At 42.1% G+C, this 120,546-nt stretch overlaps 9 protein-coding genes across 27 annotated transcripts in view; 5 read left to right on the top strand and 4 right to left on the bottom strand.

The window, feature by feature from the left end:
* msi2b (musashi RNA-binding protein 2b) overlaps window positions 1-3,423 on the bottom strand; it is a 178,844-nt gene extending 175,421 nt beyond the window's left edge. For all 12 annotated transcript variants that reach the window (XM_084673919.1, XM_084673921.1, XM_084673922.1 and 9 more), the window contains exons 1-4: window positions 3,226-3,423; window positions 2,856-2,896; window positions 2,498-2,579; window positions 2,005-2,089 (exon numbers count right to left, since the gene is read on the bottom strand). In XM_084673919.1, coding sequence (XP_084530045.1) covers window positions 2,005-2,089; window positions 2,498-2,579; window positions 2,856-2,896; window positions 3,226-3,287 — 270 coding nt within the window. In that variant the 5' untranslated portion in view covers window positions 3,288-3,423. The remainder of the gene's footprint in view (window positions 1-2,004; window positions 2,090-2,497; window positions 2,580-2,855; window positions 2,897-3,225) is intronic.
* A 6,056-nt stretch (window positions 3,424-9,479) lies between these two features.
* Window positions 9,480-23,398, bottom strand: akap1b (A kinase (PRKA) anchor protein 1b). The gene is made up of 12 exons (XM_084674912.1): window positions 23,249-23,398; window positions 16,922-18,663; window positions 16,700-16,738; window positions 15,948-16,078; window positions 15,268-15,394; window positions 14,905-15,032; window positions 14,428-14,605; window positions 14,121-14,271; window positions 13,143-13,210; window positions 12,888-12,961; window positions 12,425-12,490; window positions 9,480-12,219 (listed from the first exon to the last, which is right to left on the bottom strand). Exons 2-12 carry the CDS (start codon window positions 18,636-18,638, stop codon window positions 12,157-12,159), a joined length of 2,742 nt encoding a protein of 913 aa, XP_084531038.1. The 5' UTR covers window positions 18,639-18,663; window positions 23,249-23,398; the 3' UTR covers window positions 9,480-12,156.
* Window positions 23,399-25,170: 1,772 nt separating this feature from the next.
* nf1a (neurofibromin 1a) lies at window positions 25,171-75,193 on the bottom strand. Of its 4 annotated transcripts, XM_084674007.1 has the most exons (58): window positions 74,966-75,193; window positions 72,398-72,544; window positions 72,000-72,083; window positions 70,817-71,007; window positions 70,294-70,400; window positions 69,931-69,998; window positions 69,442-69,517; window positions 69,117-69,274; window positions 68,698-68,871; window positions 68,171-68,299; window positions 67,969-68,043; window positions 67,659-67,775; window positions 67,435-67,572; window positions 66,826-66,939; window positions 66,501-66,580; window positions 66,129-66,252; window positions 65,671-65,917; window positions 65,256-65,329; window positions 65,038-65,121; window positions 64,445-64,819; window positions 64,031-64,170; window positions 63,798-63,920; window positions 63,051-63,134; window positions 62,712-62,828; window positions 61,668-61,849; window positions 61,294-61,505; window positions 61,023-61,184; window positions 60,554-60,651; window positions 60,301-60,436; window positions 58,657-58,719; window positions 56,191-56,349; window positions 56,003-56,100; window positions 55,569-55,715; window positions 54,828-54,974; window positions 54,604-54,714; window positions 42,515-42,947; window positions 41,861-42,201; window positions 41,460-41,662; window positions 39,618-39,811; window positions 38,798-38,938; window positions 37,129-37,408; window positions 36,482-36,696; window positions 36,309-36,370; window positions 36,028-36,169; window positions 35,674-35,775; window positions 35,256-35,396; window positions 34,756-34,882; window positions 33,098-33,229; window positions 32,664-32,799; window positions 32,346-32,503; window positions 32,130-32,252; window positions 31,770-31,888; window positions 31,392-31,492; window positions 30,939-31,081; window positions 30,513-30,559; window positions 29,482-29,698; window positions 28,217-28,272; window positions 25,171-27,487 (listed from the first exon to the last, which is right to left on the bottom strand). In XM_084674007.1, exons 1-58 carry the CDS (start codon window positions 75,023-75,025, stop codon window positions 27,332-27,334), a joined length of 8,370 nt encoding a protein of 2,789 aa, XP_084530133.1. In that variant the 5' UTR covers window positions 75,026-75,193; the 3' UTR covers window positions 25,171-27,331. The 4 variants fall into 4 exon arrangements, with proteins under 4 accessions (XP_084530133.1, XP_084530134.1, XP_084530135.1 ...); XM_084674008.1 differs by lacking the exon at window positions 58,657-58,719; XM_084674009.1 differs by lacking the exon at window positions 28,217-28,272.
* On the top strand, window positions 37,993-45,276 carry LOC146257460 (uncharacterized). 2 transcript variants are annotated; one of them, XM_084674011.1, is made up of 3 exons: window positions 37,993-38,100; window positions 43,053-43,284; window positions 43,858-45,276. In XM_084674011.1, exon 3 carries the CDS (start codon window positions 43,863-43,865, stop codon window positions 44,499-44,501), a length of 639 nt encoding a protein of 212 aa, XP_084530137.1. In that variant the 5' UTR covers window positions 37,993-38,100; window positions 43,053-43,284; window positions 43,858-43,862; the 3' UTR covers window positions 44,502-45,276. The 2 variants fall into 2 exon arrangements, with proteins under 2 accessions (XP_084530137.1, XP_084530138.1); XM_084674012.1 differs by lacking the exon at window positions 37,993-38,100 and having other exon boundaries at window positions 42,949-43,284.
* Window positions 45,501-47,929, top strand: evi2b (ecotropic viral integration site 2B). The gene is made up of 2 exons (XM_084674648.1): window positions 45,501-45,616; window positions 46,085-47,929. The coding sequence occupies exon 2, from the start codon at window positions 46,112-46,114 to the stop codon at window positions 47,489-47,491; it is 1,380 nt and encodes a 459-aa protein (XP_084530774.1). The 5' UTR covers window positions 45,501-45,616; window positions 46,085-46,111; the 3' UTR covers window positions 47,492-47,929.
* LOC146257462 (oligodendrocyte-myelin glycoprotein-like) lies at window positions 52,005-53,764 on the top strand. Its single transcript, XM_084674767.1, has 2 exons — window positions 52,005-52,216; window positions 52,374-53,764. The coding sequence occupies exons 1-2, from the start codon at window positions 52,011-52,013 to the stop codon at window positions 53,356-53,358; spliced, it is 1,191 nt and encodes a 396-aa protein (XP_084530893.1). The 5' UTR covers window positions 52,005-52,010; the 3' UTR covers window positions 53,359-53,764.
* A 2,920-nt stretch (window positions 75,194-78,113) lies between the features above and the next one.
* Window positions 78,114-80,187, top strand: lyrm9 (LYR motif containing 9). Of its 4 annotated transcripts, none has more exons than XR_014730011.1 (5): window positions 78,114-78,186; window positions 79,003-79,161; window positions 79,238-79,379; window positions 79,632-79,682; window positions 79,810-80,187. XR_014730011.1 is itself a non-coding variant. In XM_084675208.1 (5 exons), the coding sequence occupies exons 2-4, from the start codon at window positions 79,036-79,038 to the stop codon at window positions 79,647-79,649; spliced, it is 237 nt and encodes a 78-aa protein (XP_084531334.1). In that variant the 5' UTR covers window positions 78,114-78,186; window positions 79,003-79,035; the 3' UTR covers window positions 79,650-79,682; window positions 79,810-80,187. The 4 variants fall into 4 exon arrangements, 3 of the variants coding, with proteins under 3 accessions (XP_084531334.1, XP_084531335.1, XP_084531333.1); XM_084675208.1 differs by having other exon boundaries at window positions 79,238-79,330; XM_084675209.1 differs by having other exon boundaries at window positions 79,632-80,187.
* Window positions 80,188-81,019: 832 nt separating this feature from the next.
* On the top strand, window positions 81,020-90,668 carry nos2b (nitric oxide synthase 2b, inducible). The gene is made up of 25 exons (XM_084675205.1): window positions 81,020-81,626; window positions 81,865-81,960; window positions 82,355-82,503; window positions 82,657-82,819; window positions 82,916-83,007; window positions 83,399-83,540; window positions 83,634-83,773; window positions 84,466-84,640; window positions 84,756-84,857; window positions 85,012-85,206; window positions 85,379-85,461; window positions 85,689-85,833; window positions 86,012-86,116; window positions 86,230-86,279; window positions 86,387-86,561; window positions 86,868-87,000; window positions 87,252-87,330; window positions 87,535-87,725; window positions 87,916-88,085; window positions 88,218-88,428; window positions 88,545-88,632; window positions 88,906-89,027; window positions 89,249-89,397; window positions 89,622-89,816; window positions 90,069-90,668. The coding sequence occupies exons 1-25, from the start codon at window positions 81,576-81,578 to the stop codon at window positions 90,111-90,113; spliced, it is 3,246 nt and encodes a 1,081-aa protein (XP_084531331.1). The 5' UTR covers window positions 81,020-81,575; the 3' UTR covers window positions 90,114-90,668.
* Window positions 90,669-90,861: 193 nt separating this feature from the next.
* On the bottom strand, window positions 90,862-114,909 carry nlk2 (nemo-like kinase, type 2). The gene is made up of 11 exons (XM_084675206.1): window positions 113,241-114,909; window positions 103,725-103,854; window positions 102,552-102,607; window positions 99,264-99,370; window positions 98,969-99,054; window positions 98,244-98,453; window positions 97,486-97,587; window positions 95,595-95,681; window positions 95,108-95,306; window positions 94,216-94,309; window positions 90,862-93,447 (listed from the first exon to the last, which is right to left on the bottom strand). Exons 1-11 carry the CDS (start codon window positions 113,702-113,704, stop codon window positions 93,393-93,395), a joined length of 1,590 nt encoding a protein of 529 aa, XP_084531332.1. The 5' UTR covers window positions 113,705-114,909; the 3' UTR covers window positions 90,862-93,392.
* Between the last annotated feature and the right edge of the window lie 5,637 nt (window positions 114,910-120,546).

A 120,546-nucleotide genomic window follows, 5' to 3' on the forward strand; every position in this document is an offset into this window, starting at 1 on the left:
GATTCTCCATCTCCATTTCACACTCCTGTCTTGTGGGCACTTGTGCACAGCCAAATCGACCTCCAACATTTAAAACACAGAGGTACATTTTGCTTCCAAAAAGTTCTGTATGCTGGGCCATCATTTAGTCTTGGTGTTAGTAGACACCACTGTCTTTTATATGGTTCTTCAATATCATGAGATTATTATTCTTCCTATGAGACCAGTGAAAATCTTAATGTAAAGGATCCAGCATAACTTTTCTTTTGGCCTATTAACTGACTATTTGGCTAGTGTTGTCAGTACTGACCCTGTTGGGGTTTAAAATAGATTCCCTAACTCCGAGAGACAAAACCAGCCTCATTACAAACATGCAATTCGTCAAAAAATAGTTTTGAATAATTTTGTTTAACGACAATGGAACAGTTAAAAACCTTGAGGACAGCATAAGTGCCCACTTGTCTCCTTCATGCTAGTCCCAAAGAAGGAAGTCTTAAAGCAGCCTCTCAGGTAAGTAAGCATGCTGGCAGTCACAGCCACTGGCTGCACTGGGCACAAATATGGTATGATTATAATTTACCAAGTACTGGGAACTTAAGTCAAAAAGAAATATCAACAGGGATCCACCATTAACGCCCTAAGCAATTCCAATTAAATAAACATTGGTTTGTGTTTGTGGATGAAGGTCAGGAGCTGATTGTGTAAGCTCTGAAAATGTCAGATTCAGGTCAAAATTAAGCTTTTTGTCTTTTACTTGACTGATTTAACTGACCTCAGAACTCAAACTTGAACAATAAACTGGAAAGTTATTTACAAATGTGCCATTACCTTTGGAAATATTTTAACAAGCTACCAGATATTAAAACTAAAAAAAATATATATATATATATACAATATATTACATAAATACATTTGATGCCTGTAATAGCCATGTTTAATAAATGCCTGCATTATCTAGTCCTTTGTCGAGAGAACTTAAGTCTTGTTAATCACAAAATCTATTTAGAAATCCCATTTAAGACCTCTCAGAGCAAGAGCAGGAAATCATGCCATCAAAAATGATTGTGCTTGGAGAGATGGAAGGCAATTACAAACTGAGCTGTGTCAACCACCACCAACCCTCACCCCCCCCCCCTCCCACCCCCCCACTCTCTCCCTCACACAAACACACGTTTCAAGTAGCCCAGTCCTCAAAACAAAGCATTCTTTAGCAGGGAAACGACAATAAAATACCTAGAGCCAAAAGGCATTTTCCAAAAAGTGAGTCATACAAAAGAAATTCTAACCAAGTTCAATTTAGCATCATTTTAACAGATTACAGTTATGCACTACATATTTTTCTGCCCTCATCTTTATCTGGGGTCTGTGGTTAGAAGGAAGTGGAGATAGGCAGCCTAGGGCACATTTAAGAGAAAGAGAGGTACGGATTTTCGGACCACTGAGGATGACAGGAGCCAACAGGTAAGTATCTCGTAGAGTAAATTACACAGGCAAGACTCAGGTGGGTGTAAATGAAAGCTTAACTCAAGATGAAGTGCACATAAAAGTACATTTATTTATAGATAAGCCTGCAACACAATCTTTCAATTTTATTTTGAGTAAATGTCAAAAACAACAAAACACAGCACAATTATTTAGGTATATGTATAGCGTATTTTCTGTAGAAAAATATATCGTTTTATTTCTAGTTAAACAACAAAAGCGCTACACAACACTGGTCTGCTCAAAGCAATCAGATGTTCTTGGCGGGCCGTTTCACAGTTGGTTAAAGTGCAACAATTACTTATTGTATTTAAGCCCTCTATGGTAAAGAAAGGGTTACAGGCCTTGCTTTTTGAAAGGACACAAGAGGCTCAGAATGCATAATTGCCTAGCCACTTGTTAGCGTCATGTGTATGCGGCTGTGAGTGACTGATTCAAATAACATGGTTCAGAAGTCTGAAACAGATACAATGGAACAGGGGATCAAGGACATGCATGCAAGGTGCAAAATCGGAGAAGTAACAAAAGAAATATCAAACATACCGTTTTCGAGTCTAATTCGTGATGTGGCTGAGCTAAGACTTTATCTACACTGGCAGCATCCGCAAATGTAACGAATCCGAATCCCCTGTGGCAAAGGAAACAACACAGAAAGCAAAAACATTTGCGGTGTGTACAACAAACCCATACACTACAATGTATACGAATTTCGCATATATTTTCACTTTGCATACTAGTTCATTCAGTTTTGACCTTCAATGTACTTTTCCTTGTGGAATAAAGTGAACTGTTATTGACATATTTCCCAAACAAATGAAGGGCACAGATGTACGCATCGAAATATATTAGTATTATGAGCTCTGGTCAATGTCAAATCATTGTAGAGCGCTGATTCAAGCGCTTGTAAAAGCGCAACGCGGGACAAAAATAAATTGCTTGGCTACTTGATATTGAGATAACAGTATGAGGACACGGAGAATACGTCCAATGTCAAAGTATATTGAAGGCAAGCATGGGAGAACAATATCGTATTTACCTGGAGCGCTTTGTCGTTGGATCCCTCATCACCATACATTCTCTGATTTCCCCGAATTTACTAAAATAGTCTCTAAGGCTGTCTGCAAAACAAGAAAGAGAGATATATTGTGTCGATTATTTAATTGACACACATACTAATGTTTAAGAAATATGCGCAGTGAATGTTCCCTGTGAACATAGGGGTCGAATAGAGGACTTCAAATGATTGGAAATCAAAATAACCTTGCGTGCAAAGGTACACACTCTACATATCCCACACAGCACGGGCACACATTGCAAGCAGCACGAGCAGCCTCAGCCTGCCACAGAATACAACCCGACAATGCCCCACTGTAATCCGCTTATGATTTTCTTACCTGGTGAAGTTTGCCAGCTGAGGCCACCGATAAACATTTTACTGTAAGAAGAAAATATAGCAGAAGTGAGTCCAGATGTCAGATCGGCCATTTTGACGTGTAGCTAACTACTTGGCTAGCTGTAGCTAACTACTTAGCTAGCGACAAAAAGCGAGGAAAACGAAGGTAGAGCAGTAGCAGGAGAGATCCACATAGCAAGCTCAGCGAGCCAGCAATATTGAAAAAGGGGGCAGGCCCGTTACAATCAAATAAAGGTGTAGTTGACTGCACCCGGAAGGCAATATAAATGTCAGTAATGTGATAAAGCAACATTTACAAATACAACTAGTGAAATCATAAATAAACGAATCATTAACGTTCGTAGTCTTACCCCGGGTCGTGTTGCGAATCATTAGGGCTCCCAGATGTGGCTTGGCTCCCGTCTCCCTCCATATCTAACCTAGCTATTTGCAGTACCTAACACACACACAGACACAGCAAACGAAGCCCGCTACGAGAATATTACTGAGCCGGGAATGCAACCGTCACACGTGGGATCAGCTCAGCCTGTGGCTCCCTCCCCCTCCCTTGACCCACTTGGGGCGGGGTAGGGGCTCGTCACCTAACCAATTCCATTGACGTCATTTGCCATTCCCCGCCCACATACAGATGTAACCACTTTGCAGATTTCTTTCTATGTATGTGACACGTATTATATTATCGATACAAATGTAAAGTTAACCACAATAGACATGCATGCTTACATGCATGCTTACTGTGAAAATAAATTTCATGTAACTAGTTCTGATTGATACAGAAACAGAATCAGTTATTTATTAATCTATTATGGAAGTTTTTTTTTAATCATTTATTAACTGACATGGAACCATTATGCCTACGTTTTAATATGATTTGTGTCTAGTTAAAATTGTTTCAGTCTATTCACTGGCTAGATCTGGTTTGCTACAGTAGTTAACTGGCGTGATATATTCCGTGTGTGCACTGTGTTCTATGACGTTTTCTTTGCTCTAAATCTCTGAATCCGGATCTACAGTTGAGTACATCTCAACAATGAGAGTCTCTGTGAAATGAGCTTTCAAAGTTGCGTGTAACAGAGAACACTTGTTTTAACTGTACCCTCACCTAAATCTGAACCTACCAACATTTTGGTTGTGTAGCTGTTGCAATTCTGAAGAGATTCTGAAGTTACATGTTGAAGTTCAAGTCCATTGATTTAGTGGAGCAAAAGCAAGAGTGGCTCTAGACCAATTTTATGTTGCTGGTGTTGACAATGCCAGCATGCACCATATCAGCACATATCATGTTAAATATTAAAGTTAATCAACATTCAATTATTATATTTACCATATTAATTTAATAATTCCACAAACGCCATGCCACAAAAAAGTGAACGTCCATCTGCACATACTAAGATGGTCTGCCAGCTCTGTCTATACCCATTGAACTGAGGAAGTTCAGTAATCTGAAAATGAGCTAGATGCTACTCTCTGGATTCAGAAATCATGCTACAATGACTGTTGTTTATTTCCTCAAAGTATCTTTGGGGAAAGGCATAGGCTGGAGGCAACCCTTGGCCCATAGACAGCACATCACTTTCTTTTTACCCGTCCTTTTTCCTTGGGTAGAGCTTTCAAACTGCAGTTTAGCAACACAAAGTAAAGGTGACACACATCAAGCCAAAGGCTAGGCAAAGCTGAACTAAATCTGACTGATTGATTGGCATGTGGAGACTGCATTTGCACCTTACTTGCTAGAATCTAGGAGCTGTCTGGCTGTTGGTTAACTGCACACAGAGCCATGCTATTATCAGAGGCATATTTAGTTTGCATAACAGAACTTTAAATGAATACGTTTAGTTTGGGGCTTAAATTACTTTCACAAACTATCATAGCAAGGATTTGAAACAGTATACATGCATTTTATAAAAATGTAATTGATTTTAACATTTTATAGTAGATGACATCCATTTTTAAGTGGCATTGATTTACAAATGAATCTCATATAAATTGAATACAATGGAAATGCACTAGTATTAATTTAGCCCTTTGTACTTACATGCTCTGGAGACCGTTGTCTCAGCATTAGAGTAGAGTGAATGCTAACTCGATAAATGCATAGTGGTGCAATGGCCTGTTGAACTAATCTTCAAATGAACAAATACACAAGTGTAATAACTACTGTTCGCCTGTTTGACTTTCATGAAGTTTAGAGTTGTATGGAAATGAGGCTTGGCTCAACACTCAACTACTGTAGCATTTTCATTCAACACAGTTGAACAGTCATAATACTTATTGAGTACAGTACTTGTGTATTGCATGTTTTGTTGAGAGGTGCAAAAGTATCATATATTGCACACTATTATTTTGTTTTCTTTTGCAACCACTTAATTAAAAAAAAACACTTTCTTTCAAATTAGAGGGAAAGGCTGTTGTTTGTTAGGGCCAGAGGTTGATCAAAAGGGGACGAGGTCTGGTTAGTGGTTTTTATGATTCTAAGGGGTTTGATGAAAATGTGAGAACTATAGATGGATTGAAAATGGATACTGTATCACTAACCTATACAGTCTATGTGAGCTTGATGTGTCTTCTGTTTGTAGAAAACAAGTCCCACATAGCATCCACTGGATATCATGCAGTTAAATAAATTGTTTTTTCATCGCAGTCACACAGGCTGTAAAAATAGACTATTATTTTACTTCAAATGAGACATCTGCAAGAGTCCCAACTCTGGAATATGCTTCTGTAATCTTACTTTCAATTTAGAAGCCTTATCATGTACTGTGCTAAAACATCTCTCATCAGTGAATCACCAGGAAATGAGTACACACAAATACGGTCATATGAAATATAAACACTGGCTCAGATGTAGAAGACAGTCTGATGGTGGGCATAATTAAGCAATCTTTACAGTGAAAGTATTATATAATCCTCAAAAACAATGCCATTAATTACTTTACATGTTTTAGTATATCATATTTCAACCACAACTAATGAATGAGGTAGAAATATGCAAGCAGGACTGGGTGGGATGGGGTGCCAGGGGCCCTGGGGACCGTTAACAAATTGTAACAGCCATTAGAAGGAATCGTAAGAGGACATTCTCTCAGATCAAACAGTGACAGAGATAAGAGAATCCCCCAAGTAGCCCCCCACACCCACCCTCATCGGATGAGTGGAGTAAACTGGACTGTTATCAAACCAAAAGATAATAGGAAATGACAAACTGTGACTTAATTAACCAAGGGGGGTCTTGGTGCAGTCATTTCATCTCCACACACATGATAAATCTCTTTCTCTGAGTCTTAACGGATATGACTGAACAGTTCATTAAGCTACTATCATTGAAGTTAGTCCAAACTGAACACTGTACCCAATTCTAACGATGGGGTCTTCCCCTGAACAATACAACTTGAAATTGTCTTTGAAAACAGTGCCAAGAACTTTATTTCTAACATCAAATGTTTCCGGATATAAAAATAGTACTCAATCATATACTAGTTTGATGAAAAACAATTCATGGAGATGTAATGATCCAAACATTTGTGCCGGTTCAGTGGCGTATCAGGTTCTATTGCATAATATAGCCTAGATATCAAGACTAGCTGGCATGTTAATGTTTAACACCTTATCAGAACTTGCTTTGTAATGGTGAAATGATGTAACACTAAACACCAAAACAAATAAGTGTTAGTGTCTTGAATGGTGTCAAGTAAAAATATATTGTCTATTCGGAGTAATTTCAGTTCTTCTGTTGGTTTGGTGTTAATAGCAGTTTGTTAGATCATGTTTGTGATGCTGTTCTGAAATTCAGTTCAAAGGAAAATTTAGTGACTGTAAAGCCTGCCTTGCCACAGTAATGATGAATGCTAGAGATCACAAAACAATTGCTTTACAACTGTGGTGATGATGATGAAAAGAAAAGTTTAGTTGAACAAAGGTGATTTATTCATCATCTGATGAGAACAGAAAATGTTTGTTGGTTCGCAGTCAAGGCCTACTGTACAGTAGGTTTAAGATTAGGGTCAGAAAGTAATGTGCTAGTGTTACTAGATCTGTGTTGAAATCCCATTGTTCACAGTTTTAGTCACAGTTTAACGTTTAGGCCTATTTTACAACATAGAATGTGTGAGGGCTGTTCAAGGATTATGCCACGCTGTGCCTCAAGGGCAGGGCCGGCCCAAGCCTGTACGTGGCCTTAAGGAGAATTGATTTGGGGGGCCCTTGGCGTTGTTAATATATATATATTTTTTTTTTTAAACACGTTAAACTGTAATTGCATGTGCTCTTGGGGGCCCTGTGTTGGCCACGGGGGCCCTGAAGCAGCCGCTTAGTTCGCTTATGCCTTGGGCCGGCCCTGCTCAAGGCTATAACAATCTAATGATAATAAAAAACTAAAATTGTTAGATCACTATCCGGTGTGCGTGAGCAAAACTAACATGACAGACTCATGTGCAACAGCTTTTTGTGTTGTGTGCTCAATGCTGTTGAGAAAAAATTATCTTAGAGCTGTACTCATGTGTCTATCCCTGGTGTTTTCTCCATCCTGTTAAAATCCAAGATCGTGATTTCATGAGGACAGCTTAGCAAACATCCTGTTGTTTCCTGCACTGTTAGATCAAGTAAGATCAGCTTTTAAAAGGACAAACCCCCTTATCTCTTTCAGATACTGCTAATTAAAACACATTTCATTTGTTAATGAAAAAAGACTCAGTGCACAGAGGCCGTATCCCATTACGCGCCTTTGTCGGTTAGCCGTCTGATGTTTTGTTTTGGCTGCAGTGTGATGTGTCAGCGTCGTGGGATGCCTGTTGCTACCGCTTCAGTGTGATGACAGGCACACACTGGCACATTCAGTTAAATACAAATGTATCCAGTTTTTTCCCGTATAACTGGGCACATCAAGGAGTCCAAAAAACAAAAGCTGTTAGCTTTCATTCTAATGAACTTCCATCAAAGCACCGTGGGCCTGTGCATCAAAGCACAGCTTCATTCACCAGCTGGTGGAGGAGAGCCTCGTGTAGCTATCCATACTGCTTTGTAGATCTAAGACAGGTGCAATGTAGGCTACCCTCTCATTCTAAAACGAAAACGGATTTAGACTTACTTGTTCATATTATGCCATTATTCCTCGAGATCCTGGACATTCTATTTCCAGATGTTCATTCAGTTAATTGTGTTTTTAATTTGATGTTTGTAATTAACTTCTTTTTTTTTAAATCTATATTGAAGTCACCACCCTGTTGATGTAGCCTATATCATTGGCATTCTGGTGGCATATTTTTTGTTTGTAGCTTTCCAACTACGTTCTTATGCTGCCCTTCACCTGTCATCCAAAAGTTAATCTGCGGGAACAGAATTCACCAACAAAGCATCTTCAAAATATATTGTCACCTTTAACGTTGCACAAACACAATTGTTTCATGCTCAAGGTGACAGAATCAGCGATAAATTGGAATCTACATTTAAGGGACATTATTAAGCCTATATAATAACGTATACAATAGCCTATAGGATACAGATTTGTGAATTAAAAGAGAGAATCAGAATTTGTCCTATAAGCAAGACTGGCGTCGTTGTCAATACCTTAACTTGTTGCGCCCTCTTGTGGTCTTAATCCCTTGTCTGAATTCTTTCTCTGATACCTTACTGATCTCCCAATGTGGGCCAACGTAAAGCACGTCCTAAACACTCATGTCCTGTTGATGAAGACTGGATTGTAAAGTCACTTCAAGATATTGATCTTACCACCTGAGGTAAAAGACGAAAACCATTCCGCCTGTTAACAACGACAGATGAATCGTTTTGAACGTAACAATTTTCTCAAATTCTGCACCATTCTTCCGGTCTGAACAATATATGATATATTAGTATTATATAATATATTCAACCGGATTGAAATACTTTTCCTAACCAAACGGGCATGCTTTACCTTACTGGCCGTATAGAAAAAAGGTTCACATGCAGACAGTCAGGAGAAACACCCATTGTAAATCATTCATGTTTAACGAGAGGCCTTTGCTTTCACTTTTCCATCTTACAGATTCAGAAAATACATTGTTTAGACTTGGCTACTGTCTACTGGCCCCTGGCACAATGATAAATCCATTTCCTGGACTGCTCTGTGCTACTTAGGCTTTGTGGGGCATACAGTGTGTTGATATACTAGTGTCATTTAGTCGATGCAAGTGTAAAAACGTTGCTGACCACTATGTAAAAGGTGAGATTACCTACCAAAAACTCTCAACAACCGCAAAAAAATACTAAATAACACCTACACAAAAAAATCAGATGACAGATCTATTCGTAAGATTCACAAAAATGTTTTATTCAGAGCTTTGTTTATTTATATTGCAAAATGCTGTTATAATCTCATGGAAATGTGACTAAAAAGTAATTTTATAGTAAAGGTTAGTATATGAATATATCTAGATAGATATGTTTACAGAAGTAGTGAAACTACATAAACAGGATAACTGACAATGTTCACACTTAAAATAGGTCAATCAATATCCACTGTCAATCTCCTCATATAAAGCTCCACCCCCACCTAGGAGATAAGTGTAACACAAATAGGCCTTTGTTTGTGAAAGGAATGATCAAAGTTGGATAAAAACAATACCAGAAACATTTTTAATAATTTTATTTTTTCCAATAGATCTGTACAACCAATAATGAAATCTTTAATGAGCCTGGCAAAAACTGACCTGTACATATTAAATGATCTGGGCCGGATTGCTTAACACTCATTTAAATAATCAAATGATTAATGATCTAGCTAAGCAAACACTTCAAACCAGTCTTACCCACAGAGAACATAAAACAACTTTGGAAGGGGAGCAGAGTTGAACACCCCCCCCCTGAAAAAAAGAAAATATGTTCCCTTTTGCTTTATGTCTCTCCAGTGTAATACAAAAGTACAGTGAAATATCTTATATACACAGGCCTGCACAAGTCAAAACTTATTGGATCAAGCATTTCTGATAATGGGAAGAGGACAGGTGAAGTGGAAAGGGGGATATATTCTGGATGAGGCATTGATGGGTTGAACCGAGCACACATGTTGAAATGATGTAAAGGTCTCACGAGGATGAAGAATATGGCTACTGCTCCAACACTGGTCAGCTTTTGTACTTTTGTACAAAAACATCTGTTGAAGCAAACACAGAGCTATTCAAGACGTTCACCCTCTTCCTAAGACAATCCAGTCTCATCCTCAATAAACCAACATTTTTAACTTTGTCATCCTCACAACAACACAAAGCATTTAGGGATAAAGTTAATGCAATTTACTTTCTGCTGCTGTCAGTTTTCCTACTGGCCTTCTGTAGTGCTTCGGTCCAATGCTGAAACACTTCTTTAAACCTTACTTGGACACAGTCTATATGAAGCAGTGGGAAAGATATGGCCTTATTGTCAGAATAGCATTGGTACAGTACTTTGTAGTGTGGCAGGATCAACAGTATCTAGTCCCCTTTCAAATACAATAACTCGATTCATTTAGAATAGTAGCAGTAAGCAGCTAGTCAAGTCAAAAGAAAGACTCTACATTTAGAATTCATAACATTTCTGAAACTTAAGTTAAACTTCACCTTCACTTGCTTTAGTGATGTCGACAGCAAGCCCTATGGGATGTTCAATGATGTACAGTAGTTATTTATCTCAATTTCTTGTTAAAAGTGGCAAAAAAGTCTATGAAACCCAAAACAACGAAAAGATTTACAAGCAATGCATTAACAGCATTACACAGTATGTATAGTGTGATTGATGCTATATGCTAACCTTTCCTCCCTACTACCTTGTCTGGTTTGCATTGTGGAAACACAATTCACACACAAATCAAGACCTGACACGTTGATTCCTGTACCCATGTACCAAGTCTAGTATAAATATTTAACATGTAGGAGTCAATACAGTGAACATACAGGCGCAGCTGGGCAGATACCAGGTATATTATCATGCATACAGATGATAGACAAACTGGATTTGAATATCATGTACTAGTTCCCTTTTAAAAGCCTGTAGGATTGGGCAGACTCTAAAAGCAGTTATTTGAGTGTACCAGGTTAGGTGGCGAGGCCTTTCTGGGAGTGTGTATTTTTTGTCAAGTGTTACCACAAACACGGCCACAAATTTCAAATGCCGACTCCCTCATGAAATCCTCAGAAAGCTGCAACGCAAAATTGGTGGGGCTAGGAAGAGTGAATAGGGAACCCTTCCTCTACATGTTCCCAAGTACCCCCCCATGCACACACTGCTGACGTCCAGCACCTGTACTGTATGAAAATGAAGTGGCCAGAGGGACGGTACAGAAGGTACAGGATCTGTGAAGCCAAACTTAGGGAAAACCCACCATTGGCTCACCCACCCCCTCACCCATGTCCACAGACAAGTGTGCTGGATGAGGAACGAGGGCAGGCCTGCTGCAAATTGGACACGGTGCAGAGAAGGAAGCCCGTTCTCCGTAAGGCCACAGTGCTGTCAGGAGGAGGCAGCAAGGTCAGGTGAGCAGGCCGTGGCTCCTAGGACATTTGTTCTGCACCCTCCCAATGCGTCCATATTGACGAGGGGCTGGAGATAGTTTTCCCGTTCTTAGGATTGTGGTTATAATAAAATCCAAGGCATGGATCAAGAGTTTTTTTGTCTTCACGGACACAACTCAAGAAACCAAAACAGAACTGAGAGCACCTTCTATACCATTGTCCACCGACTAATCCACAGTTGTTGAAACAAATCCAGACAGAACATGACAGTGAGATGTGAGAACGCTGAGTCGTCTCAGGTAGTCTCACTTGACCCTACCAGAACAACCCCCCCCTCCCCAACAGTTTCATTGAAAAACGTTTATTATGTTTACTATACTGTGCCAGTGTATAGGTCGTTAGATTTAATGAAGGTGAAGTTAGTTCCCCATTCATTGAAGGTTTTCTTTTTCCTATGGAGTCAATGGATACATCCACAGCATGATAATCCAGTCAAAGTTGTGCAGAGGCCTGGAGAGAAGTGTCACGGCAGGACGGAAAACTTGGATCAACCTTTATTCAGTTACAATATATAATTATTTTCTTAAAATGTACAAGTACTTTCTTTTTTGTCTTCAAGTTGAAACCAAAACTAAGAAACCAAAAACGGTGAAAAGAAAAAAGAAAATCCCCAATCCAGTGGTTGAGAGTTCTCCTATTGAAATGTGTATGGGGGTGTTTCTGCGGGCAAGGAAGGATGGGAAACTCCAGGTATCAGAGTAGACAGGATCCAGAGGGGACGTAAGGAAAGTGGGAGGGTGGTGGAGCCGGGGACAGCCATGTTCAAAAGCTGTCCACCCAGGTGCCCAGTCCTCTCTCCGCCAGCGTGCGATTCACTGATACCAGCTGGAGGGGTACAGGAAAGGACAATCAATTCATAAAATGGTGATTTGGTAGCAGTTTGCATTTTCCAATATGTGGTGTGTTTACACTTGTTAGGAAGTTCTACCTTCCTTTTTACTTTAATAAGCATTAGGAAATAATGTCAGCAAATAATGTCAGCATTCAAATATTTATAGATTCTGTCTCCACTCCTTGATGGCAAACGTACCTCATCTCCAACCATGTTCCACATTTGCACCAACGGGACACCAGTGTTGTTGTCATAGTTCGTAACCTAGAGGAGAACATAGACTGCTTTGTAACTCCTAACCCACAGAAATATCTGTCCAGTGGATAGGCTTCATCGTTCACCTTTTCAGAATGAATATGAGACTTGGGCATATACATAATTGAGCTAGACAAATCCAACATTACTGCCAATGAAGTAGAGACTTTTGCAAGCAAGTTAAAACGACTTGGATATGGGTCAGCATCATTTTATTTCAAGTCTTAAAAGGGGGATTCCTGAAGACACCACCAGGGGAAAGAATCACTATTGTACCACAAACTGGTGTGAAACTGAATTCTTAAGTTAATGTATTAAAAGGATGTGGCAAACTGGCAATATACATATACCCTCCCAGCTTTGCCCCAAAGCCCCCTGCAATTGTATCATTGTTTCTATGCATTACCTGTGCAAGCAGGGCAACTCCTCTGGTCATCTCCTCAAGTGCAGTGCTGGCCTCGGTAGAAAACCTATCCTCTCCTGCAGGGTGTAATGTTATTGCCGTGTTAAGAGCATTGATGACAGTTTTATGTTCCATCATTCACAGGAATTTACATTGAGATGTACCATCATTACTAGTGTATTGACCACCATTACTAGTGTATTGACAAGTGGTTAGAAAATTGTAAAAGTAAAGTATTAGTATGGGTGTGAATTGCACCTGGCAGAGGAACGATGTTATCCAGTAACACCTCAGCACCTTGAAACGGTAATGTTACAAAGTCCGACCTGAGGAAAATTATATTCAACATTTTATTGATTGACTTGTCCCTTTACCATGGACAGAGCTATAAAATCCACATTATACGTATACAAGAAATTGCTAAACAAATGATGGAAAATTGACTTCACAATGATAGTTTCACTTTCCAACAGGGAGATACTTCTATTTTGGGGGGGATTCATGTAATTTCACAAATAGTTGACAGATTACAGCGCAGCACACACCACAGTACTGTTTACCAGATCTAGCAAACATGTCTGAGTCAACAACTCGTAAGCTCCCAGTAGTACAGAACAGAGCCTGCAGATTGTTGTTGAAATGCTCACTAGATGCGCCTGTTGAACAAATGCACCTAGATCTGGGTTGGCTCTTGGTAAGAGATAGATTCGCCATCAGCACGTTGAACATGTTCTTTAGAATAGTTGTCAGTCATGAGCCCCAAAACAGTTATCGTTCCCATCAATTCAACCCACACATATTCAACTATATTATCCAATTCCTACAGTTTCAAACTACTTAAGCCAAAAACAAACTCCAAAAAGAGAACCTTTCTCTACCGTGCCGTCAATCTTTGGAACACCCTACCACCACACATCAGATCCCTGTCCAGTCTCGCTAACTTCAAAAAGGAAATTCACCATTTGTTTACAAGCTAGATTAATAGTTACGAGAATTTTGTAACTGTATTTTATGTGATGATTATGTATGACTATGTTTATACATATATGTCTGTATGTGTGTATTTGTTCATTGTTCGAACCCTGGAAGATTAGCCCTTATAGGGCTAAAGGGTATCGCAATAAACCAATGCAACCATGTAATTATTAACAACTGACCCCAAAGGCCGAACTCATTTGGCCCGTCAATCACCTACACATTCTTGAGCTACATTTAAAAATGTAAAAAGGCACCTACCTTATTTGCCGCAGGGTGTCGATCTTCACTCTGTCGTATCCGCCGTAGTCTACGTATCGGATCTCCACCTCGCTGGTGTCTTTGAAGAAGGAGATGACCTGGGCTCTCCACCAGGCTCCTTCTACTGCAGGCGCTGCACAGATCAGTCCCACTGAAGTGCATAGAGAGAGGGAGACAGATCTGAGTGTGCCATACCCACAAATACACACAGCGCCCTCTTCACTCACACGCCTCAAAAAACAAAAAAGAACCCAGGGATAAAAGGAAAAAGACCCTGTAACACACATCCATCCATCCATGGTCGTACCCTCTGCTGGCGAGGGCAGGGCAGGGGTGCCCGGCTGCGAGTAGCAGAGGAACATCTGCTCATCCAGGCTGCGCAGGACGTGGAAGGTGGGGTGCGTATGCTGCTGCACAAACATGTGGCCTGCGGAGACGATGTTCACCACGATCACCTCCACCGTCACCCCGGAGGGCAGCAGGAGCTGGGGACAGGACCAGACCACCCCCCAGTCAGCGGGGTTTGGATTTTGAAAGATGCACACATACATTAAAACCCTGCATGTGGTACCGGTATATTCATTTGACATTAAGACTGCAAATGACGGACCGCTTCCTTAACAAGGGAATCTTGCAGGGTGTCTATAACCATGTTCAGGTGACAATTTGGGATAGGAATAGGGCAAGACAAAGACTTCAAGGACAGGAGAGGCAATTGTTCAGTAGCACTCCTAATCTTTTTTTGTCACCGGTGGTTTGGGTTGGGAAGGTTCTCTGGCCTTACCCAGGAAGTCATGGGGAGCGAGGGGAGGGTGAGCGGCAGAGATGGGGGTGCATACAGGTTGGTCAGGTCCAAGTCCTTGAACTTCTTCCCAATTAAGGACAGCGCTTTGTCTACCTGCTGCTGGGTGCCTGGAAGGATGAACAGTTAAGAGAAAGAGAACATTTTAGGAACTTGGCATCGTTTAGCCAGCAACAATATTTTGTTAGAGTAATATCAGAAGATAAATGATAAATAAACATAAATGGAAATTTTGCAAACAACCCCCCCCTCCTCCTCCTTTGAGGGTTTTGATTGAACCTTCAGGGTCCTTCAGGGTGAGCAGCTAATAACAGACATGTTGTGATGGAGTGTGGCCTTACTTACCCTCTATGTGGCAGATCTGAAACTCCTGTGTGTATGGCAGGGTGGAGATGTAAATCTTTGCACCTGAGCTTTGCTTCAGGAAGCTCACGTATCGTCCCTGTTTCCCGATTAACCGTCCGACCAGATGCTGAGAAGGAGAAGACAACAAAAGGTGCCACGTTTCAGCGTGGATTCATAAGAAAGAGAAGCCTGTCATGGAGACCCACTTAATAAGAAATAAAAAGTGATATTTGTTTGTTTAACACTTTCATCCAAAGCGATGTATTAATAGTGCATATAGTAAGTGCATAGTAAAAAAAATCAAGGCCTAACGGTACTATAGCAGTTAGTGTTAAGGAACGTTGGTATTTTAATGGACAGTGCAACAGTAACGTCATTTCAATTACAGTATTGCATAACATCTGATACTAGAATACACTAGACAGGAGACGACGCTCCATCAATCTAATAAGCTCACGTTGAGGTCTTCATAATCTTTGCTCTTGTATGAACTGGCGTGGGGTTGATAATGAATCAGCTGAGTGTTCACAGGTCAGAGACTCAGTGGTCTGGTTCCCCCAAGTCTACTACTTTGAGTGAATCTTGATGATGTCTGAACGTAACTTTTGACAAGTGTGACTGAAGATGTATGGCAGAAGCCACCAAGTGCCCCTGATGGAGCCAGGGTGTTCCAGACCCACCTTTGGCACCTCAATCTCCCACACGATGAGCTCAGAGTTGGCTGCGGGGGTCAGGCTGCTGTTGTTCTGGCTGTCCCCAGCCCCCATGGTGCAGCCACTGTCCACAGAGTCCATGCTGTTCACATCAGAACCTAGACACATGCCCACAGAAAGGTCATTGGTGGAACTGGTATTACTGGTTCTTAAATACAAATGTTAATCTATGTGCATTTTTTATATATTTATATAGTACTACCCACTCAAAGATACACAACACATGTACTGTAGTAACAAAACAAACGGGCTATTATTAACCTTTAAGTGGAAGCTCTACGCCTTGTTTTCAGTGAAAACATCGCTCGGGTAACTCATCTTTGCACATCAAGTTGTCAGGTGAAAGTTACATTTAAGTTGTCACTTAAACCAGCGAAGATGGGGAGAAGATATAGAGATGTGGTGGCTGGGAGATTCAGTTTAGGGTTGAAAAGTCAACTGAAACGAACTTGGGTGAGGTCCTGGTATTGGACTAGGCCGACAAATGATTCTAGGAACAACAAGGAGGAAAATACACCCAGAACACTAATAGAAAAGCGTTCATCACCAGTATGAAAATGGAGGTGTAAACAAGTGTGTGAGTTTGTAGCTGAGGGTGAGGGACCACGTGAGGTGCTGTACACTACTGTGAATACCGCCTTTCCCACAACTATGCATTTCTGTGAGTACACATTAAATAGGAAAAGCGCTTGAAAAACTAGAAATGAATCCAAATTCACCTGAGGTATTGTAGGATGTACGACCATCTTTACATAAAACTGACGGGAGAGGAGGGAGACGGCTACGGATCAGTTTTGGGAAGCGTCCCCATATCCACCAGACTTCACATGAAATCTGACCCAAACCCTCAAGAGATGACAACGGAAAACCTCTGAAAAAGGGGTCTGGATTCTAAAAGGCTGTCCTCTCGGCTATGAGGCATGAGTGGGATGTGAGCTTACCTCCGGACTGGTCTGTCTCAGCCTCGCTCGCCCCGTGAGCACCGTTCCTGAGGCCCACACAGTTGAGCCTCTTCATCTGACACATGGCTCCCAGCGAGTGCTCCCCCGCCAGCGACGTCACCATTACCACCGCTGACTCCACCACCCCCCCTGAGACCCTTGGCCCCAAACATTCCCCCTCCTCTTCCAGTTTGTCCAGGCTGGCCAGGGCGGGATCCTGAGTCTCTAGCGAAGTGCTTGGACAGTGGCTATTCTGCGTGTTCTCTGTTGCTCTGTCTCGCTGGCCGCTTATAGGCTCCCACACCGGCGCAGACAGGCACCCATTGGGCACAGCTTCCTCTTCCTGGTTTGCTGACTCCTCCACCGTTGACTCAATGCCTATGGGAGAGGGCCAACTATCCCTTCTTATTGGCTCTTGCTCAGAGCATGGCTTCCCATTTGCCAGAGGCGTGCTGCTACTGCCAGGCTTGGCAATCTCAGAGTCTGATTTGTCGGTGTCTTGGCAGCAGGTGACGCTGAGAACCTGGGCGGTGGCTGCAGTGATGACATCAGTGATCAGGCCTGCCGCCATGAGCTCGAGCTCCGCTCCGCCGGTTCCGTTCTCCTGGGCCGGGCCTTGGGCGAGCAGGGAGTCTACAGGTGCTGGAGGTGATGGAGGGACTTGTATACTTGTCATGACAGTGTTCTGGATACCTTGTGACGATGTGTTTGTCTCCAGGGTGTGGGGCTCCTGTGGGGCTGTTCTCCGGTCCTGGGCTGGCAAGCATGCCAGTGTATCTTTGGTGGAAAAGGTTGTGGATGAGGAGGAACAAGACAATGAGGGGGCATCTTTCCCTGAGACCTCCCCCTCTGGCTCTGGTCTCTCTGCATTGGCCAGTTCTGCTGCCAGTGGTGTAGCTGAGACCATGGCATATAGTACCTGGGAAACCACCACCTCTGCTTCTGCTGTGGGATGACTGGGTACTTCCAGCTCTGGCTGTTCAGGCTCTGTTACCAAAGCAACAGCAGAGGGTGGGCTCTGCCCAGCGCTCTCCTGCTCCCTCTCAAGTGTGCTGGTGGCAGAGCTTTCTTCCTGACTCTGTGGAGGTGATGATGGCGTCTGTGTCACGCTGGTACTGGCCGAGCCTAGGCAGCTCACAGTGGCAGGGTCTGTCTTCACTCTGTCGTGGAGAGGGTCGGAGGGCGGGTGGGGGTCGGAGGGCGGGTGGGGGTCGGAGGGCGGGTGGGGGTCGGAGGGCGGGTGGGGGTCGGAGGGCGGGTGGGGGTCGGAGGGGATGTGGGGGTCGGAAGGGATGTGGGGGTCAGAGCGGATGTGGGGGTCAGAGGGCGGGTGGGGGTCGGGAGGGGTGTGGGGTCTGTCTACGGTTGCTGATGCTGCGGGTGTGAGGGTACGGTGGACTTCTACTGGCGCCGCTCTGATGGTGGGGACCTTCACTTCTACTTTCTGCTCGGTTGACTTTTTTCCTTTAACAATGGGGGGGGGGTCTCTTCCGGTGATTTGGTGAGTGGAGGCGGTTGGGGACACGGATGCCTTCTCCAATAGGCCATTGCTGCCCTCGGTGGGCGATGTAAGCAGGCCCATGGCCACCGCCCCCTCCTCCTCACTGTCGTGGCTGCTGATCTGCTCTTTCTTGCGTGAGATGTACCACCACCAGCCTATCAGCGCCAGCACTCCGGGCAGCGTGTACGGGACAACAGACCGGAACCTCAGCGGCATCTCCTCAGGACCCTAGCAGCTACACCTGGAGGAAACACAGACACAAGGGTGTAGAGGTTAGGTAAGCCTTGGACTAGAAAAAGTATTGGGCCTGACAGCAAAGCTTTTGTTTGAATGCAGTGTGATATGGAAAACCCACAACCCCTGATTGCAAGAGTCCAAAACATGATCAAATAAACCAATACAGAAGAGGCAAAGTCTTTTAAGTAATTGTATACAAGCTATCATCAGAGCTGTGGTCTAACGGGAGGCCCAATGTTTCTGAAGCTGTCTGCAGGAGAGCATCTAAGGACACCAGTCCTCTAGAGTCCTCTAGTGTTCACAGGCGGGTCCTGGTCTTAAACATAGGATGAGAAGGGTGTGTCACTTTCGACAAGGTTCTGAGTTCATTCTGCTTGTTCACACATATCTGACAATCAATGGCATATAGACACAAGTGTGGTTGCATTGTCAAGTTTAATGAATTGTAATTATTGCCATTTTAGGATCTGTGGTTCATAAGTTTAAATATGATTTACAAATACAGCAACCTTTGATTTCATTGTAGCATTATCAGTAACAGTTGACAAAACACAAAATGTGTGTATATTAAATAATCAAATAATTATTATTATATAACTTCAAAGATACAGGCTTTATCGACTTTCCCAAACTAACAACCAAGCACATGACAAGGCCAAACTATCAGTAGCACCCAGTGGCATACAGTTACCCTTAAAACACTCATCAGCGTCCTGGGCATGCCCAGTTACTCTCACAATGATTGGCTGCGGCAGACAGCCATTCCATATTTAAAAAAGTCCAAGCATGCCTTTCCTTAACAGAACGGTAGAGGCCTTCCCTCCAGAAGGAAGGACTGTATCACAGGGGTGACTCTGTTGCTCCCAGGACAACCCCATTTCCCACCCTCTAATGTCAGCTGGTATAGCAGGGCTTCCAATGGCACTTAATCTCACGCACGCACGCCTCTGAAGCCAGGACAGTGTACACCTGAACCTGGACTTTGACCTCTAAAAGTGACAAACATGCAGTTCAGTTAAGCAAGCAGGGAGGCCATGGAATAGCTCTATGAAAACTCTTAACTAAGCATTAATGAGACAGCTCCTTTCAATACAATGGCATACACACTTCATCACATCAGAAAGGGAACTTTAGGGGCTCAATATTCCTGTTCAATGTTCCTGGCTAACTTCTCTTCGTGAGAGACAGAAATGCACCAGAGGGCACATTACTTATTTCTTGTAACTTCCACAATTCGGGTCAGGAAGGTGTGAAAACTTCAATGAAGCAGTTATGGAACCAAGCGTACATGCTTAAGAGGCTCAAGTTATGACTAGAGTAAAGCAGGATTAGAATAGGGCGATGGATAGTAGGCTGTGCTAATGCTAGTCTCAGGTAGGAAGGTGATGGGAAGAGACATGAACGTGTTAAGAGTTCAGAGAGGGAGACATAAGCCCGCTATCATTGTTGGGCCCCATTTTATACCCTTATCATAGTTAAAACATGGATGAGTGAGACTGTCAAATAAAAGAAAGGCTGGTCTGGGATACATCTGTCTAAGACACTAACCAAGTTCAGAACAGGAGAAGACACACAGTAGCAAAACAGCTACAAAATAACATGGACACTTTTCTAACGTGATCCTCATTTCACAATAACTGTGTGCCAAATGTTGACAACATCAAGACATGTCAAATATATAAGCATATCCATATATATCAAGCATCCAAAAGAGTTTGCAGTGACAACCCAAGTAATTTAAGTTGAACTTAGTCAATGGACCCCTTCATCCAAAAACTTAATGACAAAAGGTTTCAGTAGTTATAAAGTCAAGAATGTTGTGGAATAGTGTGATCATGTCCGAGTCTGACCAGCTTTTCAGACAACAGCTAGCCCATATGACATCAAAATATAGCAACCGTCACGTTATTTAAATTCTCCAAAATCCCATTAGATTTTTGAAGGTTCCCTGCAAATCAAGTAGTGCAATTTTATATAGTTTTATTTTATATAACATATAGTGACACCAAAGAGAAGGTTATTGTATCAAAGATCAAAACAAGCCTCAAGATAAAGCTGCAAAAATCAATTTTTCCTGTATGTTATGGAGACAGGGGCCTCCTGGAATTCCAACGTTAGGATTCCTGCAGCGAGTTGGTGGTGTTGTGGGAGCAGGAATTGCTGGGATAGACTTGAAGGTTAGGGATTAGGGATGGGTCAATCAGATGGAATTAGTCTCTGACTGCCAGGACAACCCCCCCCCCCAACCCCCTGTGGCTTCTTACTAGAGTCATGCTTTACAGCATCAGCAACCAGTGTATACACACACGGCTAGTTGAGATGGTGTGCGATTCCAGTTTGTCAACAGAGAGACTACATTGCAGGGTAGCATTTCTACTAAGAAGAAAACAAATCCTGATTTCACAGACATTTCATGTCTAAAAGGTAATGGCACAACAAGGAAAACAAGGGTTTCAGATGTTTATCCTGTTTACACTGATAAACTAAATGATGGAGTGCTGAAGCAGATTAATTTATTTTTATTTCATGCATCTCCATAGGGAAGAAGGTAGACTGGAGTAAAAATGAACACATGATACATATGATCATTTTCCAATACTGTTCAATTTCATCTCATAAATAGAAGGTATATGCAGAAGACAACATTTGGGACACCTTTATTAGTCAATAAAGATCTAACCAACATCATTTTGAGCGATTTGTCAAAAGGCCAAATAAGGACATATTGCTTCCTTGGCAGAGGAGAACACACCACATGGTTGTGCCAGACCTAATATAACAGGTTGTACAGAGGGGGGTAAGCTGCATGTACTACTTCACATTGATGGCTGCGAGGCAGTTCCACAGATTCAGGTAGACGATTTAGTTCCAAGGTGCAACGGTTGAGGGCATAGCGGTTATTAAAACAAAGTCTGGTTGTTATTTCAACGTTCACCTTCGACAAGGTTAGACAAAACGCACACAATCGTTTGGACTTCAGTATACCAAAAGTGTTCAGTTAGTCTATGCACACATCAGACCGCGTGTGGGACACTCCACGGCCTTTGCGAGTTAGATAGGCTGCACACTCGAAAGTCAAGAATCAAGCTGCGCTGCTATACGACCTTGGGGGCAGATAACGTAAGGGTCACAGTATAAATTGCATGTAACAAACCGTCCAATACGCAAAGCAAAGGGGGTTACCAAAGCAGCTTATTATATAGCTTCGCTGCATTTGGAACACAGGACAACATTAAACGCATACGACAGGCTCAAAAAGATAACTATCCACCCATGCATGGGTTAAGTTATGTTGCATTCTAGCTAGATCTTACGAGTGGTAGGCTATCCTTCAATTCCAGTGCCGGAATCTGACACCCTACTCTGCAATTCGATTATCTAAAATTGACACTGTTTCCATATGTTCTCCTTTGACAGATCTGAGAACCATAAATACAAGTTTCATCCAACAATGTAGACCAGGATACAGCCTCGATGCTGTGATGAGCTACGTGCATGTGCGTCCCTACACGATAAAGCTAGCTATTCACATATTAAATAAACAGCAAAGGTATCATGTGTCACTAACCAAATAGCAAGGTCTGGTGACAATTTATCTCGGAACATTCGGCGGTCAACAAAAACTGTGCTACAAAATATATGTCAGAATGAGCTAATAGACAACTTGCTAGCTATGACCTACACTATCCGTAATAAAAGCATGGTAGGCCGCGGCGCATGATGAATTGCAATGCATTAAGTTAGCCGGCTGTGTAGACAAACGTTAGGCTAAAAGATGCGCAGAAATATGCAAAACATCCATGCGAGTCCTGTTTAAATGGCAAGATGGAACGACTGAATTGACAAGACGCAGACTGAATAGAAGCTTGGTTAAACTTGTCCATTGTCGTGGCTAAATCATTTAAGCCTCTTCGTTAAGGTTAGCCATCTTCGTTGAGTTGGAATTCAGTGACTGACACTACATTTACAACGCTGCGACAGTCACGCAACAAACTGTCTAGCTGCACAAGGTGTAGCCTACCTACATATAGGCTAATAGAGCATTACAATGATTTTAGCCTATATTGGGTAGCTCGTGACCAAATGTCGCATCTAGGACGTTATGGTCGTGATATATGCTTCTCTGCAACTTGGGCCTCGAAACCTTCACGTTAGCTTGTTAGCTGAACCTGACGAAAGGAGAGCTAGCTTGTGGCTAATCATGTACATTCGCCTTTCACATCTTTCGGGCGAATTCAGGAACAATGATGAATGACCAGCCCAAAAACAGTTACGTTATTGTGTGATTCATTTGTGAATCTGACATGCTAGCTGATAACTGCTGGTTTGCCTCTGCACGAAATCAAGCTAGGCTGCTCAATGACATGGAAATGATGTATACTAGAGCTGTGTAGTTACGTAGACTTGACACCGTGTGTCCAACGGGCTACAATTTCGTTCAATGGGTGACATAACCTTATAGTGCAACATTGTATCTTTAGAAGGAAATATCTTGCGCTGTCTTGTTACAAATGATGCAGGCTACATAACCAGTTGCCGTGGTCTCAGCTGCCTATGCTATACACAGCTAACTTGCAGAGTTCACTTACAGTATGTACGCGTCCTCCACGCCGCCACGATTAATTGAATTATTGAAATATAATGTTAAGTATTTCAGACTGGACTCTATCCCAACGTGTCCCTGTCTGGTCTCTCTTTCTGTCTTCTCCACGTGTTGACCGACCAAGCACCAGACTCTAAAAACAGACCCAACAGCTGTTAAAACCTCGCGATAACGGCACAGACGCGAGTAGAGATTGTAGTCTCGCGAAGTCACACTTAAACGCAGTCAACTTTTACATGCAAGGCAACTACCTAGAATGTAGTGATAAAATTGTTTTGGAAAGATGTGTATTAGCGCATCGAAAGTTATCAATTGCAATTGCATGTTGAATGTCCATTGCAATTAAGCAATTCATACGGTAATCCATATCAGGAAGACTTTTCAAAGGTTAGTATGAAAGTGAAGGCTATCCCTGCTGCACCAAACGTCATCCAACCAATCGTTTCGAAACGCTTAATTTCCAATTGTCCGAATGCATGCATTGGTTTAACCCAGACAACCCCTTTTAATTGGCTAAGATATACTTTAATTATGGGGTCCCATCTCCCACATTTAAAAAATAAAACTCTTTGGTTTGATCATTTGGACTTTCCTTATCAGATTCTCAATAGACGAGACAAATGATGATGCAGCACAGCACTATTCAACTGGATTAACTAAGCAGATCAATCATGGACAAATAATTAAAAGGAATCATTTAAAAATGTGAAATGACATTCACTGAACTCACCAATAATGTGAGGCCTATTATGGTAAAACTGTTTAACAGACGTTAATGCACACCTATTACTCAACCAATTGTAACCGTTGTACAGATATGCTTTTGTGTGAACAATATAATTTTACACAAGAATGGGGATAACACTTTTATTATTAACACTGGAATCATTGAATTTGTTCGTCATACATTATACAGCAACGTACTGCTTTACAAAAAAGCGAAATATTACGATATCACATGTATGTACAGTTGAGTAAATATGGGCTACTTTTTTTCAAAATCGTACACAAAATATTTACAGTAACACATTTAAAAAACAAACAAAAAATCCTGACCAACACTGCACATTAGATTTTGCATAACATTAAATCAAACATGCAATGTTGCAGGTTATTTGTTCTTCACAAAACCCTTGACCGTGATTCAAAATAGTGCAAGTCAATCACTCGTGAAAGAAGTTATGGGCACTCAACATGCATCCAACTCGTAGGGCAAAAGAGAATATGTTCTTGTTGCAAGGTGTACATTTCTCAAGTACGTATACCAATAAGATATTTAATTTATTTTTCAGATGATGAATGGCCAACAAGTATAGCAGTGTGGAAGTGTGATTTGGCAAAACACGTTCACTGTGGATGCCACAATACTAACATGTGTACACATAGGATTTATTACCATATAATAATAGAGAATTTTTGGACCTGAATAAAATACTGAGAGAAATGCATGAGTAGTGACAAACAATCAGACATACCTCAACACAATCAAAATAGCAGGATGACTGTGAAAAACTGAGGCTAAATCTATGCTTTACTATTCAAGTACTGTTTTTTTCCGTTATATTTAAGTTTTTGTGTAAATGATGGATTTAGCCCCAGGCTTTTAGCTCTCGAGACAGTGGTTGGTGAATACTGTAAACATTGTTTAGTCAGCACTTCTTTTCTTGGTGACCTATACTTGTATTATGCTCTCTCCTCTGATTCTGTAGATAATAGATTAGTTTTCCCTTAACATTAAGTGGGACTAAGTTGCACTAAACATGTTAAAACAACAAGAGGTTTTCATTATTCAAAGCAATAAACTGTTAGATCCACGTCCTTTCACAAAGCCTTCCCTTTGTATCCCTTGGTTACTCAGACAAAACTTAATTTAAACATGCAAATTTAAGATGATTGACCAAATACAAGTTTCCATTTGTAAAACGGGTTGTCCCATGTAAAGTTTACCAATATTTTTATTTTGAGATGAATTCAATGTCCAAGCTGATGATTAAACCAACATTGTCCAAGCGTTGCCTAAACCATCAATACGGCGTCGTGTGAGTGTTACACTTCTGAAGTAAAGATCCTATTTGTTTTATAATTAAATGTTTGCATACTGCAAAACAGATGGTGCTCTGTGGAGAAATCCAATAGGTCACAATGAAATTCATACCAGCATGGACAAAGCAGAACGAAATACAAAGGAAGGATGATTCATACACACACAATTTACATCAACAAAAGAGCATATACCATTGCATCATCGCCAATATAACATGTTCTGAAAATGTCTTTCCATTCACATAGTGCAAGCTAGTCTTTGGTGAAGTGTCCCTTTATTTGCTGCAAGGGCATCAGGGATTGATACCTTGTATTGATGACATGGGAATATATACTAAATATGGTGTATGTAAGTCATTGTGTCTTCAACACTGAAACTGCCTCATTCCACATTTAGCTTGGTCATAACAAAAAAATGACACCAGACCATGAAACACCTGTGTGAGAAAAGGTAATCATAAACAAAGAATGGCATTTTATCCACCAGGTCAACATCATCTGGTTTTCTCTATTAAATGAAATAAGACTTGTGCACTGCAATCAAGAATCACAAAGTATAATTACAGTGAATATTTAATCCTCATGTAGACTTTTATATGGGCTGGATTAGATTTAGTTTGGTGGCCAAACTGTAAACAAATCAAACATACAAAGGTCCACACAGGAAACATGATTCATAACAATAAAATAAAGGCCATATACTATTTACAAGTCTGCCTCATCCCTCTAGTGTTTCTCAGATTATATTTGTATATGTCAAGTGTTAAAAAGAATAACTTTATAATTCATAAGGCCTATCTAGCTCTGGATAAGAGTGTCTGCTAAATGACTAAATGTAGCTCTACAGGTTAAATACTAATAGGCAACAGGGTATTGATGATTGTATATTTGACGATAATTAGATACCGTTTAAAATGCAGCTCTTTTCCACATGTATGCTTAGTGTGAACATGTCTCCATAATTAGTACCTGTTCAGTTTCCCCAGAATACATTTTTTTTCTTTATTTTACAAATTATACACATTGGAAAACCCTAATGAAGGCACACCATGGATAAAACGTCAACGCGTGAGACACAACATTGCCATATGGAATAGTGTGTGTATATATGTATATATATATATATATCACTTTTTCTATATAATATATATACATATTTTATGTACATATCTGGGAAGAATACAATTGGCAAATTCATACAAATACACATACCAAGATGGTGAGTTAAACAATACTCCATGACTTGTGGTCATGTGACTGGTGGCTCCACTGCATCTTCTTGGGTGGGAAAGGTAACATAGGGTGGGGTTCAGAGGAGCTCAGACTGTGGGCTTACTGTGGTCTGTACCTTGGCCTTCCTGTCACTGAGACTGCCTCAGCAGTACACATTCAGCCACACATCTCCCAACCACCGAGTGTAGTGTCCTTCAGGGTCTGGGTATTGTAGTTCTACGTGGCGCTCGGAGTACTAACAAAGATAAAAGGTCTCTGTTGCCCATATGTGCAAAAAATGAGGATCAACACATCCCAAACCTTTGTCATGCATTGCAGCTATTCCCTACAAAATGTAATGTCATGTTCATAAACTGTGTATGTGTACATAGATCGTTATTTTTAAAATCTATTTACACACAGTGTGTATATGTAGATAAAAATTGTTAAATTAAAGAATGGCTTATTAATCATCCTCTGCCACACCTTGATGATTTTCAGTACTCTTTGCAGTTAAAAATATCACATAAAAAAACAAAACAACCGGTTTCTACACAAACATGTAGAAATGTGTTCCCCTGACTTCTTTCCCTCTGTCTACACTCTTGCAGAGTTTCTGATAAAAATAATTGGATCGATTAACACAAAATGTAGCCAGTTCAATCAATTAAACAATCGTCAGGCAGTCTTGACCATCCAAAAAGAGACATGTGGGGCGGGAAAGAGGAAAGAGAAAGAGAACATTGAAAAAGTGCAGCATAATGTCTGGCACAGTCGGCCAGGGACCTTTGGAGGGCAATGTTCTATCCATCTTTCAGTATTCTGGCTCATACTCTTTTCTTAATGCTGGGTCGCTTGAAGCTTCCAGCGCTGCGCTGTTTCTGCACCTGGCTGGCCGAACCGTGGCGTGTCCGTCCACTGGTGGACAAGGCAGAGCCGGGGGAGAGTTGGACATTCTCCTTGTCCACACCTAGAGGAGATGAGGAAGGGAAAGAGAGAGAGAACAAAGAATCAGACGTCATGCTGACAAAGAACATCAATGAATCAATGAATCATTAACAGTCTATATCATATTTATCATACAATAAAGACTAATGTTAACGGCACACTTCCCGTTCCAAATCGAACAGCAGAGTTCACAACAGAGTCTACTAGTGTGATTTCCTTTTATAATCTAGTCGCTGATCTGACCCCTACAAACTATGAACAAAGTTCTTAGATTCAATTCAAAAGGTTATCAACTAGATAAGGTGCCATTCCACGGTTGACCATGTCAGTGACATTTTAACTTCCTCCTTACTATAAAAGTTGGCAAGCATTAAGTTGGCAAGCATTGGGGACTCAGAGACATAATAGACACTAATTGTTTTAGCTGAGAGGTGGATCATTGAGGTGTCACCCTTAATCAATGTTAGTGCAGCCTGTAGGTGGCGCCAAGCACAAACTTGGGTCTCCCTGACAGATCCTTGGTACACTGGGAGACAAAACATCCTTAACATCCTGTCTTCTCTGAACAATATTTTATTTGTTGATTGACTGCTACTAATGCAACTAATGCTACTGACTACTTCAAGGGTCGTTTTCACTGTTTATGGCTGTTCACTTCTCCCTTTTCTGGTAGGATATTTTCTTAATGAGGCAAGTGAAGGAGCGCACTTGACCTTTGTTGACCACTAGGGGAGAAAGGGTAGGGGTGTACCTGGGAGGACGAGGAGGTGTGGCGAAAAACAGCAGACTTAGAGAAAGGTAGAGAGGCTTCGCACAGTGAGAGAGAGAAAGCAAGAAATGTAGATTGAGAGAAAGAGGAGAGAATGGTAACATGAGTAATGAGAAACAAAAGGAAAATCTGAAAACTGCATTAAAACCAATAAATCACAACAAGGTGAATATTTGGCATGGGTAGAATGGAAAGATTTTGGCATTACAAGATGTGCAGAAATCATAGCATAAATAATAACATGCTTATTTGCCCTTTGCTAAGACCAGGACATTGTATATTTATGATCGATATACTGTTTTAATGTTGTTATTAACAGCTAAGGAAATGTAGTGCTTGTGACTAAGCTATTGTAAAACAGGAAAAACCTTAGTAGACAAGATGGAATACACAATGACAACAGCACACACAGAAAAATGGATATGTAAGTTACCACAACTTGCAATATATAGGCCACAGGGGGGGTCATTAGCTTCCCAGGGACGCTCTAAAGTTGGGGTTTGTACCCGATGTTTTCTCTGGCGTCTCGTCGGGGGGCTTGGGATGGGACAGTGTTGGGGAGCGTCTATAAACTACACAAGCCCCATTTGGATACGCATGGAAATGTTAGCAGACAAAGCAAGAGAAGAGAGTGACTGGGTTAAAGTTAAAATTTGAGAGAAGCAAGATAGACATGCACACACACACACACACACACACACACACACACACACACCGTGTTTGATGGCACGCCCTGCATTCCCACCTGTCTCATTGCATTGTTCAGTGTTGATGTCACATTCATTTTCAGTAAATGAATAGTACTTTCTTCAATTAAAGAACTGCTTTTGAATGGCATATCTGTCAAATTCCTGCCTGAGTTGAACTGAATTTTAAATTAGGAGGACTTGGGAAATTATTTTCAGGTTACATAATGACTTTTATTGGTATTTGCCATCAGCTCCAATTGCAGTTGCCTGACAATACTCTTAGGACCCCGGAGCACAGACACATGTTTAGGTGGTAAGAGTTGTTAGACTAGAAAACAATTTTAGTTGCAGAGTACAGGAGCAAGTTGAGGGAACATTTAAAATAGACATTACAAACCACGACATAGCTTCTAAGCACAAACAGTAAAAATACCAAAATGTGTGCAATTTGGAGACGCACGTTAGAAGTTAGCCACATCAGTGCAGTGTAACGCACGTGGTCATATATTCTGAATTTATACCAATGCGGATACTGTGTGTGTGTGTGCGTGCGCTGACCTGGCGAGTGCTGGGAGGTAGCCAGTGAGGTCATGGAGTTGGAGAGGTTGAGGTTGGCGGTGATGCTGAGCTGGCTCTGGGTGACAGGTGGGTAGGGGGAGGTGGGGGTGCGGAGCTGCTCCTCCACCCTCTCGTCCTCCGTGCCCGGCAGATAGCTCTCAATCAGGGCCTCCAGGAACTTCACTATCAGCTCGGCGTAATCCGGGATCTGGGTTTGCTAATGTGTGGACAGGAAATGAATGGAGATTAAAAGGGAGATAAAGTTAAAAAGGAAGGAAGAGAGAGAGAGATTGATGGAGAGAGAGAGACAGACAGTAAGAGGTAGAAAAAGAGCAATAGAAAGGCAGAAAGCGAGAGGCAGAAAACGAGTGAGAGATTTAAACACAGAATGCCAATCCAGTTCAGCACCCTGACCTACATCACAGGTGACAGTGAATGACAGCTTTTGGCTCGTCCTGAATAGGCTTCCTAAGTATCAACCAAAGAAGACTGATGTGTTTCCTTACCTTTAAGACAATAGGGTGTCAGCACTATACAGAATGACAACCTAGAAGAAGTACAGGACTCCTAAGTACCCAATTAGAGCTCACTTTGACTACCATGAGGGCCACAAAATGCAGTCAAGTAACCAAGCCATGAGTACTGACACTTAGTCAGTACTGTGATGGTTCACTGGGTTAACAGTTAACAGGAAGGATTATAACAGATCCAGGCTAGGCCCAGACTTAGGTAAAAGTAGAACTATCCTAGATTGTCCATTTCCTACCTCACGCAACGCTTTTCTCCCTACTGCTCAAGGCGCAACACAACAGTCATAAAGACAAACTGAGCTGGCCAGAGGGAGGTTAGGAAGAAGGGAGAGAGGCGAGGACGGTGAAAAGGCTCAATAAATCTCCAGGCAATCGGCAGGCCTCCTGGTGCCGGAGGGGGCTGTAATTGCTTAGCGGGCAGAATTTCTCTACGGGCTGCTGTCGGTTCCTGGCTACCTTGGGAAAATGAAAGGGACATATGAGGGGAGCTATGAATCATACCTTTGAGAAGGGCCCGGCAAACCTCCAAAGTCCGTTGAAGCCAAAGCCTGTAGATGGAGAGGGGGGGGGGCAGAGGTACAAAGGAAATAGGGAGGGAGAAAGAGAGGTACAGAGAGGAAAGGAGAGGAAGAGTTATAATTATTTGTGAATGATTTCACACACATCTAACTAGGTAGAACTGTTAAGGAAATTTAACATATTAAAACAATGTTAAACTAAAAAGGTTAACGGAAATATTTAGGTTCAATATGAACATAAATCTCCGATAGAGAGAGAGAGAGAGAGAGAGAGAGGGAGAGAGAGAGGGAGAAAGAAAAGAAGGGGGGTGAGGGGGGTTGAGGAAAAGACTAAATAGCGCAAGAGACAGACTGTGACAGAAAGCAAAATAATGTAAGATAGAGGAAAAGAAAGAAAAAGAGATTGTACTTTGTAAGTAGGAGGGCTGGTACTGTGGGGGTGACTCTTCATGGTAGACAACGCTCTGGATGATGCCATGGATGGGGTTCAGCAGGTTGGCATCCTGGCACATTGACAGGAGTGTATTGATCTTGGAGTCCAGCAGATTGTGGCTGGAGAAAGAGGGCATTCATTCTGAATTCATAACTGGCAAGTAAAGCACAGGCAAATATGTATGCGTTCACATTCTTGCACAAATACACAGGCATGCATACATTTATAGCGCGCATATATATATTTTTTTTTTATTTTTATTTTTTATCTGTTGTAAAACAGCCACTGCACACATCTTCAATCTCTCAAATACTGCCAACATTAGCCCACAAAGTCATTAAATCCCCATGCATATGAAAGAAAAATAATGTAGAAAGCAAGGTGAAGTTCAGTCTTGCCTTAGGAAAGTTACTTGCATGGTTTACTTACACAACAGGAAAGACTTTAGGGAAGACAACACTTGCTTCAGCCAAATACTCATACAAGATTCTCTGGTCAAAGTCATCCGTTGAATATTTGACCTGGGTGGCCTAAGATAAACAACAAAATAAATGGTTCAAGTAAAACAGCGTTATCTGATTTAACATTCATTAGAAAATCTAACTACAGCACGGCGGTGAAATAGTCTAGCCTGAAGACTAGGGTTTGGGGCAAATATCAACAGAAATGGTACGTGTTCGTGCAAGCTCTTAAGCTCTGACGTTGCATGTGTCCAATTGTATACATACAGTATGGCAGTATATGCGTGCTTGTGTACATACACCTAATGTGTGTAGCTGTGTGTGTCATTAGAGGAGGTCCACTCACCAGCACAGTAAGCAGGAGAGCCTGTACTTTAGGATCAGTCAGCACCTCCTCGTCCAGGAGAACGTTGGACTCTGATACGGACACCACACGGACATGGGAGTTGCCTATTCTTTGGCTCTCTGAATGGGACAGTAGAATGACAAAGCAGGGATATTCAACTGTCAATTTACTCATGAATATAAAATGTAACTGCATAGGTACTGCCTCCCAAGTTCCTACACTAAAAGCAACATCCGCTTCCTTTCATACTTCAATTTCCTAATTTAATCCAGTCGAAGTTAACCTAACCAAAATCTATATCATCAGAGCTCTATAAATCGCTTAACCACTAACACGAGGCTCAAGCCTGGAAGAACACACCGATCTCATAATTGTTCTCTCCAACACGCCTGATCTTGAGAGGGGTGGTCATGCCGGACTCTGTCTCTTGTCTCTTTGGTGCTTTGGAGTCCGAGATGAGGTGGTCGAAGCTGTTCCTGGTGCCTAAGAACACACGGAACAACATACAGCTCAGAAAAAAAAAAAGAAAAACTTCAGTGAATTCTGAGGACACAGTGTCCAGTTAAGGGGCCATACCCAGCAGTTTCTTGGTGTTGGCGTGGGAGGGCTGACCCATGTCTAGGCTCATGGACTTGCGGGTGCGGGGGCTGACCTGGCCCACCGTGGGGTAGTGGTGCGGGGTTAGGTAGCGCTCAGACACTTTGGGTGACCACGGCTGGTTCTCTCGTAGCGTCCTGCAGTGTGGTGGTTGGACAAAACCTTTTATCAAATCATACAAGTTCACTTTCCCCTGACCAGGGAAAGATTATGATAAACGTGCTCCAACTCAAGATGACATTCATGAATACAAAAAATATATATATATATCATCTGAATTTATCTTTTTCATTTTACCTGCAGCTCGGGTCACTGTGGTAGAGAGAATAGGTATCCATGGTCACATTTTCAATGGCAATGTCAGACAGCAGGAAGGACTTCCTGTGTTTCAGGTTGCAGCGACTGCGAACTTCCTCTGACACGGTAAGCAAGGCTAAAGACCAGGAGTGAAAATTGTTGTCAGAGCACATTGCTGACTAAGACAAAGGGAGATTGCTATGTTATAACCCATAACACTGGCGCCCAGATGACCCTCGTGCAGTCTTTTAGGCAGGAGTGCAGTCGGTTCAAAGATATAGCAAACATCTTAATGACATAGCAACGATCACATAAACTAATCCTAAGTGACAAAATGCCAAAAAGCACTCATTGACACATTCACAGCTTTTGATAGGCACAACATGGAAGTGTTGACACAACCAAGAAGAGGCACTGGCATCTCTGTGGCTCACCTGCCAGGTAGGCCACACTCTGGGTGTTGACCTCAAACTTGTCACAGTTGAGGTGCTTCCCCACCAGAGCCAACAATGTGTGAAGGATACGCACGGTTCGTGCCACTGTGGTGGGGGATGGGTGCCTGTAACCTGTGGGAGAACACCCCCACACACACACAATCATGTTAAGCTGACATCATATATAGTAATTTTCTAACTATAAGGCTCACCGTTATGTAAGCCGCAGCAGCTACACTGAATGATGTGTACATATATAAGCCGCACTGGACTATAAGCCGCAGGTGTTTTAATGTTTAATTACCATATGTAAGGGTTTGTGCACAGAGGGGATTGTCGGGAAAGAGATGGCTGCTTGAGGAAGCTCCCATTTATTAACCATTAGCTGTAAAAATCCATAAATTAGCTGCAGCGTTAAGCCGCAGGGTCGAAAAATGGGACAAAAGGCGCGGCTTATAGTCCGAAATTTACGGTAATGCCAACATTTGTATTATGTTCTAAATCAATGCAAAAAATACTTTTGGACCCTACTGCGCAAATATATATACCACTCAAGACTACAAAGAGAGACAACACAGCCCTGTAATTATTATATTACAGTGTTTCCCACACATACACTATTTTGTGGCGGTGCGCCACAGAATCAACACCGGCCTCCACATATATATATATATATTTAATGCTATTTAAAACACGCAGCACATTTGTTCAGCTAAAATGAATAAATAAATGTGCTACGCTACGACAGGCAACCATGCAAGCTGTCCGAAATTATAATAAACATTTTAATTTGTCCCCCCCAACGTTGACTCTATGGCTACGGGCTTGACACACACAGTAACAACGTCAGCACACGTTAGCAACGATGTAGAGTTCTTGTAAGACAGACAGCGACAACAGCGACCCCCACAGATTGCTTTCTAATCTTTGGGAAACACTGTATTAGCAGCTATATTTCAGAGTCTGTAGCATGCCAATTCCACTGCTTGGATGTCTGGATGGATATCTACTGGGGCCACCCATTCTAAAATCCCATTCGGATGCACTCATTTGCCATTGATTGGATGACAGTATGTAAACCTACAGTTAGGCTATTTCAATGTGTTATCCGTGGATCTTTAACTATGGACTATATCTTTAACCAAGTCCCCCTTGTTAAGTGAGCTTGTGGCAGAGTAAAGTGATAGAGACACAAGTCTTGAATAGCAGAAATATCCAACAAGAACAGAACCGAGCTGCCAAGATCGGTGTAACTGGCGCACAAGGACACATTGTCAATAGACCCTGTTTGGGGCCGTGACTGATTTGAGACACAGAAAAGGCAGCCTTTCTCGACTGTACAAGTCTGGCAGACCATTTATTTTCTAATAAGACATTGCTTACAATAGGTAAGATCCATGTAAGATTGTGAGGGGAGAAATCTTGGTAGGCACCAGGTTTTCAATGCTTTTTTAAACCTCTGATATCATTACATTTGATAAATAACTGGATTTAGCACCCTTAAAATACACATTCCTTAATGAATTACTTATATTGACATATTATTCACTGACACATCCTCATGAATGGATAAAGCATGGATAATCAGTTACAAAAAGGCCCTATGCCAGTCCTTCATGTACAGCTTCTGTGGAAAATTGAGTGTGCTGCCAACATACCCTTAAGAAGGTGCCCCACCAGGGCAAAATTGAAGTTGGAGCTGAAGTTGAGACCCACAAAGTGGTCCATCTGCTTGCAGTGCCATTCCAAGGGGCGCCTGATCTCCATGAACACCTCTTCAGGACTCTGACCAGACAGAGGAAGGGATGGACAGGCCAATGGAAAGCAGTCAAGGGGGTTGAGGCAGAACAAAAGAGGGACAGGAAACAGGAAAATGTGAGCAAGCAGGTTCTTCCAACACTGTGCGTAAAATAAAGTCTGGTAACCTGTTGTTACATCCCCTAAATCATGTCTGTATTGTGTTGAAATTGTCCGACTGAACAGAAAGGGCGAACCAATAGGGCGAGTTTCATTCACGTATTACATCATCCTACCCACAGGCTACATGTGTGTTTTAGTGTGTTATTAAGTATAGAGGATAGACAAAATCCTCAAGTGGCCTAGTTAGTGCGTGTAAACACCAGATTCTCTCTCTAAATTGAGTGTGTGTCTGTTTTACCTTATCATTGAAGGCACGCGAGCTGTCCAGTGTGTGGAGGTTTTGCTCTAGCAGGGCCGTCCCAGCTGAGTACAGGTTGACCTCATCTAGCTGGAGCACGGCAACTGCTACCCAGAACAGAGCCTTGTGCATGGGAGACTCCTGGAAGGACATGATCAAGTCACCACCTCTGCACCAATACACACAAGCGCGTGCACACACAAACCAACATCCAGGTAATCCCAAACACACACACACACACAGCTTATTCAGGGACAGAGGTCCAGATTGGTGGGACTCGACCACATCCAAGCATGGTGTTATGACTTTAATATTTGACTTCAGAAAAGAGCAATACAGTTTTGTTCACTGTTGTGTGAACTGTAATCATATCCAGTAAGGAACCTGCATAGAACCGTTTGCCATTAGAGTACTGTACCTTGCTCAGAAGAGGCTGCAGCTTAGTCAGAGAGATGACAGTAGCTTCGATTAAAACCTGGCTGTTGTAATTATCAGGTCCCTTTAAGCAGCTCTCTAGACCCTGTAAAGGATGACAGGAGACAGAGGAATTTGCGGTGCATGAAGAAAAGGAAGGACAACTCCAATAATACAATGATAACTGCAGAAACAGAAGCGCACTCATGAGGGTGTCAGATTATTCTCTGCTGAACGGGACCATCAGATACACACCTAGCAAAACACATGGTGTATCAGATTAGGTACGTTTTAAGCCAGGATGATTAAGTGCTAGTGTGTGCATGCTGCCATCCATCAGTGGACTTCAGAAACATACCCGGTCTATGCTGAGGAGGGGACTGGCCTTGCTGAGGATACGGATGATCTGTTTGATCTGACTGTGGGTCACCCTCTTACTGATGCAGCCAAACACAACTAGCGCCCGGGGCTGCAGAGAGGGGTTGTACTGGAATGCAAACCTGGTGTGGGAGGCAAGCACGCAAACAAAAGGTGACACGCACACACGGCGACAAAGACACACAGCATGAATTTTAGTGGTACATTGCATTTGGATAGGGCATCATCAGCTTGAGCGGGTAAGGTTCCAAGTGCACATACCTCTGAGCCAGCTCAGTCCACTGGTCCAGCCACTTGCAACCTGGAATGTCCCTCATGCACGCCTAGACAAGAAAACATAGAGTTAGACTTTGAGTTAGACTGATCAAGCATAGCGTGTGTTCTGTGTATGTCTCAGTCTGTGTCGATGCATCTGTCTGTTGGACTGTTTCCACCTCCATGATCTCCAGAAGGGCCTCGGTGACCGTCTCCAACGAGGACAGGACAAAGGTCTCTCTCTCGTAGGAGCCCGGGGAGAAGGAGCGGTCGCGGTAGCTGGAACGGAAGGCGATGACGGCGGCGGACTTGACCTTGCTGATGCCAAACAGCAGGTAGAACTTGGGCAAGGAGAACTCTGTCAGGCTCAGCCGGAGCACCTGTTTGGTTTCCTCTGGAAAGGACAGATGGAAAAAGCCTCCGTCAGACAACGGAACGCTGCACAAAGAAGAATGAATGACGCTTAAACGAAATCATAAAGCCCCCTCGTAAAACCATTTCTTAGTTTACTGCTGGAACAACCTTCCCAAATTGTGTTGAATTTTATTATACATTTTCTATTCAATAAAGCATGGGTGCAGCACCAGGAGACATTGCTCTGGAAAATGCTATTTGCCCATACATATATCCTCAAATAACTAGGATTAACATTTTTACCATCGAACAAAAAAAATTATTTGATAGCTAGCCAAGATGGTAAACTTTAAAGCTAGAAAAGAAGCAATACAAATGTTCGTATTAAAGCTCCCTTGATGTGATGTGCATAGCCTAAAGCTAATGCTATCCCAGGTGGGGGTAGTTTGTTAGCCAAGCAATGGGGCCTCACCGCTGAAGTTAAGCTGGGAGCAGGTGCAAAGTGAGTGAATGATGTTGATGACCAGGCCATGCGTGGAAGCTCGGAGGGACAGGGGGCCCGTGGCCACCAGCAGCGTCACCACGTGAAAGAGATAGGGCAAGTGCGCCGCTACGTCCAGGGAGTTGTTGAAGGACAGCATCAGCATGTAGCGTGCCAAGATAGCGATGTCATCCCACATAAGGTGCTGCTCCAGGGTTGGGGTGGGTGACAGGCACGTCTTGTCAATGATCTTGCACATTCGACCAATCACCTAGCCCAAGAGCACAGACAAGACCAATGAAAATCTGCAGTTTAAAACCCCTCACATCACACCATGTCTCGTATTTAAGACCAGTTTGGATAAATATAAGTCTAGAATACTGCTTTTCGTGTACAGTAAGGATGTATGTTGACCTAATAGCAGGCTAAGAAGGGAAACTGATTATCTTAAGTCAAAAGGAGGCCATTGGCTCAAACCTTGGGTGACAGAGGCCAACATGAAAATACAATTCCTACATTGTTCTCAAAAGGCTGGCCTGTCATGACATCAGTAGTGGCTGGCTCATGCCATCCACACAATGCCCACCCTATTGATTGAAGTGTACACCATCAACAAGGAATAAGATTAGGGTAAATGCTCACAACAATGAGTCTAATCTGAAATGGGACTATTGGCCCTTAAAAAAAGATTTGCAGTTGGGATGCTTGCCGATTTTGTTCCTTGCTCATCAGCAAAACATCTTCACAATGACTACCATTCACTGCCATGCCTTACAGTGTATCCCTTAATAGGAGCAAGGGCCTGGCTTACTATTGTGTGTCTGGTCTCTGTGTGCTGTGTTTGTTTATTTCAGTAGGAGGGCGAATTGGAGAGTGCACACCCGGACAGATGACGGGCATTGAGTGGATGACTTTCAGTTGGGATACTATAAGGAAAGAGACAGGATTCTGAAGCTGAAATTGGTAAGAAAAGTTACATTCAATTTGATATGAATATTTGTGTTAGTGTTTCAATCAGCTCAGGGGTTGTTAGAAACTAATTGGACTGATCACTCACTTTCTGTCATTTAAACACCAGGATTTTACGAAACTTAAATCTAAGAGACTGATGTGTTTGACATGTTAACGGCAATGTTCTCTGTATAAGAGGAGTACTGAGTTTTTGGAGAGAAAGGCAGTGACGATCCAGAGTTCATTGAGAACAAGGACTGACGGGGGAGTCAGGTGGCTGAGCTGTTAGGGAATCGGGCTAGTAATCAGAAGGTTGCTGGTTTCATTCCTGGCCGTGCCCAAAGACATTGTGTCCTTGGGCAAGGCACTTCACCCTACTTGCCCCAGGGGGAATGTCCCTGTACTCACTGTAAGTCGCTCTGGATAAGAGCCTCTGCTAAATGTAAATGATATGTCAGTCATAGGTTGAACACAAAGCAATAATAGCAGCACAGACTGACAGGGACAGTAGGTGAATTAGCGCGAGACACTGACCTATAAAAGATAATCTGTGTTTCACGAAAAGACAGGTATGGGAAACGAATAAATAACACCTGTAGTAAGTATCATGTTGCCTTACTCTGCATCAATCTATACAAAACATGTGTGAGTGGCCTTCAGAAGCTGACAAAGTCCTAGGATGTCCTGACTGAGATGATAGAGATCTCACCTTGCTGGATACCAGCTTGACATTCCCAGAGGCTAGAGCTACAGCTGTGTCCGCCATGACCTCAGCTTTGATGGAGCCCAGGCCGCCCGTAGCACTGGTCTTGATGAAGCTGTCCAACACCACATCCAACAGGTCTGTAATCTGAGGGCACAGTGGCTAGAAGTCAACATCTCACACCCACTTGATTCTACAAAGTTGTTCAAGTGAGTAGTCTGCTTAGGTAAATATTCAAGCATTCAACCTTCCTTCTGCCAAAAACGTAATTGTGCTTTATTCAGCTGAGTCAATAATGTGGAATTATTCTCCATTGGGTTATTACCTGGATATCTTGCACTGTAGTCATCAACAACACAACACATTAATTTAGGGGAAAACTGTCAAGAGAACATCCCATTTTTACAATACCTTAACTAAAACCTTAATGGAGGCTGGTGAATACCAGCAAATGAATGCTCCAACTGGTAAAGAACCCACTTTGTGCCTTTCAATCCATTCGTTTTCTTTTCCATACTGTGCCAACACAATGACCATATCTAACCGTTCACAGTATCTTGCTTCACCATGATTGCCTTTCTTTTCACTGGGCTCCAAAGCTTCTATAGTGCATTGAGTAAATTCTGTTAGCCGAAAGATATACAACTTGGGGATGCGAAACAAAGTTTCCGGATGAGGACATCGATGGAACTCTCATATCCAGGGTTATTAACTTTCCTAAACTAATAGTAGAGCATGGCCAACAGGCAGGGAATTTAGCTGCTCTTAAATATGTGCCTTAGGACAACTTCCCTCTATGATGTGTGCGAGGTAGAGGAAGCCTGACCTGGCCTAGGCTCCCCCAGATCTTAGCCTGGATAGAAGGGTACATCTGCTTCTCATTGATGGTCATGGTGATCAGCTTGTCCAAGATGGCGGTGACGCGCTGGCGCTTGGCGTCATCATTGTGCTTGCAGAAGCGCACCAGGTTGAGCAGCCAGGGAGTCATGTACTCCAGACACAGGTGTTTCAATTCGATACCTGCGCACAAACACAAGCTCAATTTACTGAACAGGGTCAGAAGGTGGAAAGTTAATAGGATTCCTTTGATGTGGCATATCACGTTTACGCCAAATGACGGAATACAACAGATACAAATGCAATGTATTGAGTCCTTATTTCATTAACTGAAATTAATGAAATGTAATTGAATTTATTTCATTAACTGTCTACCTAGCCTTATGACTGAGACATAGCTCCTTACACACTGATGGACAAGACAATCAAACAGTGGCCTAAGATTCTCCAAAATGGGAGATGTGTGTGTGAGTCAATGTGAGTGTTGACATTTATGGCTATGTAATGCAAAGGCTACAAAACACAGGAAGTGTGTCAGTGTTTCCCACACATAGACTAATTTGTGGCTGTGCATCACATATTGCGTTTCGTTATTATTTTTAACATTTTGTTTCCGCTACTTAAAACACACAGGTTATCCTTTCAGCTGCATTTAATTTCCCTGCTCTCCCCCAGTCTCTCGGTCACTCACGAGTCTCACATACACAGTCACAAAGTCAGCACACGTTAGCAACGACAGTCAGCGATATCAACAAGCTCTCAGCATTATTATAGCATTATGATAGTCAGGTGGCTGAGCGGTTAGGGAATCGGGCCAGTAATCTAAAGGTCGCCGGTTCAATTCCCGACCGCATCAAATGACGTTGTGTCCTTGGGCAACGCACTTCACCCTACTTGCTTCGGGGGAATGTCCATGTACTTACTGTAAGTCACTCTGGATAAGAGCGTCTGCTAAATTACTAAATGTAAATGTAATTATTAGTACCATAGCTAAAAGTCGAGGAACGTTGAGGTTACTTTTTGCTAGGTAGCTCTACCTATGAACATGTCTTAATTTGCTAGACAAGTGGCTTCCTCTTCGGTTTTTTTGGTGAGCAATCTCACGTGCCCTACTTACCGGCGTCATGGAGCCGACCAGCTAAATAATGATTTAGCACTAGCGTTGCTACCTGCATATACCTACAGCTGGCACCTCCGTTTTTCTACTAGATTCAGACCTAGCCCAGGTAAATTGTAGAGCTAGCTAACTACTACACTTCTGTAGTAGTGCAGTAACTACTACACCCCACAATTTCTCTAGAGATATTTTCAGGCTTCAACCAGACAGGGTCAGGTAGAGAGAAAGAGACAGATTTGTTAGGCATTGAAGAAAGAGTAGGAGAGGAGGACAGCATCCAACATGCTGCTATGAGAGAGCCAGCTGAAGCAACAGGTGAGGTGGACAAACAGAGGTAGAAACAGGAAGGTAAGAAAGCAGGTCTCAGGATAAGCGAACTAATTTCTATTCTTCCGTTTCAGGCAGATAAGACTTGAATGGGGTGTACATTTTGTATTGGGTATTAAATGTGTGTATTTTGGGTTGGGCATGGGATTCATTTTTGATTAATATTATTTAATATAATAAAGTTCGGTGTAACTTATTATTAACAAAGGAATTATTTTGAACCACCCCTCCCCCCCCCCCCGGGGCAGACACGGGGTGACCCCCCCCCACCACAAATGTATTTCTAATCTGTGGGAAACACTGTGTCTGGTGTGTTTGAGTGGGAGATGAAAAGAGCAAGTTAGTGAGCAATTGAACACATGACAATTTCACAGGGCGTGTACACACTGGATTTGCTGAAACCAGAGATGCACTCTTCCAGGAACTCAAGAGTGAGATGTGGCTCGTTGGCAGCTAGAGTCTTGCTGATAGAGACTATGAACAGTGTGTTGTTGGCTGGGATACACAGGCCTGAAGTCTCCAGCAGTTGGCCCTCAATCTTCAGGTTGAAGGTGCAGGTTAAGGCACAGAGGAGGTTGTACGCAGCAGACCTACATGGATCATCCAGTTCAAACAAAACCATATTAGCCTGACACAGAGGGGAGAGTTAGATTAAGAGTGTATTTTACAGTGTAGCGCTCTAGAAAATGGAACTTTGGGAGACTAATGGAAATGGTCACAATTAATCTTTTGCCAGTCTGAGGCCCAGCCTCCCCTTCCCCCAGACTAATACCATGTGGCTGACTGACCTGAGACTGGGGTCGGAACTACCCAGGTTGAGCAGGGCAATGTTGAGCAGTGTGCCCGGCACATCTTTGGGCCTTATTTTGGTGTGCTGAGGAATGGAGTCAGGCTGGGAGAGCTCCCAGCGGGTTCGGATGTGGATGATGGACTGAACGATGGCGTCACACTCCTGGTGCATGAAGGTGAGTGGCGTGCCCTGATTGGCCATGGTGAGGGTGAACTGGCTCTCATCCACCAGGCAGATCTCCTCAATCTCAGAGGCGTAGTAGACGTCGTTGAGGAAGACAGGTTGGCCGAGGACACGTGTCCGCTCAGCCGAGGTCACCTGGACAGCAGTGGATCCCACCTGAGAAGGGTGAAATAAGGAGGAAGTTGACTTTCTTTTGGTTGACTGAACGACAAGGCCATAAGAAAAGTCTGGCCAATAATCCCACAAAGTTGCCTGGTAATGAACTCCATATCTTTGGTTATAATACATTTATCCTCATTTTATTCAGTTAAATCTAATCCAGGCCTTAATAGGTGCAATGACATTGACTCCACCCCTGAGACTGAATTAGTCTCTCGGTTAGGTAGGAGAAAGTGATTAAGGACATGTGTCTGGCTCCCATTTTCTTGCCTCCCACCCCCTACCCCAGAGCCCACACGAACACACTGACCTTTATGGAGACCTTGGTGTCCTTGTGGGCCAACTTGAGAGCATTGTGGAAGACTTTTAGGTCTTCTTCCAAGGCTAGAGTAGCTGCGGGCAGTTTCTGCTGATCGGACTCTACGTGTTCTGCCAGCCTCGCCGGTGAGTCGACGAACTGCAGCCGCTTGCTGCCCTTCACGTTGGTCAGCAGCCTCTCGTGATACTTGGTGTACTCCCGCACCCAGGTGTTGCAGTTATAGACGTAGACAGCTGCCACATTCTCATAGGCGAAGCCGGGGAAGACCACAAACCAATTGGAGAGGAAGTCCGTCTTAAAGCGGTTGCTGGGACCTACGTGCGTGAGATCCACCACAATTTCATAGGGCTTGGCATAGTAGGGCTTGAGGGTCAGGAGGACATGATAGATCAGCAGGTCACCATTGATTTGTCCGGTCTTGAACCTAAGGGAGGTCAGGGGTAGGCGGACATTAGATAGGACTTAAACCAAGATTAAATTACTATAACAATTCAAACTCACACTTCTTTCTTTTCTTTCTTTCTTTTAGTATTTGACAAACACCTGTGCTACAAATAAGCAAATAAGGTTCAAGTAGCCCCCAAAATAACCTGACTCAAGAGACCAGGAGGACAGCACAGGAAGTGTGTGTCTGCCAAGCAGATCAAGAGTGACTTCAGTCAGAAGTGTCACTCACTGATCCTCGAATTAAACAGGTTCGATTAAGACTTCAAACTTCTATCCTTCACTCACACCCAGCAATCCACCACTTCATATAAAAGGTAAGTAATGCTCAATTAAACCCACAACGACATAGATGTAATCAATTTTAAAATGCAATGTCTCCTTTTACTGGATGTGGACGACACATCTAGTTAGATTCGATTCACGACTCAAGAACTAACAATTTGAGATAGTGTAAATTGGGCTGCGCCACCTTACTACTTTAGACATTCATAATGAACGTGTTTGTCCTTGATGTACACAACATTCTTTACATATACCACTTGGATTGGATTGGCAAAAAGGTTGTAGGTAAAGTACCCTCGGATATGGGCTAGGTACAAAAAAATTAGATCAAGTTTGAGGAGAGGGAATTTAAATTTTACAACCAACCTTTTGAAACTTGCTAATTAGATGTAATTTCAATTTACCTTAGAAGATGTATCTGGGCTAATTAACATGTAAATTTGAAAAGCACACAGTTTCAATTCAACTCCCCTTTGAGACAAAGAGAGATGAACAGACTTAAGATCATCCACAGACGTATATAAGCATTTGATCATTGACATTCCTCACAATTGAACAAAATCTAACTTTTATTTGTGTGCTTATATTCTTTCCTGATCCTTCAGGTACCATGGAAGGTTCCAAATTAGCTCTCTACGTCTTCCTTTTGGTACTAGGCTTCCGCAGAGCCCACTTGTCAGCCACGCCAACAGTTACCACACCAATGAACAAAACGGAAGTACCAGAAAGTTTTACTTCTACATCAGCCCAGTACGAAACCCTGCCATCAACTGACACCCCCACTGATGTCACCGGCCCAGGCTGCTTGATCGAACCCCATATTGCTGTGATTGCTGTGGCCTCCAATGGAGGTCTGATCCTCTGCTTGCTGGTCTCTACTCTGGTGCTAGCCTGCCAAGTGTGCCGTCTGCAGAGACGAGTGCAAGCTCCGCGGCCGTCAAGCAGCAATGCTGAACTGGTGAGCGGTGAGGGCTACTGGGGAAGGGATTTCGAAGAGGAGGGGGGGGTAGTGGGGCCCTGCGACACCAGCGTCATGTTGCAGGAGGTGAAAGAAGACAGAAAGACAATGGAGGAAGAAAACAACGAGAGAAAAAATAAAGAGGATGAGGAAGAGGCAAGCCCAGCCACTAAGATAAAAAATGTGGATTCTGGACATGGGGAAACGGCTATGCAGATGCAGAGCTCCAGCTCTAGGGATTCTTGTTTGGAGGTCCCTGAAAACCTGGAGGACATGCCCCTAGTGGTGTGAGAGGGCATCAGTACTCCTTTAGCTGAGATGAAGACCTGTAAAAATTGTGTAATCTGCAGCAAACAGATTAGCCCAGCTTGCTACATGGCAAAGTGTCCAGTATCCAGTATTTTTTGCATGATATGATACTTTCAAGGGTCTTTCATCCTAGTATGAGCTTCTTCTGTTTTTCTTCTTCCAATGTAATTAACATGTAACCTGCTTTGAAACCATTTAGTAGTTGGATTGTCTCTTTTTAAATCATAAGTCAGTAGAAAGGGCGATAGACTGGACAGGGTGGTGGGGAACTAGATTTGAATCAAGTGAATGGAGCATCTCTGCCAACTGCACAAGTTAATTACCCTTGCTGCAAAGGTTCAGGATTTTAAAAGGAGGTGAGTGACTTGTCGTATGGGTACGCCCAGGCAATTTAAACATCATAGCTTTAAATACTATGGATATTTGATTAACAAAGATTAAATTAAGGACTTGGCCAGGTGGGGGGAGTTTGTTCATGACGCTAGGCATTTGTATATGCATTTTTAAGCATGCTAAAATGGATGTATTTAAAACAAATGTGAAGGACCATGCCAAAATTATTATAACTTAGAGTCAAGATGAATAAAATCCCCCAGAATTTTCCCAAAGTTTTTGAATTTCTATTGACATATATGGCTGGGCAAAGCGATGGCATTCAGCCTCCTTGTTGCATCAATTAGTCTCTGTTTCACGTTACACAAGCTGTTTAAGAACTCTTAACTCTCTTAACTCAGATTTTGTATTCTCTCTGCATAAAAGCTGTTATTTTTAACACACAATTCCAAATAAATTGCTGTTTTGTGTAGTATGAATGTTTTTCTTATTTTAAATTGATGTGTATGTATACGTATAATAACATTTGTGTAGGACATTACCAGAAGACTGCAAAGATCAAACCAAAAACGAATAACCAAGTCTGAAGTTCAGGGTTTCTTTTTTCCGGTTTCATGACGTTTCATGAAGTTTCACAACTGTTACTTCCTTCAAGTGGAGCAACAGTGGGTTCCTTATTCTGACAGACTCGGGGCTCTATGCCTAATTTAACTTCTGCTTTCAGAACAGTGAGCACAACTATGACGGTGGTAAAACCAGTTTAGGTAAGTTCAATTTCTAACGTTTGCAAGTATGTGGTTACGGTAACCTTTCTTTTGAATGGTGGCCATGATATATTGAGCTATACATGTTGATGACCCTTAGTCCATCTAACGGTGGACTCAGTGGTAATGATAATTGTAAGACAATGTGTGTATGAACAATGTAAAGCTCTTTAAAAGTGAGGAAAGTATTATTTTAAATTGTGAGCAATTTTATTGAATTTAAAATGCACCCAAAATGGCATAACTGACTTGTAAAGTAGACCAGCTTGAAATTAAAACATGTTGGTATGGGCACAAATGATGTAGAGGAACAAAAAGGAAATCAAGCCTTTGTATTTCACAGCAATGCCATTTTGCTCAAACTTCCTTGAGCTTAAACATTTCTAAATCAACTAACATGCTGAAACAGACATCATGCACAAATGCCAAAATTTCACCAAACATTTCTTGTCTTTATCAATCACCCAGACGCATCATAATTCCGAGAAGACAACAATGGAAGGATTGCACTTTGCCTTTGTTCTGGTTCTGTGGATGCTGCCCCTGGGATTGAATGGCACTGTGACACCTGAACAGCTCACCCACTCCACCAGTTCAAGGAATGATGAAGTCATTTTAACTGAACATACCAAATCCTTTACACTGGCCCAACAAAACCACACCCTGAAATCCAGCCAAAACCCTGAAGCTACAATAGAACTGTCGACTCAAACTTGGATCTCTGACAACCGTTCAAGGCCACTCATTCAAATCAGACCAGATACAACCATTCCAGGGATGGAACCATACTTCAACATCTCCACAAAGACAATGCAACCCAACACAACCAAAGACCAATCAGGAGTGACATCAGTTGTGGTTGTGCGAGGAGAAGACTTGAAGAGAGATTCAAGTACAACAGCCACTGAAGATCCTTTCTCATACACCACATCACAAGTTTCAATCCGGGAAATGACGACCACCTCGACAAAATCCATTGATGAACAACCAACAGACCAGCCTGCTGCTACAACCTCAGACTCCACTGACCCTGGTTCAACAGTCATGTCTGAAACAAACCCTACAACACCAACCACAGTGAGTAAGGCTGTTGACATGACTACCAGCACCAAGGGCCTCATCACTCAAGTGGTCAACACTGAGATGACAGTAATTGTTTCCACTACCACTGCAGTCACAACAAAAAGAGAACCAATTGATCGACCAACAAAGGCAACAAATCAGAAAAAACCCAAAGAGACGGGTAAGCACGGCACAGTGGTGGCGGTACTGATCGGTGGATCAATAATAATTATGATGCTCGGTTTTGTCGTCATCTTCATGAAGAAACGAAGGCAACAGAGAAAACAGATGATGAACACAGAATGGGCTGGCCCCTCCCCCTTTCTGGACGGTGTACTTGATGACGACGCCAACGGACAAGTCCACTTAAGAGGATCACAGCATATTTCTTTAGCGGGATTCCTGCCTCAGAGGTTGTCCACGAGTATGTCTTTGCTTCAGGACACAAATACAGACTACAACATGGAGGATATTCCACAAAGTACATTTGGAAGGGAGTTAAGTGCGGGAGAGGTGGAACCAAGCAATGAGACCAAATTGGGAGCAAAAGAAATCGAGGATCAGGAATCTCCAAGTTCAATCTCTCCAACGATCCCATCAACCGACCATGATAGTGATCCCAAGACACCTGCTACAACTGAAGACACAGCCTCAAATTTAGACCACTTAGATGTTCACCCTCTTTCACCACCAAAAGACTCTCTACCTTTGATGGACGTTGACCTGAGTCCCCATCCTGATGCCATCCCCAGTGTACCTAACACGGCTGGTGCCATTATTCCCCCTGCTCCCCCTTTACTCATGTCCACGTAAGAACTATCATGACAAAATGATTGTGTTGTCTCCGTGGTGTCTATGCTTTTCCCTGTAGCCACAGTCCTGCACCTGAATCAGCATTTGTTTGCTTTGTGTAAAGGTGAGACTTATTTTCAAGTAGTAGATAAGAATTTTGCATTTATTGAGAACAATAAAATGTCTACTGAGATAGGGCTGTCAATTGTTTTAGCAACAAGACCAAATTTGAATTCACTGCATACAGGCCTTGGTGTTGGGCCTTTAAATATATTTCAACTTTCTGAGAACTGAAAACAGGAAGGCAACACACAGCAGATGGAAATGACAAACATCAACCCTTTCTCATCTGCCAAGAAACCACAATATATGACCCGAAGAACTGAAACCAAATACCATTTTCTCCAACAAAATATATATATTTACATATTTATACAAAATAAATGTACTGAAATACCAGGTGGGGTTTATGTGTTACACTGCTTTAAGCTAAGCCTGGAACATTCTGTAAAAAACCTCTGTTGCACAGGTTCAGACCACAATTTATCCCTGGTGGATGGTGATTGTCAAACGCCATTGCCTCCCTCCCTCCTCCAGCCCTGCAGACCAGATACCAAACCACAGCACCTGCTTTATCCTGCTCTATAAAGTCTGTCACCCGGAAGATATAGCAGCAATCAATTCAGAGCTCTCTCACTCTCTTCCCCTCTTCACACTAGGAGAAAAATGAACAGACAAGAAAATCAGGGGAAAAAAAGTAAAATGACTTGAGACCTGGTGTTGTTTCTTGTTTTTGTGAGTGTATGTGCTTGTATCTAAGTAAATGAGTGAATGAGAAAGGGCCGACGATAGCTGCTAAATATAAAACCACACAAGTATTTTCAGTTTAGACAACGTCTGTCACATCTGATTTTTTAAATCTAAACAATGCATTGACTGAACTCCATTCTATTCATTCAAACAAAGATGATCTAGTTAATGAGCTAGAGCATAGTGGTATGACTAACCCAACATTTAACTTTGTTCCGATGTAGGGGTTAGTCACTTTAAGAAAAAGGTGTGAATGACTATTTCCTGACAGCAAACGAACAGTTTATGAAAACAACATTTAAATTTCAAACAACTGTGCCAGGGGATTACTCATCTATTCATATCTGCATCTCAATCGGAAGAAGAACGCTGATATTGGTTTGGCAACAGTAAGTATTCAAGCACCAGTAACTCTTCTAGCCCTGTCCTCTACTAGCAAAGCTGCCTGGTGTTTCCATGCAGCTGCACACTTTTGATTGGTGTTGCTTCCTCCTTTATGAGTTCCCTTTCTGAACAGATGTTTGTGAATGGACCACCAAGGTCTACTGTGTAATCTAGTCTGGCCATAACTGAACAATTTAGCCTCCTGCAGTAGCAGCAAAACCAGCAGACTGACTCCCTCACATGCAATGCATGGCCTTAGGTAACAAAATGATGACTCGTCTCACTGCAAGCTAGTCGGTGGTCCAACACAACTATCCTGTGTGTATGTGTGTGATTCCATGAGGGAAACAAGAACACCCACACAAAGATACATGTATGAGAGACAGGACTGTAAGGTTGGGTGGACTGTACCCTCTGGTCTGGGTGAAGTGAAACACAAAGCATTGCAGAGCAGATGGAGCAAAGTAGACATTTGAGTCACAAGACATTCACCATTAGCGTAGTCTTAGATATCTGGCACTGTGTCAAAGAGTGGCATAAGCCCTGACAGTAAACCTATTCCTCTAAATCAGGGGTCCCCAAACTTTTTCTGCGAGGGCCAGATCATTTTTCTTTTCTTTAATGTGGGGCAGGGTCGGTCTGTAACAGAAAATTACATGGGCTGGAGCAAGGCCATAGCCATGGAGTCAACATTGGGGGGAAGAAATCTGATGGGGAGTCTGAGGGTCCCGCCCTGAGAATTTTTTTTATTATTATATTTGGTTGCCTGTTGTAGTGGAGCACATTCATATTTCATATCAATATATTGAGGGGGGGGATTTTGACCATATTTGAATATTGGGGGTGATTATGATTACAGCCTGGAATGACTACCAGTATTATTGTGGAGCTTTTAGTATGATTTTAAATGCATTCATTATGCTAGAGTAGTTTATTATTTTGTTATGCACCGTACATCTGTACATATCAAGGGATATATAGCCTATTAAAAGAGCATTATCACTATCGCACTATCGTAATGAACAGTGTATTTTGATGTACAGCATCAAGAATCATATAGCATATAACATCTGAACAAATGTGGCTGTGTTAACTTGCATATTGACTATGAGCGTAGTCTGCAGTTGCAGGTGTCGGATGTAAGACAGCTCCCCTGTTAAAAGGGGTGGGGGCAGTGTTTGCCTGTGTGTGCGCATGTGACAGAGGGGAGAGACTGCTCGTGCCTACTGATTCAGAACAATGTCACCCAGCTGCGTAGTATCAGCTGCAGCTGCCTATACCTAAACGCTTTTGTACTGGGTACAAGGGTGTGTGTGTGTGTCTTTGTTCGTAGAGGTTTAAAAGAATGTTAAAATGGTCCCCATGTGAATCTCCACTGAACTATGAGGACAGAGTGTGTAAGAGTGAAAGCCTGGATAGGTAGAGACTTCCTTTTGTAGAGTGCACGGATCCTGATGTTAAAAAGATTGGAGTCAGCAGCAGCTCTCCTCCTCCTCCCTCCCCTCGCCCCCCTCACCCCCCCTCCCCCCACCCCCATCAGCAGCAGAGTGGGCCGGCTCTGTGCTGCATTTATCCCTCCACTCCTCCCTCCCTCTTCAGCTCCCAGACGTTCCTTCCCCCCCATGCAGTGCGCGTCAGGAGCCTGCAGAGGAGCGTTGTGGAGGAGGCTGGCGCTATTGAGGGCACCTCGCTCTGCCATGCCAGGACGAAGCCGGCAGGACGGCTGAGAGAGAGAGAGGCTGGCTGCACACCCCAGCACCAACACAGAACTAGCCCCGAGCGAGGTGAAAAAGGGGGGGAACAAGGGGGAAGGACAGAGAAACACCTTTGACAGAAGAGGAGAAGACGACTGAAAACAAACTGAGAGGACAGGATCCAGAGTGACAGATATTGAGCCAGCCTACAAAACAAAAAGGAAAAAAAAAAAAAAGAGAAAAGGAATTCTAGTAAGAGTAAGTAATGAGTACAGATAAAAACCTGACATTTAACTATCCAATCATTTTCTCTGCTACGCAGCTTGAGAGAACAGCCAGAAAGGAAAACAAAGGTGAATAGAGAGAGAGAGAAAGGACAGGAGCATAGAGATGACTTTCTGAAGACATGGAAAGGATCAGGTGAGTGATATACAGTTCGGCATTGAAAGAGAAACAGCGAGGAAGGCACTCTTGTGCCAACACATGCGCACATGCATACACAAATTTACAGAGCTGTGATTAGTATTACCACTTAAGTCCAGTAGACTGCAGTAGGATACGTGCCTACGCCAGGCTATGCCTGTTAATTACTCATCTCCAGAACCAGACACCAGAATGAGCAGCCATTACCATGTTCAATTTGACACGTCATATGTACCCCATATACAAATCAAATGTATTTTTTTATGTTTTGTACATTTCATACCTTGTGCATTTTGGAAAAGTATGTGATCCTAGTGAGATTAAATGACAGTGTGATATGACCTGAAGAGGTTTCTAGAAAACTATGAATGTAAATTGCGACGGAGGTATCTGGGAGCACAACAAACTATCTTGTGCTCCCCCTCGCATGCTATATCCAGCATTACAAAACAGTCATTTGACTATGTGTTTGTGTGTGTACCACCCTAAATATATTCAGCCGGCGCCCACTGCAGTATTTCCGAGCTCTCCAACTCTCTGGCAGGAGCTCACAGTCTGACTAGGACCCTTGTCAACTGCATCAGAGCCATTAAAACAGATGGTCCTAACCTAAAGCACTTAGCATTTAGTATAGTACAAATTGTTCAATTGTCAACAGTAGCTGCAAATGATGTGGGAGGAAAGAAGAGGATGGAAGAATAGAGGAGATGTTCATGTACCAGGGTTGATATATATATATATATATATATATATATATATATATATATTTCTTGAAGATTGATGGACTGATCCTAGCTCTTCCTGGATTTGAAGGGGTGACGCACACGCAGTACTAAAATACCATATCAGTCTTGATTAACCAAGTGTTTTCCTGCTGTGCCTAGGTGCTCAAACAAACATTATTTTCACAAGAATGAGAAAATGTTTAAATCAGCCTAAATATTAGTTTGAATCAAAGAGATTTTACTCTGTTTTTACCACAAGCAATGTCCTTATATCATTGGTCTAGTCCCATGTGTGCATTATTTTTTTTTAAAGCTATGCAATGCTATTATGTCATTAATCCTTACGTTTATAGTGCCCAAAGTTAACCTCAGCCAGGTAATGGCTTCTTCTACCCAAATTTTTTTTCTGGAACAACTACCAACATGATCTGTATGTGTACACCCCCAAAGCTTCCAACAAGCTCCAGAATCTTTCACTTTCTTTATCATTGCAGAGCCCTCGCCATGCCCCCCCTCAACTGTGCCCCACTGGCTGGCCTGCTCCTGCTGATTCTTTCTGGGTTCCTGGGGGGCTGGGTCCTGTCCATCTGCCCCTCTGTTTGCTCCTGCAGCCGGGGACACCGTGTGGTGGACTGCTCCTTCCGGGGTCTGACCCAGCTTCCTCCCGGTCTGCAGCACAACATCCGCTTCCTCAACCTCTCTCACAACAGGTACAATTCCATCAGCATGGACCTGCAGATATGCTAACCTTGAGATGGAGAGTCCCTGTGGGCTAGCTACCCATTCTTGGGTAGCTGATAAAATTGACTACTTATTGTGTAAATGACATCCAATTAATAAAAAAAATGAATTCTTCTTTCCAAACAGCCTACTCGGTCTTGGGGACCAATTAAGCCACTATGCCCACCTTCGTACCCTGGATGTGTCCTACAATCGAATGGGCCGCCTGCCCTCCTCCCTGCCTCGGGCCCTTTGGGACATCCGCGCAGCAGGGAACCAGCTCCGATCCCTTGACAAGAACGACACCGCCTACCACTGGAACCTGAGGGTTCTGGATCTGTCTGCCAACGAGTTGGAGAGGGTGGTCTTCATCAACAACACCCTGCCAAGTCTTCACGCGCTCAACTTGAGTCACAATCGGTTTTGGACAGTCCCCACAAATATGCCTCACAATCTGGAGAGTGTGGATTTGTCCCACAACTACCTGGTTCAGATCTTGCCGGGCTCGTTGGACCGTTTGCCCAGGTTGAGCCGGTTCTACCTGCATGCCAACCGCTTCTCCTGGGTGGCAGAGGGGGTTTTGGATCGGCTGATTGGCCTTGAGTTGCTGACACTAGGGGATAATCCTTGGGCTTGCGAGGAGGAGGAGAACATTACTAAGCTCTTGGGCTGGGCTGAGCACACCCGTGCCATTGTTTTGGGCTGTCCTTGCTACACTAGGCCGACCTGCGGACAGGCCCACATGGTGACTCCCGGGGGGGAGTGGCACTTTGCCTCTTACACGGAGCCCCCTCTGGGAGCTGATGTGCGGGATTTCAGCCGCGATGATTCCCCTGTCAGGGCTGCAGTGGTCACCTCTGGGTACCTGGCCAAGTCGGCGCTGTTAGAAACTGGAATGTTTGGGGGGGGGAGAGGGGGTGCAAACGGTTCAGGGGACCAGACGCTGGATTGGACTTCAACATCTTCCTATTGGCTTTCCACACGTACAAGCACAACAGGGCGTCCACGTTCTGCCACCAAAAAGCCAAACATGGGAAGCGCTAGGAGTGAAGGATATGGACTACATTACCAGATTCCACGTTTGGTAACCTTCAACATTTTAGTTGCAGTGGCTGCCTTGAAAGCCGTCTAACTCATCATTAACAGGATTGCAATTGATGCATTTTGGAAACAGGAAAGCAAATTAAGACTCATGGGGGAAAGAGTTGTGCTATAACATTTTATATTAAAAAAAACTGACTGTTACTGCCTAAGATGAATATCATCATGTGTTTTCTCTACCATCTTCCTACAAAGAAGCCGTTCCACTCCAATTTAAAACTTGAGTATGCCGTCAAACTATGTCCTTCAAATTCCTACAAAAATATTTAGGTGAATGTACTGTAGCTATTCAAAATCATGACAGATACTACTCAAAAGCGCTACTGTTGGTGTGGCTAAATGAATGCTCAACTCTGTATAGCTGATGCTTGTCATGTGACAGATGCTACTGCATTTTATGGTTTATATGAGATAAAGAAAAAAAACATCAACATCCGGACAGCATTTCTGCGTGGTTTGGTTGGAGTTTCTTATTTGCGGAGAGTATTCTTGACAAGGACACTTATCTAGATGAGATCACAGGCCATTTTCTTGGCTTTCATAGATACAAATGCACACAACTACTTGTTATGCACTAATGGAAATTTAGGGTCAATGTCGATAATTCGTTCTAATCTTTACAGCCTAGACCATTAACATAAAAGGAGAGACGACACTTGAACCAAGAGGCTTTGATAAGTTGCCAGGGGTGAGGGGGGGGGATATTTATATGAAACCTCTTCATATCTTCGGTGATAACACAAGTCTTAGACATATTGATTCAGTTTTGTAAGTATTTTTTTGCCTGTGGTAGCTCAAGTCTTTAAAGCAATATCGATTTATAAAACTGCTCTGCATAAAGCCAGAAACCCTAAAAAGAGGATGTGAAAAGGCGTGCACAAATTTAAATTGAGAGACATCTACCCACATACATGCTATCGCGGGGAAAGCTCTCTCAACCTAATGAGGAAAAAAGGGACAGTATCCTTAAGCCCTATGAAGACTTTGGTTTAAATATCTTATTTTATGCTAAATAATTTGTAATGCAATTATTATTTGCACAAATTTTTCATGAATAAAAAAAAAAAATGGATGTCCTGCACTCCCAAAATGTGTGAAGAAGCTAAAGTGAACAGTTGAGAACTTTTATCTTGCAGCAACTTTATTATTGTTTAAAAATACAAAAGATCAACATCCATTTCAGCATCATAGAGTTAGCAGCAAGTTGTCCCATCAATTGGGTCCTACAGAAACACAATAATTCAATAGAAAGTAAAAAACCTTTGTCAGGTTTTACCTGCGAGCAACGTAGTAGAAGACAGGGTTGCCAGTCTTGGAGGTGCCAGCTTGGTAGAAGATGTTAAGGGTCTTCAAGGCCTTGAACTCCTCTTTCTCATGCACCTGGTGCCTAGGAAAATGAGCCACGATATCAATCACTTTTAATAATCTGCACACGCACCAACAGATAGTATTTTGACCAACAGTCCACATCATGGGGTTAAGGGTATAACAAATACTAACCTTGTCATGAACTCCTCAAACTTGGAGCTGGTGAGGTTAAGACTAGACCAATGAGTGTCATCTACCGGCTTGTGCTCAGGGGGACCCAGGTAAGCAAGGAGGGTGGCCATTTTGTCAAAAGGTCGCCTGCCTACAGCCTTGTGGTCTCTGTAAGGAAAAGTGAAGAGACAGCCAAAATAATTTAACAAAACAACCATGAAAATATATGGCTAGGTAGCTTCACAATTTAAAATAGTTTGTTTCCATGAACACAATTTTCATTTTTGAAGTGTAATTTAACAACGTTACATGAGTACGTTTTTTCAGACTGCTGTGTGTCACTTTCAGATGTAATTTATTAAAACCAGGTCCACACTTATCTAGTCTACAGTTGTGAGGGCAAGAGAGAGAGACAGAAAATACAAAACTCATATATTTGACTCATTAAATCAGTTTACAAACCACACTGTAACATTCTTCCAAAAACATAAAATATTGTTATAGTTCTTAGTACAGTAAGTTAGACCTGAAGATAGCCACATGGTAATTACAATATCATAAGAATAGTAAAAAAGCGTTTCATTTTGTTAGTATTTTGCCAGCTGAGACAAATACAAGGAAACACCAATAAGATGAGGACGTGTTGAGATGATGGGAAATTATTTTAATAACTTAGTGGCTCGTGATTTGTCAGATGTTAGCCAAAGTCATTAATGTGTGCACACACATTTAACTTACATGTGCTAATTAACTTGTACTGACCTGTTGCTGGATAGATACTGGCCTATCCTCTCCTGATTATTCCACAGTAGACGGTGTAAAGCCAGTACATTGCCATCACTGATGAAAGACAGGCTGTGGTTTACTGAGTCACTTGGCGGAGAATCAGATGCGATGTCCAAAAAAAACCTTGATGATAATATGGATGAAAAGTGTAAAGATTTAAGATTGACAACATGGCTTGTTTCTATTCTAGATTGAAACCACCCGCTCAATTCATAATCTGAAATTCCACAAGCCCTATATAACACGTTATAAAACTAAGGCAATTATCAGCAATATTTTCAATGCTAATTTTAAGAACATTTTCAACAGCACATCCTTGAAGCTTTCAACAAGCTTTTTTTTCCAGAAGGAATGATTATCAAGCCACAAGTTAAATGTTTTTGCTAAAAACAAAAATATTGATGGTTTACCGACTAGCTGCATCAAAGTTGCTTTTCACAAAGTCATTAAAAGGCCTCATGTGCTCTTCCTTGGTGAATAGGACGTGGTTGGCAATACTCTGCAGAATCTGGAAGAGAGATGGAGAGCAAGCTTTAAAACATAAGGAAACATACATTGGGATGGCTGTAGTGTCATGCATAGAAACACTGAAGTGTACCTTAGACATGAGCTTGAGGCCTCTCTCTATCCTGGGCAAGGGCTTCTTGTCCAGGATGCCCGCCTCGTAGGGTGACACAATGGCGGGGTTGATGAAACGCAGGAACATGGCACTGCCTACTGCACCAATGCTGTTCTGGGGGAAGCGCTGGCTAACCACCTGGATAGTGTTTTTGGTGTGTGGAAGAAGGCGGGAGGAGAGTGTGTCAGCCATTTTGGTTGGGCTCAAAAACAAACATGAGGGGCCAGATCTCTTACCAAAGCCTTATGTTAAAGACAGCAAGAGCACGACAGAGATTGAATGTGAGAACAGCCAGAAAGAGAGAGCGCATGAGAGAGTGCGCGCGAGAGAGGTAGACCGACATTAACAGAGAATAGACAATAATTCCTCAAACAGGAAAATGAGGATTTAAGAAAATGTACAGGATGCCAGAAGGGAAGGAGAGAGTACCTCTCGTTATATTCAGAACAATGGTCAAGGAAATGTGTGTTTGGGGGGGGGGGGGGGGGGGGGTCAAATCATGACAGCAAACGGTCAAGAACAAATACGGTGAAATGTGAAGCCATGACTTGGAGAGCTTTGCAGCAAAATGAACCAACATGGCTACCATCTATGCACGTACATAGCTAACGTTAAAATAGTTAAAGGCAAGTTTGTTTGTGTGTATAGACACATACCACAAATAGCAAATTCAGTCCACAAAACTGGTTCAGCAAACAAACTACCACTAACATGCTTGAGTTACACAAGGTCATACACCCCTCTATACACACAAACACAGTCATGTTCAGTATAACTTCAAAACCAGTGGTGTGACGGCATTTGCAATCCATCAAGCCTATTCAGCGTGAGGAATATGGCCACAGCATGTGTAATACCCATGACCTCAAAAACTGTTCAAACATGCACCCCTTGAAGCCAAAGAGACAACCAAAAGATCAACATAGCCAAGTAAAGGAGTTAGATGTATAATCTGTAGAAGTGTGATTATACAGACGACCCTGTCAGTTCAGTCATCTTAAAATATGATTGTGAGGAACTCCCTACTTCTCAAGTAGAAACCAGAATAGGCCAAGACAGTGCACACACATTTAACTTTCACTTCGAATGGAGTCAGATGGCTGTGCGGTGAGTGAGTCAGGCTAGTAATCAGAAGATTGCCGGATCGATTCCCTGCCGTGCCAAATGACGTTGTGTCCTTGGGCAAGGCACTTCACCCTACTTGCCTTGGGGGAATGTTCCTGTACTTACTGTAAGTCGCTCTGGATAAAAGCGTCTGCTAAATGATTAAATGTAAATGTAAGACAGCCTAATCCTTTTTATTACCTTCAGTAAAAATTATGATATAACTGTTCCTTGCATCGTATAAAACGACCCAATTTATTTTACCTTGTGTAAGATATGCAAATACTGTACATAGCTAGTCACTGTTGTATACACGATGTGTTATGCAACAACACTACCACAGCATATAACAGGGTGAATGTGCTAAAGTGTCTGTACTGCTGTCTGTGTCTGAGTGTCGCTAGCAGAGAGCAGTTATTAACCTATCGTTAATAAAATGCAAGACCTGAGGGCAGAAAAAAAGAAATCAATTTATGAGCAAGCTGTTAATGGTCATGACAGAAAAAGTTGCGTGTGTGTGTGAGAGAGTGAGTGAGACACAGTGAGGGACCCCCTGGGGAACTTGCAGCAGGCACCAGCAGCACAGGCAACAAACTAGAAATAGTTAATAACTCTAAAACAGTCAATAATCTTGTAAGTTTATATGTTCCTGTCCCTTTAGTTTAGCACATGATGCATTGTAGCAATGCAGGGGAGACAAGTTGCTCAAGCGCACCATTGCAAACTGGTCCCACCTGGGAGTCATCTGTTGGCTACTGATGCCCACTGCAGAAAAGTTCAACCTCTTTTCAGTATGTATTTCCTCCTTTACCACCATGCTCCCACAACAATACCAGTTCCCTTTAGGAGACATCAGGGCATTTTATCCACATCGCTATGACTGTGTCTGATTTTCCCACTTCAAGTCTATTAATGTCATTTGGTTGCCAAGGTGTTGTAATTGTGTTCAAAAACTGAAGGGGAGCACAGAATCATTCAGATGTGGATCAAACGTTGGTAACAAATTCACTCCTGGGGTGCATACAAGACAACTAGAGAGACAGAGACCGCAACAGAGAGCCACTGGTTTCTTGGGTTTTGTTAATAGAAAATGGAAGCAACTTGGCATTGATATTAGTACGATGATATCAAGAAAATATTGATACACAGACTTGATGTGGGGGAGAACGTTTTGGGCAAATTAAAAAGTCAGCACCAAATTAAACCATTCAAATAATGAAAAACCAAGTGAATCATTGACTGCAAAAAAAAAAAAAAAAAAAAAACATTTTTTTTTTTTTTTTGCTTTAGATAAAAATAAAATTTAAAGTGTCTGAGGGGAAAAAGGTGCTCTGAACTTACTGCTTTTTTGTTTTCCTTTTTCTCTTTTACTGTGGCTTTAGTCAGTAGAGAGTGGCAAGTAGCCTACAGGACAGAGATTAGCATAAACATGGTCACAGTGCCAGCTACACACACAACGACATAAAGGGCATATGACAGCATAGCCGTATCCACTGCACAGCATGGCGTGCACACGCGTGGTGACAAGGAAACTAGGCAAAAGCACCTCACTGCACTGTCAGTCTGTGTCCATCTGTGCACTTGACTTAAGCAGAGTGTGTTAATATGCCTTATGATCATATACAGTGTTTGATACAATTATCAGTATGAGTTGATCTGTGCATCTGCCCAGAGTAAAAGTCCCTTAACCTGCCTTCAGAGTATAGGTTTTTAAAGTGACAAGAATATCAACTTTGTTTAGGCTCGTCTACCTTGTGTGTGTGTGTGAGTGTATACCACGCAAACATTTTGACATGACACACTGATGTGTTCTGATTTACTGTGTCCACACTCTGTGTTTATCTGGCAGACGGAGCCCAGAGTGAGACTTCAGTCAGAGAGAGAGCGTGGGCTTTGTGAGAGCAGTGCAGAGCAGCAGTGGTGGTGGACTCAGTCTTTTCACCAAGCATGCAAATGTAAACGTCTGGAAAAATGTGTGTGTTTATGGTGAATGGCTGGACTTCCACAAGGGTGTGCTTTCAATGTGAGACTCACACAGGGGAGAGGAGGAAGACAACATTAGGTTATTTTCACTAGCCTGTGAAAGTCAGTATATCGAGGCCACAAACACGCCCCAAAAATAACATTTGAAGACTACATCAACAGGGACGCCTTTCTTCAAAGAAGATTGTCAGTGTGTTTGTATGTCAGAAGTTATTAGTCTGCATTGGCCAGCTAATCGGAATCACATGTAGTTGACCGCGAGATGAAAATATCAAACGCCAAAATGTCCGGTAGGAGATAATGCCAAATAAATTAAGTACTAGCACGTAATTAGTCTAATATTGTGTAACCTATAAATTATATTGCCAAAACAACTGAAACATACTTCATGTAAAAGTTTGGTTTTGCCTCCGCTGTTACGACAATGAGAGATTGAGTTTGAAAAATGTCAAACCAGACATTCCTCGGCCATAAAAATCCATGTATCATTTATTCTTTCCTTATTCAATTGAGAATCTAAACCAAGCCGATTTAGAATATTGAAAGAAGAAATGATACACGGACTGTTGTAGCCAATACGTTTGGTTTGTAATGTTTGTGAAAGGTTGCACAGAGGCATTCTGCAGACAACTTTTACTGTTATGTTAAATGTAGGCCATTATATGGCTATTTAAAACATGTCTGGTAGTTGTTGTACATATGAATTCAGGAATATTAACATCCATATTGTCAATCAAAAAAGAAGTCTAGTGTAGACTCTGGTGTGTGTGTGTGTGTGTTTACTGGAGTAAGTAACAGCAGTGAGTGCAGTGGCATCAGTCCCATTTGACATTTAGCCGCATATGAGGGCAAACAAGTTTTAAAAAGCGGTAAGGCATAAACGCAAACATGCGCTTCCTCACACAGACACACTGGGAAGGGGACACACACACTGAGGCTGTGGTCTGCGTGAGGGGTGGTGAGGTCCAGAGCAGTGTCCTGTGGCCTCAGTCTGGTACGTACCTGGTACAGACAGTGGCACACACTCCGCAGCTGAGGGGGGAACTCGCTGGATGAGTTGATGATGGCCAGGAAGAAGCGTTCTGTGATCTGGAGCAGGTTCCTCTGGTTCTCCTCCAGGTTCTCCCCTTGATCTAGTCTGGAGACGGAAAAGGGAGGGAGAGAGGGGGAGGGGGGGGAATGTGTGTTATAAAACGGTGTTGTATGTAGCATGAGAGGGCTCAGTACTACTGGTTTGGGGGGGATGGCACCCTACCTAGTGGGGTCTACTTCAAAACTGATGTTTTCTGGGGTGGTGATGACCCCTCGAAGCAGAGGCTCTAGAAGCTTCTGTAGGTATACAGCACCATATACCTGACAGAGTAGGAACAAATGAGTGTAAGAGAGTCTCCATCTTATGCATAACAGCAATGAGAACACATTCTGGCCATGGAGACACACTGCTGGTTAGACTTGTTCAACACTCCTGAATACATTTTCACTGTCTTAGGCAGCTTTTAATGATAAGCTATTTTGTAACGCTTTTTTTATTGGATTGTTCATCATTCTCTTATTACAAACTTCTTGGTCTTTATTGTTCACAATGTAGCTACATATGGATATCTACGAAAACTAAAATAAATACAAAAACAACCACAGGCTCTACAGTACTTCTTGTATTTAGATATGAATACGGCAAACGTCAGTGACGAGATGTATCAAATAGGTTGTTGTGGTTACTTTACCTTGAAACAGAAGGTCATTATTTTGCTGGCCAGGCTGTTGCCTCTGAAGAGCGTCTGCATGGAGTCAGCCAGCTCAACCTCCTTGGAGAACATGTTCCACAGCAGCTGGTAGAGCAGGTGACGCGAATCAAACAGCGTCACCAGCACGCGCGCCAGCTCGTCCTAGAAAACATGCGACAAATAAAACACATGAGCAAACAACACGGTGCCATCGTGTTGTAGGCACGGCTGACGCGCGAGACAGATCGTTAAGGCATGGTAGTGTACGTACCCACTGGGAACCGGGCACCACGTTGGCCAGTGCCATGGCGATGGGCAGCTCGCCCTGGTCACCCATCATGGTGACCAGCTCCACCAGCCTCTCGAAGCGGTCAGCCAGCACCGTCTCGGCCAGAGTGTCAAACTCCGTCCCCTGCTGCAGGATCTTGGTGAGCACCTCCATGAAGGTGGCCCGGGTCTGCAGATCCTTATGGTAGCCCAGACCTAAGAGAGATAAAGGGAGCAAGAGGAGGAACGTGTGCGTGTGTAAGAAGGTGGCTGGGAACCATATTTAAGAAGCCTTCAAACATGGGCTTTGCCTCCATAGCTATTGTGAAACACAGAAGCCCTGGCATTTTGACATAGAACACTCGTGCAGCTGCCCACCTATGGAATGCATGAGGCCGCTGTCCACGTTGGCGTTGAGCAGGTTGGACATGGCGAGCACCGTGCAGTGGCGCAGGGAAGCCAGACGCCGGGACATGCCCCTCTTCCTGCCGCCCACGGGCTGGCCCTCGTCCTCAACCTCGCTGCAGTCGTTCAGCAGGTTCATAAACAATGTGAAGTATCTGGATGTGACAGGACAAGCATGTTTGTATGTTTACAGTTATCAACATTGGCATCCATCCAGATGATATGGCCTTCTGTCTCTTGGTTAAGATCATTTTCAAGGCCTGTAAGTAAAATGGAAAACTCTGTCTCCGTGTTATTTGTTTATTATCTGTAAAGTTGACAAGTGGGGTCAAAGTGGACACAAATCAAGGAGCAGTGTTTCCCACAGATTAGAAAGCTATTTGTGGCGGGGGGGTTCAAAATAATTCCTTTGTTAATAATTCATTACACTGAACTTTAGTATATTAAATATGAATCCAAAATGATTCACACCTTCACAAAATCAACGACTAACAAATCATTTCTGCACATGCAGGTAGCAACGCAAGTGATAAATAACTATTTAACTGGTCGGCTCCATGACGCCGGGTAAGTAGCTAGCCCCTGAGACTTCTCACCAAAAGAGCGAAGGGGAACCTTCGATTAAGACATGTTCATAGGTACCTAACGAAAAGTAGCCTTAACATTCCTAGACCTTTAGCTACGGCACTAATGCTGAAGGCTCGCTGATATAGCTGTCTGTGTTACTAAAACGGCGTATGTATGCATCGTTGCTAACGTGTGCTGACGTTGTGACTGTGTGTATGTGAGAAAGACATATGAGTGACAGAGAGACGGAGGGAGAGCAGGGAAAGGAAATGCAGCTGAACTAATACTCTGCGTGTTTTAACCTAAATAGTGTTAAAAAAATATATATATGTGACGACCAGTGTTGACTCTGTGGCGCACCGCCACAAATGAGTCTATGTGTGGGAAACACTGAGGAGTCAGAAAGGGAGGAAGTGGACGAGGAACAGGAAGGGTAGAAGGTGTACTGACTTGAGGAATAGTTGGGACTTGGCCTCCATCAGTTCAACACCATCTCCTTCTTCTGGCTGGAGAGGCAGCCCTGCCAACAAAGACACCACTGCCTCCATACTGGCCTGGTCCAGGTCCCTGCACAACAAACACCCATAGAAACACGTAGACACAGGGAACAACACCTCCACACACCCACTCACACCCCTACCTCAGTGCATCCTCATTTGCAAACTTTTTTCATTTTAATATTTAGGTTACGAACCTGATCTATTCCATAAATTACGTGAATCCCATTTCCTGATATTTAATACAACATAAATGGGTTTGGCTCGGCAGGTGAAAGGTTCCAGCCCGTACCTGGTTAGGCATTTGATCCCATCATCTGCAGCATGGTTAGAAGTTCCCATCACCCAGTCTGTCAAGTACTCCACCATCTTATTCCTGGGAGGAGATCCACAACAATGCTTGCTAATGTTTAACAACTCCAACACATCATTGGTCATGTATATGATGTCATCCATGAATTAAATCTACACATTTGTGAAATACATTAAAACAATTCTAAAACTTGTCAGTAGGGGTGGGAATCACAAGGTATCTTGTGATTCAATTACAATTCAGAGGTGTACAATTCGATTATAAAACGATTACTGACGAAATAAAGTTTTAAAAGTCCGATTATTGATTATTTCCGCATCAATCTATAATCGATCCAGAGAGAATCACGGTGCATTGAAAAATCTTTTTGCCCACCCTTACAAAATAGCACTGACAATCAGGCAAGAAAATATTATTTGTGAGTAAAATAAGTGTAAAAAATCTTAGGTTATCATGTGACATGTTTTCCTAAACTTCTTCATATTCTGTAGATGACGCTCTTGAGAGGTCCAAGATACCTGGGACCTGGGTAAGATGGCTTAGTCCATCTCCGGTCTGGTACATGGCACTACCTGTCTCACGGTCTGGTACATGGCACTACCTGTCTCACAGTCTGGTACATGGCACTACCTGTCTCACGGTCTGGTACATGGCACTACCTGTCTCACGGTCTGGTACATGGCACTACCTGTCTCACGGTCTGGTACATGGCACTACCTGTCTTACCTGAACTTCATCTCCTGGCAGAAGGACAGGTCGTCTCGTCTCTCCATCATCACCTCCACTAGCTGGCACAGGTTGGTCTTTATCTGGATGGCGTGCACCATGTTGCCAAGGATACGCACATACCTGGGAAAAGCAAACACAAAGTTAATTTCAGATTTAACCCCTCAAATCAGTCCAGTACAACCAATTAGATAACTGGCTTTCAGACCCCAGGTGTGTGTGTGAGCTCCTACCTAACTAGATTGAGCATCATGGTCTCTATGCTGGCCTGGCCCAGGTGTTCAGAGCTGCCCTCTGTGTAGTTGTCCAGAAGGTTCTTCAGGATGGCGATGGTCTGTTCCACAAACTGGGTGTTGGTGTCGTTGATGGGGACCTGTGAGCGCAAAAACCCATCTCACTTGAATACTACTATAGGGTCAATTTAAGCAGTGAATCTTCGATTTATCCTAAACTCTCGTTAATCTTAAAACACAGTTTAAAATGTAATAAGCAGGCCAAGAACAAATCAAATTAGACAGATTTCAGTCTTTACATGTTTAACCGACATAAATACTATGCCTGTTCTCTAAAATGCTGTACAGGTTGTATGGTTGTATGCTACAGAAAAACTAAAGATGGATGGGAAGGCGCCCCCTAGTGCCACTCACCAGGCCCTGCGTGTCAAAGAACCTCCCAATGCTGTTCTTGAGCTTGTTGAAGAGCATGGGGTAGAGCGCCGGGCTGAGCTCCAGACCCAGCAGATCTTTGACGTTGGTCCGCACGTGCAGGCCGACCCGCTCGTGCCCACACACCAACAGCGCCAGGAGGCGGTCCAGGAAGCTGCTCAGAGGCGTTTCATTGGAGGAGGCGGAAGAGGCGGCGAAGTTTGCAGACACCTCGCAGGACATCACGGAGATCATGGAGTGTTTGCGCTCTGTCATGGGGCCCATCGGTGGGCTGTAGGTGACTGGACCAGGGGTGTTGTGTTGCTGGAGACACACCCCACCCAGGGCACACAGGAAGCCGGTCATGTTGATCCACTCCTGAGTGAGAGGAAGAGACAAAAAGAACAAAGACCAGCTTTAGAAGACAGTAACCTTGGTCTGAAAATAGGAGAGCATGTCTGTGTAGGTTTAAGGTCAAGACCAGCATGAAAAAAGACGAGAAAAACATCCTTTCTATGCAAACTGTATAGATGTCAAATGAAGGTGAACATCAAGTCCATAGTGTCGGTAAATGAGGAACCTAAAAGCATTCTTACCTGACCATCCTCCACTTTGTTTTTTGGCAAGTTCAGAATCTGCTTGGTGGCCTGCTCCCATTTGGCATGCGTGTCTTCCCATGCCTGGGGATAGAACATGTCAACAGAACTGGAACTCAACAAACAAAACAAAGAATCTAAACGACAATCGATGATTCACCAAATCTCAATGTAACTGAACTGTGTGTACTGTATCAAGAACATGGTAGAATATGTACCTTAGTGTTTCCAGGGGTGGGGTGTTCGATCCTCCTCAGCAAGGCCATCACTCTCTTCTGTAGGGTGGAGCGGCCTTGAAAAGAACACAGTAAAGGTACAATGTTTATCTATACTTTAGTGTATATTTGTATTTATTAACCTTCACAGGATACTACACTGAATATAACAGTGACTGTACAATGTTTTTCTATACTTTAGTGTATATTTGTATCTACTAACCTTTACAGGATACTACACTGAATATAACAGTGACTGTACATGTCATCAATAGTCTTTTCTGAGATACCCGAGTTGGATTAGGAACTAGGAATTATAATCTAGGTGTCTATTTGGAAAACACTTTACCGCAGGATCATGTGGACTACACCTCCGAAACACAAGAAAATGCATCAATTTAAAATGAAAACAGCTTACTGGTCGCCATCATGTTGCTGACCGAGGCAAACTCGCAGAAGGTGGCGTAGTTGGGGAGGATGGTCTGAACTGGCACTTCGTCTGCAGAGCAGCGGATGTCAGCTTCCTCACAGAGGTGACGGAAGCAGGACATGGCCACCAGCACTGCCTCTGCGTCAGGGCTCCAGAGGAACAGGTAGAGGCACACCTCCAGCTTGGTTTGGGCCCTCCGGCAGATAGGAATGCAACTGCCATGGGTGGCACACTCCTGAACAAAATAATACCCATGTACAATGTACAATTTTTAAACCTAGAGACAAACATTTTGCACCTGCCAACAAGTTGATTTGTAGTGCCAACACCTTTGGGAATAATTAATCTGAAAACAACTGTCAGAACAGTGACATGCACAGAAAACTCGTCCTCATTGTGAAAAAGGTCTCACCCAAAACGAGACAGACTTGGTTAGGAGTACCCACCTTGTTCTTGAGGAGGAATTTGTTCCTGCGGATCAAGATCTCCCTCAGCCATTTCAGCACCTCAGTGCTGTTGACTAGCTGGTGACTAATCAGCTTATCGCAGATGGTAGACAGCACCTGGGAGCTACAAGGATGCCCAGAGTTGACGCCCAAGTGTCAGAAGCTTTTATATCAGCCAGTATCTCAAGAATGCTGCATCAATTATATCAACTCATGTTGAATTATTTTATGAATGCCATTTATACATTTGAGACAGTCTTTAAGGTTCATTGAACACTGACTTAAAATGCGTAATACAGTGTGTTCTCAATGCTTTTTTACAAGGTGGAGCTTCCCAAGTGAACGAGACAAGCGGAGGTAATCTGCTTGTACCTGATGTCCCAGAAGGTTTCAATTGGGGCATCAGGGTTCCACAGCTCAATGGTGTCTGGCTGGTGGAGGACTAGCAGAGCCTGAGGAAACAAAAGAGGAGGGACAGAAGAAGTGAAGAACAAAGAAAAAAGGAAAGGATGAAAAAATGGGTGATGAGAAACAGAGGTAGAGAGAGCCACGTTTTCTTTTTTTTTCCTCTCTTTCAAGCATTTGTCCCCGTCTCAACAAAAATGAGTAACGCCAACAGGAGAAACTGACTAAGCATAGGGCTAGGCATATAAAAGACAGAAAGAGTAAGAGTAGAAATAAAGAGTGGATGTCTGACCTCCATGGCCTCCTGGGAGAGCTGGGCCGTGTTGGCAAAGGGCACCAGCTGCACAAGGCCAGTGATGAGCTCCACAGAGCTGCTCTGGATCTCCTGAGCCTGCTTCCCTGGGTTCTACAGCAGACACACGAGCACAAACACACACACAGTAATCCTAGCCATTAATGTCAAACAGAATTAAAATAATTCCCTTCTAGAACACCTTCCAAGGAATGGGTCAATTTTCACACATGAAATATGACTTGAGCATCAGCACTAGCACAGCCTTGTATGATTTAAATTAATTAGTAAGTTGTTAATCCGAGCATTTAAACATTATAGAATAAACAGCTTTAGAGATGTTGACAGAGTAGACATGAAAAGGTGCAAACAAGCTCTGTTTGTATTTCTGATTCCTTCTTATTCCAGCCCAATACTGATATGAGAGAATAGGACTCAGATCTGGACTAAGATTCCTGATGAAACGCTCAACTCTAAGCTTTATCAGTTGGTGGTAAATTGAATCATTCCAAAAAGGATTTTAAAAGCATGCAATGGAATTGGGGATGGGTGGGGAGACCATCCAGTACTAAGGAGAATATCAAGATGTTTTAATTCCAGCAGACTCACATGCAGCATCAGTTTGGGGTCGGCGTGGATCAGCTTGACCAGGGCGAGAAGGAGGCACTTGTAACTGCGTGTGTCCAGCTCTGTGGCTTTCTCTTTGAACTTAAGGCTGGTGGTCATCCTGTCCTTAAACGTCAGACTCTGTCACAGGGGGAGACCGAAAGTAACTTTTTAGAAGAGCTAGACATTTTCAAAAGAAGCCAACAGGGTGTGTGTGTGTGTCGTACCGGTGCGTGTGTGTTGGGGCCTTGTGTCACTTTGCTCAGAGTCTCTGAAAACATGCATCTCAGTTCTCCAGAATAGCAGTACACAGCGTCTATCATCGGCCACCAATCCAGGTTGGACTGAGGGGAAAATTAGAAAACAGGTGGAAAAATATATTTAGATATATTTATATGTGATAAAAGAGGATTAAGTACTGTTCTGACATGAACAAATTAATTCCATTATGGTTATAGTACATAATCAATATTTTACAAAGTTGTTGTTTATGTAGCGTTTTTCTGTCTATTAAAAGATAAATAAATCCACAATTACATTGTTGATGATCCTGTGCAGAGAGTTGACCAGGACGAAGTGAAAGGTGGAGGGGGAGGAGGAGACCAAACAGACCTGTGAAGAAGTTTGTTCCAGTTGGTGCACAGCAAACACAGATGGTGCATGTGGAACAGCCATCAGGGTGTATTTTCTTTGTGGCATTTGCTGGAAATAGAGCTAAGTGTTGGAGGCAGAGGTCTACCTTAAAGTGCTGGTTGTTGTGGGGGTTGATACGGAAACAGGATACAAAGCAGTCAATCATGAGGTCCACGTCGGCGCTCTGGCTGCCCGCCCCCCGCGAGAAAGGCTTTGCTGGGTTGAAGAGCAAGGCCTGATGGGACAGGGGAGACACGTGACCTCAACACAACACCAAGTCATGTTAAATGCACATACATGGAAACTTGCGTATTTGAAAATAACAGATGGTCAAATTCAACAAATATATACAAATATCATACTTGTCCATTTTCCATTGGCACACATTACATTCAAAATCATTAACATAATTAGATTAACAAGTGTAGTGCCCATGATGCAGTCAATAATGAAGATATCCGTGACATATAAAGACAGATTCCTGGAATCATAGGAATTCCTGCCATCTCTAGCTAATTGTTCCACAAAAATCCCACTATAAAACTTGCACAGACACACAAAGACTCCTCGCTAGGGAAAGGTCTGGAGCGCAGTGCTTGTGTTGCCTGGAGGGCACTGGAGTGTTGCTCTGACCTTGAGGTCCACCACGATGGACTGCACCAAGACGAAGATGACAGAATGATCTTCCCAGTTGATGTAGGTGGAGGCCTTGCAAAGTTTGACACAAGCGATGGCCGCACTTTCCGTCAGTTGCTTGCTGCCACCCTGACCGGCTAGAGCCTTCCGTAAGCTGTCCATGAACAGCTTCTGTTGGAGGGAACAGAACCAGTCAGAGTCAGCATTCCAATAAATGTAACTTGACTAGATAACTGATTTTATATCAACAGCCAAGTGGAGTTTTTTTGCTGGTGTGTGTGTGTCTGAGTGAGAATAGAGAGTAGAGTATAATTTATTGATAAGTAAGTGAGTGAGTCATAACTGAAGAGGTGAGGATGGACTCTAAAAACAAGGACGTGTGGTCTCTGAATGCCCATGTCTATATATTCTCTCACTTTATTGGCCTTGCTCTCTTCCACCACCTCTCTGGAGATGGTCTGTGTGATCTCGGGACAGAGGACGAGGAGGATAATCTGCAGGGGCCACACTGCCGCCTTCCTCTTGGCACTTTCTGCAAAGCTGTCAACGAGGTCAAAGAGCTTCTCTGCAGCATCTGTAGCGGGGTGGGGGGGTAAGGGTTAGAAATAATCATTTCAGCTACTCAATACAGTCAGCTGCTGTATGTTCCGGGAAAGGGTACAACCACATATACGCCGTACTTTTTGTTCCGTAATGTGGTTAACAATACAGATCCATGATTATATATGGGCCGGTACTCACCAGCCATGTCTGTCTGTGGTCTTTGATAAAGTCTTGTGAACTCGTCAGGGTAGTTCTCTACCCAGTTCCAGAAAGCCTGAAGGAACACACAGACCTCACAGTTTTAATACAACAAATAACAACGTTACATAATAACCATTAAAAAGGGACTTCCTTTTTAGGGACAGATGGAAGCATTAATGTCTAAAAGCATGTGACCGAGTAAGGTTTTATGTAAAAGAAAGAACTCTGTAGATTCTGAATTGTTTTAAAAACACTTTGTGTAATTTATAGGAGGCATAAAGCCTGACAGTCATGATTTGTCTAAATCAAAACCAAAATAGATGAATTAAATCTTGTTTGAAAGCTTGTTCAATAAAGGGTTAGGGTTAACTTTCAAGTAGCCCTGTCCAACTGACATCAACAAAGGGAATACATATCTCCCCAGCAGGCGTCAGTAAAAATTACATGGTAAAAATATAACACCACAGATGTTGGTCTTCCCTTTACCTTTTCTAAACTGTTAATGACGGCAAGTTGTGCAGGTTTCTTGAGGGCTTTGAATTTTAGAACAGTTTCTGGAATACAGCAAGACAAAAAATAGACATATGTCTTTAAAGCATACTACCAGCACAATTACCAATACTTCATCAAGAAATACTAAGGACCAATTTCCCAGACAAGAATTTTGCCTTGCCTAAAGCAAGAGAATTCTATGAAGTTCTCCATTGAAAAAGTTTTGAGTCTAGGACTAGGCTTAATCCATGTCTGGGAAACTGGGCCAATGTTTCAATTAACTGTTAAACAAGCACCATACATGCATCTTTAATCAGGAGCATGTGCTGTGTAAGTGCTATGTGAGAGTGCAGCTACCTTGAAGCAGTCTTTTGAGCTTGGAGCAGTCCACATTGATGTACTGCATGAGCTCTATGTCATGGACATCCACTGTGTCTTCTGAGCACACCGTCAGCTCCTGAAGTCTAAGATCAAAGGAGGGAGACAGGATGAATCCTAGAAATAGCAGTTACCGCTAATCCAAAAAATGACAGAATATGCTTGATTAGGGTTTAAAAATCTGAAACAACTCCTGTGGGGACGTAGGAATAAAAAGGATTTAAAAAGAAGTAGCTTCCTGTAAGTAAAGATGGTATAGACATAATTCTTTCCCCCATGTAACGCTAACAGGATGTCGCAGACAGAGAGATACAAAGACAATGGCATGAGGCTGACATGAGCTCTACAATGGAGGAAAGCATGGCCGAAAAGCATTTGTGTGCTGAAACTGTATTTATGTTCTGACAACCTTTCCATGACAACAAAGACAGGTGAACACATTAAAGTGACTTCCTCCCTTTTTTTCTTCTTCTTCTTCCTTGAATAGCTAAGAGTTGGCTACCTGGTTGAGATACGGCTGAAGACAGCGTTGAAGTGGTTGCAGCTCAGGGAGAACAGCACCCCAGAGGCGGAGTTACGCAGCTCTGTGGCGTGCTGGTGGCCCTCGCGGTACGTGTGGATGAAGTGGCAAATCTCTGGGAGGAGTTGCTTTACCAGCATTGCCTCGTCCAGACGCAGACAGTCCTTAGATTGCTGTTCAGAAACAGTGGAGAGACAAACACAGGAATTAAGAGAGAAACACATGTAATTAAATACACATGTTATAATATAGAAGTGAAACGAAACACTGTAAGAAGGTGTCAATAAATAAAAAAATCAGTGAGCTCTGATGCCTTTAAGATTTCTCTCTCACCTTCCACATACTGAACAGCTATAGATTGATGGCAATAAAGTGAAGTGTGAAAATGCCACATCTCTATACCCCCAGTAACATTTTTCTATCATGAGCAAATTCACATACTGAGATAAATACCGTATATCAGCGTCCAATTTCAAGAGGATGACATCAATCCTCACAATTGAGACAAAATTATTGTGTGTGTGTGTGTGTGTGTGGGGGGGGGGGGGGGGGGGGGTAAAGAGAAAACTACATTGACCAAAGAAAGGGGAGATATTTAGGTGAAAGCCCACGTCCAGGACGAGAGCAGCTGGCATCCATCTGATGGCAGGTTCTAACGAAAAGCCAATACAGGAAACTCCAGATGATCCCCATTGGAGGATCTGGAGGCTGGAAAGCCCTAACTCAAGCAGAGGAAACACCTGCAATTGTAATCTTTTACCGAGGGGTCTTCGAGGCGCGTTTCAGTGGAGTGAGGGGGAGCGTGAGTGACGGTGGGTTAAGTGCATTACCAGAAGTCTCTGTCTGTCACAAGACTATCACCAGACTTCTGTTTTCTAGCACTTTCAAGAGGTTGGTGAGTTGTGGACAGTGCGTTTAGAGTTTTTAAGCTTAGTTTTATGGGAAGGTACCCTCTCTACAGACAAAAGGTTGCAGTCTGTAGGTATAGTATGGACATGAAAGTTAACATATGATGGCAGGAATAATATGACGGAAAAGACCAGCTGCATCTAACTGAGTGGACAGGACACTAGCACATTAACATAGTACAGAAGGAGTGCATATTTGTAATAACACATTCTCTTTAGGGTTTATTACAAGAGCAAAATCTGTTGGCAGTCCTCACCCCTGCCAGGCACTTCTTCAGTGTGTCCAGTATGATCAGCTGAGAGAGGTACAGGTTCTTCTCAGCCGTCTCGCCAAATATCCTCTGGAGAAAGATCGAAGAAAAAGAAGAGATTTATTCATTCTCACAACCCTTGTGTATTAGAGACGAGGCATGTGAACTAGCACAAAATAAGGACCCTTTGTGATGAGAAGCATTGTTTATATATTGTCTATATAAATCAGCTGTCTTCTAAAGTCATCTACAGCATCTTTTCTTTCAGTAGTACACACATTAAAAATGACACTTCAGCTGCAAAATGACTTGGACACTATACAGAGCACTGCAGTAATGGTCCACATTTTTTATAAATCGGCCTGTATATTGTAACAACTCAAAATATATAAGATATATATTACCATGTTGTTGACATTTTTTAGAATGTTGGTGAGGCCACTGATGACAAGAGAGAACTTGTACTTTGAAATGTTGATCAGGCATTCCTTGTTGTGCTCTGTGCTGACTCTGGTGTGGGTGTTTTGGATGTTCCCTGTTTTGATGGGAAGCTGGAGAAAAGGGACACAGAGAGAACATTTGAGTCAGCTCAGACTAGGATCTTGCCAAGAATCCAGTCAGAAAGAGAAAAGTTATTAATGAGTACAATTAAGCTAAATAGTTTTAAGTTAAGAGAATGGCAGTCGACGCAAATACAAGTTTGTCTGCATCTCTTTAAGATGTGTTGAGTCCATTGCCCAACCCAACATCCCACACAAAACACACTATACGAAGTGCCTGAGAGTCAGAGACAATGCCACACCTTGTTGGACTCCAAACCATTATCAGACTGGGGAGTGAGGACCAGGCCTCCTGCAGTTAGAGAACAAAGAAGTCCTGTACTATAACCATTCCCTCTCTCCCCACAACCCTAAGCACCTGTACACCAGGCAGCAAATATCCCACATACACTTGGCTACCACACACATGATGGGGCCAGTAAGTCTAGATGACGTGGGTAAGAGGGGCCCCTGTGAACTTGGCCAGCACTGTGGAGTCCTAGTTTGTGTCAACTAGAAAACACACCAGTGCCTGAGACAGTAGTACTAATGGAACATAAGTATTTCCCTCTTTTAGCCCATCCCATAAATATTTGTTTATATTTAGCACATTGGTATCAAGAGGGAAGCGTGTGCAGTCAAAAGCCCAACTATAAAGACACAGGTCAGAAAATAAGAAAACACTGAAAAGGTCTGGCATGACAACAATTACTACAAAAGTGAAAATGTAAGCAGAAGCAGGAGGCTTCATTTCCTGACACAACTGAGAATTTGAGGATGGAATTACCAGTATCCATAGACAGACAATTTAATTCTGAGCACCATTTGCACCCTATTGACAAACCAATACAAGCCCCTTCAGTGGGTTTCCAACTAAATGAGCTTAACATGAGAGGTGGATAAGTACACTTTCATTTAACTGTAATGTTCCAATCTGAGCCAAGCTGCTTATCCTGGATAAAATTGCCACTTGGTGGTTGAAACTAATGACCAATGCCCGGCTAAGAGTGTGCAGATATTTCCTTTCAAAAGACAGGAGGATACAATGGACTATTTAACAGAAACAGGTGCCAAGGTTTTGCATTAGAAGTAGTGTTGTGGGAGAAATCAACACTGTAGAATTGAAGCTTTTGACAAAGTTTGGGTAGGAATGGGGGAGAGATTTTTGTGCAAAAAGACTTGAGCTATTGCATCGATGTATTAGTCTCTGGTCACTTGCCAAACAGTGAAGAGGATGTCCCAAGTCAGGTTAAGAAAAAAAATGAATCTTCAGTGGCTGAAAATATGTTAATTAAACTTGTGCCAAAACAGCAGTAAGTGACAATGAGCAAGGATCATTTTCTTCATTAGTCACAGTGCATCAATGATTCAACAAAAAAACAATTTTATTGCAATCATATTGTGTTTTTTACAGGCTGTCAAACCCATTCGTATACTCTTCACTAAACAGTTACCTACAAAGCTCAAAACTGCAGAATGGTCAGTACTTGACACCGTGTGGTCATCAGTTAATGCTGAAAAAGAGCAGGGTCTCCCACAACAGAAAGATCAGTACATAGCCTATGTCTCGAGTTAGTAGAAAAGATACAAAACATGTAGCTTGTTATTAAAGGCCTGGCCTCATGAAGGCCAAAGACGTGAAAGGATCAAATTTGGGAGTGTATTTCATGAAATACTATGGCAAATAAGCTCGCAGATCCGTCTAGTCCAAAGGCTAATGAAATACTGCATGACATGTAACCATTAATATTATTGTAAAACTGTATTATCCATTACTAATAAGTTGGATGCGTTCTAGACATTAAATCGAATGACAACACGAAATGTTACATCATTTTCTAAAGGTTTAAATATGTTTTTTTTTTTTTGAAAGACACAGCATAGCTTGAGGTCTGCATATTAAGGCAAATATAATTATAATTTTTTGTTGTGCCCGTAATTTGCACATGCGTGATTACTTTGAAGCTTCAAAGACAATAAACAGAATTATGAGGGTCTTGCAGCTTGCAAGCCAAATGATTTGGAGTCACGCCTCGATTGTTGACAGAGTCTGGTTAGCTATAGTTGGCTAGTACAACACAGCAAAGGAAGTCAGTGACACTTCACATTATCACGCACTTAATCCCTTGTCGGTTTAAACTAACCAGCAAAAGTATGGTGCGGTGCTTATTCTCCCATTTCAACAGTATTTTTTTGTTTTTGCATGATACTAATGTAAATACGACAGGACGGTTATCCTACCAATCTGCTAACTGCTAGAACTGTTTCTGCATTGTTTGCAAACAAGCGTGCATCGTCTCAAGACAGTAGTTTGAAATGAAAGACAAACTGGGATTCACGTGCTTGAAGAGTCATACGATTTAAAAGTCAGTTGTTACAATTGCAAGCAATACGCTTCATCCAAGTTAGCTAGCCGGCCAGTGTTCAGCTTACCTGCTCATCGAATCTATTAATCACGGCCTGGACCCATTCCACTGGTTTATGTGCCGCCATGGCCGGGCGGAAACTGCGAATGAGTTATTGGAATTCCAATATGTATTGCACGTCCCTGTCCAATAAGAACTTAAACCGATTCCAAACCGCTGTCGGGTAACGACAGAACGGGTTGGTTATTTTCCCCTTAAAACAGGCTTTACCATGCCGCCGCCATGACACACACCGGAAGTCTTCCCAGTGAAACTGATGAGAGTAGAGTTCACTGCGCGTGCATTCTAGCATCTGGATCTATCTGGATAGGAAGATCGCCCTGGTTGTCGGATCAGTCTGCATGAAAAGTGGAAGGACGAAAGTTGAGGTTTATAGTTTTTATTGACGCTAGTCTGAAAATAGCCTTAACTATAAAGGTCAAGTGTAGACACACTACATTAACATAATTTGTTTACTCCACATAGGCTACCTACAACTTTTAGACGTCCATGAATACGGAGGCATTTGGGCCATCGTGAAACTGTAAACATTGGCAGGACAATTAGCTTCATTAAGCCTGGTGTCTGCTTCAATGCAGGCGTCTGCGTAGGGTCCGCGAACGCCGCACAGGCTACGTGCACCAGCTCAAAAATCTCGAAGCGCGTACCTGCGCGTAAATACGCGTAGTCAAACTGCAGAGCCGCACAAACGATGATTGGTTTGATAGGAGAGGAACGATGATTGGTTAGATAGGAGAGAGGGAGGAGTTACATAGTTGTGATTTCCGGTGTTGTGTCCTTAGATGAACCCCCACCTGGAAAAGCACCCCCTCGTGGGAGGCGCGCACAAACCACTCGAATCAAAAAGTGAATGATTGTCTAGATATTGCAAACAAACGGAGGGGACAGTTGTCTCACATTGTTATTTTTTTAATTAAGAGAATTGGAAATATACCCCAGCAATGATGATTACCAATGGAACTTTATTTTGTTTAGCAGGTGTTTTACATGACTCTTAACAATATATAGGTTTAAAGGCATTAGTTTTTAATGCAGTCAGCCTGCGCATAGGGTGGCTATTAGGCAGGTCGAAAACAACAGCATGATCCAGAATATCAGCTGTCCTGAAAACAGACCAAAGGTTCTCATGCCTATAGCCTCCAAAAAACAAGAAAAACCTCTATCAACATCAAATCCTTATTTAAGATAGGAAATATTACTCTTACTGTTTAAGTCAACCAGTGCATAGTGCCCGTGATAAAATTGGTGGCACACACAGATTCCTAGAATTATAAATAGGGCACAGTGCCCGCGATGATGTCGGACAGAGACACACAGATTTCTGGAATAGTAGATAGGTGCAGTGCCCATGATGCAGTGATCAAATGTATTCTCGGTGGTTTTGGTACGATATTTCTCAAATCACAAATGTATTCTGTAATCTCTGAAATACTTATTCAACCTCCACATACAACCCAAAAAGGGTTCAGGAGTGGTTTGAGGAACACATCAAGTTCAAGGTGTTGACTTGGCCTACAAATTCCCTAGTCTGCGTAGTCTGCCTGCCACAAAAATGATAGTGTACAGTTTCTAAATATTTAGAAACATTAATAAACAGTATTATACTCTTTGGAAGTATTCTGAAACACTAATATGTTTAAATAAGCTATACTTCCCTGTTAAAATTTTGTTTTAAGAGTTACTATGCATTTTCATGTTGAATTCACTTTGCTAATTGAGTTGTTGATTTTTTCTGATCAGACATTTCCCCTCTTCCGTGACTGACCAATATGACATCTAATTGACAATCATCATATTCACATTCAAAATAAATCAGACACCATAACAAGAAGGGACTTTTGGAGTGTCAAGTCATTTCAGCTCTTTATCTCTTTATGGTTTACTATTCACGACGCCCTTGTACTCTATTCCTTCATGTGTCTTTGTTCTAAAAATGTTATCAGATTTGAGATTGCAATCAGACCTCTGAAGAGAAGGCAGCTCATTGTCTTATGAGAGGAGACCACAGTCTGCATCCTTCTATCCAACTGGTACATATTTTCACCTGTCAGTCAAAGGAAAGGCATTAATTTCTTATTTCATCTACGTCAGGCCTTCATATGGCCAAACCATGAGTGTTGGATCACATAACATTTCTGCCATTGTTCATCATGTCTGTAGACAGTGTCCCTTTGTTTTAAAGGTCATTTCATAGCTTTTTAAATGTCACATATCAGGGTTGTTGTTGAGGAGCCTTTTACTTGGGTCTTTTTATGTAACAGGTAGCAAGATAGAGGGGGAATTATCACAAGGTCATTAGCCAAGGGATTCAGTATCTGAGAGGATGGAATTCTGGGGGAGTGACGATAGGTAGAAAGATTAGAGTACTTTCCAGAAATACCTTCCTGTGCACGTACTGTGGGATAACAACCAGAAAAGGTGATACATCTAACGCTCTTTAGTTTCACACACAATAAGTCATCCTTGATCAGTAAACTGCACAACTTGCCATAACATTATCTAGCTCATTCTTGTTTTTGTCTGACTTTATGACCAAGATCATAATTTTTGGTATGGTCTTATCCACAACTAAATGAAAAATACTTAACCCTTGTGCCTTCGGGTCACATGACCCAAATGTTCATAACAAACCATCGTTGTGTTTACCCAATTTTACCCAATACAATAACAAATAATTTTCTTTTAACCTTGGCAATGTGGGGGGTCTAAGAAAGCCCAACGGTTGAAAGAAAATGCTTCACTTTTTTTTTGTATGCAGTAAAGTTGTCGCAATACGACGGTGGGTCACAATGAATGATGGGAAAACATTGTTTGTCTGTGGTGTAAAGGTTTTGGCACCATGGCAGACACAATGTAATTGCATGTCTTTCAGCATTATGCAATGTGTCTAATGTTGTGAAAATCAGAATTATGAAATGTGACTGAATCCCTCTCATATGTGGCTATACCTGTTTAAACCATTTGCATTCAAAAAGGTTTGCAGTAAATTGCAAACAGATTGTGTGCCTTCCTACATATTTGAATTACAATCTCCCAATCTGACTAGAATATGGGGGGAAATTCCTGTCATAGCCTAGCCTAGGTGTTTATTCTCATTGCAAATTGTTCTCGGGAGCCGAGAACAAATCAATCCACACCACGGGGAACTAATTCAAAGAGTAGGGTTTCGTCCGTGTCAGTTTGGATGATGCACAATGTTTTTTTTGTGTAATCTTCTCTTCTCCTTCGGTATATATGACTCATGTTATATTGCTTAGATTTTTTGAAAAATACATCTGCTATGCAACCAATACATTATGTGATTAACAATATGCTACAAAGATAGGCTATGTCATCCAATGAAAGGGGCGACAGAAACTGAGCTTCGAAGATAGGAGGAACTGTTTCGCAGGAAAACGGCAAGACTAGGCTAGCAGCTACGTCTCTGATTAGAGATGGTTATCTTTGAAGGTTGTTAGGGTAATTTGTGTAAAACAGGATGTAAACGTGGAATAAAGATTTGTATCTTACAAGCCCAATCTTCCAAAGCGAAGATACGAAGTAGCCATTGAAACCAGAATAGCATGTAGCCTAGTCTAGCCTACGTTTTAAGGTTTTTTTCTTCTTCTGGAATACAAGTAGAAATGATTTGTAAAGATACAATATTTTCTATACCATTACCTTTATAGCTATCTAAATGAAAAAAAGAAATAGAACTTTGCTTTGTTTACATTTTGTACTTGTAAAACCCCCACCCCCCTTCCAACATGCTTACCTGTGGCACTATACCACTGCGCTGTGGCAAAGCGAAAGTTAGGCTACTGTGCTTGTGTGAACCGAAATGTTCGGAGCCAAATCGATTTGTTTTTTAGTTAATTTATAATTTAATGAATGTGCTAACTATGCTTTTGGCCTTGCTTAAAGAAAAACATAAATATAAGTGAAGATATATATATATATATATATATATATATATATATATATATATATATATATTAGATTGTAGCGTGTGTTCTGTGTTCTGTTTACATATTCTTAGTCAAATTTACACCTGGGGTTCCACAGAACCCTGTTGGAAATAGTCATCACATCTGGAAAATGTCCCCGTTACAAGGAGCTCAGATGGTCCAAACCCCAATTCAGCTATATCGCTACCTTCTTAGATGTTGTAAGTTATTGCCAAACCCAGCAATGCAACAACATTATCGACATGCGATAAGACAGGTAGGAAATGGTCCTCGTACAATTTGTGTGGATTGGGTAAAACCAAAGTTAACAATATTTTTGCTTTCCAACACAGGGTTACAATAGTCATGTGGATGAAGACGACTATGAGAGGATTCAACTTATAATTCAAAGAGCTATAACTGATGCAGACTGGATTCTAGATAAAGTAATTTTGAAGTGAATTGCTTTGCTCCTTCTGTTTTTGAGCACCTTAAGTAGGTTGAAAGACACAAAATACTTTAATAAATAACTTCACATTTGATTTCAGGATTACCACAATTTAGAGGTAGATTGTAGAAAACAATAGAATTTTCTTTATAGAGATTTTTTTGCATAAGTCTATTTTCTCGTTTGATCCTATGGAATTGTTTTAAAAAGGGGACATCCTGAAGCATATAGGCCCTAATACATATTGTACAGAATGCGGTAATGGTCTGTGATATCTGTCATTTGATTGTCTGTTCCAGTACACAAAGAAGAAATGAGGTCATGAATCTTCAAGATAAGAAGTCCTCCGTGTGAGACCCTCACCCATCTTAAGTCTGAATAGTTTTTTTTTTTAATTGTCAGGCTAGATCATCACTCTGTGAATGCACATGGACTAGACTCCCAATATATTGATCTTTAAAAAATATATATTCATAGGGATAGACAACTTGAGAGACAGGAAAGCAGGGAGAAAGAGACGAGACATACAGGAAAATACCCAGGCCAGAATCGAACCAGGACCTCTGCACATAACCAGCCTCCATGGGATGTGCTCCACCCGGTGAGCTAATGGTGCATCCCAGATATATTTAGCTTTGATGTATCCTCATCAGATAAATCAGTTTTTACCCATAGTTTAAACTGACTTTTTTTATCAAGTTGTTGAAAAGGTTTATCTGGAAATAATTGATTAATGAATAATAAACATAATCATAATTAATGATAAACATGAAAATAAATGTATACTTGAATGTCAAAGTGTCACAATCTTACAGGTAACTGATATGTTCACTTATAAAGATCTACTGCACCATGTGTTATGACTTGATGTCTCTGAAACCAAACTTTTTGCTTAATAATATGATTAACCAGTCTGTTATGTTGAGTTATGTTTTCATTTTAAGCTATGAGACCTATTTTGATGAAAAACAACATGAGGCCATGAATACATGTTTGCATTTAAACAACATTATTGATGCTTTTTCCTTCTCTCTGTTTTCCAATGGCCACCCCCATAACCAAATGTAATCATACACACACATTTTTGTATGTGTGCCACCTTTGATCAAATAACATGTAATGATATTTCTTGTGGAACTTGGAGAGCCTGTACAAGTTTACAACCGCAAACTTATGACGCATTCACATTGAATTATTTTTAAATTATTTTTAGGCCTTTTGTTTTGTCTATGAGATGATAGGCAGGAAAAGTTAATATGGTCTCCCATTCACTAAGTGACGCCCATGCAGTGCTCTGAGACATTCCAGAAGTATTTCCTACCTGTCTTCAGTAAGGCGTTATTGAAGTAATAGCCATGTTGTTTCGCCATAATTAGAAAAGGAAGCAATACATAATGTTATCAACACCGATGGGCTCAGACAGGTATTTTCCAACAGATTCTGTTTTATTATTCACGATGCTTGACACTGCATGTCCTTTAATAACTTGGTACACTGGGGCAGGTGATATTGTATTCTGAACTATAAAGGCACAATTTACAATTCTATTAAGTTTGTTCTGAGATCGTCTTTCTGAGAAAACACAGGAAAACACATACCTTTGACTCATCCTTTTCAGGCAAAAGACGAATTGAGACTCAGAACATGGGTTTTTATATAATATAAAGTATAATAAAAAATCATTCGTAACAAGCATCCTCCAGACCAAATTAACCTATGGGTCGGCCCTTTAGATGTAAACTTGTCGTTAGTTTCTTTATAACGACAGAACAAAATCAATCCACTGATGAGTATACCTACATAGATGGATCACGTCCAGTGTGGCAAATTATGAAATAAATAAACATAGGAATGTTTAATCGACACACAAACTCTACAAAATGTGAGACTGCGTAACTTGTGTTTCCCTCTATGACCAAATTTTTATTGCGGAAATATTTCCCTAGAGACCTGCCCTACAGGCAGGTTGTGGTGAAGGAGGCTATAAATGGGCACTGCCGGTCACTGTCGCCTACAGTAGTTAACTTTCAGTTGTGTGGTACACTTGACTTGAGGTAAGGTATTGCCTTTAGGCTACTTGTCAAATTAAGAACTGCTTTATTTAGTAACGAATGTTTTCGTTAGTTGTAGATTGGACATAATGTGACTTGATTCTATATATAATTTACCCCAACTGCTGTTACATAAATGTTTTAACTTCATGATGCCTCATTGATTTCATATGGAATAACTCATATTGGCAGATGAAAGTGCTCCAAGATGACAAAACAAAATCTCTGCTGGCAGAGCCAAAGGTAAACAAATTGATGGAAACAATAGGTATAATTTGTTATAGAAAATGGGCTCATACACTTCAGCATGCCATAACTGCCAGGCTCTAATTTTTGGTGTGGTTAGAGCCTGGCAGTTATGGCATGTTGAAGTGCCATAACTAGCCTAGCCATAACATGCCTATAATATTTGTATGATTTGTATAATTATTATTATTTTGACAATATAATTTGATGATCCATATAGTTTTTTTCTTTCCAGTTGGAAACGAGAACCAGATGTCCGTTTTCATTAGCCATCAACAACACCCAGAATGGCTCACGCTACCAGGACACGCTGCACAAGCGGGCTGTCAAGGTTTGCTCAGACATGACAATGTTTTAATAGATTGATTGCCGGCAACTCAAGCAGAACTAGATTATTATTTGCCATCGACAACTTAGAATATTTATTGACAACTTTTAAGTAGACTTTATTTTCATAAACATGTAGAATTTAATAGATAAGTTAAATAGTCATCTGTCACTAATATGGGTGACAATGTTAACATGACAAAAAATGCCAAAACGTTTTTCCTTGTGTCATGTAGAATGTGATTTGTTAAAATGTACTCAACCCTATAGAATATGCACATCTTTATTAGAATATCCTTTCGAATTTTCTTTCACACATTATTTACCCAAAAATTCCAGTTTTTTATTGTTTGGAGTACAGTTATGCTATTTCATTAAACTTTACATTTTGCTTTCAGAATCAGCCATGTGAATCAATCATTTGTCAAGGTTCATTAATGACTCCCAAAACATTGATTCGGAATCCCAAACTGGCTCCAACTGCTCACAATGAGATACTTCCCCAGGCAATTGACTTAATTAACCAGTACTTCAAGTCCAAAGTAAAGTAAGTATCTAGACACACTGATTAAGGCCAAATCACACTGTATATTTCCTAGGACTGTTTACTTTATGCACTTAATGTATGAATCAAGTAATATAGTCTTTTGAGTTTACCAATCTGTTAGACTTAGAATTATTTATTAATACCAACCGATAGTCCCAAAACTGAGGACCATCTTGCAAGATTGGAGACTATTGTAATGGAAACTGATGTCACCGGAACATATGAGCTGACATTGGAAGAACTGTCGTTTGCTGCCAGACAAGCATGGAGGAATGCTCCAAGATGCATTGGTAGGATTCAGTGGTCTAATCTACAGGTGAGAAAAAGTGTTGTCTTGGGGGGAGATATGTTTTTTGGTCTGATGATGCATTTTTGTGTGCGATTAATATATATATATTTTTTTTTCTTACAGGTTTTCGATGGCAGAAAGTGCACAACTACTCAGGAAATGTTTGATCTGTTGTGCCATCACTTAACGTATGCCACAAATGGCGGAAACCTAAGGTGAGTTTTAGAAAGTATTTTTTATAACAAGACATTTCTTATTTTGAGCTGATAGCCTTAAACATGTAGTCTTGATAATCTTAAGGATAAGATGTGTAACAACTCCAGATGGACTGTCCACAAGAGGAGTAGACAGACATGGTTCATTGCCTTACATTGCTTTCTTACAAGGATAACTGTTGGGGCAGTCTTAGTGCAAGAACACTGACACATGGACAAATTAACATTTCTTAACATTCTTCTGTGAAGATATTTCTGAAATAGGGCTAGCAAATATAACAATTTATTGGTCTGTCAGGACAAATATGATCCATAAAGTAAAGCATTCAACAAACTGGTCTGACAGTATATTTTATATATGACCTGTCTTCCAATATCTCTTTCTTTTTAGGTCGGCAATTACCATTTTCCGTCAGAGAATGACTGGTAGGGGTGATTTCCGGGTGTGGAACAGTCAGCTGCTGAAATATGCAGGGTATCGAATGCCCGATGGAAGTATTCAGGGAGATCCCTCCAGTCTGGAATTTACTCAGGTAATTTTTTGCCTGAGCTGAAATAACACTGGCTTTATTCTATGCAATGGTTTCCATACAATACAAAATAGATGTTCTGCTGTGCCTTCAAAGATTTGTATCCAGCTTGGATGGAGACCGAAATATGGCCTCTTTGACATGTTGCCTTTGGTATTGCAAGCCAATGGAGAGGATCCAGACTTATTTGAAATTCCACCGGATTGTATTCTAGAAGTTGCCATGGAACACCCACAGTGAGTGACTTTTACTCTTGGTTCCACATGACATTAGTTGTATAATCACTACTATGTGTTTCCTATCATAGCTTTTGATTGACACTGAAATTGGATAAATATGATGCTTGGATCTTAACAGAAAACCGAGTTCTAAAAATGTATGTGGGAAAATTTATACAGATTTCTCTATTATCAGAGCAAATTTGATGGCCTATTGACATAAAAGAGAGTATTTTGTGGTAGCTAATTAAGTTGGTACACAATTGTTCTGTCTGTTTTCAAATAAAGGCAGCTTCCAAATCTGGCACTTCAGACCTCAATGGGAATTCTTGACACTGTATAAAACCTGTCTGCATTCCACATCCTTAGCATGCCTGTCCAAATAATTCCCCAAATCAAGCCAAGGGTTTTCTACTTTAATGCACAATAATTCTAATGGCCAGTTACTGATTTCAATACTAAGTAGGATAAGGTGTTTCAAGTTTCTTGTGAATGAGAAAAGAACAGGATCTCAGACTGTACGTGTGAACGGTCCCTATAACAATTTTTATGAAATTAGCTAGATATCAGTTAAATCGATTCATATTTCGAAACTGTTGCATTTTAGCAGGGAATGCCCAACCCTTTTACTATTCGGTCCAAATTATAGCAAACTGACACTCAATACGAGACTCTCTGTATTTAAACTGCTCTTGTTCATTTCCCTTCAGGCATGAATGGTTTAAGGACCTTGGATTGAAGTGGTACGCTCTTCCAGCAGTTTCTAGTATGCTGTTAGAGGTTGGCGGACTGGAGTTTCCAGCGTGTCCCTTCAACGGCTGGTACATGGGCACAGAAATTGGTGTCAGAGACTTTTGTGACTACCAACGCTATAACATTCTCGAGGTAACGTTTTTGCATGACACACCCCTCTGGGATGTGTGTGCACCCCTGTATGGGAACAGCCGCAGTTGTCCAAAAGTGGAATTGCAATTGAGGACTTTTTGGTTGATTGGTGCAGGAGGTTGGCCGCAAGATGGGCTTACATACTCAAAGGCTGTCCTCGCTGTGGAAGGACCAGGCATTGGTGACCATTAATGTTGCAGTGATACACAGTTTTCAGGTTGGTAACCTGTGATATGACCATGAGTTCCACTAACCCTTAAAGGAATTCCTTATCACCATTTGAGGGGACAATAATCTGTGGGAAGGTCATGATCATCAACATTCTGAAATGCATTTCAAGAAATTGCAATTTTTTTCCTGACTCGACGCAGAAAAACAAAGTGACCATCACTGACCACCACTCCGCAGCAGAATCCTTTATGAAGCACATGGAGTCGGAGTACCGGCTCCGTGGTGGCTGTCCCACAGACTGGGTCTGGGTGGTTCCCCCCATGTCAGGCTCCCTCACGCCTGTCTTCCACCAGGAAATGGTCAACTACATCCTCTCACCATTTTACTACTACCAGGTACTGAGAAACTAGTTTGTGTTAACTACTATATACGAAATGTTCTTATAGAGTATATAAAAAAATCAGCTTCTGCAGACCTGCGTTATGACAAAGTAAATTGATGCTTTTACTAGATACAAAAGAATCTAAGTACAAAGTGTATACCCTTACATTATATTTTGGAACCTAGCCTGATGCCTGGATCAGCCATAACTGGAGCGATAAGAACAAGTTCATGATCAGACAGAAGATCAGCTTCAAAGCCGTGGCCAGGTAAGGTGCCATGGACAAAATTGTGATTTGTATTAACTTAACTTTATTAACTTAATTTTGAAGACAAAGGAATCAAGATGAAATAATAACGATAACTCACTGAAGCTATTCCAATGTAACGTGAAATGCTCCCACTTGTAGCAGTGGACATGTGATGTGTGCTTTTGGGTGGTGTGAAATAAGGGAATTACATCAGATAATTTGAACACTGTCATACCATCTTGTAGGGTAGTCCTCTTGTCCTCAATCATCATGAGGAGATTCCTGGCCAGCAGGGCGAAGTGCACAGTACTCTTTGCCTCCGAAACTGGAAAATCACAGACATTTGCACAGAAACTCCACACCATGCTTACTGGTGCCTTCAACTCCAGAGTAAGAAACCATTTACATAACATCTTAGTTAAATAATCATTTATAGGGGCTTAATACAACTCAAGTTAACAAGAGGCTCATAACAAGACAACATTATATTAATGTTTTTATACTGAATTTATATAAATGTTTTCTACAACTACTTTTAAAATCAGTACCATGCCTTAATACCTCTCAGATGCTTTGCATGGAAGACTACAACATCAGTGACATAGACACAGAGAGCCTCTTGATTGTGGTAACCAGCACTTTTGGAAATGGAAGCCCTCCTGCAAATGGAGAGGTGTGTATGTGTGGTAGAATAAAAGTAATTTCCTCCATGTCTCTAACAACCCTAACCCTACACTAACCCTAACCCTTTAAAACAAAATAATAAATTATGTTTTGAATCCCTAGAGTTTTAAGGAGAAACTTTTCTCTTTGCTGCATCTTAGCAAAACGTTGAGGTGAGTATCAAAAGTACAGTTTGCATCCTTTTTGATTTACCATAAATCAACTGAAAAATATGTCTGAATTTTGATTTTGAAAGTATTTTCTCTCTTTGAACACCCAGATACTGTGTATTTGGGCTTGGCTCCCAGATGTACCCCAAGTTTTGTGCCTTCGCTCACACAGTGGATGACAAGCTGGAAGAGCTCGGTGCTCTGCGGCTAGCTCCCATTGGAGAAGGGGATGAGATGAACGGACAGGAGGAAGCCTTCTTGACATGGGCATCTGTGGCTTTCAAGGTTGGTAATCTGCAGAGGGATTCATTTAGAATTATTTCGGAATCCTCTGCGGATGATAATGCATTTGACAAAACACTTTAGTGTGAATACAGTACACTTGAGTCAAATATCAGAATTTAAATGATATGTGGGTAAGTGATTTACTACCTATGATTTACTACCTATTTATGATTGGCGCTTGAATTGTAAGTCTGGAAATAGTAATTACACCCTATTTAGTCCTTAAATTACATCTGGCTGCTTGATGAATGTGGAAAAACAGATAATGCCATTCATTATTTTATCTATCTGTTGTTATGCATTTAGGTTGCCTGTGAAGAGTTCAACATCCAAATGCAGCTGAGCTTTAAGCTGCCAGGGGCGGATCAGCTTTGTGAGTCATGGGAGCCCATGAAATATCGTGTTTCCCATGAAAACAGCCACTTGGACCGCTGTGCAGGTACCCGCAGCTTCAGGGAGTCCAATCTAGTAATATCCATTCAATGTCTGAACTGTCTGACCTAAAAAGGTAGACCAAGGGATGAAGAGGAAACCACAGGGCGTCTAGAAATGCCTCTATCATTTTTGCAAAGGGGATGAGGATGACCTTTTTCTGTTCTGTTTTCTTAAAAGTTAATGATAATCTATAGAGGTTCAATTACACATATTGTTTTTTTCAAGTTTGAAACAAAGTATTCATCTTTTCTCTAGCACTGGCAGCTGTGCATTCTAAAACAGTGCTCCCCATGAAACTGAAAAGAAGACAGGATCTGCAGAGCTCTCATTCAAGGTTTGCATTTGTACCATCGCAACTGTGATTCAATTGGTTTACGGATATCTAACTGTTGACATTTAAAAGCATGTCCGAAGCTAATCAGAATAAGACATACATTGTTTTTTGGCCCTACTGTAAAACAGTTATTATTATTGAAATAAGATTGGTGACCTAAAACATGATCATGCTGGTAAATGGTTAATCCTCTTTTGTTTATAGTCAGTCCACTATTCTAGTGGAGCTAGAGATTGAAACAAGGAATGATTTCTTGAGCTTCTGTCCTGGTGACCACGTTGGTATATTTCCTGGGAATCAACTACAACAAGTGGCAGGCATCCTCAAGTTCATCCCTAATGCTCCCCCGACCAACCAGAGCCTTTGTCTGGAATATTGCAGTGACTCCTATTCTGGTAGAACTTTTCTTTGGTTACAAAAATATTTGTAAGCTTTCAGTTACATTTAAGAGGTTGATAATTGTACTATGTAAGTACTACTAAAAGTAAAAGATTTAGAAAAAGGGGTGGTCATGAACTGCTTTGGAGGGATTAAGGAGTGAGTAAAGTATGCTGGTAAGATGAAGATTTTTCTATTCTCCTTTAGATAACAAGAGAAACTGGGCCACTGTGGACCGTATCCCAGCATGCCCTTTGTCACAGGCTTTAACATACTTCCTGGATGTGACCACACCCCCCTCTCAGAATCTACTCTACAAACTTTCTCAGATAACAAACCAGGAGGAGCATTGCCAGCGCCTGCTAACTCTGGCAACGGTAATAAAATCAGTATTTGTCCACTCTTCCTTTCCAGATTGCCCTGGACACCTATGTATTCAGTCATGAGAAGATGCCATTTGAGGACGTCACGTTGTGTTGTTTTACAACATTTAGAGTTTTTTTGTTTAGGATGTCAAAGAATATACTACATGGAAGATGTTCAAGTGTCCCACGTTCCTGGAAGTCCTAGAGGAGTTCCCAACCCTGGAGCCATCAGAGGCCTTTCTCTACAGCCAGCTGCCTTTGCTGAAGCCCCGCCTCTATTCTATCAGCTCCTCCCTCGATCTGAATCCTAATGAGATCCATGTCACAGTTGCTGTGGTAAACTACCATACTGAAGGTAGATAGATACCTGGATGGATATGTTTCTACATCAATAAAATCTGCCTTTAGCAGAAAGTGAACACAAGGTGCATGGTGAAATAGCTTTCAGCTTATGTGTCCTCCTTTCCACAGATGGACAGGGTCCTCTTCACCATGGGGTCTGCAGTAGCTGGCTAAACAACATCAATGAAGGAGACATGGTCCCCTGTTACATCCAAAGGCATGGGACTTTGACAGTGACTATCTCAATGGTTACACATATTATGTTAGAACAATTAGGATCCAAGTTAGTGGTTTATCCTTATGAATAATTAAACAATATATAAGTGGGGCAGATCAGCATGATAAGTCTGGGTCCATCCCAATGCTGCTCTACCACAATGCTGCCCCCTTGAGGCAAATGCTCATTGTACTAATTGAATGTTCTCGTCCAACTTTGTTTCGCAACCCTTAAGTCATATGTAGTATTTGTTTTGGATGTGATTGGATACAGTTCCAGTGGATTTCATCTTCCTGCAGAAGCCAGCGCCCCAATCATCTTAGTGGGGAACGGAAGCGGGATCGCCCCCTTCAGGGGGTTCTGGCAGCAACGACTGTGTGACATGAAATGTCCAGGTAACTCAGTGTTAACTGTGTGTATTGTCCATGCTGTAGTGTCCGTGCGCCCTTGAGGCAGTTTTAATCCTGATTCTGAAGAAAATGGTACCAATAAATGGTACCCTGGGTGAAGAAAATAAAAATAAAAATCTGAATGAATGTTAATGTATAAATACATATAGTATTAGAAACACAGTAAGATGTGTGACTATACATGGGCCCTGATCGGTTCATTTTAGGATTCTCCGGCACTCCGATGAACCTGGTATTTGGTTGCCAGACTTCAGAGACTGACCACCTGTACAAAGAGGAGACACTGGACATGAGAAGACAAGGTGTTCTGAAGGGCGTAATAACGGCATACTCGCGTCAGCCAGGACAACCTAAGGTATAAAGCATGACTTTTGACCCTTCGGTCTTCACTGTTTGGTAACTGTTAAATTACCCAAAAGGTATTTCTTATTTTTTTAATTGAGGATAATTAATTTAAGGTAATCAATAACAATAATCACATTTTAATCAAATTGTAAATAGAGCTTTATGCCACTGGTCTCTTCTGCTGTCCAGACTACTGCTTCTGGTGTCTAAACATGGCCTCTGATATCTAAATAGGTCTACGTGCAGGATATCCTGAGGGAGAAGATGGCCGAAGAGGTGCTGAGAGTTTTGCACCAGCAGGGGGGGCACCTCTACGTGTGTGGGGGGGTGAACATGGCACATGGCGTGACCCTCGCGGTGCAAGAGATCCTGTGCAAACAGCTTGGCATGACCAGCAGTCAGGCTGAGGACTACGTGACCCAACTCAAGGTTGATCTCCTCCCTCAATCTGTACATTATTACACATTTCAAAGTGAACACTAGAATCCTAATTTGCAGTTTGCAGGCAGCTAATCTAAATTTGGGTTGTAAATCTATCAGTTGCTAATGTAAAAAACAGAAGTATGTTTGATAACAAAATTGTAGGTAACTGTGAGATATGTAATTACATAGCAATGGCCTTACCCAATTTCATGGTGTCAGAGGTTATAATTCATACTGATTTAAATGTTACATTTTCAGATCAAAAAGAAATACCATGAAGATATCTATGGAGTCAAGATTTAGAAATGGGATGGTTATGAGCAGCTGAACATTTCATGGATGTCACCAATTATTTTGATAGATGTTTTAAGACTTGTGGGGACCTGCTGTGTGTCAGTTCCTCAGAGTTTTTGGTAACTGGGTAAGATCTTGGGTTGCCCTTAATTTTTTTTGATTATTAATAGACTACATTTAATTATTAATATAGTTTTTTTGCGGGGGATACCTGGGGATACATTTTTTGGGGGTTTACTCTTCCATTTATGGTGAACTGTCATCAAACCTTCCTATTTTTCCTTCTACATCAATTTTAACTCTTCAAGATATTCTGATTTACTCATGGATTTAATTGGATTGTTTAATGAATCATGAGACCTTTTTAAATAAAAATCTGAAGACCCTGTCTTAACGTTCCATTTATAATGACATATGAAATATTTTATATTGTCGATTGAAATTGACATTTGATGTTTTATTTCTATTGGTTTACACTTGACAATTGATCTTGACATGTTAGGGTGCAAAAAATTGTAAACCAATGTTTGAAATGTAAGACGTTTGAGAAAATAAACTTGTTGCCTTGCAGAACTACAGTACATTGATGTGTTTCCTACAGCACTAATGTACTGTATATCATTTCTCATACGGAAACCCTTTGAGAACCAAACTTTGAATTTGTCTTTTAAATGTCAGTAACATTAACAGAATCAGACATGATTATAATCACAAATCTATTTGAATCAACTTCAAAAACACACACACACACTGCACCTTTCTTTAAATGTCACATTTAATGATTTTAACCACTGTACTTCAAATCTACACTTTTTTCCCCCCAACACACATTTGACCATATTTGAGGAGCCAATCATATCCCTTACATTACCTTGGCTTTCAAAGTCCTCTGAGCGGGACCATGTTTCTATACCGTGTTTTGTATTCAAATAACTTCAGTTTAATACTTTGTATAAATGTCAAATATCTTATAAAAACGTGACTACATAAGTAGTACCTATTCAAGTTCTGTCAAATATAAGGTCAGATTGGTCTCTCTCAAAGCTCAAAGGATTTGTCTAAAGTTTTGATTAAGGACAAATCCAAGATAAGCAACAGTGTGTTTGTACTTCATTCCAACACAAAAATGTCTTGAGGAATAGGAAACTACCATCTCCACAGAAATATATTACACAGGCAGTGGGGTCATAAACTATCAAATATGTGACTCAAAGTTAACTAACAGTCTGGTACCCCTTGGCTATTGATAGGGTCTATAAGTACAAGGATCTGATATGAATTTATAGAATGATTTGTATTTGAAATGTATGGGGGGAAAACAAGTGCTTTTTCATTTCAATACAAAAGGTTGAAAGGGACATTCAAGTTTTTCTAATCTCCACATTAAAATGATAAACTTGTGGAGGTAAACAAACCAGGTCATTGAACTCGAGGTAGAGGCCAATATTGTGAATCAGTTATATACACATATACACACACAGCAGTGTTTCTCTAAGTGACCATAATAAAGAAAAGGGCTTTTACTTTGATATATCAACAGCTCTGCAGTACACACAAGACACAATTAACATAATTGGTTGTGTTTTTTCGTTTGTTTTGGGAATCATTTTTGTTTTGGATCATTCGGATTTCTACACGTGAAGTGCAGGGGGGAGGCGGGAATAAAAAAAAAGACAAAAGAAAATATATACATTTATATGCAAGTCTTAAAAATAAAATAAAATTCACAGCCCTAAAAATGTGCAGGCTATACTCCTATACAGCAGTACTGAGTTTTCATTTCTTTGTGTTTTGTAAATTTGTTTAAATCTTTTTTTATTTTTATATATTCATGTATATACATGTGATATTCTGTGGCTCATGAGAAACATGCCATAGAATGTCAAGGAAAAAGAAATAGAAAATAATAATCAAAAATATATTAAATTGTATTCTTCAGTTTTTTTTGTTTATGCCGACATGGTGTTTATGTGAGTGGGATGAAAAACAGTGAATGAGAAGACGACCAGTCTTCATTCCACTGTGTTGCCATCTAAAATATCAGAATTATTGGCAATGTGAATCTTCTACACCTCATGTGTCTCACTCCAGTCTTTTACACGGCAGAGCATCATCTTATGCAAGTCACTACTCTACTTATATTTGCGTGAAATCTTTCATGTACTGTTCACCTCTTGTTGGATTCACACGGGAATAAATTAACATCCTCAACAAGGAATGACCCTTTTATATCATCAAATCTCTTTTTTTTGGAAATATCTCGTTTCTGCTACAAATGTCTAAAAACTATTTTGGCTAGTCTGCATATACACTGTTCCCATCTGTCCATATTTGGGTAGACTTTGTCACAATGTGGATGGCAATATGGGACTATAGATAAATATCACGGGAACATGGGACAGAGGATTTGCAGAGAATGACTGTCCTGTAGAATACAAGACCATTGCAATCGGTCTCAAGAGTTTTCACACCTAAAACAAGCGTTGCAAGCTGTCAAGCAGCTACCCATCCTGCTTGCTCTGGTCTGCATCCCGTCTCGGTGCTTCAAACCACAACCACATCCTCCCTGACAAGTCTCTAAAGTCTCTTTGCTACTTCCGTCCATCACCACTCCCCCCTCCAGACCCAACTAACAAAAGAGCACAGAACAGCAAAAATAATCAGCAGGAATAATAATTGAACAAAGTAAACAAAATCACCACTGTCTAAACTATTCCAACAGTACAACACAAATAAATTAAAAGATTATGTCAATTAAACGCTATGGTTGGTTTAGGTGTGTGTGGAGGAGGGGGTCTCTGGCTAGGACCGGGTCATGACACCCTCTTTTTCCCTTCATAAATAAGTGATGAACTATGAATGTATGGAAATGTACATGAGCCGTGTGTTGCATTCTGGGGTGGGAGGCAGATCATGTGGTCTCTTTGTAGCCTGCAACACAAATCCACGAATGGAGCCCTACACCAGCCCGTTGAGCTGCATGTACATGTTTGTGTGCGTGCGTCCTTCTCACACTTTGCATCTAAACATCAGTGCGATCAAGCAAACTCTCATACACACATGCCTTCTTGCGACCCCCTTCCAACCCAGCTAGCAGTGGTTGATTCTTCTCTGAAACTTCATTAGTTAGTATTACAGTACACACACAGTGGACTTTACCAGTCCTAGACTCCAGTGAAATGCTACGCAAGTTTGGTGGGGACATTTTTGATTCCCACTAGTCCAGTGTGTGAAGGAGGGGGGGGAAGGGGGGCAAGAGGGTTTGGGCAAGAGTGGCCATGGCAACAGCTATTCCCACACCAAGGGGGACGGGGGCATCTCTGAGGGCTGTGCCACCGTGGAACTGGAAGAGAGGTGAGAAGAAAAAACACAGAGCGATGGACAAGGTTACTTCACTGCACCAGTTTACTGCAGAAGCCTAATTAACTAATGCACATTAACGAATGCACACAGACTACACCCGAGTAACTCTAAAAGGTACGGGGATGGAAAGACAGAGGGTGACTTTTGTAATAATTAGAGTAAAATTAAAAAACAGGTTCATTTTAAAGGATAACGACACCTTTATACAGAAGCTTCATTGATGGGCCACTGTAGTGCAATGCTTTTGGAGATTGAGAAACTGTGAGCGAACAAAAAAGATGCTAGCTCCGCAACTACAACACAGAGGCAGCGTCGCATCAGCATTTATTCAGTGGAAATTAAAACCCTCTATATAGTGCTGTCAATTTCAGAGTTGTAAACTAGTCGTGTGTGACATTTGATTTATTTAGAATGAGAGGAAGGATCTTTCTATATCCACAACTCGACAGTATACTTCCCCTATTTTCTGATGGCTTTTAATTAAGTCTCACTGGCACTAAATGTCTGAAGCACATCTAATGACGTAGTAAATGAGCCTCCTCGTCAGATCACAGCACACGCTGCATGACCTTTCAAAACCCATACTGATTCAATTCCCTTTCAGTTTTATCCGTTTATGTGATAAAGACCTATTTACTTCAAGGTTCTGGCTATTTATGTAATTTCAGGCACCTTCCTGGTGGAGCTGCACCAATCAGCGAATGGGATAATGATGAGCTTGGTGGTAGAGTAACACAAGGGCCTTTACCTGATAAAGCTTTTGAAAGCTGCTGATTGCGGGTTGATGCAGAGTGGTACACGATTTCCTTTCTGCTGCTCCAGGATGAACTGATGAATGATCTCTGTTTAAAAAAACACACACAAAAAATCAACAAGGGTTTTTTTTTTCTCCCAATGCAGGAAATGCCCATCACCTGACATGCCATTGTGGGGGAAGGGGGGTGTCATAGTGTTCCTGCCTGCTCCCTCCCCACCCATGGCGGTGGTGCCTCCACCTGTAAAAACCTCGGAGTTCACCATCAGTGTCGCTAATCTCTGGGTTCAAGTAAGGAGCATGTGATAGAAGAGAGGGGGAGGTAGAAAGCCATATTTATTTCAGGCCTACCCCCTGGTGTAAGCCTGTTCTTAGCTGGCGACCTCTCTAATACTTAGTGACAGAAGTGACCCTCAGTGATAGGCCTACCAGCTGACAGATGGGGAGGTGGGGGGGGGGGATGGAGCGAGGGATAGAAGGAGAAAAAACAACTATCAAGCATGTGATTGGCACGAGATCCCTGAGCCTAATATAATTCAATTAGAACAGGTTTCATCTTTGTGCGGTGGGGTCCAGCAGGGAATCCTTACACATCATGCACTTCATTCTGTCATCAGTCGAGTGATATACAAAAGAGCCTCCGGCTGGCTTTAGCAAATTTAAAGCTTTCTGCCAGCAGAATCAAGAACAAACAAGCATGTTGGTCTAAGGACTTACTGTATTCTAAGAATCCCAGATTCCAAAATCCGTTATCACATCTGGGACACTCATTCCTGGATGGTTAAAACTGGCGTCAGCTGGCATCAGCTGACAAGCCTTGGGGTCCATATTGGTCTAATGAACAATTAACATCCTGTTCTGTGGGTCAGATGACTGTGGGCCTCACCTTTGACCTGTCGCACAGATGTCAAGTTCTTTTCGAAGCCGTCGTCAAACTTGGGGTTGGTGACGGGCTCAAAGTCACTTGTATAGACGCGGCCAGAGGAGGTGGTGTAGCAGCACTTGCACATGCAGGTGTGGTAGCGGAGCCGGCCCTCGTCCAGGTAAGGGTGCGCAAGGGCATCCTTCGCCGAGATTCGCTTCGACTGGTAACCCCAAAGGACAGAGTTCATGACTTCAGTTATACATGTTCACATGGACCCCACACCTAATTGTCTGTTTTTTATTCAAATGACTTCCATTCAAAGACCTTATAGACTTCACCCTCATTTATAAAAATAAAAAAACAATTATAAACATAGTAAAAAAAAAAAAAAATAACCTATTTAGACTCTTGAGTCAGGCAAAACAATTACAATCTAAAACCTTGATGTCAGAGCAGTTGGAATATAAATAAATCAAGACGACTGATTTCACAGACGTCATTTGCCCACCGGATCGAAGACCAGCATCCTGCAGAGAAGATGGACCGCTTCATGGGTGGCCTGGCTGGAGAGGGTGTAGAGTACAGGAAGAGATGGCTGTGAAAGAGAAACACACAGCAGGGTCAGGAGGGGCAGGAAACCAGCTGGCAAACACCAGCTGCATCATCTTCCTTATCATATTACACACATCAAACCTTGTGATGTTTAAATTGTTTATTTTTTTATCCTTTCTAAACAGGTTTACTACCCAAACAGCAATCATCACACAGCGTGACACTGAACACAAGTAGCTTGGATTTATGCTCATGTTAATCAAGAACAGCAACGCCAAGACAATCAGACAGTTATTTTGAACTCCGTAATTATCCTCACTGTCTGTGCTCTCCGACCCCAACTCTCACTCTCTCCAAAAAACACACACTTGATTGAAAATGTAAGCATTAGCAATCATTTGTTTTCCTTGACTTTGTTTTTGCAGCTAAAATGGAGGCCAGAGGTATCAATTCAGCTGAAGCTTTGTCACCTAGAGCTCGGAGATGGGGGGGAATCCTACCATAAAATGTTGAACCTATAGTACCGGTAGTGTTCGGCGTAGCCAAAAAAATGATTAGCGGAATAGCGAATAACTGCAATAAATGGGAGGTTGTAAACAAATACCCAGTGGCTTGACATGGATAATGAGTCATTGCTTTGTGTGTTCAACGTGTTACCTCTCCATGTTGCTATGTGAGCGGGTGTATGGATGTGGGAGCCAAGCGTGTGTGTGTTGGGGCCCCTTCTGAATAGGGAGCGTGGTAGCGCATGGACGCATTAGTGGGCATTAGCCTGGGATTAACAGTGGATGGCGTTCTAGTCAGGGAGTGGTGATGGGGGGTGCCGGGGAGGACACATGATCCAGACAGCCAAATGAAACAAATGATGACTCAGACAAGAGACACTGATGACATAATCGGCACGCCGTTTCAGACATCCCCTGGGCATCGCTCTGAGGCATGCTGTGCGGCGAAACATAAAATAAACGAGGCTTGGCTCAAAAAACAGACGGTCACTGGAGAGAGTTGGAGCTTGACAGGAGACTGAATATTCTCTTCATTGGGAAAGCGTAAAAACGGAGCCAAGTTGTCTCAACTTTCATAAAAATGAGGGCAACAGATATCCAAAAAGATACAGTGAGAGAGAAAGAAAGACAGAGAAAAAAGGCAATAGAATAGAGAGTAACAATTGAAGAGAAAAAAAGAGAGGCAGACAGAAAGAGAGACTTACAGAAGAGAGGGAGAGAAAAAAATTAAGACGGTATAAAAGTAAAAAAGAAAGAGAAAATCTGACTAGTCTGGGGGACATGCTTCATGAGTCCAGAGTGAGAGAAGGTGGTTTTGTAGTCTGTGCTTCAGTATAACACAGGGAGTGAGAGCCTTTATGAGCAGCAGGATCTGTTCCACACAAAGCACAGGAGGAGAGTCATTAGCAAGGCATGGTTTCCGATGCCGCAAAGCCACTCAGTACCCTATAATTCATTAAACATGCTTCTAAGGCAGACATATTTGCCTCTGGGGTTCAGCTTAACCACATACATCAAGCTTCCGTGTAAGCAGGATGTGTTCTTGGCCCATGCGTGCAGGTTGTTAAGCCATATAGGCACTGCAGTCAGCGCCTTGCCACACTGCATCATCAGACATCTACATTTGCTGGGATCTCAGTCCCCACATGGTTGCTATTGTTGTTGTTGAAACAGACAAGGACAGAACTTTCTTTGTTGTTGAACACCATCGCCATTTTTCAAACCTGTAGAGTGGGCGGGTGTTGCTGTGCCAAACCGTGACGGAGAACTTGTGTGTGTTCTATTCTTTTGTGTGGTTGTTTTTTTCTAGACCAGGGTGAACGGGGTCAGCAGGTCACTCACTTGTTTGTGGGGTCCTCTCAGGACGTGGGCTCTGGCCCCCTCACATGCTGTCCTCATGGCCTCAAGGGACGGGGTCCCTAACAGGTCGGTGATCAGATCCAGCTAGAACACAAACGTGTCAACATTTAGTCCCATTCAGCATACCAATACTCCTACAGAATACAGATTACACAGTGACACACAATTTAGTCCTACACATTTTATACATAAACTCAAACACATATAATGGTCACAGGCAGATTGACACCAAAGGGTCTATCTACACCGACCGAAGGGCCATTTTTTGGGGGGCAATGCGTGACAAAAAATATCCAGACTATTTCTAATTCATCGCATGACAATATATGGTATAATTCAGGCCAAACTGAATTGTATAATTCCGTTTGGGCGTTTTTTTCTCATTGACTCATTAACTAATTTTGTTTGAGAGGAAGGGCAATGAGGGTCTGTGTTCACAGCCTATTTAATGCTTTGGTCAGAAACATCAGGCTTCATTGGTCCTTAACCTCATTATGAATGTTTTCTAAATAGTGTCTTGTTGAGCCAACTGTCCACAGAAAAACAATGACAGGGTTTAGGATGGGGCATGAACACCACAGCATGCTCTCATTCAAGGGAGGATGCAAATATTTGCCTGCATTTGCACAGAAAGTGCACAAAAAAAACATCATTCCTTTTCTCAGAGCCCTTTCTTCAAGAAACAAGCTACAAGATGAAAAACCATTTAAGATGGAGGTGAGGTGCGTAGAGTTAGTTACCTGCTGGATGGGACTCTGGGCTTGGAAGAGGATGCGACGGCCCAGAAGCTCAGCGAAGATGCAGCCCACGGACCAGATGTCAATGGCGTTGGAGTAGTGGCGGCTACCCATGAGGATCTCTGGGGCACGGTAGTACTGCGTCACCACTTCCTGAGTCATGTGACGTGATTCGTCCAACTCCTCCACTCGTGCCAGGCCAAAGTCACAGATCTGACAGGGGTGGAGGAGGAGGAGGAGGAGGGCGAGGAGGAGGATGGGCGCAAGGTGAAGTAACTTGATTAATGTCAAGACAGGCACATTATCTTTTTTCATTTTCTCTAACCTCCTATTTTTATTCCATCCATCCATCCATCTGCCAGTCACTTCCTGTCATTTCCTGTCCCTTACCCTCTCTGACTCTTTTGCTCACACACAAACATACAGTAAATGTGTGGGCGACCACACATGCACAGACAAATGCATAAAGAGTCTATTAAGACTGCCAAGCTGAAAATAGCCCCAAATGCGTGGGGGCCATTTTCCCCTTTGGGAAAAAAGAATTAGAACCTACATTTGTAAATGTCTCGTTAACACGTTCACCAAAGCCAGGGAGCAGAACAGGCAGCATCACTCAACTTCCATTTTGTACCCAGGGCATAAAACCACATCAGTTTAAATCAATCATAGGTTGATTTAATGAAAGTCTTCATGCTATTTATAGTAGGCATTTAAGACTAAACGCTCACCTTAAGTACACAGTTGCTGTTGACCAGGAGGTTGCCAGGTTTGATATCTCGATGTAGAATTCCAGCTGAATGCAGGTACTTCAGTCCTTAAATAAAACACGTCAATTTTACAATGCAGAATTAGAACTAACATTGGATATATATACCATACAGTGTCAATACATTTAGCTCTACGCAACACCACTGTAAAACACGGTCCACTCCCCTCCTGTTTAGCAACTGTTATGTGAATATTCAATTCACTGAAGTTCAAACAGTGTTTGTTTGCTTTGTGTGTTTGGACACACAACAGTACCTCTGAGGATCTGGTATAGAAAGACTTTGACGTGGTCAGAGCTAAGAGGCTGGGGAGACACGATGATCTTGTGAAGGTCGCTCTGCATCAGCTCTGTCACCACGTAGCTTAATGAGGGGGGGGGGGTCAAGGGAAATGACAGAAAGAAGGAAAACATTGCACAAAGAAAACACGTCTTTGATAAAAAAGACAAAATGGGGTGGGGTGTGGGTGGGGGGTTACGTTTTGTTTTGCAGATAGTGTGAAATCTCAAAAAGGAGAGGAACAAACAGCAGTAGCAGCATTCAAAACGTGTGATAACACGTGTACAAGCTACATGGTACGTGCATTGTACTCTGCCGCAAAATACCTTTACGCAAAAGTTAGTTTAGTGAGTTAGTTCGTTTAGTGCAAAAACAAGTCAGACACTTTTCAATGCAACAGGGGTCGACATTAAAAGGAATGAAGATTGATTTAAGCGACCCTTTCAAGAAAACACACTCCCAAGTGGGCGAAGGTTTGATTTTTTACCATGCCAACCACCACAGAAAAGAGACAGGAAATAACACAACCATACATGAAGTAGAACACTTTCCCACACAGACTCAACTGCATACAAATACAGCATTCAATAACAACCGTACACTGCAACAGGCGTTCAAATGTGCTTCTGAGCCTCGTCCAGGCCCATTTCAGTTTCTTATCTTTGTCTGGCGACAGCAAATGAGATAGTGGCCAGTCAATGTTGTGTGAGAGAGTCTCGCTCCACAGGGAGTTTGGAAATCGGTCGCTGGCCTCATTAGAGCCTGACAAACACAGAGGCCCCTCCTTGGGCACTCTGGCACCCTGGGACACTGTGAAGTTTGGTTCTGTCATGCCTGTTTGCACACATATGCACACACACACATACACATTTAGATTGCAAATACCATTCCATAACTGTGCCTCTAATCATTTGCTTTGCAGTATGTTACTTTGGAGATTCTAAATCACTGACAGTGTCGTTGACAAGTAAGCATCAGTGAAGACAGATCAGAGACATTAAGTCTCACCTCCCACACCATCATTTCCTGTCAGTCTAGCACAACCAATAGCCATACAGCCAGAACCCTAACCCTGTATAGGCAGCATGTGGCTTTCAATCAATGCCTTGCTGGCAGGTAATGATTGCACTCTGCCATGGTTGGAGGCTATAAATAGCCAGTCTGTGGTGTCACTCATACTTGGAACAATGAGCTTAAATAGGGATGTGCGTAGGGAACTGATCTAGGATAATACAAAATCAGTGCCAAGATATTGCATAGAAGCTTTTAGCCAGTAGGGTGAGAGCAATGAGTAATGACACCACCGACCCTCAAAAGAAAATCTCAAACCTGTCATATAGATTAGGGATAACCCCTATTGACCCACATTTTTTAAGTATTAAAGTATTGCTTTAAAATAGACTACTTTGTGGAATTGGGTCTGAGTCGCAGTGATTACTGTGAGTCTTTGGTAGAGCTTCCTTGTCAAGTCTCCATGCATGAAGAGGCTCAAACTATCAAGACCCTTCTCACTTCCTCATTCACTATCAACCCTACACACCCGGCAGTATTTCTCAGTGCAATAGGGGTGAAACATGTCATAAAAAGGGAGGAAAGCACAGATACCCTGTAGGTCTCTGGATGCCTACCTGTGTCTGTGGCACTCTGCTGGCTCACAGGAGTGAGATGTTATGCCTGTCATAGGCCCCTGCTCTGGCTGGCTGGGAGACTCTTAGAGGGAATCAGCAGTGCTTCCATTCTCCAAGCTGACAACACTCTGCTAATACAATGTAGCTCCAAACACCCTACTCACTTTACTGTGTTTAACGTGGCGGCAAGATATACTACACTTGTTCATAATTGACTACAGGCTGACAGTTCAATATGCCACCCTTCCCTTGCATCCAAAAGCATTGTTTGGTCATGCATACTGTACTTGCTACTACAGTTGCAGCTGTTTGTTGCCATAAACAAAAAGCTCAAATAAATTGTATGTCTTTATCAAGGATCACATTCCATGCTAATTAACTAGCTTATACAGAAGCAGAGTTACACAATTAAAAACAGAACAAATAAGTAATCTAAAATGAGCATCCTTGAAAAACACAATCAAATGAAAAATTGCTACGCTAAGAAAACAAAATATTTATTTTTCTCTTTTGTTGGCTGTAAAGTAAATCTCTGCAGAACCTGCCAAGACATGAATCTTAAAATAAAAAAACAATACTGATACCAAAAGGGCTTGACGAGAGGCTGCAAAAAGACCAAGAGGCAATTTCAGAATGGGGTGCCTTGATGCTCCATTCTTCCACTTCTTATGCACCTAAATAAAATTATGAAAATTTCAAATGAACAAAAATGGGAAATAGGGTCAGCGTTTTATAAATTAATCTTTTCTCCTAAAAAACTGGAGCACTCAGGCCGTATACTGGTTTATTCTGCCTTTAGTGAAACACACTTGTGGTCTACAGCTAATCATGACATGAAGACACCAAAAGAAACAATTAGCAGGACAACCTCGAGAGTGGCTTAACGACGAGGGACTTGTGAGTCCAAATGACTGCAATTCCAACATCATAACGCATTCTACCGTACCACAAACACCACCCACGTCACCATCGACGGGGTAAAAGAGACAGACTGAGAGTTGATCTGATTGTGATAGGGGTAGGTGCCCGAGTTAGCAAGCCAGTATCTTGGTCTGGGATCTACTGCTGGGGCTCAGACAGCCTCAAACTCCATACGGGTTCCAAGCCTGTTGGAACCCGTAACAATGACCAAATTCAAACCTCCATTGCAACAACACAACCAGGTCAAACTTAATCCATGGGGAGGCCGGTCTATCCACTCTAATCTGTAGAGCCATGCAGACAGATAAACTGATATCAAGCAGAAGGATACAATGGGGTGAACATGCAAGGGCACCTATGAATTTCAATGGCAGTGGAACACCCACAGACTTAAGGCCCACTCAGTACTGTGACAGTACCTCATGAACTCCAAGGGACTGAACGAGGGATTAGGATGGCACACAGAGTGCTCTGATTTAAACAGAATTACCTCATTTAAAAAGAATGACGTGGTGTTTGTGTTTGTGTCTTTGTCCTTTCATGTAAACAGTGACGTACGTCAATCGTTGTAAATTTGGGCTCCCATGATCAAAAACAAACAAAAACCTCACCTATAACTAATACATGATAACTCCAGCAAAGACAGGAAGACATTGCTCAAAACGACAGGCATTGGGCTGTCCCACCAGGTGGGTAAAGACAGCAATGAAGGATACATCTCCTCAAAGTAGTCGATGTGGGGAGGCTGAAGGATGTCCAGAGCAGAGAGTACCTGGGGAGAGAAGAAACAACCACAGTTCGAGTTTTCTTCAGATCCCACTTTCTTCATCCCCTTTTCCTTCTGTATGTGCACAAATCCTATGGTCTGGTGACATGGCATGTTAACCGCTCTGTTATGGGGCAACACAGAGTAATCAGACAATACTTTGTGGAAGGAAAGAAAATGCATTTTGGGACACTCAAACTAGTGCCCTGAGCTAGGAAAGGCAACCAGAAAGCTACTGGGAGCAGAGAAAGGGTGGGGTGAGGACAAGAGGTCTGAGGGAAGGGAGGGCTGAGGACAGGGTGTCTGAGGACAGGAGGTCTGAGGACAGGAGGTCTGAGGACAGGGGGTCTGAGGACAGGAGGTCTGAGGACAGGAGGTCTGAGGACAGGGGGTCTGAGGACAGGAGGTCTGAGGACAGGGGGTCTGAGGACAGGAGGTCTGAGGACAGGGGGTCTGAGGACAGGGGGTCTGAGGACAGGAGGTCTGAGGACAGGAGGTCTGAGGTCAGAGGACAGGGGGTCTGAGGACGGGAGGTCTGAGGACAGGAGGTCTGAGGACAGGAGGTCTGAGGTCAGGAGGTCTGAGGGTCTGAGGACAGGAGGTCTGAGGACAGGAGGTCTGAGGACAGGGGGTCTGAGGACAGGAGGACTGAGGACAGGAGGTCTGAGGGAAGGGAGGCAGGTCTGACAGCGCAGTGAGGAATGCTGCTGTACATGTTTGGGGAAACTTCAAAGGGATTACATTGAGATTTAGAGTGGTAGGGCCTGCTGGAATCAACATTTAGGATGACAAAGACAGACTCAAGGGCTGCCAGTGAACCTGAATCCCATGCAGCCGTAATGCTGATGAGCTGTATGACATACAAAGTTATAGGATCAAATGTGTGGCTAGTCACACCATGCCGCTACCAAGGGGGCTTTACCGTTAAGACCGAAACTGTCAATAAATTATTATTCGATGATATGATGCAGCTGCGTCTTACTTTCATCTTAACCACGCAGACAGTTGGCCAAAACCAAGCAGATTTCTGAATTATTATGTGCTTAGCTGAGGTGAAAAGAAGCACTGGCACTCAGGCTCCAGGACTGGAGAAAAGGATAACAAACTGTTTTGTCCTACTCACGTTATCATGTTTAAAAAAACAGAGCATCTTCAGCTCGCGGAAGACCCTCTTGCATGAGACAAGGTTCTGGAAGACGTTGGGCATCTTTTTGAGGGCGACTCGCTTTCCATCCCTGGGGTCGGTGACTGACCTGCAGGATGGGAGGGAAGGAGCAGAACGTGAGTAAGGCTAAATGAGTCGATGCACTTTTTGCCACTTGAGCAAACACGGAATAGCTGAGACTACAACAGGGCTTGTCAGGTCACTGTGCCGTCAACACGGCTTTCAGGGTGCTACACCAACACAGTCATGACTCTGGAAACGGGTGGCTAAACTGGCACAAATAATCACTGATATTGAGTGGTTTTCACCAGAAACTGAGAGATCATGTACTTTGTAGCATGTGTTGGCCTATGCAATATGTAGAAGAAATGGATACCAGCAGTGAATGCTAGAATCACTACACCGTATCACTGTTTGTTAAGCCGTTACTGCAAATAGTTAGTTTTGGTGGTTTAGTCTCCAAAAGTGATGTGAAAATCAACCAAATGTGCAGTGCAGGGGAGCCCATTTTTTTACTTATGTGCATAGATGCAATCATGTAAACAAATATATAGGATTTTGATAACCTAGTTTCCTCACTCCAATTTAGTACTCATTAGCAGAGACATATTCTCCTGAGCTATGTTGTCCTCAAAATTATGAAGAGCTCGAATACAACGATATCTAAAACAAACTAAGCAAAGGGCTGCTTTACTAGCTACAAGCTTATGAAGCAGCGGCACACAAAAGGCAGCCTGCGCCTTTGAAATGGATGCCTGAGAGGACAGAAGCTGCACTGTTTGGCACCGAGAGCTAGTTAGCAGTTTCCCCTGCCCCTTTCCTTTCCGTAATTAACCCACTAAGGCAGGCATACTCACCCACCCTCCACACACTCTCCCAGAGACCAGAGTGAGAGCCCTGCACCTTTCACAATCCCAGAGTAGCTCCTCAAACTGGACAAATTGAATTTTTAGGATGGTGTCCTCTCTCTCTCTCTGTGTCTCTCTCTCTCTCTGTGTCTCTCTGTCTCTCTTTCTCTCTCTGTCTCTCTCTGTCTCTCTGTCTCTCTCTCTCTCTGTCTCTCTCTGTCTTTCCCTGTCTCTCTTTCTCTCTCTGTCTCTCTCTGTCTTTCTCTCTCATGGAGTGCTTGTCATGTGTGTTTCTCTCTCTGTCTCTCTCTGTCTTCATCTTCTCTTTTCTTGATGTCCTCTCTGTCTCTCTCTCTCTCTGTCTCTCTCTGTGTCTCTCTCTGTGTCTCTCTCTCTCTTTCTCTCTCTCTGTCTCTCTCTCTCTCTCTGTCTCTATCTCTCTCTCTGTCTCTCTCTGTCTCTCTCAAGGTTCCTACCTCTGTTCACCCTGTGCAGGAATGCGGTTAAATTAGAACAGGCAGGAATTAGACTGAGCTTGCATAATGAATCAAAACCCCTTAGATATGGCAGCTCAAAGACTGGAGGGAGGAGAGGGTGGGGGGTAGCCTTTTATTTTAGCACACACAACTACTCATCAAATGTTCATTGAGAATAGACACAAGACCAAGACAATTAGATGACTTATTAAAAATAACATACTCTACACGGACAGACAGAATCCCAGATATACCTTCTGTTTCAACCTCTCCCATAACATCATTTAGTGGAAAACTTTCAGTTGGGGAACTTGTGGAACCAACTACAAAAAGAGTAAGGTGCACCTTTATGTGTCTGGAAGATGGGAGGTGGTTGATCTCTGACACATCCGTGCAGTATTTCGGTGTATGGCAGATTGCTCAACATTGATGAATGTTGAGCAGATCGGAACAGAGTTGTGGCTATTTCCAAAACCCTCAACAAATTTGGGTCAATGACCTAATTATACTGAAATTAAAAAGTACTATATATGTCATTTATATATATATATATATATTTATAGAGTATATATTTATATATATATATTATATATATATATATAAGCTACAAAATAAAATATAAATGGAATATATAATAATTTGCAGGGAGAAAATAAACAATATTAACAATAGTATGTGTGAGACTTCACACTGCTTGTATATCTCTCCGGGGAGGTTTGAATTTTTTGGAGCAATAAAGAAGACCAAAGGTGCAACTTGGAAGAAAAGGTCAGCTGATGCACTACAATACTTGTCGGACAGAACTTGCCATCAAAGACCATTTTTGAAGAGAGCATGCCAGTAACGTAATAAGAGGCAGCAGTATTACTTTTTCTGTGGAGAAGTGGATGGTTGAGGACAATTATTGCCGAACTGCCAGCCACCGGTAATAGCAAAGGCCAAAATTAGGACATCTGTCACACTCGCCACAGTCTCAACGTTTGTGACTAGTACTGTGTCTGTGACTAGTACTGTGTCTGTGACTAGTACTGTGTCTATGAATAGTACTGTGTCTGAGACTAGAACTGTGTCTATGACTAGTACTGTGTCTGTGACTAGTACTGTGTCTGTGACTAGAACTGTGTCTGTTACTAGAACTGTGTCTGTGACTAGTACTGTGTCTGTGACTAGTACTGTGTCTGTGACTAGAACTGTGTCTGTTACTAGAACTGTGTCTGTGACTAGTACTGTGTCTGTGACTAGTACTGTGTCTGTGACTAGAACTGTGTCTATGACTAGTACTGTGTCTGTGACTAGAACTGTGTCTGTGACTAGAACTGTGTCTGTGACTAGTACTGCTTCAGCCACACCAAATAATGGGATTGATGATTACCTACATCTAAAAGGATGACATCAGATAATGGTCTACAGAAATAATTGGTATCTTTTAAGATTAAGCACTTCTTTGTACACCCAGCCAATGGGATGTCCCTCTCCTGCTGAGTTACCGGGAAGACTTGTTCTGCAGGTGGGTCCAGTTCATGGCCGGGTTGGTTTGTGCACGATTTTAAATTTTACAAGGACATTTACAGCTACGGTCAGGGTAGGAGCGCCAAAAAACAATAAAACTCTGAGGCTGAGCGTGAACGATTAAACCAACTACACTTTTTGCTTGCTGATTTAACACTGGGATAACAGAAACAAGGGATGCCTCTATCACAAATAGATTCTTGCAATGTATTTGTATTATTTATTGTACTCTTGTGGGACCTTGTAAGATCCTCACTCCTCAGCACCAGTTTCTTTTAGCGCAGTTTGCCGCAATGCTTCCATCTGGTTTTTGTTGATATTTGGACAGTCTGCTTTCTTCTCTATAATATGTTCCATTTTCACACATTCAGCCAAGCTGACTTGCAATTTTCACATTTGGCTCTAATCACCTGACACTTCAATCCCATGTTCTTTTGTATCTTACTACACACCTTGTGCCTCTATCGCCTTCCTTCTCTGGCCTCTGACAGACAGGAGACTCTGCTTTCTAGGAAATAATGGGCCCCATTAGCAGCACTGCCCTGCCATGGAGAAGTGTAAAATCCTGCCTGCAGTGGGTGTGAGGGAGCATGCATTTGGGGAGCTAGTACAAGGTACTGTATGGGGATATGTGTGTGTGTTGTGTTTTAGACAATTATTGAGTTTGTGGGGTAGAAAGTGAGAATGTTTGCTACACGTAATCTGAATGTATTTGTTTTTTATCACTCTCTAGTGCTGCAGGGTTGAGCCTTCTACTGTAATTAGGGGGGGGGGGGGCGGGGGTTAGACACTGACTGGGTTAGTGAGCGGTAGAGGGCAAGCCCTCCCTGGGGAAACAACATGTGTCATTAAGCTAGAGCATACCGGCTCTCTCCACCTCGGTGCCCTGCACCATCCAAGGTAAATCTCCTCAAATAGGATGAGGCAAGGAGGCCAGATGGCAGCAGCTACTATGTTCTGAGTCGGGTTGTTCAGAGACAATAAGAACATGAGCCTGGGTTGTATGGGGCTTGAGTACGAGGAGAAGTAACAGCAAAAAGACCTCAAGGTGAAACTGAAGTAGAGGTAGTAAAACAAAACCGTCTCTGAAATGAATATTCCTGGTGATAACAAAAAAAAAAAGTGAAAGATTAGGCTACATCCGCTGCTGCTGACTCGAGCCATGAGGAACCGTTTCAGCGCAGATCTGAGTCAGCAGGACATGGCCAAGGGGGCAGGGACACACACAGAGGCGCGCTAATTCGCCACTCGGCCCACCAGAGAAAGTACCCACGTCATAGAGTTGACTCCCTGGGTCTCTGAAGACCAGGCGTTTATCTGACATCAACCAGTGAGTGCATAGAGAGGGTGCAGGAAGCAGGCAGAGAAAGGTGTCAACCCCAGATAGGCTACCAAATCCCAGGCAGCATGAACACAAGTCTCAACACTCCTTGTGAAAAAGTACCCCCTCTGACAGCTATTTGAGAATCTTGTTAGACTAGAGAATAGGAGTTCACTGTGGAATATTCTAACACAATAGAACATTCACCAGCATTTTCATTCAATAAGACAACATAAGAAGAAGTGAAAATAGCCTAAACTGGGTGTTTGGGGCAAACACGTGAGCATGTCGAATTATTTTGTGGGATACAGTACTGTTGTTGCAGTAATGACACATCTTTAGCCATTTTTCTGACAAGAGACTCAATAAAGCACAGACACACGGCAGCTGGAGGTTCTGCTGAGCGCGCCAGAAAACGTTTTTATCTTGTTTGCAAACTCCCTTCTGACAGAAAAAAGCAGACACGCGCAAGGGTAGCAGCAGACAGCTTGGTTGGAGAGCTTTGGTAATTGAGACATGGGGCCTCTCTCTCTTCTCTCTTCTGCTCCCCTCTCTCACTTCCTGTTACCCTTCAGTCTCAAAGTCTCAAAAATCGATGGCTTTATCTGACATCTCCAACATTTCCTCACAGGATGCTAGAATCTATTGAGACCCCAACCCCCCGCCCCCTCTCCCTCTCCCTCTCTCTCTCTCTCTCTCTCTCTCTCTCACTCTCTCTCTCCTCTCTCTCTCTCTCTCTCTCTCTCTCTCTCTCTCCTCTCCCCTCCCCCCCCCCCACTGTCTCTGTCTCCATCGACAAAGCTGGAGTTGGATGTGTTCCTTCCTTGCCATGGCAGTTGGGCTGACTATTAAGAGCCCCTGTTTGAAGCACATTGAGAGCTGATGCCTCATGGACATTCCTGGAGCCTCTCCACTGAAGACTCTGAGTGGCAACCAAATACTGAGTCACACCAGCTGGTCGCACGCAGCGCTAGCTGCTGGCAACACTTCGATATGCATAAGCAGTGTCATAGGACTGAATCACATGTTAAAGCGGGTTCACTTTTCCAAAACACGTGGACCAGAGTGACAGGTCTGGGAAATGATAGAATCAATGTGGAAATGTTATCGAGGAACGGTGGAACATTGCTTGGAACAGCGCACTTGGTAATTTGTTGTACATTTTCTACATTTTATTCTGTTCATTATGTTTACTGTATGCACCTATCCACCAAAGTAAATTCCTTGTATGCGACCACTTACTTGGTGATTAAACACTATTCTGATTCTGATACGGGTGAGCAAGTGACTTCCTGTTTGTGCATTCCCCTCACGAATCAAAGGACTTGACCACTCAAGGCCTTTTGTCTATCCTCTCTTCTTCAAACACCTTGTGGTGATCTGTAAAGCATTCTCCCTATTGATGCTCAAAATCAAGAAAACTGGAGAGAGCTAAATATACATGTGAGGAATGTCCTCGAAATGACTAGTGCTGGGACTTTAAATCCAGAGACCATCTCTGGCACACAGTGTTTATAATTAACAGGCTCATTTTCGCAGGTTGAGTGAAACACTGCGTCACACATTCACTGCTCCTATAGCAGAGACAAAAGACTCCCACTCTAACTGACATTTTCACAGCCAGATTGAGGCTACGCTAGCTTTGAGACTCAACAGATATTACATTTTAATCCAAGGCTGTCAGGAATGATTCAGAACTCCCAATTCAAAGTTGGAAAAACAACCATCCATACAGTAACATGCATCAAATAAATAAATGACTTGCATTTTCCATCTGGACGGTGGAGACTTTGCACCACCTAGTCCCACCCATGCCAGTTAGCTCGCTGGTAACTGGAAACAACATTCCAGTGAACATTGGCCTCTGGAATTATTTCTGTAACGCTGGTCTGATTGTAAACATGCATGCCCCATTGTTTTAGATGGGAATGCTATCAAAAAATATACATATTGCATTTGCTCCATTTATGGTAAGGACTGTTTGATGTATTCAAAGTATTCAATGTCAGTGGGCACATTTTAAATGCATACCTAGGAGTAACTGTGACCTTTTTGGGGATGTGAAAACAAAAGTGTATGAGCTAGTTGTTTGCATTTAAAAGAGTAAAAATAATACATTTTACATTCATTTCAGATAGACCAGAACAGCTGACACAGAGTTGTTCAGAGAGAGCCGTCAGCTCCAGGTGACTAAAGGGTTAACCGGGCACATATGACAGTTGGTCAGGTATTCCTCTCAGCCCATGCATCTGCCAACTGCAGGCCTCTTAAGAGCTCCTTCTGACTGCTACGGCTGCTGTAAAAAGCCTAGACTGTCTGCAAGCCTTTTAAGCTGTGGGTCCTAAAAGGCTGAGGCAGTCTGCACATTCATAATAGGTCCAAAACAACAAAGACATCACTATGAATGAGCCATTTTTACATGTTGTCATTTAGCAGATGCTCTTATCCAGAGTGACTTACAGTAAGTACAGGGACATTCTCCCGAGGCAAGTAGGGTGAAGTGCCTTGCCCAAGGACATAATATCATTTTGCACGCCTGGGAATCGAACCAACAACCTTCTGATTAATAGCTCGACTCCCTAACCGCTTAGCCATCTGAGCCCCAATAAAAGACAAAAAAGGACCATGGCAAGACGCTGGCTATCTTGATGTAAATGGAGCATTTTCTGGCCAATATGGAACATTATAGTAGTGCACAAATGAGGTATTTTAGGGCACACATTCAGGGCTGTGTGTTAGCAAGTCGGGATAATGTAGGTGTCATAGGTCATCCTCGGCAAGGCATTTCATTTGTGTTGCCCCTGGTGCCAAACGCAGTTGGAAGACACACTTTAACATAGTCATTAAACTTTATCTAGCTTGGTTATAAATGTTATGACAAGGAAAAAGTTACCACTGTGTTCACACAGGTGTGAAGCTGGGACCGCCGTATCAGAGACTGGGTGAATAACTATAGCCCGTTCCTTGGCATTACCCACATTCATACTACTAGAACTTTACATTTCTAGTCCTTGATTACCGGCTGCACTATGCACTATTTCTATGTTACTTTGGATAAAAGTTAAATACATATAAAAAGTAAACGTTAATAACAAGTCAGGGTACTTGTAAGTGGGACCTGAAGGACAGTTTACTTTAGCTTAAAAAAATATTCATTCTCACAAAGCCTTGGAGCACACTAAAAATGAACATGAGTGATAGTAGGCCTTTGGTATTGCTAGCCTCTGTTAATCGAAGGTATAGAGTCTATTTAGTTAGGAGAGCTAAGAAAAGAGAAAAACAAGTCTCATTGCTGTAACTTAGAAAGCTAATAAGCTGTAAAATAACATCACCCAGACTCCCACACTTACAACAAGCAAACTCCTATGTCTTGACTAGTCAAAACACAAGTGAAGTCTATGTGCTTACCATAATCCAATTTTACCAAGAGTACAAATACAACCTTCCACCCCTCGTGCACAAGCACAGACACACACACATCGACACACAAACAGACACAAAGAGACAAAAGACCCTGGAGGCAAGATAAGTTAAGTAAAGTAGGTACATTTTACTTAAGACGCCAAATTCCACCTGGGCTCTAAGCTGGTGAGCACATGACAAGCACTCCATGCAAGGGAAAAGCCAATTTACTTCACGTTCCACGGCTGCATGCATCAGTGAGCACTTACCACGCCAGAGTGCTTTTTCTGAGCAGTGCTGCTTTGCTGTCAAGCAGTGGACCCGAGACACCAATGCTTGTTTTCTACCTGATTTGGACACCCTTCCAGTTAACTTATAACCAAGTGAGGATTGTGTGAAAGTCATAAAAGCTTTAGAGTATTAGTCAAACTAAACAGACAAGATAGGCTACACACTATCTTTGGGTGTCAACACAATACCGGCATATTTTACCCTCAATATTCATGAATATTTCTAACAAAATGATTAGTATGTTGGCCTGTCACTTCTTTAATTTGACCAACAATCTGAAATTGTACAACTGCCACCTTATTGCAGCTTAATACATTTGCTATATATGGTTCTACAACCTCAAGCACACCAATGTACAAATTCTGCCTCGTCCATGTCTGATGATCAATAGTTTTCCACCTATAGTCTCCTTACACTCATATTTATATATTTGGTTTTGGGGGACTTGTTCTAAACAAACTGCTGTTTCTCTTACTTTACTGGTCAAACTATGATAAACTGTATTACATTTCCTGATAATGATGTGAAAGCACAGAGAACAGTACGCAGAGGCTTTTAAAGGGGGAAGGCTGGTGGGGGTGAATATCTGAGCTTCTCAAGAACTTGGTGCCTCCAGCATGGGTCTATAAATACTCAGGCGGTCAGTGGAGCAGATTAAACGCAGACAACAGGAAGGGGTTTTGAAGAAAGGTCAAGCTGTGATGACAGTGGCAGTGAGACTGGTGTAACTAGCTGACAGCAGGAAAGGGAGGAGGTGATGGGATGACCATCCTGGCTGATGGTGTCCACATGAAATAGGGCAGACATGGAACATCCTCTGAGTTAAGCAGTGGTAAAAGTCAGCCTGATGGTCTACTGTGTCTCCTCTCCTCTGAGACCCTTTCATCCCTAGAGTCAGAAACGTCAACACTCCAATATCCTTTAGAAATCCATAGCATCATGGGAATAACCAATATGCTGGGCATAACTTCTTGGCTGAAAGTGGTCATTTACACCAAAAAAGTAAGGGAATGAGCTTCTGGATGCTCTTGTTTTGTTTCTCAGAGTTTTGATCAAATACCCGGGGATTCCTGAGATGCTTGGTTAGGGGGAAAGGCTGTATTGGTCAATAGGTGACCACCCACCTGTAACCTAGCTTTTGTTTGCTACACCATGCTGATAATTGATATACTTATTTATAGCAACAAATTCATTTCCCCCCAATCAGACATTTTTCTCTCCACACAATAGGCTATCCCTTCATAGGTATCACTTTATACCCTGCATTGAATTGGTATAAAGTAATTTCCTGTGCCAGCCGCATGCTGCTACATTTAGTGCCACGCACTGCAATACAAAATTGGAAATGGGAATACAAAGCTGTGTGGACATTCAGTAACAAACGAAACGACATACAAACTAGCTTTGTAATCTTGGACAGACCCCTCCAACTTGTATAAATACAGGCAGATACATTTCGTGGTCAATTACATTTAGCGTATACAAACTTGTACAAGTTGGGTTTAGGAAACAAAGTGCATGGACCAAATGACTCCGTTATTGCTATAGTTGTACTATGGCCTATAGTACCGTAGCCTACACTCTTGATTCAGTATCTTAACTGAGGAAAACAAAATTAGAAACTTACCAGACCACCCCGAAAGCTCCATATCCAATGGGTCTATCCGGCTCAATATCCAATTGCTGGGGTAAGTGGTGAGGGTGTTGGTGATGGTGGTGGTGAGCTTTGACAGCTGCTGCTTGAACTTGGGCAGGTGCCGCAGCTGCTGCTGGACCGGGGGCTTGACCAGGGGCTGGCGAGGGGAAGTATGGCTGCTGCTGGCTCGGGTTCAGCATTACGGCCGCAGCAGCGGCCGCCGCTGCAGCTGCGGCTGTGGAAGCGTGTTGTTGGACTGGGTGGACAGCGGCAGCAGAGCCAGGGTGCTGCAAGTGATGCTGGCCCGGGTGGTGATGGTGGTGGAGGTGGGGCGGTGGGAGATGCGGTAATTGGTGATGATGGTGCGGATGATGGGCACCAACTGCTGATGCGCCGCCGTTATATGCAGCCATCATTTTAGCGGCATTGGTAGCCGTTGTACCGCACAGAGCCATTCACTCAATAAGAACCAAAAAGAAATATACAAGTGGATAACAGTGTGTCGTTAAAATGATGCTACTAGTAAACAGGCCTCAAGATAACTACAAAATATCTGGGCAGGTGGATTACAACTAGTCGCCCAATTTGTCCGGCGCCTAAAATCAAAACAAAAAGTATTGAATGGGTTACAAATTAAACAAACATGTCTGTATGGCCTATTACAAATTCTATGAGAGCAGCACTCACTCTCGCTTACGGCCTTATCGTTACGATCTGACCTACTTTCATTTTAATTGTCTTGTGCATACATCGTTACCAGCGAGTATTGGTAGGCTATAATTAATAACCTGTGTAAAATGTAGTGCACCTGTTAAAATGATTAAATGAAAAATGCGACAGAAAAACCCGCACCCCCCACAATAAATAAATGATCCGCGGCCCTAGATCTCCCTCATGTTGGAAGTGGCTCTCCCCTTCCCACTGACGGAACTCGATCAATTTTCCCTCCTTTAAATGAAAAGGGAAAACGATCAAAAATCACATGGGAACTAGCACATTCATCTTTTAAATCTCAAGTTTGCCATATTGTCTGGTCCAGCACCGCTGTTGTTCCCACCGCCTGTGCTGCATTCAGTTTGCAGAAGTTAGAAGGCTTTCGGTCACGCTATTCCTGCTGATCTGCCACTTGTTTCAGGCGTTAAAAGTAGCCATGCAAGACTTCAAATTTTATCGCATTGACTTATTTTCCGATAATAGCCTATATGGCGAGCGGGCTAATAATCTCCAAGAACGTGTAGGCTAGTTAATGTAGACCCGAGCCAACCGAGGTGTGTGATTAGCCTTTTAATGCCGTCAACAACGTCTTTTACTTGCGTGCTGCTGTTTTGCATCAGATGTCACAATTCCAGCAATGCCCGGCGACAGAAATCCACATCATTTTGATATAATTAGCTATCTCCTTCCTGGAACGAGGAAAACAAATTATTCCAAGGGTAACCTAGTTTATAGTCAACTTATTTTCCCCATCGAATCCGGTATGTTCAGCGTGCTCCGCACTTTATCTCCTCAGGCAGCACAGACATCAATCCAATAATGGTAAATACACTAAAATATCAAAACAAAAACACCCAAGAACTCCGTTTATTCAGAAATGTCGGCTGACTACCTCCAGCCGGATGGTGCTGCCAGGACCTCGGAAGAAACACGCACAGCCTTGGCTTCTTGGGTACCCAACTAGTCTGCTTGTGATGGCAGGTCTAAGCTCCAATCAAAATAGGAGTCTTACGTTTTTTTTATGACGTTAAGCCAATCAGTTGAATCCAAAGAGATTTAGGGGTGTTACCATAACGTGCAACGTCAGAATCACTGGAAACTGTCACCATTGTGGAGCACGAACCCTGTGGAGGTCCCCTTGCAAGTGAAAGGGAGTCTGAGCCAAAATGGAGGGCAAGAGATGTAGTTGCTTGAATAGATGTGGGTTGTTACTTAAAATGATTGGCATTTAACGTAGCCAATAGCATCCGAGACTACGTCGCTACATGAAGATGGGGTTATGAAAAGGGCACGTGCTAGTTCAAGGCTGATACAATTGTATATTGTGGACTACCAGTTGTTTCATGGTCGTCTGTCATGGCTGTGAATCTTGTGTCTTGTGGTCCAAAGCATATGTTTCGACTCAGATTATTGTAAATTAGGCCAATACAATACTTGTATTGTCATATGTATTTTTTGGTGGTGGTGGGGGAGGGTTACCTGTATCTGGTAAAAAAACAAAAAACAGACCATTCCTTGGCAGGCACTAGCCACTGTTAGAACTGGACACTGCTGGTACTTGCTTACTGTAGTATATGCACTGTTTAAATGAATACATACATTGCATAATTAACTTTACCTTATTGATAATAGCCTAATAAAAACATGAATCAGGAGTTGAGATTTAGATAAATGGCCTGTGAGTTGACTATTTGCATTGAGTCATTTATTTATATTATTTATATTATTTGTCAACTGTTTAGCTTTGTCTATCTCTAATGTATTACTATTGTGTAATATAGTGTGATCAAAACCATGAATAATAGTTACTTGGTTACTTGGCTTGATATTTGCATATATCTATATGCCTTACATATACTCAAAGAAACCAGATTGCACTAACACCTCTTTCTGCGGTTAACAAGTTTAAATGTTTCCTGCTGCTTGGCCACTCATGTTTAATGAAAAAGCAAATGTTGACCCACAGACACTGAATGTAGAATAATATGTACATGTTTCAGAATGTGCAAATAAATAAACCAGAAAACACTGGGTCCATGCAATTACAATGACTCAAAATAGAATATTACATTCTTCTTTCGATATATGAGATTAATATGAAATTAAACTATCTCTATCTGTCTCTATAAATCTAAGAGAGAGTGAGAAATATGAGAGTGAGAGTACATGAGAGAGACAGAAAATGAGAAAGAGAAATTCACTTTTTTCTTGTCCTCTCCATCTTTGGGTGACATATCTATTTTTGGAGGACAAGAAGTCTGTTTTTAGTAGTTGTCTTCCCAGCAGTCTTCACAGGCAAGACTGGTCAAAATGATGGCAATATTTATTACACTGGAAAATAACAAGCTCCCCTGTGATGTGTTTATGCTCAAATCAATCATGGCAGCACACACTAAGTGAACTTCCATAACAAGTGGATGAATAGTGTATCATTATATTGCCTCTATACTATTTACTCTTAACCGATTCTCAGTGGGGAACAGCACGTTCTGGCTATAAGCACAGAGACAAGTATTAATTAATCAGTAATGCATTTCACCGCTCAATCTTCATATGAGTGGTGAACAGCATGATACTGCAGCTTCACCGGCCACTGAATGCTTTATGGTAGGATGCCTTGCAAATCTTTTGATGTGCAAAAATATCGAGGCCATGCAAAACCAGTGGCCATGTTCATTTCTATTATGGATGCAAAAGTGAAAAAACATTATTGTCCAAGGAACTGTTAACATGTAGAGCATGTTACATGTTTGGAATAAAAAACTTTTATGAGGAACCAACATGGGAAAAGCCATCTAATGGCCGCAAATAGAAAATTATTTAAAGAGACATCTGTGAAAGGAAGTGGTACAGAGAGATAAATTCAACTTCAAAGGATTAACATAGAAAATGCAGATTTGGACTATGAATAGTTTTCCATAATAATATCACAAGCTTATTTGACTAACAAATCATCCAGAGCCACTTTGTATACTGACAAGGGCATACCATGTTCCACACCAAAAAAAATCAAAAGCAGTCCTTATTTCTTGTCCAAGATAAAGCAAACCATTATTGCAATTATATAATGAAATGTAATATTTAAATTTAGATTCGATAATGTTTAATTATATGTACAGTATACAGCATGAACCAATCAAACTTGAATCAGTGGTATGTAAACTTTTGTGGGATATTTAGAGTAAATTAGGGTAATAGTAGATTACAAATGTATAAAAAATGTGTACAACAGTTTTAGAATATGATTTTTATTGGATGAAAATATCTGTGCAAAACATGTGTCTTGCATCAGGTGTATTCAATGTACTGCTATTACTTGTTACTTACTAATTTAGGGTCACCAGAGTTATCTATAATGAGGGGGCATGTGGTTGAAGCTCTTAGCTCTTTTTATGGACTACTGCTGGAGGTCAGTCAATACTGCATTGTCTTGACTTGTTTTGAATATTTCTGTCACTACTTTGACATCTTACCTTACTAGGTAGAGAACATTCATTTAATAACAAGTTACACAAAATATGCTATTTTAGGAGCAGGAAGTAAAGTTCATATTCAAAAGTCAGATTTGGAAAGAAATTATTGAGTAAGTTTGAGTATCTTACTTTATGTGTGCTTTTAAGGTACTTTTTAGCACTCTCCTTCAAAGGCTGTTTCAGTTGGATGTTGCTGGTGTGTTATATTCAACACTGCTGTATAAATGTTTGCAGAGAAAATAACTTTAATAGCAGCCAGCCTGCAGCTGCTTGTTAGGGAGGATGGCATTACTTATCTCAATTAAGACTGAAGGTTAAGTTCTTTTTTGGAAAAATAGGTTGTGCCAATAGAGTCCTTGATTTAGTTGTGGTGAGTAATAATTGCTAGTGTCATGTTACCCTTCAATAACACTGGTATGGGATTTTACAAAACTATGTTGTCAAGGTTGTTTCATCATTGTTGTCTCATCAATCTGTCAAAATACCGGGTGAGATTTTCATCAACTCTTATTTGTGGGATAGACCACATTATCCTAGTAGTAGTAAAAAAAGACTTAAAGGCCCAAGATCTTTCTGGTATAAATGAATAATGTTGCTATGCTGATTATGCTGTTAATTACTGACACAGGATGTGCTTGTGCTGATAGAGTGAAATATAAGAGTGGATTTTGTTCCAATTTGAACAGTATGACCACAGTAAAAGACTTTTTGTGCCATTATACTAGTACAGAACAGATAACATTTCTTTAAGGACTAACAGACAAAGTAGAAAGTGTGTTAGGAGGATAGAAAATACAGGTAACTATTAGGCGACTTATTGTAGCTTTGGTCAGCTTGCTGTAAAAAAACAGGAAGGAAGGAAACAATGCTTTTCATGACCTCTCAATAGGCATCTTATAATTACTGCCTTGGGGCTAATATCAACATCACAGTGTCTCCCCCGCAGTCTGCCTTCAACAAGGTACACGGCCCCTGCAGTTGTAAAGAAGCATCGTAAATTTAGTTGAGAAATATTTTGAAAGCCACCTTTCTCAGAAGGTCACTTCTCTTTTAAGGGAATATACAGTACAGTACATAGCCTACTGTATCACCCAGAGATACCGTCAAAGAACACCCTCTCACCACGACAAATATGAGACATTTCAATCTTATGCCAGAGCTGATGCCTCATAAGGTACACTTTTTTAAAATGTAAAACCAAGCCCTCTACATTTCAATATGTGAAAAAATTATACATAAATGGAAAGGGGGGGGGGGGGGGGGGTTGGTTTGGAGTACAGAACAAGGCTCAAACAAAGGACTTGAATCAACAGCGGTCACAGGTGATAGTTGTAAAATATTTGTGTTATTTTTCCCAAGCTTTGAAGTTCTGTCCATTGTGTGTTCATGTCCTGCAGGCCACTCAGACCTGATTTATAGTACCCATTCATTGGAGACACTAAAATTCCACTCACTACCATTATTAGAGCTATAGAGTAGCAGAGTAGGAAGGTTAATAGAACCCAGTTAATTGTGGCCATTAAGATAATCTGTTGTGTGTGTTAACATAGAATGCTGATAAGTTTTTGTCGCACCCATCAATAAAGAATAATGAATCAGACAACCTAGATGTTTTACATAAAATAAATTCCCACAAAAATATTATAACGTCTTGATACCACATTTATAAGTATGTCACACCTCATCATCACAAACCCACATCCTATTGTGACATTGAACATTTGAATAGTTCAGATTAAGACACAATAACAGCAATGATCCCTGCATGACTGGAAGGGGAGGTTTCTGAGAAGACACATTGGTCCCATCTGCCTCGAAGGCACTCATAAAACCACAATCCACCATTTCTTTGAGGCTAGCCAATCACATGGCATAAAATGCCTTTAAAATGGCCTTTCCTCCCTCAGAGTGACTAAGTGAAGTTGAGATGAGTTGTTGTAAAGACAGGGATGCTGGGTGACTACATGTCACAACCAGCTCCTGAGTACAACCATTTAAAAGGAGGAGCTTGGGTCTTCTAGCTCAGCACAGGAACATACCAGCTCAGCTTCTGAAGATCTGGGGAGTCAGTCCCAGCTCTAATCTGAACTGGTCTTATCCTTAAAAAAAAAAGTATTTAAGGGAGTTGGGGTATGAAATATGAGCAGTGTTGCCAGTATCACGGAGTCAGAGTTTTCTGAGGAGGAGGTAGAGGATAGTCGAGTGGAACTTGAGGAAGACAGCACCAGTGGAAGTGGTAGTGACTCTGGTTTCGGGCAAGCTTCCCTAGAGGAGGTTGGTGTCACCACCAGCTGCCGAAACCATGCTGCAGTTGTGAAGAGCTGCGGACGCCTGGTCCGCTCGAAGGCACACCGCGCGGCTGCAAACGTACGTGAGCGCAAGCGGATTCTAGAATACAACCAGGCCTTTACCGCTCTGCGGAGGACTCTTAAGCACGACCTCAAAGGTAAGAGGCTATCAAAGATTGCCACCCTAAGGCGTGCCATCGACCGAATCTCCACATTGACAACACTCCTGCACAGCAATTCACGGGCCACCCCAGACCAGGGATCCTGCCCTCATGCAGAAAAGCAGCAGGAGCTCAATTCAGAGTTCAGAAAAGAAAAAGGGTTCCAGATCCCACGAGGCACCGGTCAGGACACTTCTAATTTACAGCGGTCACAGCATCAGGAATCAGATGAAGCGCCTCAGGAACTCCTGCTCTCCAGAGACAAGGAACACTCCAGCTTCTCCTGTCCACCATTCCATCCAAACGCCAATCAGGGCTCTCCCAGAATGCAACTCTGTGCTCACCTTAGACCCTTGCATTGCAGAGAGGATGAGGTTGATGCCCTTTACTGCTCTAGAAAATTTGAATTGAAAGAAATTGAATTCTTACACTCCATGGCGCATAAGCTACTGACAAGTGTGAAGAAATTATATTAAAGATATTAGGTATCTATGATTCCTTTCTATTTTGGGTGTCTGATATTACAGTGCATTAGTTACACCTTTAACTACTGTATTGTGGAATGTCTAATTACTGTGCATAATGACATATTTGATCGACACTTTCAATAGTTAATTGCTACTTTCAACCACCAAGAACATTTCTATTTAGTCAATGATAA

The sequence above is a fragment of the Hypomesus nipponensis genome, chromosome 15 (assembly GCF_054491055.1).
Source record: "Hypomesus nipponensis isolate SF chromosome 15, ASM5449105v1, whole genome shotgun sequence".
Classification (NCBI taxonomy): domain Eukaryota; kingdom Metazoa; phylum Chordata; class Actinopteri; order Osmeriformes; family Osmeridae; genus Hypomesus; species Hypomesus nipponensis.

Coding starts and splice junctions, on each gene's coding strand:
- lyrm9 (XM_084675207.1), top strand. CDS start 79,036: ATGTCCCCGTTACAAGGAGCTCAGATGGTCCAAACCCCAATTCAGCTA. Junction 79,162..79,237: donor ATCGACATGCGATAAGACAG/GTAGGAAATGGT, acceptor TTTCCAACACAG/GGTTACAATAGTCATGTGGA.
- nlk2 (XM_084675206.1), bottom strand. CDS start 113,704: ATGGCTCTGTGCGGTACAACGGCTACCAATGCCGCTAAAATGATGGCT. Junction 99,371..102,551: donor ATCGACTACTTTGAGGAGAT/GTATCCTTCATT, acceptor CCCCTCATTAAG/CTACGTGGTGACAGAGCTGA. Junction 93,448..94,215: donor GCTTTCAAAAGCTTTATCAG/GTAAAGGCCCTT, acceptor CCTCTCTTCCAG/TTCCACGGTGGCACAGCCCT.
- akap1b (XM_084674912.1), bottom strand. CDS start 18,638: ATGCCGCTGAGGTTCCGGTCTGTTGTCCCGTACACGCTGCCCGGAGTG. Junction 15,395..15,947: donor GGGAGATTGAGGTGCCAAAG/GTGGGTCTGGAA, acceptor TCTCCTTCTCAG/CATCTGGTCGGACGGTTAAT. Junction 12,220..12,424: donor GGAACATGGTTGGAGATGAG/GTACGTTTGCCA, acceptor GTACCCCTCCAG/CTGGTATCAGTGAATCGCAC.
- LOC146257462 (XM_084674767.1), top strand. CDS start 52,011: ATGCCCCCCCTCAACTGTGCCCCACTGGCTGGCCTGCTCCTGCTGATT. Junction 52,217..52,373: donor CTCAACCTCTCTCACAACAG/GTACAATTCCAT, acceptor CTTTCCAAACAG/CCTACTCGGTCTTGGGGACC.
- nos2b (XM_084675205.1), top strand. CDS start 81,576: ATGAAAGTGCTCCAAGATGACAAAACAAAATCTCTGCTGGCAGAGCCA. Junction 85,462..85,688: donor AGCTTCAAAGCCGTGGCCAG/GTAAGGTGCCAT, acceptor ACCATCTTGTAG/GGTAGTCCTCTTGTCCTCAA. Junction 88,633..88,905: donor GTCCCCTGTTACATCCAAAG/GCATGGGACTTT, acceptor GATTGGATACAG/TTCCAGTGGATTTCATCTTC.
- LOC146257460 (XM_084674011.1), top strand. CDS start 43,863: ATGGAAGGTTCCAAATTAGCTCTCTACGTCTTCCTTTTGGTACTAGGC.
- nf1a (XM_084674007.1), bottom strand. CDS start 75,025: ATGGCGGCACATAAACCAGTGGAATGGGTCCAGGCCGTGATTAATAGA. Junction 65,330..65,670: donor CAGCAACATGATGGCGACCA/GTAAGCTGTTTT, acceptor GTTCTTTTCAAG/GCCGCTCCACCCTACAGAAG. Junction 36,170..36,308: donor TGGACTGAGCTGGCTCAGAG/GTATGTGCACTT, acceptor CTCCCACACCAG/GTTTGCATTCCAGTACAACC.
- evi2b (XM_084674648.1), top strand. CDS start 46,112: ATGGAAGGATTGCACTTTGCCTTTGTTCTGGTTCTGTGGATGCTGCCC.